The following is a 121,896-nucleotide window of genomic DNA, read 5'->3' on the forward strand; positions in this document are numbered from 1 at the left end:
CAGCTTAGTGTTTCATTTACTACTCTGCCTTTAAATTGTTTGCATGGTTTTGCCAGGTAGGACGCTATACCTGCAAACCCACATAGAGCTGAAGACTGACATCCCATCTTGGGGTCATTCATTGCTGATTAGACGGTAGAAATCACCATCTTTACTGGTCAGATATTAAGGATCACTTGAGCTCAATGCAGAGCGGAAATGTGAGCAGTAACATTATCTGCCTAAACTTTCCTCTCCATTTAAATCAATGGAAGAAAGATTGGGTGGGTTCTGTAACAAAAGTAGGATCCTCCCTTTATTCTCCTGTCTGCACTTTGAGCTGTGCATTGCTAATTGGACAAGCAGTAAAGACAGAAATCTGACCCAAGATCTCTGTGGGACAACACAATTCAAATTTGCAATTCTACATAATCATGTACGACTTGCCACTGATGGATTAATAACACATCAGCATACGGTTCTGACACTGCAATACAAAGCAGAAATAACCACAAACCGAAAAAGAAATGATTGACAGGTTGCATTACCTGACTTCGCACATCAATGAGATAAAGAGAAAAGCACAAGTCGTCCTTCAGCTGTTTCTGGATTTAACTGAGGCATTTATGTGACTTTTCAAACTTTATCTAAAGGGAACTTATTATAGTGATCATTATCAGGAGGGACTGACAAAATGAAAAATTTCCCACTAGGGCAATACATATGCAAAGCGTAATTTCAAAAGATTGTGTGTTACTAAGGAAAGATAAGTCAGCATTATGTTATTACTATCTTGATGCTCAGTGTTCTCTTTCTAAATATTTGACTGAGTAAAGTGAAAATAGTGATGGGTAAGTCACTGATTAGAAATGCAATTCCAAAAAACAGGGTTTTTTTCTTATCAGTACAATAGAATTCTACCCTTTCACAATGCATTGTAGTTAATGAACTTAACAGAATTGAGGTTCTTTCAGCTTATTTGGACAAAGTGGGGGCTACAGGACACATGAGTTAACTAACCATGGCACCATGATACAGGAAGCTTTTGAAGTAGGGAAACTAAAAGGAATGCAGTGGTTGTTAAGCAGAATAGTGATGTATATTAACACTGTTTTCTAACAGTAAAGAGCAAGAATTTAGATATCTGTGTTGCCTGACCAGTGCTATTCTGAAAATGGGTCACTGGGAATCGAAACGTTAACTCTGCTCTCTGTCCACAGATGCTGCCAGACTTGCTGAGTTTCTCCAGCAATTTCTGTTTTTGTTTCCGATTTCCAGAATCTGCAGTTGTTTGCTTTAAAGAATAAACTAAAGGCTCTGCATCTGAATGTATGTAATGTTCAACACAAAACAAACTGATAGTGCAAATAAAAATAAATAAGTATGATCTGTTAGTCATTTCAGATATATGGCTGCAGGATGTCAAGAGTTAGGGCCTGAAATATGAAGGGTATAGGATAGTTATGAAAGACAGAAGATTAGAAAAAGATGGATGGTGGCTAAATTAATTAATCTTAGCAACAACACAACAGAGAGGGATAACCTGACTTCAGGAACCATAGAAACAGTACAAACAGAGGGAAGAAATTATAAAGGCAAGAAGTCAATTGTGGGAGTGATAATGGGAGCTTGCGATGAAGTTATAATATAAAACTGAGGGGATTTTATACTACATCTAAACTAGATATTTCAGATGGGTGAAGTCAGCCCTGGTTGAGGATTGTGTTGAATGTTTTGGGGATAGTTCCTTACTTTAGCACATTCTGGATCCAATCATAGAGCAGCCCATAGTGGATCTAGTATTATGCAATGAGATAGGATCAATTAATAATCAAAGTAAAGGTACACCTAGGGAACAGTGATCATAATATCATTGAATTTTACATTCAATTTGAAAGACAATAGAGACAAATATTTGAAGTTAACTAACAGCAACTATGAGGGCTGCAAAGTAGAGCTAACGAATGGTCTTTATTCTTGAATGAAATGTGGACATCATTAGCATTTATTGCCCTTGAACTGATTTGTATGTTATTAGAGATGAGGAGTGGACATTTAAGCAGATATGTCAGAATTTACTGAAAAGATATATTTCAATGAGAAAAATAAATTGCAAGGAGAGGATCTGCCATCTGACCAATAGACTAAAAGGAGGGAAAGTTTAAAGGATGAGAGTAAGCACGTTTTGTTGAACATTTGTTGAAGCTGTGGGTTGGCAACTCCTTGGATCCTTGAAGATTTCATCCAAGAATTCTTGAAGAAATGGATACTGAGCTAGTTTTTCTAAAATGCCTGTAACTGAGGAAAGGTTCCATTAGCTTGGACAACAGCGAATTAGCTCTTTCAGAGACACTAAAGCTTCTTTACTCAAAAAGGGAGGGAAACAGAAAGGCAGAAACTATAGGCAAGTAAGTTTAACATCTGACATAGATGAAATGTCAGAAGCTTTTATTCAAGATTTTAGGACTTTTTTTTAAATCACAGTAATCAGGCAAAGTTAACATGATTTGTGAAGAGAAAGTTATGTTTAACAAATTTATTGTCGTTCTTTGAAGGAATAAATACAGCCATAGAGGCATAGAGCTGTACAGTATGGAAACAGGCCCTTCAGTCCAACTTGTCCATGTCGACCAGATATCCTAAATAAATCTAGACCTATTTGCCGATGTTTGGTCCATATCCTTCTAAACTCTTCCTATTCATATACCCATGCAGATGCCTTTGAAGTGTTGTAATTATACCAGCCTCCATCACTTCTTCTGGTAACTCATTCCATACGCATACCACCCTCTGTATGAAAAAGTTACCTCCATGGTCCCTTTTAATTCTTTCTCCTCTCACATTAAACCTATGCCCTCTAGTTTTGGACTCCCCCACCTGGGGAATAACCCTTGCTTATTTACCCTATCTATGCCCCTCATGACTTTATAAACCTCTATAAGGTCACCCCTCAGCCTCTGACCCTCCTGGGAAAATAGTCCAAGCCTATTCAGCATCTCTCTAAAGCTCAAACCCCCCAACATCCTTGTAAACCTTCTGAACTCTTTCAAGTTCCACAACATCCTTTCAAAGGTATTGCACAAAGTAAGAACTTGTGGTATAGAAAGTATCATATTACCGTGGATAGAAGATTAACTGGCCAGCAGAAAACAGAGATGATGTACAAATTGTTTGTTTTCTAATTGACAGGATGTCTTGAATGGTGTTCCACAGGTTTGTGTGCTGGGGCTTCACTGTTTACAGTCTATAGCAATTATTTATATGAGAGGAGTGGAGGCTTGGTGTATAAAGTTGCATGTAACAAAAGGACAGATAGGAAAGTATGTTGTAAAGAGGACATACAGAGGATAGCAATGGATATAGATAGGTTGAGTGAGTGGGCATATTTTGCCAATAGAATGTAATGTGTGAAATCAGCTATTTTGGCAAGAATAATAAAGAAAAGCATTTTGTCTAAACGCTGAAAGATTGGAGAGCTCAGATACAGAGGGATTTGAATGTCTCAGAGAATCCTACAAATTGCAAATTGCAAGCCCACAAGGACTGAAAGTGATTAGGAAAGCTAATATAATATTATTGTTTATTGAGAAAGGAATTAAATACAGAAGTGGGAGGGTTATGCTTCAGTTAAACAGGACACTAGTGAGAGCACATCTGTAGTACTGTGCACAGTATTGATCACCTTATTGAAGGAAGAATGTAAATGCATTGGAAGCAATTCAGAGAAGGTTTGCCAGTCTAAAACTAGAATTGATGGGCTGTCTTCTGAGGAAGCATTGGGCATGATAGACTTTTATTAGCTGGTCTTTACAAGTGCACCAGGGACTTTATTGAAATGTACAGTATCCTCAGGGTCTTAGTAAGCAAAGGATAAAAGGTTAATCTTTAATGACAGAGCAGGCATTGGGGAGCCAAAACTTCTTAAGTTGTATACATACATGTATGTAACTGTTCTTTACAAATCATTGATAATTGCTCAAGTGTTATGTAGAGAAATGTATATGTTATAGATGTGCACTTTGCAACATTCCCACATCCAACTCACATGATTGGCATCATATCTACAAGTATCTACCTGCTCCACACCAATTCTCAGTAGGAACCACACGTGCTATCAAGAAGCTGCATTGGTAACCAAAATTTATCAAAGATCCTCAGACAGCACCTTCCAAACCCACAAGCACTTCCAACTAGAAGGATAAGAGCAACATATGCATGGGAGCACTTGAAAGTTTCCCTCCAAGTCACTCACAACCCAGACTTGGAAATATATCACCATTCTTCAGCCTCTCTCAACCCAGATCCTAGAAATCCCTCCCTAATGGCACTGTAGATCTAACTACAGTTGCACATTCTCCCCGTGTCTGCGTGGGTTTCCTCCAGATGCTCCGGTTTCCTCCCACAGTCCAAAGATGTGCAGGTCTGGTGAATTTGGCCGTGCTAAATTGGCCATAGTGATAGGTACTTTAGTCAGAGGGAAGTGGGTCTGGGTGGGTTACTCTTTGGAGGGTCGGTGTGGACTGCTTGGGCCGAAGGGCCTGTTTCCACACTGTAGAGAATCGAATCTAATCAAATCTAATACAGTGCATGGACTGCAGCAGTTCAAGAAGACAGCTCATCACCATCTTGTCATTGGCACTCGGGACAGACAATAAATGGTGGACCAACTAGCAACACCCATGGCCAGTGAATAATTTTTTTAAACTGGAGATGGGATGCTCATCTGTAATGTCCCATGATGTTCCAGCAGAATATTTATTTGAGAATTTATCATGCATCTTTTGTGACTGCCTGAAGAGAAGTATTTTTTAAATGTGTTAATTCCTTACCTTTGAACTAGTGCCAATTGATTTCAATGAAAATTAGGAGGCCATTTAAGATGGAGCAGGAGAACTAATCCATGTCATCATGCGATGACCTGGGATTGGCAAAGACACCAGAATATACAGATCGTGCTCAGCTAAGATCATCAGAATCTGACTGTTGGATTAGCCTGCAGCCTGAACAGGGGAGGAGTGGTGACTCGTCGGCTTGGCCACATCTGTGGTGGAATTATTTCTTCTCTAACTCATTTTCCCTCTCAGGCAATTTCTTGAATTCTTTAAGACAGTCCTTAAAGTCTGCTCGGTAAATGTCAGTGTTTTAACTGGACTGGAATAGCTTGGCTTGTTCTGGAGTACATGTTTACAACAACCAAGAGATTGTTAGGCCCAGATGGCCTCTGCCCTTTCCAATACCTTTAGCCATTTCTTGAAGTGAAGTGAAATGAATCAAAGACTGAGAAAAATGGTATGGTTTGATGTTGGATACTATTCCAGTGAATAAGACCATAAGACCATAAGACATAGGAGTGGAAGTAAGGCCATTCAGCCCATCGAGTCCACTCCGCCATTCAATCATGGCTGATGGGCATTTCAAATCCACTTACCCGCATTCTCCCCGTAGCCCTTAATTCCTCGTGACATCAAGAATCTATCAACCTCTGCCTTGAAGACATTTAGCGTCCCGGCCTCCACTGCACTCTGCGGCAATGAATTCCACAGGCCCACCACTCTCTTGAATACTCGACTTGAAAGGGTGCGGAAAAGGTGCGGAAAAGATTGATAAGTATGTTGTCGTAGTTTGACGGTTTGAGCTATAGGGTGAGGCTGAATAGGCTGGGGCTGTTTTCCCTGGAGCATCGGAGGCTGAAGAGTGACTTTATTGAGGCTTAGAAAATCATGAGAGGCATGTATAGGGTCAAGATATTTTTCCCAGGGTAGGGGAGTCCAAACCTGGAAGGCATAGGTTTCAGGGGAGAGAGGAAATCTATACAAAAGGGGGCCTAAGGGACAATTTTTTTCACACAGAGGGTGGTGTATGTGTAGAATGAGCTGCCAGAGGAAATGGTAGAGGCTGGTACAATTCCTACATTTAAAAGCAACCTGAATAGGTATATGGATAGGAAGGACTTAGAGGGATATGGGCCAAGTGCTGGCAAATGGGACTGGATTAATTTAGGAAATCTGGTTGGCATGGACAAGTTGGACGAACAGGTCTGTTTCCATGCTATACATCTCTATGACACTATAACTCTATTTAAGGTGTCATTTAAATTCAGGTTGTTATTGCTGTTAGATTCATATTCAGAGGGGGATTGTAAGGGGGATTAAGATTAGTAATCTTAATACTAATTAAGATTTGGAGATGCCAATATTGGACTGGGGTGTACAAAAATAAAAATCATACTACATCAGGTTATAATTGGAAGCACTAGGTTTTGAAGTGCTGCTCCTTCATCAGGTGGTTGTGGAGCATGAGATGGTAAGACACAGAATTTATAGCAAATTTAAATTTTTACAATCTTATACTTCACAACCACCTGATGAAGGAACAGTGCTCTGAAAGCTAGTGCTTCCAATTAAACCTGTTGGACTATAACCTAGTTGTTGCGTGATTTTTAACAATATGATTTAAATAATTAAAATCCAGGCTTTTCCTCCCCAAAGTTTACCTTCCGTGATTCAACTGCAATCATTTTTGGACACCCACTTTTGAAGATTTTGCCTTAGGGCAGAGAATCATTCTCTCTGGTCCATCCCCATCCCATCTCATCCCCTGACTTTCCAGTCATTCTGACTGCAGCAGCAAGTATGGTGTTAAACTATTAAAATTGGCTGCTGTTTCCAGATGGGCTGAATGCTCATTGGATTAGACCACATTCCTGACTGGAACATCCAGCAGATCAAAGGATTTTTCCAGTTTTGTGGAAAAAATGTCTGCCTGACCCAACACCATTAAAAAACTCCAAATAACTGGTCATTAGTCTCACTGTTATTTACAGTGTGCAGCTGATTCTCTAATCAATGAATCTCCAAAACATCAATTTTGCGGGGGAAGCATTTTAAGACACTTTTAATGTAATAAGGTGCTAAGTAAGCTCAAATATTTATTTTCTATTGATTTATTGGACCTTTTCTTGTTTCTCATCAGACAGTGATCATTAGAATCCAGCCTCTCACCAATTCCAGCTTACTAATTAACTTGTGTGGCCTGCTAAAACTAATTTAATGCAGTTGCCCAATTAGTGTGCTTTCATATTTTGAGGGAACTGCTTAGTGTCTTTGAACAGCTCAAGCTTATTTACATTCCTTTTATCGCGAAAGGTCCACATTGGTCAATGAAGCTACTTTAATGACTGAACGAAATCAATGGTCTTGTTTATTCTTTCTGTAAATTTAGAAAACAATGAAAGCAGCTGACACAACAACTTTGCTTCCCCGTAGTACTATTGTATTTTTCTTGACTCTCAGATCATCAACTGAACCCTTCATCCCCATCTGAGGGGCAGATATTAGTTTGTATGTGGGACCTAGATATTTATTTAATTCCCATACTCCGCATTCAAAAAAATAGTAGCCTCACTTTTAATCTTTCACTGGATGTGGACATCCCTACCTAGATATGTATTGCTTATTCCTAATCACCCTTTTCTAAAGGTCATAGAATCAGTTCAATAGCCCTGATATTTACTGGGAGGGAGAGAGGGAATAAGACAGAAGACTGAGGTCTGTTGACCTTAATGACATAACCACATGATTAGGGCTTTGATCCTTTCCTTCCTGGTGGAAGTGAGGACTGTAAATGCTGGAGATCAGAGTCAAGATTAGAGTGGTGCTGGAAAAGCACAGCAGGTCAGGCAGCATCCGAGGAGCAGGAAAATCTATGTTTCGAGCAGGAGCTCTTCATCAGGAATCCAAAGCATAGCAGATCAGGCAGCATCCGAGGACAGTAAAATTGATGTTTTGGGCAGGAGCCCTTCATCAGGAATCCATTCCTGATGAAGGGCTCCTGCCCAAAACATCAATTTTACTGTCCTCGGATGCTGCCGGACCTGCTATGCTTTTCTAGCACTACTCTAAGCTTGACTTCTTTCCTGTCTGGCAGCCCATCAAGTGGGCAGCCCGGACAATGGCCATGTTAGTGGATGAGGATAGTCCTTGGCAATCAGGACAAGAAGGGAATGGACATCATGTTATTCTCAAATTCAATTTGGTAACTACCTACCCCAGCCCTATGGAGATCCCTGGCCCCATTCTAGCTCCATCCCTCTCCTCACCCTACTCAGAACAACTTTTCACTTTCCAGTTGTCCAGGAATTGACTGGCATCGCTGGCACTGGCTCCAACTTTAAAGACTGTTGTACATTCAGGCAAGCAGTGCCAGTCTGGAGCTGCCCTGCACCGTTCCTGACAATTGTCCCAGACATAGAGTCATACAGCATGGAAACAGATCCTTCAGTCCAACCAGTCCTTGCTGAATATAATCCCAAACTAAACTGGTCCCACCTACCTGCTGCTGGCCCATATCCCTCCAAACCTGTCCTATTCGTGTAGTTATCCAAATGAGATGGCCGACAAGGGAAATATGGTGCCCCACTTTGTGGGCAGGGCCTTGGAGGTCCTGCTATATGGGGTAATGCAGAGACAGGATGTCCTCCTTTCCCAAAAACTGGCAGTGCAGGCCACAACACCTGCCATGCCGACATCGTCCAAGATTGTATCCTGGGTTCATGCAGTTTCAGCTGCCTGGAGGAATGCCCAGCACTGTGGGAAGTAGGTTATGTCCCTCTCCACTCTGCCAACCTAACTGCTACCATCTTCTGTCTAATTCCTCACACTTACTCTTCCTCCTGTACCCTGTTTTGAACCAGACCAGATCTCTCCAAATTATATTATGGTAATAGTGTGGATCCTGACTTTTATATTTTCTAAAAGGTAAGTATAAGGCATTGGGTTCCAGTTATGATTTGATTGGTCCACCAATAAGCTTTAATCAAAATACACTTTATTCTAATGACACAGTTATAATACAACAGAAAGAAGAATTGGCATAACTTTACAGAAATACATAATAAGGTACTGTATTATTCATCCACTAATTATCACCTAATCCAATATAGACAGCTTCCCATAAGTACACCCTTTGGCAAAAAATGCAAATCAGCAAAATAGATAATATTCTCACATATGGTCTCTGACTCTCTCCAGAAGAAGGAAGAAACAATGAAAGTAACAATCTTCCCCTTTTGAGGAAGCTTCTCTGTCTAACACTTCACCTTAGCAGCAGAGAACTCCAGCAGCCAGCAGTAACCCTCTCAATTCACTGACTGAAGACAAAACTAAAGTCCTATTGGGTTTGTGTGAGCCCTTACCATGATCATGATTATTTTGTCTTATGATTTAAAAAAAGCATCCAGGGAGAACTCAAAACTGTTTACCAACTGCCTGTCTGAAGGAGGCATTTCAGCACCACTATGACAAAATCTTTCTGTAAGGGACAGAACACATCTCTCATAGGCACATTATCATCACTACCATCCTCCCACCGAGATTCATGCTCTACCACTCTCAATATTGCCTGTAACATCTTCCCTCTCATGTTTCACCCTTCCCAATTGCCACACCACTAACCTGAAGAGCTCTTTCCACTGCCTGCTCACTCATGCTGGACCCCTCTCCACATCATACCCCATGTAACATCTGGACAACCAGTAGGCTCAAAGTGAGTGACAGCAAGCAAACAGGCCAGCGGTGTAGAATGGTTCAGTTCAGGAGCTGGGTGTGTGTCGCTGTGAACACAGTTTTCTTGCAGCAATGACAGTTGCTGTTTCACCCCAAGGTGCAGCACTGAAGTGCAAACGCTTCCTTTAAGTGATTTGAAGATGTGCCATGAGGGTTCTCAGAGGCTGGTACAATGTAAATGTCAAATGCCAATGCCTCTGGACGCTTGGTGCATGTAGCGAGTGCTCACACAGTGCACCAGGCTAAATGAAAATCATCAAGAATTATGCTGCATTTGAGAGGACTGTTGTGTATGTGTCACCATTTGTATGAATTTGAAGAATCTACAGAGGTTTCTGTGAGGGCAGGCACCATCTGAACTAACTGAGGAGTCTTGCTTCTCTGCAGCCATTTACGGATTATAAGAGCAGTCTCTCCATTACGACAAGAGTTTTCGGAGGATTCGGTCTCACACTAGACTCTCATGATACCATCATGGTGGGTGGTGCTTATTGCAATCAGTCAGGTTTTAACCTTCTCACCGATCCAGACAATTGCATTAAATGCCTGGATGTAATAATTCACAGGGAAAGGAAATTCATGTCAACATTCCATTCAGGAAGCAGGTGAGAAAGAAGCTCATGACTAGAAACCAAAATGAAGCTTGATTCCATACCACAGAGTAACATTGTGCTTTCAACGAACACCAGAAGATTTTACCTGATTTTTAATTTTGAAAAACGGATACCCAAAGGACAATGTTCTGAAAGGAGGCAATGTCAGACTTGGTGGCATCAGGTGGGACTGCGATTCCACAGCCAGGAACAATCCAAATCAGAGAGACACACAAAGGAGAAGCCACCGGCCTCATGTTCTACATCACTGAAACAGGTGGAGCTGCTCTCCCAGAGTTGAGCAGTTTGCAAAGATTTCCAAAAACATACCGCAATCCAAGGTGAACAGTTTAAACAAGAAAATAAAGATATAATGAACTATAATGGGACGTGCTGAAAAGGAGCATGAGGAGAGGAGACCCTGAGACTGTGTGTGAGAGAGAGAGAGAGGTGGGGGGGGAGAGATCCTGAACTTCAGGTTAAAATTCAACACCAATTACTTCAAATAGAAGCACTGAGAAATAGAAAAGAATGATTGTGCTGAATCCATACAGAAAACTGTTGAATTGTCCATGCTGATTTATACCACTAGCTGGATTTTCTGTTCTGCAATTTTGAAGGCAGGACAGGAAAAATCTAATAAGTGGCTTTGTCCAAACCTGGCTCATCTGACATTTTATTGGCAGCCATCAGACAGCTTACCTGGTCTTGGACCCTTAGGCGGCCATTAATTGACTGACCACTGCTGGTATTTTAACCACGGCATCAGGAGACCACATCAAATGGAAAGTCCAGCAGCTTTAGCTTGTGTCAGGGAAGGTAGGAAACTCCTTTCTGGGCTCCCTATGAAACCTTCCTTTACAAAGGTTATTCTCCTGTAACCAACCCACCCTGACACTACAGCGCAGCGGCTTCCCTCACCTTTGTTTCTGAAACACCCCTAACGCCAGCCTTAACCCTCACCATGGGGGGACCTGCCTGTATTTGCAGCAATGACCACTACTTCCGATGACACTGAGGAGATAGTAGGCAGCTGACCAATCTGAAATAGGGCCAAATGCCTTGCCTTAAAGCAATTATCACTGGTCCCAGCATTAATTGCTATGGGGTAGCTGTCGGAATTGTAAGTGAGCCAACTGACTTTTTTGCACAGTGGCAGAGCTGGGGCTGAGGGTCATGGTGCCTCATAAATGCCACCCCTACATTGCAGTCTGAAAATGATTTACTGGAGACCAGTAACAAACTGAGAGAAATGCTGGAGCATTTCAAAGTGGAAGTATGAAATGCAAAAAAGCAGACAGAACGAGCACAGCAGGAATCATAGAAACTGGTGGAAACCCTGTTGAAGGAGACACATGCACTTTATTAATGTAGCAGAGATCTCGGGAGAAAAATTGCCAGACCAAAGGCTGACAACAGCATTTTAACTTGGTTCAACAGAAGAGGCACAATGTTAATCTGCAGAAGTGATATTATGAATAATGTTTTTTTTTAAGAAAAGCAACACAACCTATAAAAAAAACTTTTAAGGTCTTCAAATAAATTATAAAAGTTAACTGTTAGACTTCTTTAGTTCAGACATAATCTCAGAAACATTAACATTGGAAACAGTTAATGTGTAGAGGCATTATATTATGGGATGATGACTTTATTGTTTTCACTTAGGGGATATGGATGTCACTCGCTGGGCCAGAATTCAATGCACATCCCTGGTTGCCCTTGAGAAGGTGGTAGTGAGCTGCCTTCTTGAACTGCAACAGTCCATGTGATGTAAGTAGACCCACAATGCACTTAGGGAGGGAATTCCAGGACTTTGATCCAACATCACTGAAAGAACAGCAGTATATTTCCAGGTCTGGATGGTGAGAGGCTTGGAGGAGCTGTTGATTTTCCCATATACCTGCTGCTCTTTCCCTTCTAGATAGCAATGGTCATAGGTTTGGACGGTACTGGTTAAAGAGCCTTGGTGAATTTCTGCAGTGCACCTTGTAGATGGTACACAATGCTGCTACTGAGCATCAGCGTTGGAAGGTGTGGATGTTTTTGGATAAGATGCATATCAAGTTGGTTGCTTCATCCTGGATGGTGTCAGATTTCTTGAGTGGTGTTGGATCCGCACTCTTCCAAGTAAGTTGGGAATATTCCATCACACTTCTGACTTGTGCCTTCTAGATGGTAGACAGGTTTTAAAGAGATTTCCTCTGGTGCGAGAATTATAAAAATGTGGTGAGAGAATTAATGGGATTGTATTTTCAAAATCTTTAAACTTGTGATATATATAAATAGTTTGATTTATTGTATCTAATCTTCATTTTTTGAGTAATAAGTTACATTTTACTTTTAAAACAGAATCTGCAGCATAGCATGATAGTGTTTTAGTGAAGGACCAGTTAAAACCAGAAAATAGAACAAAAAATTATCTATCAAGCCAGTTGCAATCTGGGATATGATTTGTCCAATAAAAAAATCAGTTGGGATCATAACTTTTAAAGAGATCAAGGATGGTATCAGAGTCTTAATGAAACTTGAGTTAATGGGAATCAGAGGGAAAACTTTCTGCTGGTTGGAGTCCATACCTAGTACAGAGGAAGATGGATGTGGTTGTTGGAGGTCAGTCATCTCAGCTCCAGGACAGCTCTGGAGAAGCTCCTTAGGGCAATAGCCCTAGGCCAATATCTTCAGCTGCTTCATCAATGACCTTCCCTCCATCATAACGTTAAAAGTGTGGATGTTTGCAGATATTCAGCACCTTTCATGACTCCTCAGATACTGAAGCAGTCCATGCTCAAATGCAGCAAGACCTTGAGCGTTTTCCAGGTTTGGGCTCACAAATGGCAAATAACATTTTACCACACAAGAATCAGGCAATGATTACCTCTGACAAGAGAAGGTCAGCTATCTTCCCTTAGCATTCAAAGGAATTACTGTCACTGAAGCCTTCGCTATCAACCTCCTGTGAGTTACTATTGACCAGAAACTGTGGCAAGTCAGAGGTTCTGCAATACATAGTGCAGGCAAAATGAACCAAGTGGCCTCCACCTGTGCCGTGACATTCTGTGATCCTTAGTAACTCACCTCCTGACTCTCCAGCCATTATCAACAAGACATAAGTTAGGAATATATTGCGTGGATGGGTGCAGCTCCTGCAACATTCAGGAATTTTAACACCATCCAGAATAGTCCCCTTGACTGGCACCCCATTAACACCACCTTAAATATTCCCTCCCTTCACTAGTGATGCACAGTAGAAGCAGTATGTTCTAACTACAAGAACACTGCAACCACTCATCAGACCTCTTAGACAGCACCTCCCAAACACATGACCACTACCACCTCAAATGTCAAAAGCAGCAGATTCTTGGGAATACCACCACCTCAAGTTGCAATCCAGACTTGGAATGATCCTTCCCTATCACTGGGTCAAAATCCTAGACCTTTCTTCTTTACACTTTTGTGGGTATACTAATACTCCAAGGACTGCAGCAATTCAAGAAAGAAACTAACCATCAGGGAAATTAAGAACGGACAATAAACAATAGCCAAGTCAGTGATGTCCATGAATGAATAATATTAAGTTAAGCATTTGTGCTTAAATGTTAATGGTTAAATAGGCTATCCATAAAAATGCAAAACAAATTATATCTTTGATCCAAGAATATCAAGTGAGCATGTATAAAAGGAGTTATGTGATTGTCAGGTCAGATCATGTGGATCTGCAGCCTATTATTCTGTTTTCATATGCCTTGTAAATGATTATAAACCCTATTAATGTTCACTCATAAGAACGTGGAGTTCATGTTTCTACAGAACCAGGGAGAACCAGCACTAAAACGATTACATCAACACTTGTCAAGCACTCTGAATCCCGCAGGCACCAGCCCAGTTAAAAGTAAATATAAATGGGGAGTTAGGAAAAATCATTATTTGAAGTGCTGAGTGCCAGCAAGGAACAGCAAGTGGAGATGACAACTATTCACAGCAACAGGATGAAGGGAGAGCCAGATAAATCACAGAGACCCTATGAGGAGCAGCAACATGTCACCATTATTCTTAAAAGGAGGAGATGATCCTGAGGTAGCTATACGCAGTGAGCAAACATTGGTAGCTATACCACCCAGTGAGCAAACATTGCTGCTGGGAATACACACTTGCAGTAGACAAATAAATTGCTGTAATTTTCTTGAGATGTTTTGGAATAATGTGTTGAACAAAAGAGCCACATGACTGTGAGTGTTGGAGGTGAGTTTGAGAAGATAAAGTCACCATAGTCCTACCCTCTCACTAGAGAGAGAGAGATAACTGCTGGTGCTTTAATATGAGGGTCACCGCATCTCCGGTGAGGGGAAAGATTAAGAAGGAGATTCCTGCATGATAGCCTCAGTTAATGCAGGAATCTGAACACATATTGCTTGCATCACTCTGTATCACAAATCAGAGTCCAACCACCTGAGCTAACCAACCCAGTCTTGTGAGCAGAGTCTATTTGACCAGACGAAATACTTCCATTTATGAAACATGTCTCCTGACCACTAGATCTCTTAAATGATTTTCAGCCGTTGAGGTACTTCTTTAAAGTGTAGTCACTGCTAGTAATCTTCTACTCAGCATGCTCCCACAAACAGTAATGTGATAATAACCAGACAATCGGATTTCCCCTCCCTCCAATCTTATCCCAGATCCAACCTTCCAACTCAGCACCGCCCTCATGACCTGTCCTACCTGTCCATCTTCCTTCCCACCTATCCACTCCACCCTCCCGTCTGACCTAACACCATCACCCCCAATTTCATTTAACTATTGCACTTTCAGCTACCTTTCCCCCAGCGCCAGTCCCCTCCCATTTATCTCCCAACCCCCTTGGGCCACCCTCTCATTCTTCAATGCTCAAAACATCAAGTCTCCTGCTCCTCAGATGCTGCCTGCCTGGCTGTGCTTTTCCAGCACCACACTCTTCAACTCGGAGCTCCAGCATCAGCTGTACTCACTTTTTCCCAAGGGATAAATAATGCCCAGTACTCCTACAATGATTTAGAGAAGCCTGCAGAACCACTGTTGTGTAGATACACGTTCCTAACTCAAAGCTTTGATCAATCAGACTTTGTCTATTATTACATTTTTAAGAACTTTTTGCATGGAAATGGGTGTGAGTACCTTCTCCAGCATATGTTGCCCCACACAGCAGTTAAGAGTCAATCACATTGCTCAGGGTCTGGAGTTATATGCAGATCAGATCAGGTAAGGATGGCAGATTTACTTTCCTAAAGGACAATAGTGAACCAGGTGAGTTTTTACAACAATGGCTGAAACGAGGCTAGCCTTTTTCTAAAATTTTTATTGAATTCATATTTCACCGCCCACCATGGCGGGGTTCAAACCCATGCTCCGAATATGTTAGCCTGGGGCTTTGGTCCAGCGATATTACCACTAGGCCACTACCTTCTCATGTAGTCTATGTCAGCTCTATCGTCTCTTCGACTTTCTCTTCTTCCTTCTCCTCTACAGCAAATGAATCACAGTTTACTTTTGCACTCACCTAGCCAAATGTGATCCACTCCCCCATTCCCCACCCCACGCCCCCTTTAGTGGCAAAACTTTATAAATTGCATCAGAGATAGTTATGTTTAATGTTTCCAACAGTCAGTAGGATAAAAGCCTGTTTAACCTATTCTGAAAGTCGAAGAACTGCTTCAGTTTCCCAGCCTTCCATTGCTCCATATGGAGGCGTTGGCCTGGTGTCAATAATCAAGGCAGCAAGAATTGTGTTGTCAATCACCATAAGACCGTAAGACCATAAGACATAGGATCAGAAGTTAGGCCATTCAGCCCATTGAGTCTGCTCCACCATTCAATCATGGCTGATAAGTTTCTCAACTCCATTCTTCCGCTTTCTTCCCATAACCCTTAATCTCCTTGATAATCAAGAACCTAGCTATCTCAGTCTTAAATACACTCAATGACCTCCACAGCCTTCTGTGGCAATGAATTCCATAGGTTCACCATTCTCTGGCTGAAGAAATTTCTCCATATCTTCGTTCTAAAACGTCTTCCCTTTATTCTGAGGCTGTGCCCGTGGGTCCTAGTCTCTCCTACCAATGAAAACATCTTCCCAACATCCACTCTGTCCTGGCCATTCAGTATTCTGTAAGTTTCAATTAGATCCCTCCTCATCCCTAAACTCCATCAAGTAAAGACCCAGAGCTCTCAACCGTTCTCATATGTAACACATGGATGCATCCAGCTGGATGTGTTATATTATTCAGTTACGGTGTTGTAAGAAGCATTATTTGAAAGAAATACTCTCAGATGGTTTGTTTGTCAGCAAACTGTTAGCACCGTAGTTGCACCATCATTGAGGCCACAACACCTACTAGAAAAACCTCCCATACAGGAGAAGATGCTCCTGGTCCTATCATACTGTGATTTCTCTTCAAACCTGTTTGAATGCAGTGCCTTAGGACTGTCCAGGCACTGACCTTAGGGTTGAACTGTTCACTTTGCCCTGGCCAGTTTCAGCAGGATCTCCAAGAAAGCTTTGAGGAAATCTAAGGATAGGGTCTGTGACATATGTTGAATGACTACTCCAAAACGAAATCAGTCAATAGTTCCTTTAAGAAGTACATTTCTGCTCCACAAGTCAGGAATTCACTGTCAAGCCTATGAATCGTATTGGTGAGATTGTAATAAAAAACCCCAGTCCCAAATTCTGGTCCATGAGCTTTACGCTCACCATGCTACTCCCAGCCAAAATCCAACCATAGTCAAAATCAGGACCTTTGCCACCTTTGAGTATATCTCTTTTTGAATAATTTCAAAGAATTGGTGAGAGCCAGGCAATGTTTACTGTACCATGATTCAGTATTTAGATTTTAGTTTGTAGCCCCCTAGTGGCTGATTTGGAATAACAGTCCAGTGGAGGAATATTTAAATTGTTCTGGAGGAGTCACTCATTGTAATCAATGGTAATTCTTTGATCTTTATGCTCTTCTGAGCCATGATTTTTGAAAATGAAATTGCAAAAGAAACCAAGGTTTCCATTTCCATTCATGCTGGGGCTAAGTCTGTCATTTGTTGATTCTTGCCCAGTGGTTCGGAAGTGCAGTCCCTGGAGGTAGACAACAAAGTTATATTGTTTTGAGGTTGGGAAATGCATAAGGATGGACTTCCTGAACACTCTGCCGTCTTTGGTCACACAGATCCTCCCATTTGTTCTGTCAGTTTTGCAACCACAGACAGCACAATTGATAGGCCAGACCAGGGGCCTATCAAGCAAAGCAACATGCAGCACAAGGCTGTGGCCAATGAGAACGGGCATGTCTGTTGGGAGATGTGTGGTTAGATGGAAGTTGGGAGTGTGTGGTGTTGGAACTTGATCACGGAATTCTTCCATTCAGGTGGCAGGGAGAGCAGTGCATTTCACTTGTGAAAAGCTAGTCCACTGATAGAGTCATAGAGATGTACAGAAACAGACCCTTTGATCCATCTTTTCATGCCAAGCAGATATCCTAAATTAATCTAGTCCCATTTGCCAGCATTTAGCTCATATCCCTCTGTACTGTTCCTATCCATATAACTGTCCAGATGCCTTTTAAGTGTTGTAATTGTATCAGCCTCTACCATTTCCCCTGGCAGCTCTTTCCATATATGCACCACCCTCTGTGTGAAAAAGTTGCCCCTTACATCCCTTTTATATCTTTCCCGTCTCACCCTAAACCTATGCCCTATAGGTTTGGACTCCCTTGCCCTGGGGTAAAGAGCTTGGCTACTCACCTTATCTATACCCCTCATGATTTTATAAACGTCTATAAAGTCACCCCTCAGTCTCTGACAATACAGGGAAAATACTCCCAGTCTATTCAGTCTCTCCTCATATACCTCAAATCCTCCAACAATGGCAATATCTTTGTAAATCTTTTTTGAACCCTTCCAAGTTGATTGAAGAGGCATTTAGTGATGGGGTGTGAAGTGGGGACAGTGTAATAGTGATTGGAATTGGGTCTCAGGCACATCATGAGGCTGGGATTTGGGGGTCAAGCTGTCCAGTACTAATAGGGAAGGAACAGGGCAAGCACAGAAAGTAGTCCAAAAGAAACAAACAGTGTTGTAAAGGCATCTGCCTCATGGATTTAGCCCTTCTCATTCCTTTCGCCTGCCTGGTGTAGTGGGAAACCTGGGTGACGTGAATAAAAAACAGGATGACCTTTAAAATCTAGGTAACCACCTCCTTATCGTATTCAAGTAACCAACCACCATCCTTAGAGCAATTTGGTTGCCTATCCCTGGACCCATCTGTGTTAAAACCCATTGGATGTGTGTTGGGTTCTTGTCTCAGAATTTGTTAAATAGACTTAACCCCTGAACAACCAATCTTGGGATATATTTTTCAATCCATTCATTTCAGTTGCTTCATTCAAGAACAATATGTTCTGCAGTGCTAAGACATTCCTTTGGAAAGGAAGGACTATGTTTTGGAGTTCAGTCCAGGTCACAGATATTTTGAGGGGATCCCTCAGAGTGTGCCTGCATTTCAGCAATTGTTGGGGGAAGGGTATTCCATAGCTCACACAAATATTTGTGAAAATGCCTGGCAATATAACAATTCAATGTTTGCAGGTTTTGCAATGTCATTCTCCCATAAATAAATAATGGAAAGCACTGAGTTAAGCAATTACATTGTATCATAATAGATCATTCATGCCATTCTCAGGTTCTTTGGAAATAAATATTTCTTCCATGTATCTATCCTTACAGGTTGCCTCATTTCACAACAGAGTCACAATTACAGGGTGTGCCTCACACAATTGTCAACTCTGCCCAAGTATCAGAATGTTGATGTGCAAGACACAGGAGCAACAATTTGTGGCATCATATAGAAGAAGGTGATAGGTTTCCTCCACCCTTTCAGTTATGTTCCCAATTTCTGGTATGTTGCAAAGAAATACACAACAACAAAAACTAAGAGTTGCATTTAACAAGTACCTTTCCCATCCTCAAGCTGTATCAAAGCGCTCAACAACCAAATAATTACCTTTTAAAAGTACAGTCTTTGTTCATTGTGCTGCCCATAAGATATGGGAATAAAGTTATGCTATCAGCCCATTGAATCTGCTCCACCATGTGCTTTCTCAACCCCATTTTCCTGCCTTCTCCCCATGGTCCCTTATTGATCAAGAACCTATCTGCCTCAGTTTAAATACACTCAGTGACTTAGCCTCCACAGCCATCTGCAATAGTGCGTTCCACAGATTCACCACCCTCTGGCTGTTTTCTCCATGGCAAAAACAATGACTGCAGATGCTGGAAACCAGATTCTGGATTAATGGTGCTGGAAGAGCACAGCAGTTCAGGCAGCATCCAATGAGCAGCGAAATCGATGTTTCGGGCAAAAGCCCTTCATCAGGAATAAAGGCAGTGAGCTGGAAGCATGGAGAGATTAGCTAGGGGAGGGTGGAGGTAGGGAGAGAGTAGCATAGAATACAATGGGTGAGTGGGGGAGGAGACGAAGGTGATAGGTCAGGGAGGAGAGGGTGAAGTGGATAGGTGGAAAAGGAGCTAGGCAGGTTGGACAAGTCCGGACAAGTCATGGGGACAGTGCTGAGCTGGAAGTTTGAAACTAAGATGAGGTGGGGGAAGGGGAAATGAGGAAACTGTTGAAGTCCACATTGATGCCCTGGGAGAGGGAGTTGAAATGTTGGGCCAAGGGGCGGTGTGGTTGATCAGTGCGGGTGTCTCGGAGATGTTCCCTAAAGCGCTCTGCTAGGAGGTGCCCAGTCTCCCCAATGTAGAGGAGACCGCATTGGGAGCAACGGATACAATAAATGATATTAGTGGATGTGCAGGCAAAACTTTGATGGATGTGGAAAGTTCCTTTAGGGCCTTGGATAGAGGTGAGGGAGGGGGTGTGGGCACAGGTTTTACAGTTCCTGCGGTGGCAGGGGAAAGTGCCAGGATGGGAGGGTGGGTCGTAGGGGGGCGTGGACCTGACCAGGTAGTCACGGAGGGAACGGTCTTTGCGGAAGGCAGAAAGGGGTGATGAGGGAAAATATCCCTGGTGGTGGGGTTTTTTTGGAGGTGGCGGAAATGTCGGTGGATGATTTGGTTTATGCGAAGGTTTGTAGGGTGGAAGGTGAGCACCAGGGGCGTTCTGTCCTTGTTACGGTTGGAGGGGTGAAGTCTGAGGGCGGAGGTGCGGGATGTGGACGAGATGCATTGGAGGGCATCTTTAACCAAGTGGGAAGGGAAATTGCGGTCTCTAAAGAAGGAGGCCACCTGGTGTGTCCTATGGTGGAACTGGTCCTCCTGGGAGCAGATACAGCAGAGGCGGAGGAATTGGGAATACGGGATGGCATTTTTGCAAGAGATAGGGTGGGAAGAGGTGTAATCCAGGTAGCTGTGGGAGTCGGTGGGTTTGTAAAAAATGTCAGTGTCAAGTCGGTCATCATTAATGGAGATGGAGGGAGGTGTCAGAGATGGTCCAGGTAAATTTAAGGTCAGGGTGGAATGTGTTGGTGAAGTTGATGAATTGCTCAACCTCCTCGCGGGAGCGCGAGGTGGCGCCAATGCAGTCATCAATGTAGCGGAGGAAGAGGTAGGGAGTGGTGCCGGTGTAATTATGGAAGAGGAACTGTTCTACGTAGCCAACAAAGAGACAGGCATAGCTGGGGCCCATACGTGTGCCCATGGCTACCCCTTTGGTCTGGAGGATGACCACCCTAACCAAGTTTCTCAGTATGCAGTAAGTTTCAATCAGATCTCCTCATCCTTCTAAACTCCATCAAGTACAGGAGGAGAAATGTTATGTGGTTATCCTTCACTGGAGTGAAGGAAGGGGAACATGCGTGCCATTGTTCTGTGAACCTGCCACCACAAAGTCACTGTAAATCTTGCCATCGACGGCCTTTTAGATTAAATGATAAAAATGTAATAAAATTTCAGATGTGTGTAGAGATGAGCATGTTACTGATTTTTTTTGTGGTAGGAAAATATTTAATCAGTGCACTGGTTAGGTCATTGGTGACTTAAGAATTTTCCGCATCCTGCTCCACCTATGCTTTATTTATGGTACATCTGCGCCTTCATTTTCAGTCACTTTCCACTAAAATTTTGCAAGTTTTAATTCCCTGAAGTAAATAACTTGAATCATATAGTCACACATTTTGTGGCAAGTTCTGGTGTACCAGAACAAAGTAGTATTTCCATGCATTTAAACTTAGTGAATAAGGTAGGATTGGTTCCGGTCATTTTGGTATATTCCTTATATCATACAGAAGGAGTGGGATTTTTAACCAAATACTTTCCCTTTCAAAATTTTTCAGGTTGTCTAAGACAGAAGAATATTTGTGACTCTTTTTGTGCAAACAATGTAAAATCTTTCACAGGAGTGCCAGAGTACAGTGGTCAAACCTTGAATCGAAAGGAGAAAAGTTAGAGAAAGTATTAGATTGAAAAAAGACACATACAAATTGGCAAGAAAATACACCAGACCTGAGGGTCAGGTCCAGTTTAGAAGTCAGCAAAGGCAAACTAAGAGATTGACCAAGAATGGAAAAGCAGAATATGATAATCAGCTTGCAGGGAGCAATAATAACTGGCTGTAAAATTTGTATAGCTATGTAAAGAGAAAAAGATTGATTTAAGCTAATATAGTCAGAAATGGGAACATTTATATGGTGAACAAAGAAATGGCTGACAAACTAAATTCATACTTTGCTTCTGTCTTTAAAGAGGAGGACACATCATAGAATTCCTATAGTGTGGAAACAGACCATCAGAAGAGTAACCCACCCAGACCCATTCCCCTACCCTATTACTCTACATTTACCCTTGACTAATCCACCTAACCTACATACCCCTGAACACTGTGGACAATTTTGCATGGTCAGTTCACCTAATCTACACATCTTTGGATTGTGGGAGGAAACCAGAGCACTCAGAGGAAAGCCACGCAAACACAGTGAGAATGTGCAAGGTTGGAATCGAACCTGGTACTGTGAGGCAGCAGTGCTAACCACTGAGCCATCATGTCACCCTAACATGCCATAAATGATAGGGAACACAGGGTTTAGCGAGAAGGAAATCTGTTTTAGAAGAGAAATGGTGTTTGGAGATATTGATGGGATTGAAGGCTGATAAATACCCAGGGCCTGATAATCTGCATCCCAGAGTACATTAGAAAGTGGCTGTAGAAGTATTGGATGCATTTGTGGTCATCATCCAAGATTCCAAGACTCTGGAACAATACCTACAGATTGGAGAGTAGCTAATGTAACTCCACTATTTAAAAAAGAAGAAAACAGTAATTACAGGCCAGTGAACCTGATGTCAGCAGTAGGGAAGCTGCTGCAGTCCATTATTAAGAATTTTATAGCAGAGCACTTAGAGAACTGTGAGACAGTTGGAGGCAGGAATAAATTGACAAAGAAAATAAAAGAATTGTAATTTGCCAGTTCAATAACCATTTCAATGATGAATAGAAAGCAAAAGAACTGCGGATGCTCTAATCAGAAACACAAACAAAAACAGAAGTTTCTGGAAACGCTCAGCAAGTCTGGCAGCAGCTGTGAAGAGAAATCAGAGTTAGTGTTTCAGATCTAGTGACCCTTTCTCAGAGCACTGAGGAAGGGTCACTGGATCTGAAATGTTAACTTTGATTTCTCTTCACAGATGCTGCAGGACCTGCTGAGCTTTTCCAGCAATTTCTGTTTTTGTTTTTATTTCAATGATAAATACCAAGCTTTCGTGAAATTCTTTGACAGTGGCTTGTATTACAGGCACATAACATATCTTGCTTGAATTCTGAAGTTGGCAGTCCATGCAAACAGCTTCTGCAGTTATCTGGAAACTTCTACCTATTTCTTACAGAATGGGGTTCCTTCCACTGAACTTCCAACAAGTTGATAAATGGAAAATAAATAGGGAGTGCAAAACCAAAAAAACAGCTTCTAAAGCAAAACTACTTCCTGCCCAAAACCTAGACAGAGCCATTTAATTCATTGTTTTCTCTTTATTTTTCAATATTCTCTGTGATTGGCTGGCCAGCACCAATCCTCCATTGATTGACCAATTCAATATCCAACCAACTATCAGTCTTTGAGCAGAACAATATCATAGTGCCAGTTCATCAACATTTTCTTAGAGCAGCAATCACCTTACATTATCTTTCCAGGCCAATTCCCATTTGGCTTTTGTTCTCTCCTTTTTAAAATAAATAAACTACTGTTTAAAATTCAATGTGCAATTCTCAACTTTAACTCACAGTTCCACACTAAATATGAAAAGAGTGTGCATAATACCAAATTTGGTACTAAATTGGTAATCTCACTCAGAAAAGCCACAGATTTTACTTTCATGCACCAGGACAGCCACTTCTAAGACAGATATAAAGTGTCTTTGCAAGCGGAATCATATTGACTCCAATAAATGTAAGCGAGATAACACTTTTCATTCACTTAGAAGATCTAAGCATCACCATTGTTGGCCTTAGTTGCTGATTCTGGGCCTTCTTTTCATATTGCAACAGTGTACGTGATGAAGGGTCATGCCATGTTAAGGTGCTGTGAAACATGGAGAGCTAGTTGGAGGTGATAGTATTGATATGCTGCACTTGTTATTATTGGTGGGGGCAATTTGAGGTTTGTGGGATGAAATCGAAGAAGCATTGGTGCAGTGTATCTTGCAGCTGGCACACATGGCAGCAGTTGGAGTATGACAGTGGTGAGTGTTAGGGATTGCAGAAAGGTTGCCAATTTAATCAGGTTCTTTGCTGAGAATGGTGTTGAACTTCTTCAGTGTTGTTGCAGCAGAAAACATCCAGGCAAATCAAGAGTTTTCCAGCATACTGCAGATTTTCCCTTGCAGTATGGTGGAGAGGATTTTGAGGATCAGGAGGTAAATTATTCACTGCAGAACAACTGACCTATTCTAGTAGCCACAATATTTCTGATAATCCCCAAACTTTTGATGTTGAAAGACTTCAAGATGATAAATCATTAAATGTCAAAAATAGATGGTTAGACTTCTTCTTGAAGGTGACCATTATCTGACACTGATATAGTGCTAATGTTATTTGCTATTTATCAACTGATGGTTCAATGTTGTCCAGATCTTGCTGCATAAGAGAATGGACTGCTTCAATACCTGAGGAATACAAGCACTGTAATATTCAATGAACCTCTCAATTCATGAACATATGAAGTGAAATAATATCATTGATGAAATAGACAGCTGGCCCCAAGGAACTGGGCAGCAACAGCCTTTGATTGAGGTGATTGCCCTCCAATATTTACAACCATCTTCCTTTGTGCGAGTATGATTTCTCCAATTGATCCTCATGGATTCAGTGGACAAAATGACTTCTTTCTGTGCTGTAATGACACTTTGATCCCTTGACTTCAGTTTCAATAGGATCAGAGCTGCCTTGAAGTCAAGGGATTTCACTTTCTCAGGTTCAGTTCTTGTGTCCAAGTTTGGATTGAGGCTGCGATAGGTTGCAGAGTTTATTGGTTCTGGCAGAACTGAGCACTATTACACTGGTTATTGATGAGTAAATGTCTTTGGTAGCACTATTTATGACTTTTTTTGACACGTTGCTGATGTTTGAAATTATTAGCAAGGTACCATTTGTTCTATTTCATGTGACAAGGCATTTTCGTGCGGCACCCTGCAATTTTTTGTTAACTTTCTATTCTTCAATTTGATTAATTGTCACTTGTAAGGCTGGCATTTGTTGCTCGTTCCTAATTGCCCTTGGTCTGATTGACCCTTTAGGCCATTAAGACATTTCAGAAGGCAATTAAGAGTCAATCACATTGCTTTTGGTGAAGAATCACATGTAGGTCAGACCAGGTAAGGAAGGCAGAGTACCTTCCCTAAAGGACAATCACATATTCCACATTGTTGGTAAATGTCAGCATTGTAGCTCAGCTAAGGATGCAGCAGGGTTTGTGGAATGCGAGTAATAGAGTCATACAATGGAGAAAAGGTCCTTTGACCCATCAAATCTGCATTGACATACTTAATAGGATTCTTCTATATTTATGCCCAAATAATGTTGGGGATTTTGCTGTGCAATGCCCTCAGCCACTTCTTCATGTCAAACCCATGAATCAAACTGACTGAAGACTGGATTGTGTGATAGTGGGGACTCCATTACTTATACACATTGTGAATTGATGCATAAAATTGTTCTGTGTCTACATGCCCAGAATGGTAGGTGTCCCCTTCTCCAGTACTAATCTCTTCAGTTTGATGAGTTAAGAATGTTGTCAAAGGTGATTCCTGTGATCATGGGGGAAAAAAAACTGATGGCTCATTTCCATTTGCAAAGGGCCTCATGCCTGGTTTAGCTATGAGGAACACCTGGTAAACGTCTGGCTCCACACATGCCCATAAAACACATCCGGCTTCTATCATTTGGTCTCCAGTTGGTATTTCGCTTTTTAATAACCTTATTTTTTACATTAGAGTAGACTTTACTTTCAGTTTTAGAAAAGTTAGAACTTAGAACCAATGCAAAAAATAAATTGACATACATTTAAACAACCTGGGCTTAGTGTATAATTGTTATTCAGGAATAAATATGTTACAGCTATGTTTCACATAAGATCACATATGTGAGTATCACTTTGAAAGTATGGATTCCAGCTGTACTCCCCACCTTAGTAGAGTGCTTAGGAGTTCTTTCAGCTGCCCCAAGTGAACTGCCAGTTCAAAGCCATTTACCTCGCTAATCGAATTTCTTCAAATGGGTGAATTTTGTCTGATGTAATTTGCTTCCTTTAAGACAGGATTTACTCATTTTGTTACCTTTTGCACAGGGAGTTCTTTGCCCAGTAGGGATAAGGGGATTATATTTTGAGTTGAACATGGCTTAATGCCATGTTAACGCATGAATAATGAGGTCTACCTCAATCTCACAAAAAGCAGTGTTTCCTGGCAGCCTGTTTTTTCCACTACTTATTGCCAACACAAACACTATTGGTCCTTTCGGGGATCAAAAGGCTCAATTTCTGCTCATCAAATTGATTAATTTGCATTTTTCTTCTTATTTGATTGAGTGGTTGAACTTACTGTCAGTGGAATCTCCAAAACAGTGAGAATAGAAAATTCCACACGCTCAGGTATTGGCAACAAATCCACGACTGATTTATCACCAAAATAAAAGGAGCATCGAGGCCTCCTGTCCTTATTTAGAATTAACATACATCAAACTAAAATGAAATTCATTCTACAGCATGATATTTATTCTCTGGTGTCAGTTAGTGAGTCACTACAAAAGCAAAAAGATTATGGTTTCAAGTCCTGTTCCAAGACATCAATGTACAACTGATCATAAAACATGGAAGATGTCCACATAAAAGCAAATTACTGCAGATGCCGGAAACCTGAAACAAATACAGAAAATATGGGAGAAACTCAGCAGGTCTGGCAGCATCAAAGAGTCAGAGTTACCATTTCAAGCCTGTTACAAAACTTCTTCTGAAAATTAATCATACTAGACTCAAAATGTTAACTCGATTCCACTCCATAGATGCAGCCAGACCAGCTGAGTTTCTCCAGCATTTTCTGAGGATGTCCAGATAGTCAGAGGGGCTATTGTGTTATTTCGAGGAAATGTGTTCATAGTTCTCCATTTTGAAAGACTTTGCTGTAACGTATTCACAACTCAATCAGCAATTTTGCTTCCTTTCCACTGGTTTCTGTTGTTTCATTTTGGTTGTGCTGTTCCAGTTGAGAATCTGATATTGATTGATCCACACTGGTACCCATATCCTCAGCAGCCAAAGTTATGGACTTTAGAATTCCCTCCTTAAAACTCTTGCTTCTCTCTTTCCTCCTTTAAAATACTCCTTAAAACCCATTTCTTCAGCCAGGCATTTTGCTGTCTGCTCTGGAATCATCTTGTTTGGCTTGGTGTCACATTTTGCTTTATGATGCTCCTTAATTGTCATGGGGTATTTTGTTATGTTAATGGAGCTATGCAAATATAAGTTGTTGTTGTCTTATTGCTGTTGTGTTATTGCATAGAATCAAGACTTACCTTAAAGACAGTTGCATGATATGATATGTGACATTGCAGTGTAAAGCTACCACATCTCCTTCAGTCAGGCTCTCAGTGCAATGGAGTCAATGTAGTGTTCAGTCAGTCAGCTATTTAAATGTACAGCAATATCAGTAAGGACAGAACATAGCCTACCTGTAAGTGTGTGATATTATAGATAGTTGATGTTGTTAATAAACTTCAAGACATCAGTCTCAATGAGAACTCAGTCTTTAAGGCAGATGCTACATAAGCTAATGAATACGACATCACTCAGACCACTTCATACTGGCTGTTGTTTTTGACCCAAAAAAATCATATCAACTGCTGTCCGGATTATCTATCTGTGGATTTGACTCTAGTTTGTCGATATAGTACATGTTTCAACTGTTCATTGATCTATAGACACAACACCACCTCTTTTCTTGGTTTCCAGTCACACATACTTCCGTGCAGCTAACTCTGGCTATTAGGCTGTTAGCTAAAATATGGCCACAAAAAGTGAGTGGCAGAAAACTATTTGGGCTCAGTCAAGAATAAATGGACTAGCTAAAAATTTCTCCTGTGCAAAACTTTGGTGCATATAAGCTAGAAGAAAGTTGGAGAGAAATGAGAGAGCCCTAGCTCCCTTAAATCTCGGATTCTGTGCGCACACTGAAAATTAGTCTTTCCACCATTGGACGGGTCGCAAACTGACACAGCAGCACATTGGTAATGGAAACCTGAAGAAATAATAAAATGCTTGAAGACATGTGAAGCTGTACAAAGGGTCGGTTGGGGAGTTGGAACAGCTAACCAATTACCTTAAAGACCTGAGATGGCAGCAAAATGTGCATAATTCTGAGATGATAAAATCTGGTGAGCAAAGAGCTCTCAAAGAGAACAGCATTTTCATTTATAATCAGGTGCATGGGACTCAACTTAACACATTGCTAACCAGTGTTGAACCCACTTTCTCAGAAGGCAGTACCTACAAAAATATTAATTCAATGCATCAGTGGTCAATTGTGAACCTTTGAAAAGGTGAAGCACAGCTTTATATGCCAATCCAAACTGCTAAGCAAGTAATTATAGCCCCTATGGAATCCTTCCACAATTTTTAAAATGTAATATTACAAAGAGTTTGACTAATGGATTATTCAAAGGATTAATAATTGAACTGATCTCTATTTAGCCATAATTACCTTAAATTCCTTGAATGTTAATTAAAATCAGTGTTATTTACATAAAGGTATAACCTGGCATTGACCTCAGAACCTAAGTTTGGCAACAAAATCCCATTCAAATTCACTGGCTACAGTCCAAAACTATGAGTCAAACTTTGTCATATATGTTTATAAGAAGTGAACCTGAACACCTATACAATGACAGTGAAGTGGATGGGTTTGTTACGATTGGGCTAGCATTTTACCAAATTCACAATCAATCTGCCATAGTAGGATTCAAACTGCTCACCCCAGAACATTAACCTGAGTGTCTGTAGCACTAGCTCACTGATATCGTTGTGAGGTCACCCCCCTACTCAGAGCACAGCCATTGCCAATGTTGGCAGGACATTGCCAGAGCTTGTTTCTCAGTCTGCTCCTTTTCCTGTCTTATGTCAATAAATGTGTACAGAAAAGATGACACATTTGGGTCTCCTATATAAACTGATAAATGTTGTGGATAGCCCGTTCCCAAAAATGGAAGCAGAGAAATTAAAGAAGGGTGGGAGATGGACTAGGTGAGGGTGAGAGAAATAATAAACAAAATTGATTGACTTTTCCAATTCCAGACAAGGCCAGAGACTAATGACATCTTGCATGTACCAGAGAAAGAGTTGTGAGTGAGAGCCCAGGTAGGACTGGAACAAGGAATATTCCACTTTCCCCACAAAGAGGCTGGTAGAACTGGAACCCCTGTGGGTACCATTCGCCACACCTCTGTCTTGGAAAAACTGAGATGTGTTGATGAACAAGTTGTTCAAAGTAAGAAGAAGCTCAGCCAGGCAAAAGAGACTGGAGACTGCTCAGACCTCTTTTCAAGGAAGAAACAGAGAGCCCTCACACCTTCCTGATAGAGCATGGGTCTGTAGCAGGATTGCACATCCACTGTAAAGAGGGGGCAGCTAGGGCCAGAAAGCTAGAAATTGTGAAGCTGATATAAAGTGTCAGAAAAACCATGAGTGTAAATGGAAAGAGATTGAACAAGAGGGAAAAAGCAACGTTGATTAGAAGAAGTAAAGTCAATGGGTCAGGAACAGGCTGGAACCATGGGTCTCCCAGGCAGTCCTGTTCGTAGATTTTGGGAAGGGGGTAGAAGCCAGCTGTCCAGGATTGGGGGACAAAGAGCTGGGAAGCTGCTGAGGGGAAATATTCAGAGGAGATGAGGTTAGTAACAGTCCTAGCAGCAACAGGTTGATGTTCAGTGTGGGACTCATGAACTAGGGGAAGATGGATGCTGTCTGGATGTTAGCTCTCAGCTTCTGCAAAAAAGAGGGTGACTCACAAGGTGACAACTGCACCCTCTTTTTCAGCAGGTTTAACAATGAACTCAGAGCGAGACCTGAGAGAGCAGAGGTCAGAAAGAGGGACTAATCCTTCTGTGACACACTGGCCCAATCCACCATCACTCCTAACATTTCCTCACCTCCTCCCCTCCATGCAATCACAGAAGGAGTTTGGAGTTGTTGGTCGGTTCACTGAGCCGGTTGATTTTTTTATTTGCAAATGTTTTAGCCCTCAACGGAGTGACATTTTATTGCTGTGTAACAGATCACAATAACAGCACTTCATCCAGAGGCTACACAGCACTGAAGATGTCACTCAGTTGGGGGACAAACATTTGCAAAAACATCAACTGGTTCAGCAAACCGACCAAGAACTCCAACCACAACCTGAGCCACTGATCTTCACAAAAACCTTTTGCCTGGTTACCTGCTCCCTCCTCTCTGTCTGAAGCACCAAATATACCTTCCATATGAAGCATCATTTCACCTGTGCTTCTTTCAAGCTGGTCTGCCCTATTCACTGTTCACAGTGTGGTCTCCTTTACAACGGTGAGAAAAAACCTGGAGTGACTCTTTGTGAAATGATCCCAACTTACTCTTGCTCCTCCTCCCCCTCTGTCCACACAACCATTTTACAGCCCATTTTAGTTCTAAAGAATAGATATATCGAACTCGAAACATTGACTTAGCTTCTGTTTCTTCAGATCCTTAACAGAACAGTTGCTTTTCTCCAGTATTCTCTATCGAAGAGTGTGGGTCTGGAGAAGCACAGCCAGTCAGGCAGCATCCAAGGAGCAGGAGAGTTGATGTTTTGAGCATAAGCCCTTCATTAGGAATGAGGCTTGTGGCCCGAGGTGGCTGAGAGGTAAATGGGAGAGAGGTGGCAGTGTGGGGGAAGGTGGCCCAAGGGGGCTAAGAGGTAAATGGGAGAGAGGTGGCAGTGTGGGGGAAGGTAGCTAGGAATGCGATAGGTAGATGAAGGAGGGGATGAAGGTGATAGGTTGGAGACAATGGTGGAGCAGATAGGTGGGAAGGAATTTGGACAGGTAGCACAATTCAAAAGGGCGGTGCCAAGTTGGAAGGTTGGATCTTGGATAAGGTGGGGGAGAGGAAATGAGGAAACTTGTGAAATCCACATTGATACCGTGTGGTTGGAGTGTCCCAAGGTGGAAGATGAGGTGTTCTTCCTCCAGGCCTCAGGTGTTTAGGGTTTGGCAGTGGAGGTGACCCAGGTCTTGCATGACCTTGGTGGAGAGGGAGGGGGAGTTAAAGTGTTCAGCCACTGGGCCGTGGGGTTGTTTACTGCATGTGTCCCTGAGATGTTCTCTGAAAACTCTGACCTCAAGTTCACCTGAACCATCTGGGACACCTCCATCCCTTCCTGGACCTCTCCATCTCCATTTCCGGTGACCAGCTCAATACAGACATTTACTACAAACCCATCAACTCCCACAGCTACCTGGACTACACCTCCTCCCACCCTGCCTCCTGTAAAAATGCGATCCCTTATTCCCAACTCCTCTGCCTCCACCGCATCTGTTTCCAGGAGGACCAATTCCACCATAGAACCCCCAGATGACCTCCTTCTTCAAAGACCGCAATTTCTCATCCCACATGGTCGATGATGCCCTCAACACATCTCCTCTATTTCCTGCACCTCCGCCCTTGAACCCCACCCCTCCCTTCACAACAAGGACAGATCCCCCGGTCCTCACTTTCCACCTCACCAACCTCCAGATACATTGCATCATCCTCCGCCATTTCTGCCACCTACAAACAGAACTGATCACCAGTGATATATTTCTCCTCGCTCACCTATCTGTGTTTCAGAGAGACCACTCCCTCTGCAATCCCTTATTAAGTCCGCAACCCCCCTCCACCAACTCCCTCCGTGCTTTCCCTTGCCACTGCAAAAGATGTAAAACCTGCACCCACACTATCCCCCCTTACCTCTGTCCAAGGCCCCAAAGGATCCTTCCACATCCAACAGAGATTTACCTGCACATCCAAACACCTCATCTACTGTGTCCATTGCTCTTGATGTGGTCTCCTCTACTCTGGAGAAAGGATGCTAACTTGTGGAATGTTTCAGTGAACATCTCTGGAACACACACACTAAACAACCCCACTGCCCAATAGCTGAACAAATTAACTCCCCCTCCCTCTCTGCCAAGGACATGTAAGTCCTGGGCCTCCTCCGCCGCCAAGCCCTAGCCACCCAACGCCCAGAGAAAGAACGCCTCAATTCTGCCTTGGGACCTTCCAAACGCATAGGTTCAATATGAATTTCACCAGTTTCCTCATTTACCCTCCCTCCACTTTATCCCAGAACCAACCTTCCAACTCGGCATTGGCCTCTTGAACTGTCCTATCTGTTCATCGTCCTTCCCACCTACCCACTCCACCCTCCTCTCCAACCTATCACCTTCATCCCCACTTTCATCTACCTATCACATTCCCAGCAACCTTCCCCACAGCCCCACACCACCCCCCCCCCCCCCCATTTATCTCTCAGCCCCCTTGGACCACATGCATCGTCCCTGATGAAGGGCTTATGCTCGAAATGTCGACTCTCCTACTCCTCGGATGCTGCCTGACCAGCTGTGCTTTTCCAGTACCACACTCTTCAACTCTGATCTCAGCATCTGCAGTCCTTACTTTTTTCCAGTATTCTTCATGTTTATTTTAGATCTCCAACATCTGCAAGATTTGTGTGCATTTGACAGTTTTCTGGAGGAACAGTAGTGTTAACAATACATTATTCACAGATGCTATAGGAGCATTCCCAGGTTGTGCCAAATGTGAGTCCTCTGTGGAAAAAAAAACATAAGCAGTTCAGGATATTTCTCTCAGACGATAAGAGGCCCAAATCATCTGCCTCCTACCCTGGCTTCTGCCATAAATAAAGAGACTACAAATAATCCAGAACTGAGCAAAAGAAAGGGAGCATATACAGTGATAAAATTACCACAAAACTCTGCTTCATTAATGTCCATTTTCTTGCTTTACTTTGTATGGGTTGCGGTGACACTGGCAAGGCTGGCATTTGTTGGCTATCCACAATTACCCTCGAACCAATTGGCTTTTAAGACCATTTCAGAGGGCAGATTATGTTCAATCACATTGCAGTGAGTCTGGAGTCACATGTAGGCCAGACTAGGTTTGCAGCTGGTTAAAATAGTTTCTCACCGAGTAGAATTCCTCACAGTGAAGGCTCTTTCCCAACAAGTGAAATGAAGGCTTAATGTTAACACCGTAAATTAATACGTTATTGACAAATTAATTTTGCATGTTTTAGCAAAATGCCATTTTACCTATCTGCATGACATGAGCAACACACATCAAAGTCCAAATCCTAGCCCTGATTCTGGAATGGATCAAATAGGTTTTGAATGGAAAACTGTTCAGGTAAGTTGCAGTTGCACTTCACTTCATTTCTGATTAAAGAGAAGCATTTCTAAGCCATAGGAAATTTTCCTGGCCCGTTAACCAAATTTTAGTGTGTAGACCTCTGAGATTACAAAAGGCAAATATAGAACATCAAAGAAGAGGTGACCTTATAGAAGCTTATAAAATCATGAGGGGTATAGATAGGGGTAATGGTCAGTGTCTTTTCCCTCGGATGGGGAATTGAAGACTAGGCAACACATTTTTACGGAAACATACCCTTTAGTCCAACCAGTCCATGTCGAACATAACCCAAACGAAGCTAGTTCTACCTGCCTGCTCCTGGCCTATATCCCTCCAAACCTTTCCTATTCATGTACTTATCCAAATATCTTTTACACATTGTAACTGTGCCTATATACACCATTTCCACACACAAACCACACCCTCTGTATATAAAAAAAATTGCCTCTCATAAACTTTTAAAATCTCCCTCCTCTCCTTAAAAATGTGGGGGATTCAAGGCCATGGAACACATTTTTAAGGAGAGAAGGGAGATTTTAAAAGTTTATGAGAGGCAATTTTTTTTATATACAGAGGGTGTGGTTCGCATGTGGAATGAACTTCCTGAGGAAATGGTGTATATAGGCACAGTTACAATGTGTAAAAGATATTTGGATAGGTACATGAAGGGGAAAGGTTTGGGGAGATATGTGCCAGGAGCAGGCAGGTAGGACTAGTTTAGTCTGGGTTATGTTGGACCAAAGGGTATGTTTCTATAAAAAGGTGTTGTGATTCAATCAGCAATGTGATTGAATCTAATGACTCTATATCTTGGAAAGAATAAATAAGACTTCTCAAATTCAATATATTTTCATTAAAAAAATCTCAATGTCAAGTTTCATTGTTGGAAAAATAGAATACTGGACACCCAAGAATTTCAAGTCTGAGGTTTGGGTAGCATTTAAACTCAAATTATTAGGGAACAAACCTTTCCAAAGTTTGAGTATTGAAATGTTGAACTTCAAAAGAATTTGCGTGTCCCTGTTCACGAGTCAATGAAATTTAAAATGAAGATACTGTAAACAATTAAGAAGGTAAATAGTATATTGGCCTTTAATACAAAATGATTTGTATATAGAAACAAAGATACCTTACTGCAAAATATATACCGCCTTGGTGAGACCACACATACAGCATTGTTTGCATTTTTGATGTCCTTACATCCAGAAAGATATTCTTGCCATAGACAGAGTTTAACTAAGGTTCACCAAATTAATTCCTGGGACAGAGGAATTATCCCCTGAGAAAAAAAATTAAATCGACTGGACATTTACTCTAAAGAGTTTAGAAGAATGAGAGATTTTCTCATTCACGCATACGTGGATCTACTGGGTAGATATGATAGGGATGTTTCTACTGGTTGGGGAATCTAGAACAAGGGCCATGACCTCAGAATACAGGTTAGGCTGTTAAGGTCAGAGGTGATGAGGAATTTCATCACTCAGAAGGTGGTGAATCCTTGGAATTCTCTGTTCCTGAGGTCTTTGGAGGCTGTCATTGAATCTGTTCAACAATAGATTGATAGATTGCAACAGGTTAAAAACATCAAGGGATAGGGGAATACTGTACTGAAAATTAGAAGATCCAACCACGATCTCATCGAATATGGATATTCATAGACCTGTTACTAAATCAAACTCTTTAAAATACTTCATTTTTGAGGCAGGAGGATGACCGGAAAGACTGAAAGAAATGCCACAATACAGTATAAGTGGATAACATGATCGGCAGTCATGACAAAATCAGTCGACACTGTCCAGTAAGCTGAAGGAGAATATTACATATTGAGACTATGATGGGGAAGCCATTTGACAAGAAAACTAGAAATGCCAGAAGATGATAGCAGAAATATTCTCCACAAAGCAGTTAGAAAGCTATCAAAAATAACCAATGAACACTTAACAGTTCCTTACAGTGGCACAGTGAGCATTTGGATGTCCCTTTCAAGCCTAAACCTTTTCCAAATCAGCAAGGTTTTCTCAGTTATTCAATTCATGAATCAAGACAGATTATCTTAAATCACAAGGGTAATAGAATAGTCATCCCAATTTGTTTAATGGTAACTTAATGCTTCTTGCTGACATTGGAGAACAATGACAACTGTTAATGTGGCCCTAATTTAATCACAGCAACCCACAACCCTTTGATTTTCTGGTACAATATCAGTACAGCTGAACGTGATACTCAAATATTGCATTTGTCTAAAAATTACCTGTGGTTTTGTGAATAAATTGCATGAGCAAATTGTGCCCCATGATGATGACCGCCTAGAAAGATTTAACTGCAAAAAGTTGGCAAACAATAACTATCTGCAAAATCCTAGTCCTTAAGTGTTAGATATTAAATAAAGTGAAATTAATCTAATGCATCTTCAGTGTAAACGAGGCAACTTCACACCATTATAGAGTAATTCAGTTCTCACGAGGTGATGTAATGGAAAAATGGAATTACAGATTAATCACAGCTTAGTCATCTTCAAGAACTTGATTCCAATGTTCTAATTATGTTGCAGGCACTTATGCACTTATGTCATTGAGAGTGATATTGTTCTTTACGATGTCAATGAGTATTTATTCTGATAAGTCGCACCTGACCATTCCTTACTAAGTATAATATTTCACAATGATTTCAGAGCACTGATGTTTATACTTTGTTGATGTAGGTGAATTCAGATTTGAATATTATGATTGCAAACTACATTGTTACATAAATATTGTGTCATACGTTGGAGTGAATAGCCATGTAAATAATTTGTCTTAACATTTTTAGCTAAACACAGGAATTAGGAAGAGTGATAGGCTATTCTGCCATTTAATAAAGTCATGGTTGATTTCCATTTCAACTTCACCTTTCAATACCTATTCTCACTTACCTCGATTTCCCTACCGTACAGGCAACTATCGATCCTTGTCTTGAATACACTCAACAATGAAACAGACTGAGGCCTGTGGGGCAAAGTGAAATAGCACGTTCAATAAAAATCTGCACCTCTTTTTCAGTTTTTGTTGGCAGGCAAACAATGAAATTATTTTGTGATTTAGCAGCAAACAAACCACTAGGAAGGAAATGGATAGTTGGCACCAGAACAGTGGTATAGGTTCAGAGTTACTTTCACTTTGAATATCAATTTCTGTAAAATCAAATAGAAGCAGCAGAACAAAGGTAGTGGCACTAATACCAGAAACAAAAGAAAAATTGGCAGCAAAGCAAAGATTTCATTTTGCCACCTGTTGAGTTTTTCGTTTCCTGACTTGGCTTTGCGAGATCATGTTGAATGGTAGATGACTGGTTCAGAATCTGTGCTCATTTTCCTGCTACTTCATTGCTGTCCTCTTGATCTCTGACTGTTAATGTAATTTCCTCATGACTATCATATCTCCACATTGTACGTCTGTGTAGGATCGTGGAAAATCTAAATCCTACATTTTCTCACAATCTTCAGCATGTGCCGCAATCAGCAGCAGAAAAATTGTACTCCAGCAACACCATGGCCTGGCATAGCCTCTACTTGAGCAGTACCATCAACCAGATCAGCTTGGACTACCAAGCAGGACTACATGAATGCCAAACAGCATAAACAGCAAATGATAGACGGAGCTAAGCAATTCCACATCCAACAGATCTAAGCTCTGCAGTCCTGCCAGATCCAATCGTGAATGGTGATGGACAATTAAATAACTGACTAATGATGAGGCTCTATAAATATCACCACTTTCAATCAGGGCAGGGGAGATCTCAGCACATCAGTGAGAAAGACAAGGCTGATATTTTTAATGGTGTATATCCTGTAATAATTATAGTTCCCTTGAGTTCATTTGGAGAACTGCACTGTTCACATTCATGGGTGTTTCCTGGGATCAGCATCTCCTGCACAAAGTATAAGTTACAACCAAATTACCAAGTATTACTGCTTCCATAGTCATACCAGACTACTGTCAGTGGAGTTGGTGAGCTGAGAAGGGAAACCAACTTCATTGATTACTACAGGCTTTCGCTCAGTTGCACATCTTTTTGAATCACAGACATTGAATGATCTCAAAATAAAGGGCATCCAACAGCTACCCCTGTCCAAGGGAGGAATTGGGAATTTCTCCTAACGTCACCAAGAAGATTCACAGATTCATCCTGATATCACAACACATGACAATTAATGTGGGAGTAACCTCAACTTTTTTGCTTCCACATCCTTCCCACCACCCACAGCACCTCTGCGTAAAATGAGTCAGGAAGTTGTCATTGACTCGAGGGAGATAGCCTTGAGGGTAAGGGCCAGTCATGTGAGACTGTGTCATTTGTCGCTTATGGGGAGATGCATAACTATGGTGCAGGCAATGGAAGTTAGCAAATGAATAGTGCAGTGTGGGGAAAGAATATTGTAAGTGGTGCTTTAAGATGGCAAAGGATATATTGAAGCTAGGATGGTCAAGAAACAAATGAAACACATTGACTTACCTTATAAGGTCCAGTGAGTTCATTGAATTTTTTTACTGAGCCATTCTTCTGTTCTGACAGTGTGAGAGTTGGCTGAGGGTGCCAAAATTTTACCTCCCTGCAGGTGACTCCACTGGCTGTGCTATTCCAAAAGATTGTGCCTCCTTTACTCCACAACATCTGAAAAAGCACCAAGATCCTCCTCTAAGAAATTCACTGCTCTCCCTCACCCACATCTTCCGCTTGCCTGCCCAGTCGGTGCTGTTGTCTTCTTAATTGTCAACCTGCTGTCAATGGAAAATAAAGATGTAGCAGAGATCTATATTAGCAGAACTTTGAAAGAATGCACTCCAAGGTTTGGGTAGAAGCTGAAGCCACTTTATTTTATTCTGTCATGCTCCAGTGCAAGAAGAACTTACAAACAATACTTTACAAGTTTGAACACAGGCAGTGTATTAAAATAACCAATGAAACACATGTGACCTGTGGTATTCAAATCAGACAGTCTATGTCCAAAATAAAGTACCTAAATCAGAATGGACATTTTGCATGGTGGATGGAATGGTGGCTCAATAGTTAGCACTGCTGAATCACAGGGATCTGGGTTCAATTCCACCCTTGGGCAACTGTCTGTGTGGAGTTTGCACATTCTCCCTGTGTGTCTGTGTGGGTATCCTCCAGCTGATCTAGTTTCCTCTCCCAGTCCAAAGATGCGCAGGTTAGCTGGATTGGCCATGCTAAATTGCCCCATAGTGTCCAGGAATGTTCAGGCTATGTGGGTTAGCCATGGGGGTGGGACACTGTTCGGAGGATTGGTGTGGACTTGATTGGGCTGAATTGTCTGCTTCTACATTGTAGGGATTCAGTGTTTCACAGCCATTCCAAAAATTCACACATCCTATGCTTAAGGGCAGCCAATCACCAAATAAATAGAATGCTCCAGCTGATGGAGCAATGTGGCCAAAACTCAATCTGTGTTGAACATTTGAGAAATGGATCTCATTGGCCTTTCATTTAATTATGATGGCCCCCCCCACCAAGCTCAAAAGGGCCCCATGGGAGACTGATTAGCAAGGTTAGAACTCATGGAATACAGGGAGAACTAGCCATTTGGATTCAGAACTGGTTCAAAGGTAGAAGGCAGAAGGTGGTGGTGGAGGGTTGTTTTTCAGGCTGGAGGCCTGTGGCGAGTGGAGTGCCACAAGGATCGATGCTGGGTCCTCTACTTTTTGTCATTTACATAAATGATTTGTTGCGAGCGTAAGAGGTACAGTTAGTAAGTTTGTAGATGACACCAAAATTGGAGGTGTAGTGGATAGCGAAGAAGGTTACCTCAGATTACAACAGGATCTGGACCAGATGGGCCAATGGGCTGAGAAGTGGCAGATTGAATTTAATTCAGATAAATGCGAGATGCTGCATTTTGGGAAAGCAAATCTTAGCAGGACTTATACACTTAATGGTAAGGTCCTGGGGAGTGTTGCTGAGCAAGGATCTTGGAGTGCAGGTTCATAGCTCCTTGAAAGTGGAGTCGCAAATAGATAAGATAGTGAAGAAGGCATTTGGTATGCTTTCCTTTATTGGTCAGAGTATTGAGTACAGGAGTTGGGAGGTCATGTTGCGGCTGTACAGGACATTGGTTAGGCCACTGTGGGAATATTGCGTGCAATTCTGGTCTCCTTCCTATTGGAAAGATGTTGTGAAACTTGAAAGGGTTCAGAAAAGATTTACAAGGATGTTGCCAGGGTTGGAGGATCTGAGCTACAGGGAGAGGCTGGACAGGCTAGGGCTGCTTTCTCTGAAGCGTCGGAGGCTGAGTGGTGACCTTATAGAGGTTTACAAAATTATGAGGGGCATGGATAGGATAAATAGACAAAGTCTTTTCCCTGGGTTCGGGGAGTCCAGAACTAGAGGGGAAAGTTTTAGGGTGAGGGGAAAGATATAAAAGAGACCTAAGGGGCATCTTTTTCACGCAGAGGGTGGTACGTGTATAGAATGAGCTGCCAGAGGATGTGGTGGAGGCTGGTACAATTGCAACATTTAAGAGGTATTTGGATGGGTATATGAATAGGAAGGGTTTGGAGGGATATGGGCCGGGTGCTGGCAGGTGGGACTAGATTGGGTTGGGATATCTGATCGGCATGGACGGGTTGGACAGAAGGGTCTGTTTCCGTGCTGTACATCTCTCTGACTCTGTGACTCTAAATGTTTAAGTGTCAAAAGAAAAACAAATGTGTACTCAATGCATAATCTTTCTTTGGGAAAAATGATTTAGAACTTGTCCAGGTTCCGTGGTGAGAAAACCATCTTCTTGATGACTTTAAGAATAACAACAGAAAGGCCTTAAGTCTGAGACTTCCACCAGAGAGGCCATTGAACTGATTATCTCGGCAGAAAAGATCAACAATAAACAGCAATACTGTTTTTGGAAAACGGGAAAAACATTCTTCCCAACCAGTTCAAATGTCTGGTTCTCCTGAGAAGTAACATCCTGACAATTCAACTACATGAAGCTTCACCATCTACTGAGAATCCTTTGCTTGTAAGACCTTTACTCCTGGCAAAGCATCAACTTATTTACAAAAAAATACATGCCTGTCATTGAATGTGACTGAGGCAATCATATTGATTTTGTTTTTGTTTTTTCAGCTGCTTGTAATCTTTGTGTGAGGGGCAGTGTGTATTCTATTTTTACACCTCTGTAATGAGTTTGGGGTCACACATAACCTTTCCTAATTTAAGGTTCACAAAATAACTTCCTGCTGGAATAATGCAAATTGAGACAATCTCTCCGAGGCTGGGAAATACTAGAATCCATATAAGGTGCAAGCAGGCCATTCAATCCTCCAAAATACATCCCAACCAGACCCACTTTCCAACCTTTTCCCTGTAACTCTGCAGTTCCCATGGCCAATCCACCTAGCCTACACATCCCTGGACATCATAGGCAATTTAGCACAGCCGATCCACCTAACCTGCATATCTTTGGACTGTGGGAGGAAACCAGAGCACCCAAAGAAAACCCACACAGACACAGGGAGAATGTGCAAACTCCACACAGGCAGTTGCCCGAGGCTAGAATCAAACTTTGGTCCCTAGAGCTATGAAGCAGCAGTGCTGACCACTGAGCCATCCCGCCACATATGTCACACCTCACCTACACAATAGAGTGACCATGACCAATAAGAAAATGCACAAATTCTGACCAGGATTGTTCATTCTTAGGATTTTGACATTTCAGGGCATGCTAGTATTTAATGCTGCATCTTGTATCTGCTCCTGAGAAGGTGGCAATACATTGTCTTCTCAGATCATTGCAAGCCATGGTCCTGTCATTATAATTATACAAAAGCAAAACACTGCATATCCTGGAAATCTGAAACAAACACAGAGAATGCAGGGGAAACCCATCTTTGGAGAGAGAAAGAGTGTTAACATTTCATATCCAATATGACTCTTCTTCAGAATTTCTTCTGTTCTGAAGCAGTTATACCATACATGAAAGGTTAATTCTGTTTCACTCTCCATAGTAATTATACACACAGTTCAGTTGCATTTCCAGTCAATGATGACCCTAGGATACTGATATTGGCCACCTGGATAATGGCACTATCATTAAATGTTAAGGTTAGATTCAAAGTCATATGCATACAGCCCCTACTCTGAGCTTATTAAGGGAAGATAGTTAATGGAAAGGGTTTGGACACTGAGGATTTCCTGCAGCGTTTTTCTGGGACTGAAATAATTGGTCTTCAATAACCACAGCCATCTTCCATTGGGCTAATTTCAGTCCTTGTCAGGTCTTGCTCTGGATCAAGTTAACTTAATGCCTCTATCAGTCTGTAAGATGCATTATTGTAGGTACATCAATATTGCACTCATGTTTGCAATGGTTCAGTTCTTATTCCTGTTTTATATGTGAATCATGCCAGTACTTACAACAGTTTATAGAAATTATTTTTCACTAGCCTGTTTGCACACACCTCCAGGGCAAGTGAGACTTGAACTCAGACTTTCTGACATAAAAGTGGAGACACAAAAAATGCACTGTAAGATTCCCTCTGCCATCAGTTTAAATGCCAATTAAATTGCTTTGGATGTTGATGTGCAACTCCCTCTGCTGGTGAATTGTGTATCTTTTAGTGCAATAGCAATACGTAGCTGAACTACGCAAGAAATCCAAAGGCCTGACCTTTGTACTTTTCTAAGTCTGTGAATACTAATCATTCTCAAGATGATTTTTTTTATTGTAATGCAGGAGCACAGATGGTCAACAAGCAATTCAATTGCCCAATTAAAAATGTCAAAGGCTTAAGTTCTTATAGGAACAAATTACTGCTGATGCTGGGATCTATCCTGAAAACAACAAATGCTGGAGTTCACTGTGATCAGGCAGCAGCCATGGAGAGACAGCATGCTAACATTTTAAGTAATGACTCTGATGAAGAGCCATCTAGACTCAAACCGTTAGCTTGCTCTCTCTCTCTCTCTCCCCCCCCTCCATGGATGCTGCCTGACCCACCGTGTTGTTTTTAGTACATTCTTATAGCACCTCTAAGGTAATACAATATAAGAGGTAGCTAAGTAGCTGCAAGTCAGAAATTAAGGAGACAGCCACGGAAACAATGCTCAGTAAATTACCGAAGATTTCTGTGAGCAATTCCCTGTTATAACAAGGACATACAAATTGCGAAGGAAAGTCAACAATGAGGAGCACAGCAACAAATTACAAGAGGTCAACTTGCAGAGTGTGTATTGAACTGGCAAGTAGATTGCAGTAGAGGTAAGTTGGTGGAAAAAAATAAGGAGATGACATGTTACTTTGAAAGTGAGAATCTAAAAAGACCATATTGTATGAGGTAATAGTTCTGAAGGAGTTCATGCTCATGTTACTTTGAGCGCTACCCAATCTGGATATATCACACAGTCTTTGAGAGATGTTAGAGTTCTGTGCCAGTACTCAAAAGGAGCAGATGTATCCTATAGTTCTCAAGAGTCCTTCATTAATTATGCCTTGCAAGTTAATGTCAACTGTATCTTTTGCTATTATACAAGAAACTACCTTGCTCTGTAAGACAAGTGCCTCTTGTTTAGACTCACCAACACTCTCCCACTGATAATTAGCCAGGCCCTAGCTGCAGCAGAGAGGAAGGAGAACTGGTGGCAGTGAAGCATCCAGACAAAATACCACATGTTGATGGAAGTGGTATCTGCAATGGTGACAGGGAAGAGGAACAAAGAGGTGTGGAAATATATGTAGGTAAATAACTAAAGGTTGTTAGATCGGTTAATCAAGCCATGGCAAAAGTAAACCAAACAATAAAGTTTAATTGAAAAGTAGGGAATTTATGTTATAATTGTATCAAATCTAGGAACTTATCCATTCAACATATTACAAAAGAGGTGATAAAGGCATCGGAGACAATGAAAAAGTGATTTATATTGATGCCAGAACTGTGATGTTCGAAGGACGAACAGACTGGAAAGATATGGCTGAGGGGTAATGAAAACTAAAATGATGAAAGGTTTGACTGAAGCATTGAGAGCAAAATTTTAATTGTGGCATGCCATTCCCAACGGTGCAACAGGAAGGGGAAACTACCTCTGCCCTGTTGCTTTTTGCTGGCTTCCATGAAACTACAATTAAAATGTAAAGTGCCAGTGTGTTTATGGGAGATACATGGTATCACGTGGCGGGGGAAATTATTTGCCGCAAACATAAGACTTACTGAAAGCGCAAAGTTGAAGTGAGCATTTTCAAATTAAAATATTACGTGTAAGCATTTCATATTCAATTGGTTTCACTTCATTCATGTGTGCATTATCATGATTTGCTGAAACTGGATTAATCAGAAAGTTAAAAGTACTGGCATATTGCTTCATGGTTGGCATGCATTGATGGGTACAAGGGACCTAATGTTATTTCTTTATGATGGAAAAATGTTGAGAGTGCGTTTTTTGGGTCCGCTCTTTATTGAATGTTCGTGTTCGGTTTCAGTGTTGTACTTTTCACTCTGAGGGACATGGTTGAACTTGTAGGTTCAACTGGCCTTCTTTTCCATACCTTGTAAAGAATATTAGCTGAGCTTGCTCTCTGCAGGGATTAACAGAACAGGTGAACCTGAAACCCTTTATAAACTCTGCCAGCCAACCCTCTGTGACAGACTCACTGGTAGACAGAACTGACCGACCCCTGAACTTTCTCAGCATGGCTGACAGGCCGTGGGCACTCATCACCACGCCAACTGTGTTTCAAATTCTACATTCTCATATATCCCTGACAGCCTTTGATTCCCTTGCCTAGAAGAATCTGTGCACCTCTGAATGAAAAATAATCAATGAGCCTGCTTTCACTGCCTTCTGAGGCAGGGAGTTCCAAAGTCACTACAGCCTCTGAGAGAAAACAATTTCCCCTCATCTCTGTCTTTATTGTTCCCTGTTTAAATAATACTCTTTTTCAATTCTTTCTGCCAAAGTGAACAATTTCACTTTTATCCATATTAGACTCCATCTGTCAGATGTTTGCTCACTCACCTAACCTATCTATATCCATCAGCGACCTCCTTATGTCTTGTATCGTTCTTACAGAAATAAACACACCAGTCATCATCACACTGGATCATTCATTATAAGTAAAAGAAGACAAATGGAAATTGAAATTCCTTCAAATGCTATTGGCAACTTTAGGTAATAATGATAAATGTGATACATGAGCTTGCAATAAACTAGATGCATTAAAACCCTCTTTGTTTTTAGGATAACAAAATGGAATCAATTGGGTCTACATTGTTTGTGATAATTTCTTTTTAAAAATTAGCATTTTTACATCTTTTGAAGTGAAACAGATTTTACTGAACAAAATAAAATAAAACAAAATTAACAAAATATATATCCTATTGTTGTTGATTACATTTCACACTTCTTATGAATTGACCTATGGCCTAAAATAAAAATGGACAATTAGACAGTTCCTCAAAATCACCTCAAAAGAATGTTCTAAATAGCTCCAAGTGAGATTAAATCATCAATCAAAAGGGCAGAATTGCCAAAAAAAACTAATCATAGTTTTCTTAACAACAGATTTTTAATTAAGTTTTTTTTTAGTTCTGTCATAGGACCAAAAATGTACCTATAGGTTTGCATTTTTTTTGTTAATTTATTCAGAGGGCGTGGGCATCGTTGGCCAGGTCAGCATTCATTACCCATCCCAACATGTCCTTGAGAAGGTGGCTGTGAGCTACCTTCTTGAAAAGCTGCACAGTACCTGCACTGTTGGTAGACCCACAATGCTGTAGGGAGGTATCTGCAGATACACACCTTTAGGGTACTGTATCAGATGGAGTGACTGCACAAAATATGACAACATTTAAGCTCTTCACCTTTGATCTTTGCCCTTGCAGATTGAGTTGTAACATAAATAGCAAATTAATGATCCACCTTGTTGAAAACATAATTTGCATTTGACACCACAGAATATCTCACAGTTTCTTCTGTTAAAATAGATGCACTACCTGCGAATTGTGTATACATTGTAGGGATGAGAACTTACATTTTCACTGCATTGTTGCTCATATTCTGATGAAATGTTGGCCTCAGTTCCTGCATTGATGTAGTAATCAGGTTGCTTTTTTCACATTGCCCCCACCACCAACCCCAAGCAATTTAGCATGCAAGGAAAATAATTATCTACCAAGTTCCTCCATACGTTTGGAGATGGGGTAGGACAGAACAGCAGTACAGTCAGATGAAAAAGCCCATGACCACTTTCTCCATGTCATGCTCAGCTGCTGACTCATGTCTATTTATTTTTCCAAAGGCATTGCCACAGAGAGGAAAATATAACTTTTGGCTTTTCCAGAGATGTTATCCTTTCTATGGGTTAAAAAAAAATGAAAATTTGAATGAAGTTATAAAATGTGGGTGAGGGATCGTGATGTTCGATTAACCTGTACTTGTTTGTTGCCTTGTAGACAGCACACAAGCCTTATGCTGGCTGTTCATTATAATGGTAATAATGTGTTAACCATCATTATTGCTGTAGCCATAGGCCTCATTAGGGAACCCAAGTTCATGTGAGACTAGCATCACTTAAAACTAGCCTCAGTTACTTAAAGCCAACTCTTACCTTTGAAAGGGATGGTGTATTCAGGCTGCAGCAGAAAATGCAATGGGTTACAGAACAGTGTCTGAGTAGATAGAAATGCAGAAAAATGGGAGAGAACTATTTCCAATGTTTTATTGTGCAGCACAGTGTAGAAAGTGCACAGAAGGAGAAAGGTCCTCTCCCTGTAGATGTGGACAATAAATAATGGTGGCCTCATCTTCAAGGAATTTTATTTATTTTTTTCCTCTCTACAACTCTACTCTTAAACCTTGCACATAGACATTAGCCCCTCAGAAGACATTTTATTACTAATACATCCACACAGTATATTCCACAAATATTTACAGCGATTTGCAAAAATATATGGCTCGGTCTGGAGTTGCATGAGTTGGAATCAGACGGAAAAGATTGAGGATCTTGTTTGAATTCTGGCAGACAGCTTCACTATGACTTTTGGCTGTCAGCTAAATCTAAATATACTACGAGTTCTGTTTGATGGAGTGCTGGGGTGGAAAAAAAAGACCTCACTAGCCAAACTCTTGCAGCTTTAGCACTTGGATCAGCAATTCCCTCTTTCCACTGGTTGTAATAGGAAAGAGAGTACAGCTGCATGTCCAGTTATCTGCTTATTGACTTGCCACCCATTTTACACGACTGACCCAGACCAAGTTTACTCCTGTCGCAACCAGAATTATATATAGCAACCCAAAGAAGATTACATGATGTACAGTAACAGTTCCTTTGTTTTTCTACATTGTCTTTACATTAAGTGGCTCAGATGTGCTATATCTCTCTCATTCTTGTCTAATGTTTTTCACTCATCACTACAAAATTTAATTAGATATTTTCCTACCTAATTGCAAGATGGATCTAATTTCTCTTTAAATGATTCAATACAACCTCCATCTCTACACTGATCTTGACCACCCCCCATTTGTCATGATATCTCTGAAGCCACTGATCTGCTTCAACACCACCAACCATCTCCTTAAACCCTTTCTCACATCCTACCAAATCCCATCTCCCACTAACCACAGCTGTTCAAGAACTCATAGGCTTATTTGCCATTGTAATTGAGACCATTAATTTATCTTTTTTGCATTTCCTTCCCTCGCAGCTTTGTCAGATAAGGCTCAACCTTTTCTTAGGCCTGCCTCATATCCCATTCCTCTTAAAAGACTCTCACGGTATCTTTCTAGCCCTACATCAGTTGATGTTAGCTATATTATCATAAGTAGAAATATATCTCATTCCTAATATAAAGAGGGCCTGACACCGTGTAATTGTACACACACACACACACACACACACACCACAACATGTGCCACATTATGCCAGCAACCTCAGTTTACTGGACTCCAGTTCCCAATCCTCACTTTTTTTTATTCACTCGTGGGACATGTGCACCGCTGGCTGGCCATTATACGTTGCCCATCCCCAGCTACCCTTGAACGGTGTGGCTTTGTAGGTCATTTCAGAGGGCAGTTGAGAACCAACGACATTGTGTGGGTCTGGAGTCACATTTAGGTCAGACCAGGTGAAGGCAGCAGATTTCCCTCCCTGAATGACGTTAGTGAGGCCAGATGGGTTTTTCTGACAATTGACAATGGTTTTCTGTTTATCAGAAGATTCTTAATTCCGGGCATTCCAGGTTCAGAATCATTGTTTCCTGCTCCTCCATCTGATCTTGAAAAAACAAGCGAAGCAGTACCCAGACACAGATTTAGTCAAAGATTGAAGTCCCCCTCGCAACATAGAGGATGGGCAGTTTGCTGATTGTAATACTTTCAATGCTGCAAAAGAGCAGCACCACAGAAGTTGGTGTGTTATGGTATTAGTAGAGTGGAAAATTGTCCCCTGGATGTTGAGAGGAGCCCAGTAGTTTGAAGGCAAGCTTGAAAGCTGATGTAAATCCAGGTCTTTCCAGATCTTTTCCACACGTTTAAGCCAAATCAAATAACTAGCAGCAGATCCGAGATAGAAGTACAGCCCATTTTTGCAAAATCATCCAGTGCAAATGAAGTGCAGGACTGCGTTTATCCTATCGAAATGTGTTTCAGGGAGAAATTTAAACTAAAGTCTCAGCCTATTGCCTCCTACTGACAAACAGCACCAGGTGGATATTAAGTCCAAACCACTGGACAATTGCACCTCTGGACATAAAACTTACTCAAGCCCTTCATTTCTGTGACTGTGTCCTCTTGTGAATCCTTTTTTTTTTATCCACTATCGATGGTCAAGCCTTCAGTTGTCTAGCCCCCAAAGCTGCAGAATGTCATACAGTCATAGAATCCTGCTCGTGTGGAAGTAGGCCATTTTGCCCATCAGGTCCACACTGACCCTCCTACTCTATCCCTGTAACCCTGCATTGACCATCGCTAATCTACCTAGCCTGCACATCCCTGGACACTATGGTGCAATTTAGCATGGCTAATCAACTTAACCTGCACATCTTTGGACTGTGGAAAGCAACTACTGCATCCAGAGGAAACCCATGCAGACACGATGAAGAATATGAAAACTCCACACACATAGTCACCCAAGGCTGGAACCAAACCGGGGTCTCTAGAGCTGTGAGGCAGCAGTGCTGACCACTGAGCTACCAAGCTGCCCACTCACCAACCTCAAAACCCTTGGTTCTCCAATACCCCCTATTACCTTAAGAAACTCCTCAAAGAAATCTCATCTCCACCACCATCCCCTCCACATATTTCCCAGTTTGACTGGCAATCCAATTTTGCCTGATTTCACTGCAGTGAAGCACTTTCGATTTTTTTTCTCTAGATTTTGGATGCTACATCGATATAAGTAGTTGTTAACAACACTTTTCACCATAGGCCAGTGTGTTTTTCAAATGATGACATCTGTCACAAACAGAAGGTGTGCCCTCAATGTGGTCCATGAATTTGTATGACTTGTTTAGGCCCCTTTTAGTTTTCAAGCATGTCAATTTAAAAATAACAGCAGCATAAATTTATGTTTTAAACAAGATAAAAGGTTAATTTCTTATTCAATTACTACTGAAAATTATTTAAGTAAAAGTTGATAATGTTATTAACAAAAAAAACCCAAAAATTTAAGGTAAGCAAGTATAAGGATTAGAGCAAGATCAATAGCTAAGATTATTGAAAGCCCCTTGAAGATTCTCCCTCCAAAGGAAAGGTGTCGAAAACTTGAAGTCAGAATTCAGCAGCTGCAATGACTTCTGTAGTTCAATAGTTGGAGGCTACTTTTGTAAGTGGACTCAGAAGACATAACTGTTTCAGAGACTAAGGAAATGATCCCTCTCTTTAAACATTTATGACTCTTGAAAACTGCCTGGAATCCTCAGCAGAATGAGAGGCTTCCTAGAGATGTTATTTCTCTGCAATTCCTAGTGTTAAAGAGAAAACCCAACTCTCACATGCTGTTCACAGCTAGTTCAGCTGCAGCTGCGGTTAAAGCTGTCTTCTCATATCCTCCAGAGATCTCTTCACACAGAATGGCTCTGTCAGCCAATTTTTAATCAAAATCAAACAAAATGGTTTTGGATGGTGCCTTGGATAAATCATTGTTCCACAACACAAAGTCAATTATCCTGAAATTCCCTGTAGTGTCCATCCAATCTCCTGTTCAACACTGCAGAAGCTTTTGAGTCTTCACATATTTTGAGGCTTCAATGGAGAGTCCAGGAATTCATTGAATTATTTAATGACCTTTTGTGATTGACTCTTAAGTCAATGTCTGTCTGCTCTTGACTGCACTGAATCAACAAGAGCAATCATATACTTCTGGGAGCCACCTTGTAAGATGCTGTATCAATTTTAAAGACAGCATAGCCTCCTTTACAAATATACAGTCACGACAAATCACTGACATTTGGAAAAATAACCTGCGATGGAATCAAGGGATGTAGGACAAGTAGGTCAAGTCCTATATTGGTAAAATATATCTCCTGGCAGGCCACAAGACAAAACAGAAGCTGTATGTTACACAGTTACCATGTCCTGTATTATTGAGTTCATGTTTTGCACCATTCTTCCTTCATTGAAGTATCTCTGATCAAACTCACAAAATATCCATTTACTTTCAAAGTCTATCAAATTTACATCAATGATTTCACATATGTCATAGAATCAAACAATCTCTCATGGGCTTCAATTGTAGTGTTTCTTTTAAGGATTGTGAAAACTGTAGGATTGTTTCAGTTCTGTCTGCTCACAGATCGATCCATACTACATCTAAAGCAAGGACATCAAGGGCACAGTTTTCCTCAGGGTTGGTAATAACATGTTTACTCCAGGAAAATCCAATTTTAGCCAATAACAGCACTTTTCACTTGTGGGCGGAAAGATAAATATTTCAGGATATGTTTTATATTAAACTGCCGACTGAATTAACTCACCTGTTGTGAAGAGCACTTTTGTTTCAGAAATGACCTGAGGGAATAGTGGGTGATACTGCCACCTTCATGGTAACTCTGCCTTCATGGTAAGCACGATGATGGTTCAAGATTTTTTTTTATAAAGTAAGTCCATTAGTAGCTTGCTACAGTCACAGCTGGAGTCCCAAACAACAAGCTGCTGAATGTCAAATTTACACAGAGCTTGAGAAACTCACATTCAGAAGTGGGCTTTGCCTACAAATAAGAAATATTCCAAATCCAATGGGTTACCATCAAGTCATTAACTTGCTATAGAGTGGCAGTACAAAATATGACATCAGAACAAAATGTAATTTTACAGCTCTTTTACAAAATAAAAAATCTTTGAGGCCCTTTGAGGGCCAAATTCAGGAACTCCTGATGAAAAACTTATGCTCGAAATGTTGACTCTCCTGCTCCTCGGATGCTGCCTGACCAGCTGTGCTTTTCCAGCATCACACTTTTTGACTCTGATCTCCAGCAGTCCTCACTTTCACCTTTATTGAAACAGAGAATGCCAGGTTAGCTGCTGAGAAAATAACTTCCCTGAAGTTCTGAGAAAGGGTCACTGGACCCAAAACATAACTCTGATATCTTTCCCCAGATGCTGCCAGACCTGCTGAGTTTTTACAGCAATTCCTTGGCGGCACGGTGGCACAGTGGTTAGCACTGCTGCCTCACAGCACCAGAGACCTGGGTTCAATTCCCGACTCAGGCGACTGACTGTGTGGAGTTTGCACGTTCTCCCCGTGTCTGCGTGGGTTTCCTCCGGGTGCTCCGGTTTCCTCCCACAGTCACAAAGATGTGCGGGTCAGGTGAATTGGCCATGCTAAATTGCCCGTAGTGTTAGGTAAGGGGTAAATGTAAGGGTATGGGTGGGTTGCGCTTCGGCGGGTCGGTGTGGACTTGTTGGGCCGAAGGGCCTGTTTCCACACTGTAAGTCTAATCTAAAAAATCTAATCCTGTTTTCATTTCTGACTTACAGCATCTGCAGTTCTTTCGGTTTTCATGTAATGTTTCCCTTCATTGGGGAACTGGAATCATGGGGCAGTTTCAAAATGAGGGACTCCCTACTTAAGCTGAGGAAGAATTTCTTCTCTCAGAATGTTATCAGTATTTGGACTTCTCTTCCTTAATGAGCAGTGGAAGATAGGTCATTGAAGGTATTCAAGGCTGAATTAGACAGAGCTTTGAAGTGAAGTGTTATGGAGAACAGGCAGAAGAATAGGGTTAAGGTCTCAGTCAGAATATGCATCCCTACTGAATAATGGAACAGGTTTGAGGGATCAAATGACCTACTCTTGCCTATGTTCTTATGCTGTTTGGATTAAAATTTTCAATTCCAATTTTTTAAATTAGCAATTGATCAGGACTCAAATGCTATTTGTAAAAGATAGTTCCACATTATGTTCACCCTCTTTACAGGAATCAACAGCATTTCCTAATTCCACTCTTGAGAAAACAAAGAACAAAGAAAATTTACAGTCCAGGAACAGGCCCTTCGGCCCTCCAAGCCTGAGCCGATCCAAGTCCACTGTCTAAACCTGTCACCCAATTCCTAAGCATCTGTATCCCTCTGCTCCCCACCTAATCATGCATCTGTCCAGACACATCTTAGATGAATCTACTCTGCCTACCTCTACTGCCTTTGCTGGCAACGCATTCCAGGTACCTACCACCCTCTACATAAAGTACTTGCCACATGTATCCCCCTTAAACCTCTCACCTTGAACATGTGACGTCCCGTTATTGAATCCTTCACACTGGGAAAATGCTTATCTCTATCTACCCTGTCTATACCCATCCAAATGCCTCTTAAATGTTGCAATTGTACCATCCTCCACCACATCCTCTGGCAGCTCACACTTGTGCCTCTACCTCTAAGATAGAAAATCCTAGTTAGGTCCCAGCTGGTCCAGAATACAGGTCAGGTGAATTGGCCATGCTAAATTGCCCACAGTGTTAGGTGCGTTAGTCAGAGGGAAATGGGTCTGGGTGGGTTACTCTTCGGAGGGTCGGTGTGGACTGGTTGGGCCGAAGGGCCTGTTTCCACACAGTAGGGAATCTGATCTAATCCAAAGTGTATGATAACAGGTTGATAAACATCTATCCTGAGACTAGATTGGGTTGGGATATCTGGTTGATGTGGACGGATTGGGTCTGTTTCCATGCTGTACATCTCTATGACTCTATAACTCCAAGAGCCCTTGAGTTACGTGGCATTGTGTTCCAAGTCCAATCCTGTTCAGCTGCTTCATCAATAACATTCACCAGACAAAAGTCAGAAGTGGGCATATTTGCTCATGACTGCACAATGCTTGGTATTATTCACAACCTCTTGGTGTTAAGATATGGAAGTGCTGATTCTGGACAAGGCTAAAAATCACACAACACTGGGTTTTAGTCCAATGGTTTATTTCAGAGCGCAGCTCCTTCACCAGGTGATAGTAAGAGAGGGAGACCTTAGACACAGAAGTTATAAGGAAGGGATCGCAGGGTCATAAGCTCATGCAAATGAATTGAACACACCTAAGATTATTAATCAATATTGATAAATTAAAACCTGTACCTCCATTCTAACTGATTAAAGATTTGCAAGCTATCTTCGGCCTAGCCAGTGAGACCCACATTCTGTAGATGAATAAAAAAAATACTATGGCTACAAGAGAAGCAAGAGGCTGGGAATTCTATCACCTCCCTATAGTGAGTATGTCACCACTCTATAGTGAGTATATCACCTCCCTATCGTGAGTACGTCACCTCCCTATAGCGAGTATGTCACCTCACTATAGTATGTCACCTCCCTATAGCGGGTATGTCACCTCCCTATAGTAAGTATGTCACCTCCCTATAGTGAGTATGTCACCTCCCGATAGTAAGTATCTCACCTCCCTATAGTGAGTATATCACCTCCCGATAGTATGTCACCTCCCTATAGTGAGTATATCACCTCCCTATAGCAAGTATGTCACCTCCCTATAGTGAGTATGTCACCTCTCTATAGTGAGTATATCACCTCCCTATAGTAAGTATGTCACCTCCCGATAGTATGTCACCTCCCTATAGTGAGTATATCACCTCCCTATAGTATGTCACCTCCCTATAGTGAGTATGTCACCTCCCTGTAGCAAGTATGTCACCTCCCTATAGTGAGTATGTCACCTCCCTATAGTGAGTATATCACCTCCGTATCATGAGCATGTCACCTCCTGGGTGCCTACAGTATCTATAGACCATGATATGAAGTGTGTGATGAAATACACTCCACTTTCCGGGATGGGCGCATTTAGAAACATACACAAGAAGCTGAAATCATTTTGGACAAACTGCCTGCTTGCTTGACACCCCAACAACCTATTAAACATTCAGTACCTCCCTTTACAACGCACAGTAGTATTTACCATATACAAGATGCATTGCAGCAACCCAGACTTCGAGACTTAGCAACAGACCCCTCATCACCTCTGCCTCAACCTTCCTTCGGTAAAAGAAAGACAAAATACACGTAGAGTCATAGAGTCATAGAGATGTACAGCATGGAAACAGACCCTTCGGTCCAACCTGTCCATGCCGACCAGATATCCTAACCCAATCTAGTCCCACCTGCCAGCGCCCGGCCCATATCCCTCCAAACCCTTCCTATTCATATACCCATCCAGATACCTTTTAAATGTTGCAATTGTACCAGCCTCCACCACTTACTCTGGCAGCTCATTCCATACACATACCACCCTCTGTGTGAAAATGTTGCCCCGTAGGTCTCTTTTATATCTTTCCTCTCTCACCCTAAACCTTTCCCCTTTAATTTTCTGGACTCCCCGACCCCAAGGAAAAGACTTTGTCTATTTATCCTATCCATGCCCCTCATAATTTTGTAAACCTAGCCTTCGACGCTCCAGGGAAAGCAGCCCCAGCCTGTTCAGTATCTCCCTATAGCTCAAATCCTCCAATCCTGGCAACATCCTTGTAAATCTTTTCTGAACCCTTTCAAGTTTCACAACATCTTTCCGATAGGAAGGAGACCAGAATTGCACGCAATATTCCAACAGTGGCCTAACCAATGTCCTGTACAGCCTCAACATGACCTCCCAATCCTGTACTCAATACTCTGACCAATAAAGGAAAGACAACCAAACACCTTCTTCACTATCCTACCTACCTGCGACTCCACTTTCAAGGAACTATGAACCTGCACTCCAAGGACTCTTTGTTCCGCAACACTCCTTTAGACCTTTCCATTAAGTGTATAAGCCCTGCTAAGATTTGCTTTCCCAAAATGTATTACAATGTAAATAGAGAGAAACTGCGGAAAGCTGTAACAAAAGGGGACTTGGGGATATCTGTGCATGAAACACAAAGCTAGCAGACAGATGCAGCAGATAATCAGGAAAGCTCATGGAATGTTGGACCTTATTTCAAGGGATTTGGAGTATAAGAGTAGGGAAGTCTTCCTGTAACTGTGCAAGGTGATGGTGAGATCACATCTGGAGAAGTGTGTGCAGTTCTGTCCCCTTATTTAAGGAACGATATCTTTTCACTGGAGGCAGGTTCACTGGGATGACCTCTAGTGTGGAAGGATTGTCTAATGAACAAAGGTTAAACAGTCTGGAATTCTACTCACTGGCATTTCGCAGCATGAGTGATGATCTTATTGGAGATCACATATAGGATTCTTAAGAGACTTCACAGGATAAATACTGGGGAAGTCTAACATTAGAGGGCATTGTCTCAGAATAAAGGGTGTCAATTTAAGACTGAGATAAGGAGCAACTTCTTTTCTGAGGGTTGAGAGTCTTTGGAAATCCTTGCCAAGGAGAGCTATGGGGCAGAGCCCTTGTCTATATTAAAGCTGAGATGGATGGATTCATCATCAGTAGGGGAATCAGGGTTTATGGGAAAAGAGAAAGAAAGTTATGAGGAATGTGTTGGACCAGCCATGATCCTATTGAATGGTGGAGTGGGCTCGAGGGGACTGACGGCCTACTCCTGTTTCTATTTGTAATGGATTATAGACTCCGCCCATAACAGTACCCCTAGGTGTACCTGCTACACAAGGATTGAAATACATCATCATCTTCTTAAGGACAACTAAAAATGGGCAACAGGTGTTGATATAGCCAATCTGAGAGTCATACTATGTTAAATTAGAAAGACTATCATGCTGGTGGTAAAGTCATTCAATAAATGATATTAATACTTTTAGCTTTGCGTTTCCAGCTTTGAGCAGATTTCGCGGATAATTTTGATCATGTGAAGACGTTTAGAATGTGAGAGAGTAAATTTGAATTCATACTTAAAGCAGCTCTATTCAGACAGCACCATTTTTGTTCTAAAATTTCAATCCAATACAATTCAGTCATTTGGTCATTCATCGACAGAAGAAAAATTAGGGGCTCGAAACCTCTGAAGCAACTTTGACAAAATAAAATATTGACTTCCCATTAGGATAAGAAATGAGGGAAAAATATTTAGGTAGGAGACTTGTACCAAAATTACTCCCTTCCTTCCAAACTTATTTTGGGAACTTGGTAAGTTGCAAACCAATACTTTGAGCAATAAATGGTGGTTTAGCCAGTGACACCAACATCCCAGGACAAATAATAAAAAAGGTACATTTTCATAGATGATTTGATGATAGCTGATAATACTACTGGACAAGTCATATCCCAGACCAAATCTTGGCTTGAAAGATCATTCACTTATTTTGTTTGTTTAGTTAGTTAATGCAGATTCAGTCAATGAAACGTATTCGCATAAGGCTGCATTTTTTTCTCATATCATAGAAGTTTATTACACAAATAAATTAATTGTAAAAAGCTAAGCTATGAGAAATACAAGAGCCAGTTATAATAATCTTTAAAAAGAACAACAAAAATAGAAGACAGGTCTAATGATCTTTAAAAAAAACTATGAAAATAGAGACAGTTATAATAATCTTAAAAAAACACACAAGAGAACAATTCCAAGTCAGGACAGCAAGTGGCTTGGAGGGGAACTTGCAGGTAGTGGTGTTCCCATGTATTTGCTGCCCTTGTCCTTCTAGATAGTCATGGCTGTGGTTATTAAAGGTGGGACCTAAGGAGTTTGTGCTGAATCTCTGCAGTGAATTTTGTAGATGGTGCACACTGCTACTCATTTGTGCTGCTGATGGAGGGAGTGGATTCTTGTGGATGTGAGCAGGTAGGCTGCCTTGTCCTGAATAGAGCCAAGCTTCATGAATGTTGTCAGACCTATGCTCATTCAAACAAGTGCAAAGTTTTCTACACAAAGCTGACTTGACCTTGTTGAGTCAAGATGTGAGTTACTTACTGCAGGATTCTTAGCTGTTGACTTGCTCTTGAAGTCTTAGTATTGATATGACTAGTCCCGTTTAATTTCTTGTCAATAGTAGCTCCATGATGTTGACAGTGCAGGATTCAATGATGGTGAAGCCATTTGAGTGTCAAAGGGTGATGGCTAGATTCTCTCTTGTTGGAGATGGTGATTATCTGGCGCTTGTGCAACATGAATGTTATTTGGAGAAGATTGTCTTTGGAAAAGATAAAACCCCTACACTATGGAAACAGGCTCACACTGATCTTCCAAAGAGTAACCCACCCAGACCCTATTATCCTATATTTACCTCTGACTAATGCAGCTAACCTACACATCCTGAACACAATAGGCAATTTAGCATGGCCAATTCATCTAACCTGCACATCTTTGAATTGTGGGAGGAAGCCAGAGCACCCAGAGGAAACCCACACAGACACGGGGAGAATGGAGTCTGGAATCAAACCCTGGATCCCTAGTACTGTGAGGCAACAGTGCTAACCACTGAACCACCGTGCCATCATAACGATCATACGGCCTTTTGTATGCCATAAATGTTTTGTGTTTTTATTGGACTTCATGTAGTTTGGCAAAAACAATTAATAATGGATGCAAGAGTCCAAGTCCAATCACAGAAAAATCAGATTATTATGCAAAATCATAAGTGGTCTGGACAGAATAATTGGGAAGAAAATACTTCTATCCCAGACAAAATAGTTCTATCCCAAAACAAAACAGATAAAGTAATTAGTAAAAGAGGTTAAAATGACATGAGGGAATAGTGAGGTCTGCAGATGCTGGAGGTCAGAGTTGAGAGTGTGTTGCTGGAAAAGCGCGGCAGGTCAGGCAGCATCCGAGGAGCAGGAGAACCGACGTTTCGGGCATAAACCCCTCACTCCCAATGAAGGGCTTTTGCCCGAAACATCGATTCTCCTCCTGCTCCTCGGATGCTGCCTGACCTGCTGCGCTTTTCCAGCAACACACTCTCGACTCTAAAATGATTCACGTTAAAACCTTTCCTGATGTAAATGGTTCAGGTCTGGAAGACAATGTTTCTGACAGGCTCAGGTGAGGCAATTAGAAGGGAATCAGATGGTTATTAGAAAAAGAGGAATATGGAGTGTTACACAGCATTATGGTACAGTGTGAAATTTTCATTTGGAGAGCCCACACTGACTGAAGGGGCCGAATAGACACCACCTGCCCTGTGACAATCCTGTAACTCCAACAGCGACAGTGTTTTATTTCAGTCTAATCCCAGTGCTGACTCCTCCTGGGAGAAAACCGAGACTTATTCTCACTGTATGTTATACGAGAAAATTGAAACAGAAAGTCTACTTGTTCAAAGCTTCTCAGAGAGAAAACTTATTGCACAGAGGCCTTTCAGGCGGGATACTGGGAGGACTGGGCCCCGGCTGTCGGCAGGGGGCGGTATGCTGGGAGGACTGGGCCCTGGCTGTCGGCAGGGGGCGCTATGCTGGGAGGACTGGGCCCTGGCTGTCGGCAGGGGGCGCTATGCTGGGAGGACTGGGCCCTGGCTGTCGGCAGGGGGCGGTATGATGGGAGGACTGGGCCCTGGCTGTCGGCAGGGGGCGGTATGATGGGAGGACTAGGCCCTGGCTGTCGGCAGGGGGTGGTATGCTGGGAGGCCTGGGCCCTGGCTGTCGGCAGGGGGCGGTATGATGGGAGGACTAGGCCCTGGCTGTCGGCAGGGGGCGGTATGCTGGGAGGCCTGGGCCCTGGCTGTCGGCAGGGGGCGGTATGATGGGAGGACTAGGCCCTGGCTGTCGGCAGGGGGCGGGATACTGGGAGGACTGGGCCCTGGCTGTCGGCAGGGGGCGGGATACTGGGAGGGCTGGGCCCTGGCTGTCGGCAGGGGGCGGTATGCTGGGAGGACTAGGCCCTGGCTGTCGGCAGGGGGCGGTATGATGGGAGGACTAGGCCCTGGCTGTCGGCAGGGGGCGGGATACTGGGAGGACTAGGCCCTGGCTGTCGGCAGGGGGCGGTATGAGGGGAAGACTGGGCCCTGGCTGTGGGCAGGGGACGGTGTGTGGGGAGGACTATGCGGTGATGGACGGCAGGGGGCGGTGTGTGGGGAGGACTGTGCGGTGATAGACGGCAGGGGGCGGTGTGTGGGGAGGTCTGTGTGGTTATAGACGGCAGGGGGTGGTGTGCGGGGAGGACTGGGCGGTGATGGACGGCAGGGGGTGGTGTGCGGGGAGGACTGGGCGGTGATGGACGGCAGGGGGCGGTGTGTGGGAGGACTGTGCGGTGATGGACGGCAGGGGGCGGTGTGTGTGGAGGACTGGGCGGTGATGGACGGCAGGGGCGGTGTGTGGGGAGGACTGGGCGGTGATGGACGGCAGGGGGCGGTGTGTGGGGAGGACTGGGCGGTGATGGACGGCAGGGGGCGGTGTGCGGGGAGGACTGGGCGGTGATGGACGGCAGGGGGCGGTGTGTGGGGAGGACTGTGCGGTGATAGACGGCAGGGGGCGGTGTGTGGGGAGGACTGTGCGGTGATGGACGGCAGGGGGCGGTGTGTGGGGAGGTCTGGGCGGTGATGGACGGCAGGGGGCGGTGTGTGGGGAGGACTGTGCGGTGATAGACGGCAGGGGGCGGTGTGTGGGGAGGACTGGGCGGTGATGGACGGCAGGGGCGGTGTGCGGGGAGGTCTGTGCAGTGATAGACGGCGGGGGCGGTGTGTGGGGAGGACTGTGCGGTGATAGACGGCAGGGGGCGGTGTGTGGGGAGGACTGTGCGGTGATAGACGGCAGGGGGCGGTGTGTGGGGAGGACTGTGCGGTGATGGACGGCAGGGGGCGGTGTGCGGGGAGGACTGTGCGGTGATGGACGGCAGGGGGCGGTGTGCGGGGAGGACTGTGCGGTGATGGACGGCAGGGGGCGGTGTGTGTGGATGCCGGTGAGGTCCTGATTCCGGTTGCTAGGCTGTGTTTTTCCGTGCGGCGGCTGATTGAGGGTCAGTGTCGGTGCTGAATTCGCTGATCCTTATCGCGCACACCCACCGGTTTCCGGGACATCGGAACGTGTTCTCTCGGTGCCTTCCCCCTGACGTGGCTGGTTCCTCGGTGCAGGAGCCGCAGGCGTCGGGCCTGTGATTGTGAGAAGTGAATGCCGGCGGGTATCATGTGAGGAGGAAGTGGTGGCGGTGGGACCGAGCCGAGGGTGAAGGATGGAGGAGAAATACAGCAACAACATCATCTCCAACACCAGGCTAGGCCCTGTCGATGCGCCCAGCTCCAGGTAAATGTGTCTGGGGGTGGTCAATAAGCTGATCGATCACAATATCAGAAGCAGCAACAGACTAAATAGAAACATGATTTGGAGATGCCGGTGTTGGACTGGGGTGTACAAACTCAAAAATCACACAACACCAGGGTATAGTCCAACAGGTTTAATTGGAAGCACTAGTTTTCGGAGCGACGCTCCTTCATCAGGAGATAGTGGAGGGCTCAATCTTAACACAGAATTTATAGCAAAAATTTACAGTGTGATGTAACTGAAATTATACATTGAAAAATTGATTGTCTATTAAGCCTTTCATCTGTTAGAATACCGTGATAGTTTCACTTTCATGTGTAAATCACAACTTTTTTTTAAAAGTTGCATTCTCGGGTTAGCTGTTAACAACAGTGATACCTAGACAATATGTTGAAGGTGTTAGCCCCCTTCAGAGTTATCTCACTTTTTAGATTAGAATCAATCTAAACATCAGGTCATAGACAGAGAACGTTTGTGACTTACACATGAAAGAAGTGAAGCTATCACTGTATTCTAACAGATGAAAGGCTTAACAGACAATTAATTTTTCAATATATAATTTCAGTTACATCGCACTGCAAATCTTTGCTATAAATTCTGTGTTGCGATTGAGCCCTCCACAATCACCTGATGAAGGAGCATCGCTCCGAAAGCTAGTGTGCTTCCAATTAAACCTGTTGGACTATAACCTGGTGTGTGATTTTTAACTAAGAAGAAACAAGTAGTCAATGACCGGGATAATAGATTTAAATTGCAGGGTCAGAGGAAAATTGAGTAAGTTATTCACCCAAAGGATGATTGGAATTCCTTAAGAAGCTGTTGGAGCTGTCATATTGCGTTCACTTAGATGTACACATTATTTACCCCCCACACCCCGTCAATATGCCAGGGCTTATCCTTGACCAGAAACTGAAATGTACGAATTATGTCTCGGGGTCCAATTCTCAAATTCAGAGAGGTTTGGAAAACTGGCTTGCAGATTTAAAGTTTTCTCATCTTTTTCATGATTCTTGGGAAACCAGGGTTCATATTCTGTATACAAAATGTTGGTATGATCCATAATGCTGTATGTTCTATTTCTGCTGTTTAACTTGTAGGAAGGTAAAATAAATTTTCACCTAATTTAAACAGTTCTATTGCTAATAGTTTTTCTATCTTTAACTATCCGCTCTTCTACATACACTCAATAATCTTTAATAACAGTTAGAAATATGAAGGCTTTTTCACTACGTGTTGGAGAGGGTTGGATTTGACATGAAAGAAAATATGTTAATATGCAACAAGGTAATCATCCAGTCAAACTTATTAGCTTAAAAGCATAACTAAAAAATTTCAGATCATTAGTTGGATCTAAGTCAGCTTTACAAAGTATAGACTGGGTCCTGCAATTAACTGTTTTCTGACTTAATAATTCTAGGTATTGTTAACTAGATGTGCACAGTGAGGAATTAAGTATGAGATGGCTAAGTGTTTAAACTTATGAATATTTATATTTGTTAAGAATCGGTTCTAAATTAAATAGGAATGAATACTGTATCATATATTATTAAATAATTGTTATTATTCTATTTAAATTTATGTAGTGTTTGAAGCCACCTTAAAAGAATGGGTGTTCACTCCAAGAAGATTTAAAGAAAACTGTAATCATAATGTAGTATAATTCTTTTAGCATGTCTTTGTCTCAGCTTTTAGGATCATGTTGGGTCCTAAAATAGCGGCTCTTTGTTTTTAAGTATATATGTGTTGTCTTTTAAAACTTAGAGTTTGTCTTTATGGCAGAAAGACACACACCTCCATTGTCTTCTAATGTATATGGCAACACAGAGTCCTATCACTATGTTTATGCTGTCTCTTTGAATTCTTGTAATTTACTTAGTCCTCCTGTCTGGCTTCTGTCAAAGATGACTACCCTTCAAGTCCCATTCGTTTCTAATGTTTTCTGACCTTCTTTGCATATTATGTATTTTATTTCCAGTAATTCATTTTAATTTAATTAACACCTCAATTTTCTTTCATTAAAGTAGTCACTTTATTTACAGTATTCAAATATAAATGTGCTCAGTGATTAGCACTGCTGCCTCACAACACTAGGGTCCTGGGTTCGATTCCCACCTGTCTGTTTGGGGTTTGCACATTCTCCCCGTGTTTGCATGGGTTTCCTCCGGTGCTCCGGTTTCCTCCCACAATCCAAAGATGTGCAGGTCAGGTGAATTGGCCATGCTAAATTGCCCACAGTGTTGGTCAGGGGTAAGTATAGGGTAGGGGAATGGGTTTGGGTGGGTTTCCCTTTGGAGGGGCGTTGTGGACTTGTTGGGCTGAAGGGCCTGTTTCCACACTGTAGAGAATCTAATCTAATCTGACTAGATTTGGCTGGTTCATGCTGAATGTTTCATCTCAGTACGGTGCCTCATAAAGACATTGTGGGCCAAATGCTTTTTAACCCTGAGCTTTTGACAGAAAGCATCTTATGGATTTCTAATGCTTGCTCAGTATCAAGTAATTATTCAACCAAGGAGCAAGTGAGGGCTGTTTAGCCCTTCAGGCCTACCTCGCCATTCAATGAGATGGTGGCTAATCTGGTTTTAACCTCAACTCCATATTTCCACATACCCCCAATAATCTTTAATAATACATGGAAACGTAAAGGCTTTTTCACTAAGTATTGGAGAGGGGCAGATTTGACTATAAAAGGAAAATATGTTAATATGCAGCATTGTAGGCAAAGACTGCAAATATCTTAACATCTAACAGAATTAATGGCATAAACCCAAGAGAAGATAAGAATTCATTTTATGCAGCAAGTGATGATCTGGAATGCACTGTCTGAAAGCAAATTGAATGACAACTTTTGAGAGGAATTGGGAATAATTGTAAATTTTTTGTGAGCTAACTAGCTCTTTCAAAGAGAAGATTAATGGGCTGAAGAGCCACTTCTGTATGATTCTTCAAGGCTAAGAATGCTGTGCACTGGAAAGTTTGAAAGGCGTAACTATAATTTTCAATGTATAAATAATAAAATGTTTCTTCTTCTGCACATATGCTGCTGAATTTGTATCCATAGTTTAAAAATTAGATGATTACTATGGTTGGACATTTGACTTATTTAATTCAAGGGTATGTAAAAAAAAAACTGATCTGTTTTTGGTATTCTTGCAGCAGGTTAACACGATACATCACACTGCTATGCCTGGCAAAGTTCCTTAAGGTTATTGGAATTTTTGAATCGTATGACCTCCTTAAAGTTGTCCATATTGTCCAGTTTGTCTTCATAATCCAGCTGGGGTAAGTTCTTAACATGAAAATCATTCAAAGGCACCATCAATAATTTAAGAAAGATTGGATGAATGTCTGAGGTTCTGTAACTTTGCAGTTGCCTTAAAATGTATTACTTTTTTAGTAATATTGTAGAGATTCACAAGGACTAATATAGCAATAAGAAGTTCATAAGATTTTTCTTAATTGCAATGAAAAGCAAGGAATAGACAGTGTAATTATTTTAATTTTAACATATCTTCGTGATAGCTTTACATCTGGGCAATGTGATGGCAACATGGAACAAGTGGGAAAATAAATAATCTAATGTTTCAAAATTATCATTGCCACTTTGGTAATTAATGAGTTTATTAGATCTGCTCTAGAAAGGGGGTAACTATTTGGAGAGCACTTATTCTTGAGATCTGGTCAGAAGTCAAACAACGCCAGGTTATAGCCCAACAGGTTTATTTGAAATCGCAAGCTTTCAGAGCGTTGCTCCTTCAGGTGATGTTCTGAAGCAGCACCCAGATTCAATAAGTGATGCTGTAGATGAGATAAATGTAAATAAGTTGTTTAATTATCCTTTGATATTAAGAATAGAAAAGCAGAATGCGATTTAAGTGAAGAAAGATTGCTGAACACTGAGGTAAAGAGGGATCTAATGTGCTAATACGTGAGTCATCAAGTTAATATGCAGTTATGGCAAGTGATAAGGCAAATGAAATAGTGGTATTCATTGCAAGGGGAATTAGATTAGATTAGACTTACAGTGTGGAAACAGGCCCTTCGGCCCAACAAGTCCACACCGACCCGCCGAAGCGCAACCCACCCATACCCCTACATATTACCCCTTACCTAACACTACGGGCAATTTAGCTTGGCCAATTCACCTGACCCGCACATCTTTGGACTGTGGGAGGAAACCGGAGCACCCGGAGGAAACCCACGCAGACACGGGGAGAACGTGCAAACTCCTGAGTCAGTCGCCTGAGTCGGGAATTGAACCCGGGTCTACAGGCGCTGTGAGGCAGCAGTGCTAACCACTGTGCCACCGTGCCGCCCATAAATGGAGCATAAAAGGAGGGAGATCTTACTGTGAGACCATATCTGTTTTATTGTGTACAGTTTTGCTCTCCAAAATAATGAAAATTTATATAATTGCTTTACAAACAGCCCCAAGATGTTCACATGACTAATTCCCGAGATAAAGGAGTTATCCTGTCAGGAAATGTTGATTAGGTTGGGCCTGTATTCATTTGAGTTTATAAGAATGAGAGATTAATTTGCAGAAACACAGGATTCAAAAGGAACTTGAAAGGGTGGGACTGGGAAGATGTTTCCTTTTTAGGGTAGGACAGAGGAGAGCAGAGCTGGGGGACTCAGTTTAAGAATATAAAGTCTCCCTTTATGCGAAAAGTTGAGTTTTACTTTTTCCTCAAGGTTGCTAGTCTGTGGAATTCTCTACTCCCAGAAAGTAGCAGAAGCCAAACTTTCTCAAAGCAGAATTATTTGATTTTGATTTATTATTGTCACCTGCTGAGATAAAGTGGAATATAACGTGTTGTGTGCTAACCAAACAAATCATACCTTACATAAGTATGTTTGGGTAATAGAGCAGAATGCAGAATATAGTATTATGGCTGCAGAGAAAGATCAACACCAGTATGAGGGGTCTGTTCATAAGTCTGATAACGGCAGGGATGATGGTGTTCTTAAATCTGTTGGTTTGTGTTAAAGACTTTTGTCTCTTCTGCCTGATGGAGGAGTACATAACCGGAGTGAGGGGGTCTTTGATTATGTTGGCTGCTTTCCTGAGGCAGCGGGAAGTGTCGACAGAGTCAGTGGAAAGAAGGATGGTTTTCATGATGGACTGGACTGTGTTCACAGCTCTGTTGCCATACCAAGCTGTGATGCATCCAGATAGGATGCTTTCGGTAGTGCATTTATAAACATTGGTGAGTCATTGCATAATTTCCTTAGCCTTCTGAGGGGCATTGATGTGCTTTCTTGACTGTAGCATTGACGTGGATGGACCAGGGTAGATCGTTGGTGATATTTACCCCTCGGAACTTGAAACTCAGAACCATCTGCACCTCAGCACCATTGATACAGATATGAAGATGTCTTCTGCTCTGTTTCCTGAAATAAATGACCAGCTCCTTTGTCTTGCTGACGTTGTTGCCAGCAGAGTTTATTGTCTTTACACCATACCACTAAGCTGTCTATAAACTTCCTGGTTTCCCCCTCGTTGTTGTGATCCAACCCACTGCAGTCATGTCATCAGCAAATTTGTAAATAGAGTTAGGGCAGAATTTAGCCCCACAGTCATGAGTGTATAAGGAGTATAGTAAGGGGCTGAGTACACAATAGTGCAGGGCCCTGGTGTTGAGGTGTTGTCACCTATCCTTACTGATTGATTTCCTAATATGCAGACTGCAATCTAGTTGCAGAATGGGAAATAGAGTTCTAGGTATCTGAGTTTAGAATGTTTATAATTTAGAATCAGAATGCATTGAGCTCATCGGGGAGGGATGCATTGTCAGCATGTTGAGATCTTTTTTCGTAAGGTACTTACACACTTGATGCAACTGCAATGTGCCAATTTCTGTGAACAAGCAAAATTTATTAAGCACAGTACAATACAAACTTTGGAGAAACCCTGAACACTCCTTGCCATGCTTATGGAAGCTCTCTCTCAACAAAGGAAACAGTCTTTCCTTTATACAAAATCTTTACATCACAGTCAGTAATGCCCACAAGACAGCCCCCAGCCACTCCCTCACAGTCACATGCCATTCAAGACACAATACAATGACCACCTCATCTCCAGACACAATGTAATGCAAGTCATCCCTTAACGGCCAGATCTGGTGTGAATTGTATTGTTTTGTAACTATAGGGGAGTAATCAAATTCCAACTGTCATGTTCTCATTGATTTCTGAATAGAGGATGAACATGTAAATAGCTCTGAATGGCAAGGAAATAGCCGTGTAAACCTCCCACATTCCACCAATAAGACAAAGATACACCACCCTACTCAACTTCGCTTGGCCCATCATATCATGTAAACCTTTCCACAGTCAACATGTGTTCGTGCGGTTAGTTTAATCTGGGACTCTAGTTTAATCTGGTCTTGTCTCTTAGCGTCCCTGATGGCTTTGCAAAGACTGTACCTAGATTTCCTGTATAGATCAGGATGACCTGACTTGGAACGCCTCAGACCTGGACTTCAGTAGGGAGTGAATCTTTTGGTTCATCCATGGTTTCCGATTCAGGAACACTTGGATTAATTTCTTTGGCACGCAGTCCTCTACACACTTACTCTTGAAGTTTGTAACGGTAATGACATACTCATTTAGATTGGCGACATTCTTGAATATGGACTCCAAGCAGTCCACGTTCATCCATTACCTCAGACCAGCATTGTACAACTCTCCATAATGGATCTTCACACTTCAATTTCTGCTTGTAAACTGGGAGGAGGAGTACACCCTTATGGTCTGATTTACCAAAATGGAGTGGGGGTATAGCAGTAGGCATCGCTGGTAGTTGTCCAGCAATGGTCTAGGAAGTTTTGGTCTCCAGTGGGACAGGAGAAATCTTGGTGGTATTTTGGTAGTACACTGTTGAGGTTGGCTTGGTTGAAGTCACTGGCTACAATGATCAGGACTCGAGGTATTGCACTGTTTGTGGCAGTGTATATTTCATCAAGTACGTTCTTCACTTGTGCATGGAGTAGGATGTAAACTACAGTCAGGATAAAAGAGGTAAACTCCCGCAGCAGATAGTAGCGACGGAACTTCACTGTCAATTCTAGGTCCAAGGAGCAGTAACTCGCCAGAGTCAACACATCCGAATGCCAAGAGGCAGGCCCCTCTGCCCTTTGCCTTGCCTAAGGACACCATGGAGTCCAGCTGGTAAATTGAGAAACCCTCAGATTGTAGGGGGGGGGGCGGTTGGTCTTGTTCTCGGTCTGGTTGGGCTCCATATCGGGGTTGGTGGTGTCAGCCATGTCCTAGTCGGGCCTTTGTGAAGTCTGTAAGTGGCTGGTCACTTCGAGATGGCGATCATGGTTCCAGTGTCGGCAATCCAGCCCCGTTGGTTTTTGTAATGGGTTGCTCTGGGTGGTTCTGGTTGTCTTAAGGTCAGATCCATTCAGGCCATTGGTTGTTTCTGGAGGTCAAAAGAAAGATTGCAGCCCTGTAAGCAGGTTTAAAAGATCATTATTTGCAATTCTGACAGACTTAGCGTTGAGATTTAAGAGTAGAACAACTATAAAAGATGTGAGGGGGTGATTTGTTAGGAGAGCTCACAGTCACCAAACTCCAGCACCATCTTGGAGAATTGGATAGAGTTTTGGAAGACGGTGAGAATGAACGTGTATCCGATGAGCCATGAGTTAATAGAGTCATATTGTTGAATGTTAGAGAAGGCTGAATAGCCTAATGCTCTTTCCAATACAGTACTATGTTACTATATAATAAAATTGTTTGTACTCTTGAGGTTAGTGTTAAATGCTCTGTATTTGCACCTTCTGTTACAAAAGGAACAAATGTGTCAGATCTGCTCAAGGAAGGTGGGTATCCACTTGGAGCATACATATTCTCTAAGGCTGAAGCCAGATTCAATAAACAATGCTGTGGATAAGATAATAAATATAAAATAATTAATTTGTGAGGAAAAGCTCAATATAACAAAATTTCATTTCTTATGCATCCATAAACCCATCAGCTGATAGTGAGGAATGGAAATGACTACATCTACCTCCTGGTTTACTTAACTATTCATTTATCCCAGTTGGAAAATTAGACCATTCTTAAGCATTTATTATATTTTCTTTGTTGTCAGATCTGCGATATTCTTGGTTTTATTTCAAAAACCATTTTCTACTGGCAAACCAATATCAAGACGGCTGGTGAGTTACATTGTGTTTCAAGAAGATAGCTGCAGCTGTTATTCACAGTAACCTGACCCAGGCTTATCCCTCTGCTGACCAAATTAATTTAATTCTGTTATTACTTTTGTAAATTAGGATTTGACACTCTGAATTAGGACCTTGTCTTTGTGAGCCAAAGCTTTAACTGTAGGAAAATCATGAAAGTAATGAAGAGTTTATATTTAGATGGAATGATGACCACTTCCTATTGGTCTTGCATAATATTTGTTAACAAATACTTCAAATTAAAAATGGTTTTTTGATTATTTATATTACATGAGTACTGTGTCATTTTATTAGAAGCTCATTTATGTGATCTGCACTGTTGTTTGGATTGTTAAACTGCCAATCTTGAAGCTCTAGTTACAGCATACAAAATTTGAATCTGCAGAAACGGCCTAGCATTGTACACGTTAGCACACCACATTCTGTATATGAATATTAAGATAATTACTTCAATTATTCATTTTACTGTGCTGTCTTTGCTTCAGACATCAAACAAAATAATGTTGCAAATCCTACACTTGTTAACCCTGCTTGCACTTATTAAAACTGAATATTTTTCGTATCTAGATTCAATTTTTAGCGTGGTAAAATAATATTAGTCCTCTCCCTTTGTAGTTGGATTGCTGAATCAAAGTTCTTTTTGTCCCAACACAGCAATCGTTTTTAATGTGCTCCATTACAAGGATTTACTTAAAACTTTTGAGTCAGTGACATTGGACACTTGAATTCAGTGATTATGAACGAGGCAATTTTCTTTGTTGTATGTTAACACAGCATTGTCCTTTGTGCAGTGAAAGATTAATTTAGATAAATGTGAGGTTTTGATACGGCAAATCAGTGCAGGACTTAAACACTTAATAGTAGGGTCCTGGAGAGTGTTGCCAAACAGAGAGCTTGAGTGCAGCTTTATAGTTCCTTGAAAGTGGAGTTGCAGGTAGATAATGCAGTGATGGTGGTTAGTGCATCAATATGAGGCCATATTTTGGCTGTACAGGACATTGGTGAGGCCATTTTTTGAATACTGTGCTCAATTCTAAACTCCCTGCTATTGGAACGATAGAGAAACTTGAAAGGGTTCATAAAAGCTTTACAAGGATGTTGGAGGGTTTGAACTGTAGAGAAAGGCTGAATAGGCTGGGCTATTTTCCTTGGAGTATTGGAGGCTGAGAGGTGACCTTATAGTGGGGCATGGATAAGATGACTAGCCAGGGTCTTTTCCCAGGGTAAAGAAGTCCAAAACTGGAGGGCATAGGTTCAAAGTGAGCGAGGAAAGATTTTAAAAAACCTGAGGGGTGACTTCTTCACACACAGGGTGGTGCGTATATGGAATGAGCTACCAGAGGAGGTTGGAGGCTGGTACATTTACAACTTTTAAAAGGCATCTGGATGGATATATGAATAGAAAGGGTTGAAGAGGGATATGAGCCAAATGCTGGCAAATGGGACTAGATTAATTTAGGATATCTGGTCGGCATGGGCAAGTTGGACTGAAGGGTCTAGTTCCGTACTGTACATCTCTATGATTCTGCCTGAGACTTGAGTTGGAAATCACCTGGGATTTATGTTGTACTGTCGATATCATTTTTGAAAATGTCTGTACCTTTACTTTGTTCTTTAGCTAGTGTTTCAAATAACTGTATCAAATGGTGGATCAGGCTCGAGGGACTGAAATGCTGACTCCGGCTCCTATTTCTTAAGTTCTTATTTCCAGCAACATAACCAGTGAAACTATACTACCGAAAGTGGTCACACCACAGGAGGCTATTTTGGCCAATTGCGTGCATGTTATTTGCATAATCCAGTTGGCTGTACACTCTCTCCTTTTTTGTGTAATGTTCCAAATATTTTCCTCCCCTTGCATTCCCCCACCATGCTTTTTACTTAGATTACTTACAGTGTGGAAACAGGCCCTTCGGCCCAACAAGTCCACACCAACCTGCTGAAGCACACCCACCCAGACCCATTCCCCTACATTTACCCCTGCACCTAACACTGCGGGCAATTTAGCATGGCCAATTCACCTAACCTGTACATTTTTGGACTGTGGGAGGAAACTGGAGTACCCGGAGGAAACCCACGCAGATACGGGGAGAATGTGCAAACTCCATACAGACAGTCGCCTGAGGCGGGAATTGAACCTGGGTCTCTGGCGCTGTAAGGCAGCAATTGTATAAAGCCCACATCCAAGTGTGCCTTTTAAACTGTTGGCTGAACGTACCCTGTCACCTTTACTAATTTTGTGCTAATGTACTGCTATGTCTCCCTTTTCCTACATCCTCATTGTACCTTGAATTTTAAATTGCCTCCTCTCGTTCTTCTGACCTACATGTATTGCTTTGGACTTTTCTACGTTAAATTTTGTTTGTCAATATATGTTCATTCCACAGTTTCAGTGGAGTACAATAATGTGCAATGAGCAGGAATCAAAGTAAAGTTACCATAAACCTACTGGACTGTTGGTCTAACCTCTCATTGGAGAGAGGTGAACTGATGGTAGTTTAACCTGAAGGTCACCATGCCTCAGGCAGAAGAGATATTGAAAAGGAGAGTCCTTCGTGCTAACTTTAACCAGTTGCAGGAATTGAACCCACGCTGTGGGCATCACTCTGCATTATCAACAACCAGCTAGCCAGCTCCAAAGTGAAAGCAAGTGTAACAAATGTCGGATTGATAAGACCACTGAAAACCAGGCTGATTAGAGAAAATTCAGACTGATAGTAAATCAGAAAATGAGTTTGAGAGATTGAGAAGAGACGTTTGGTATGCTTTCCTTTATTGGTCATAGTATTGAATATAGGAGTTGGGAGGTTATGTTGACACTATACAGGACGTTGGTTAGGCCACTGTTGGAATACTATGCACAGTTCTGGTCTCCTTCCGAACAGAAGGATATTGAGAGACCTGAAAGGGTGCAGAAAAGATTTATAAGGATGTTGCCAGAGTTGGAGGATTTGAGCTATAGGGAGAGGCTGAACAGGCTGGGGCTGTTTTCCCTGAAACATCAGAGGCTGAGGGGTAACCTTATAGACCTTATAAAATCACGAGGGGCATGGATAGGGTAAATAGCCAAGGTCTTTTCCCTGGAGTGGGGAAGTCCGTAATAGAGGGTATAGGTTTAGGGTGAAAAGAGAAAGATATAAAAGAGACCTTTAGGGCAAACTTTTAAAGCAGAGGGTGATGCGTGTGTGGAATGGGCTGTCAGAGAAAGTGGTAGAGGCTGGTACAATTGCAACATTTAAAAGACCTCTGGATGGGTATATGAATAGGAAGGGTTTGGAGGGGGATATGGGCTGGGTGCTGGCAGGTGAGACTAGATTGGGGTGGGATATGTGGTCGGTGTGGATGGGTTGGAGCAAAGGGTCTTTTTCTGTGCTGTACATCTCTATGACCCAATGATTATATTTTTTTGCAGTGGATCAAGATTGGTAAACATGCAGTTGGCGGTTGCATTATTTTGCTGTTGTGGTTCTTTGGACTCACACTTTGTGGACCCTTGAGGTAATTTTTTTTTCAATTTATGTATCAAGTATTTAATTTTGCTGAAATGCAATAATTTTGGTGCAGTGTGACTTGTCTGGAGGATTGCAATTCCAAAACACTCAATAAGATCAATACTGTCCAGAATGAAAAAGCTCCTCCGCTGTCGACACCTTCTGGCCGTAGAATGTACCATTTTCAAATACACTGCAGCAAGGCTGCTTTAGTTGCAGGTTCTAAAACATTGATGGCAAGGGAGTGAGTAGAGCTGTAGAACAAGAGCTTTTAAACATTGGTTAACTGTAAAGTGAGAGGAAATTCTATTAGAAATGAATTAAATTGTCTGTACACCAATGCATTTAGTGCGCACAGAGGAGCTGTGACTTGGGAGGCACCATAAATTGTAGAAATCACTGGGACGTTGTTACATAGAAAACAGGACCAGTAATTAAACATTGGCATTTTTTTTGAAAAGATAGATAATAGGGATGTGGAATAACTAGGTAAAAGGGATTATTGGCAATAGAAGAAAGAAGCACAGCTTTCAGCACAGAAAAATAGATTCCATGTGTATAGAGATAAAAACAATACAGGTTCAGTTCTATAATTAGTGTGATCCACATACCAATGAAAGGGAGTTCAAGAAGAAATATACAGACAAATTGAGAATTGAATGATCAATATAGCATAATAATCATTGGGATTAGTACGCCCCAAACTTAGTTAGCAGAAGATCTAGGAAAGGTAAATAAGGAAATGAAGTTCCTACAATGTTGTGTAGTGCCTCTTCTAACAAACTATGTAAGATGTTCAAGAAGGGAAGATTTACAATTGAATGTAGTAATGGCGAATGAACCAAAACAGATGAAAGGTGCAAGTAGGGTGTAATACAATGTAAGATAATTGTAGAAGAGGGCGTGAAAATGACAAAATTGGGTTGAAAGATAAATATTAGTACAAATAAACATAAAACCTTTATTCTAACGATTATACATCATAACAATAATTGAACCTGCTCATGTCATTTTGACTTTATTGTTTTTATCTGTTTCTGTATTGTGTCCCTTGCTGGGCCAGCATTTGTTCCCCATCCCTTAATATTAACAATGCAGTTGTTCAGCACTCTACAATGGTATCAAAATCCAGTGTCTCACTTGTGGAAATCCACAATAAGGAGCTGCATTACTGGCTCAGTAGCCAGATTTGTTGTATTGCAGCAGGTAAATAACTTGCTCCACATGTAGGTGAAACTAGACAAAACTAAAGCTGCTTGTGCCACATTGCAGATATTTGGGAAATTGACTATCTCGAGGAAGTATTAAGGTCATTCTGTATTTCTATCATTTCTTTTTCTTGAAGGTGGTTCTTTGATGTTAGAAATGTTCTGCCTTTTTCTGCTATGTTAATGCATCCTTTTGCCGATTAGCACTCTTGCAATATTGTGCTAATAAATCACTTATGAAACACCTCTTCTCCACATTTAACTGTTATAATGAAAACAATTGGCAGGACACGCCATTTTTTAATGGCCTGCAACGATATTTTAGTGGAAAAAGACATTCTTCAGTGTTTTACTTTGCCAATGCAGATCTGGCTTAAACTTTTGTCTATGCTGTTAGTACATGAAAATCAAGGCAGTGGCAGCTATTGCTTTACTGCTGTCCTCAGCAATCTTGGGGTAGAGGGGAGACAAGACTTGTTCCATTTTCCCAAAAATATGCATCAGTTTGGGATAGGTCAGGGCTAGCTACAGTAACAAGTAGCTTGCTAGTGCAGTCTGTGCAGAATTGCATATGAAGAACGGTCACATTTTTAAAAAAAGTTAATGAATGATTTCCTGTATTCACCATATGCCAGAGTTAGCACCTTCAGAGAGCAATGATAAGAGTGCACAAACAAAACTATATTAGCATCGACTTGATTTTTCAAAAAGGATTAAAACTTGAGTGAACATTAAACTGATGCATTGAAATTCCAATGTACTCAGTTGAAAAGCCAAAACTGCAGTAAACAATTGCGAATGTGTACTATTCTCCAGGCTCCATCACGTATGCTACTACATGGTGGCCAAACTCTCATTCTGCAGATGATCTCTGCCTGGTTAATGTAGTAACAGGCCTAATTCTACCTGTTTGGGTTACACTCCTCCTCTTCACTTTAAAGTTTTCTGGGAACACTCTTGTTTTGGAATTGTGATACAAATGAAAGTGAGCAGGGCAAATTACAGCTATGCTTTTCAGTGAAGTACATCTGAAACTTAAATTCTAGCTTGAACTCTGTGTGGTATAAGTGCTTGTCTCTGAGCTGACAATTATCCTGAGATTCTGAGCACAGCAACATTAGATATAATATTCAAAATGGTAGGACTGTAAACATGAGATTGGGAAGCTCATTTAGATGCACCAGATGGTAAAATTATGAGGTAGTTAGTGCATTTTAAAAATAATTAGCGAAAGAGAATTTTGTTTTATATTTTAGGCCTGTTTTGCTCCTTTAGAGTGCATTTTTCTTGGCATAACATTGGCACAATCAGAGCTTCCACAGCCTAAACTTTGCCTGCTCTAAGTTATCTCATGCTGTACAGCTGTTCCTACCTGCATGCAGGCTTCTGCAAGTGCCTTGTTTAGCAAAATATAACAAAATAGGCAAATTTTGTTTTTATGTTGCCTGTCTTTTAACACACAAAATAGATTTCTAAAAGCTAAAGGTGTCAAGGGGTAAAGTGAGAGAGCGAGACAGAGGGCTTGAGGAGACATTGAGTTAGAGGATCAGCCAGTATAATGTTGAATGACAGAATTGATGGGCTTAATTACCTACTCCTCTTATCTATGTTTCCTTCCTGTGAGGAAGTGTCCTTGTATTCATTTGCTGCTTTTCAATGATCATCCAATTCAATCCATACTTTTTTTGAATAATATATGAATGTGAGTCAGTTCTACTGTATTTTGGTGTGGCATTTTTAGTGTGATATGGTACTTCTCTGTTTTGATCATCTTATGAAAGACTTTGAATAATAAACATGTGTGCCCTTACATTTTCTCTTGACAGAACAGTACTTCTCTTTGAGCATAGTGACATTGTTGTCATTTCTCTGCTTGGTGTTTTGTTTACCAGCTCTGATGGAGGCCCAGCAAAGGTACAGTCCATCTCGAATGCATTCCATCCACTTTTTCTTACTGTGAAAATACAAAGAACATTGTTCTTGGAAATGTTGCCCTTCTAAATTAAGGGATTATATTCTGGAACTGTTTAAATCAGTTCATAAGTTAAATAGATGATCTAACTGAAAACATTTTTACAACTGTGATTTTTGTGGACAGATTTGGTAATTATTTTGGCTTGTTTGTTTCTGCAAAAAGAATTTCTAACTAAGAAGTTTAGTGTACTCTAAAAATAGGTCTTTGGATCTTTTTAATTAAAGAAATATATTTGTGAAACTATGTGCTGAATACTTACAAATCTGAATTTATTAGATTAAATTTAAAACAATAAAGTGATAAATATGCTCCTAGGAGCAAATGCTTACAGGTCTGAAAAAGGCCACAAAAGAAATATTGCCTAATTATAGCTCCCATTTAGAATTCTAAAATTCTAGTGATGAAATAATAAAACCTGTTTTCTGAATGATGTGCTAATCAGTACATATAAACATTTACTTAATTTACTTCATGGTGATGTGATCACAACCTAAATTTAGATCTGAGAAAAATAAATGCAAATTTAATCAATATTTGCCATTAGTAAGAATGAATTTGCACAGTGCATTAATATAAAATTTTTAAATTGATTTGTTTAACTAAAGTATCTTTATGTAATTTTGATGAATTGAGATGCTTTGAGGAATGGCATCACTCATGTCTATGTAGCATTCAGATTAAATGTTGAATAATAAGTAAAATGAAATTTGAGAGCCAAATTATTATGTCTTTGAAATCTCATTGACTGCTAAAATGAGCATTTAATATGTTGGACAAGTTTGGTATTTGCATCTTGAGAATTAGATAATTTACATGTAGATGATCTTGTTTATTATGCTATAATACATATATAGATACATATAGAGTCATAGAGCATGGAAACAGACCCTTTGGTCCAACTAGTCCGTGCCAAACATAATCCCAAACTAAACTAGTCCCACCTGTCTGCTCCTGGCCCATATTCCTCCAATCGTTTCCTATTCCTGTATCTACCCAAATGTCCTTTTAAATGTTGTAACTGTACCCACATCCACCACTTTCTCGGGAATCCAGCCTTTCTTTATAACTCAAACCTTCCATACCCGCAACGTCCTGGTAAATCTCTTCTGACCCCTCTCCAGTCTAATAATATTCTTCCTATAGAACTGGGCATAGTATTCCATGTTTTCAAAAATAAAAGCACTAACCCCTGTAATGTTGACTGTTAAATGAACAGTGGCTGACTGCTTTATTCCAGTGGATTATCAGCAATGTAGAAACACAAAGTTGACTAAAGTCCCTGTCATCTGAATCCCAAACATTCAGAATTATCATGCACTGGCATTAAAGATTCAAAAGAGGAATTCCAGATGTTTAAGACCTGGATGATGGGGACATGACATAAGTAATTGGAAGGGAATAATGGATCCACTGTGTTTTATTAAAGTTAGTTCAAGACTCACCTGAAGTTTCTCTTAAGTACTCACAGTGAGAATTTCCAGATTCAAGTGGAAACTTTTGGTTTGCACCACTGGATTCTAAAACACACGTTCATCTTTCGGTTGTGACAAATCAACTTGCATTCTCCCAGTTGCCATGAGTATATCTCGTGCAGTCAGCAGATTCAGGAACAGGCATCTCCTATTTCCCATGTGCCAAATAAGTGGGAGATTACTGTATTTGGAATCTGATTATGTTACAATCAGTGCTATGCAATGTGGCAACAATGGAAATAACATCCTGGTCTTTTACAAAATTATGTGCATGAGGACATTAGGCAAGCCCTAATCCAGTATCCTGCACATTATGAACAAATTGAAACAGTACTATTATCAAAGGTTACGGAAGACCCAAATAATATTATTTGAAGAAACAGTTAACGTTTTCAAATACACATTACAGTATCTCTGAAGCAGAATTACATCAACACAAGAAAAATATTTCATGAATATCTAGACACTAATAAAATCTGGTATCCATTAAAAATTTTACTTTTTATTTTAAGAAAGGCAAGAAAGTTGTTGTGTTCTTCAATTTTGTTTCCATCCTAAGCCACATCAGGCACAGTGGCTCAGTGGTTAGTATTGCTGCCTCATAGTATAAGAGAGCTGGGTTCGATTCCAGCCTCTGGCAACTGTGTGGAGTTCGCACATTCTCCTTGTGTCTGGATGGGTTTCCTCTAGGAGACCTTAAATTGATTGTGATACTATAACTAATTTAATGTATTTTAATTAGTCTTTTTATTCAGCTTGAACAATTTTATTTATAACCACATTTAATACAATCAGAGGGCTTCTGTGGTGTGACCAAAGATTGAGTAATGCATTTCCTAAACATCGTTGCCTATGCTGTGTCATGTATTTGTGCAATGCTTGTGTGTTTCATTTTTTCCCACTGCATTTGGATATTGTGGTATGAAGAGGATATTTAATGAAGCCAATTGTAAACTGAGAATCATCACTTGCAGGGTTAACAAGTTGTATTTATAAATATTGTGTATTATTTACGCAGCATGATACCTTGGGTTCTTATTGCATTATGTGTAAACAGCAGTAACTTGTTTTTTGAAAAATTTGAATCTCTTTTGCTTAGTAAAAGAAAGTTGCTGCAAGATTCCATTGTTTAAAATAGTTTTTATTAACTTTACGAAGAGTCAAGCAAAACATCTTTTCTATCTATCTATATACTGTTAACACCAAAAATCGATACAAATTAAGTGTAAGTTAATGAGCAATTTGCAGTCAGTTATAAAATATAACTTTTCTTCATGGGATGATGGCATCACTGGCTAAGCCAGCATTTATTGCTCATCTTGAATTGCCCAGATGGCAGTTTTAAGAGTCAACCACATTGCTGTGATTTGGAATCACATGTAGGCCAGACCAGGTAAGAAGAACAGTTTCCTTCCCCTAAAGCACATTAGTGAACCACAAAAGTTTTTCCCCTAACACTCAACAATGGATTCATGGTCATAATTAGACTATTCCAGATTTCCTTGTGCCATGGTGAGATTCGACCCAGGTCCCCAGGACATTACCTAAGTCTCTGGAATAATATCACTTGGCCATCACCATTAAACATCAGACTTTGTGAATTGTCTTTGCAATTCACTTAATATGTAGCATATCAACCTGAGTCATAAAATCCTTCAAAACTGTCTTCCTCTTGAAGAATTTCATGTTCTGTCCTTCCAGGAGCTATCCTATTCCTCAACTGATGGCAGCACAAACTAACTTGAGTTCCATGAGCATTATCTTAGGAACAGGAGTAGGCTTTCAACTCCTCAGACCTGTTCCATTCAATGAGATCCTGGCTAATCTATGGCCTCACTGCATATACTTGCCTTTGGCTCATATCTTTTATACCTCTGTTTAACAAAAGTCCATCAATCTCAGATTTAAAATTAACAGTTTAGATTTAGCATCCACCGCTATTTGTGGAAGAGAGTTTCAAGCATCTGCCATCCCAGTAATTTAGGGCTCTTGATCTTGAAGCCTTTGAAAGAACCTGAGATTGCACTACTTGTTGAATTTCCTGAATTTATCAGTATTATCAGTTTACCAGCAAATATAAACATTACTATTTTCTCCATTTTAGCACTTCCTTTCTTTTTTGCAGTTTTTCAAAAACTTTTTCAAATCTGTAGGGCAAGGGATCCCTGTGCATGTGTAAGTGGTGGCCTGCAGCCAGAAAGATTGTGGCTCTTGGTTTAAACCATTGTGTGTGGTCAAGTTACATTTTATTAATCAAAATATGTATTTTTATCCATCCATAGACAAGAGGAGCAGCTTTCTTCATTATCGCTGTCATATGTTTATTGTTGTTTGACAACGATGATCTGATGGCAAAAATGGCTGAACACCGTATCCTTTCTGTTAAGAATATATTGCGTAAGATGTATGTGTGGGTTTCTCTTTATTAATTGGACAATATCCTGCTGTTAGATAATGAAATCTGACTGATTTATTTAATTAGTATTTTATATGCATACTATGCTTATTTCCATAACTAAATTCTACCTTGTAGCTGAGGGCCATCATGACAGTGCTTTAACACATGCACTATACACAGTCATCTCTCTACTTGGAGTAGCAGACCACAAGGTAATTCTTTATAATAGCAAGGGTGACATTGGCTAGCAATATTGATTGGGTGTTACCCTAATATTCTAAACCATTTTAAGCAATTAGCATTAATATATTTTAATTTTAGTGAGTTTTGAGAAGATTTGTAGTTCAGTTTGAGGCTTTGGATGTAGATTTGCTTGCTGAGTTTGAAGGTTCAAGCAAAACTAATGTCATTTACAAAATACTGTGCAAGGACTGTAACAAACACTACATTGGACAAACAGGCAGAAAACTAGCCACCTGGATACATGAACACCAACTAGCCACAAAAAGACATGACCCTTTCTCACTAGTATCCTGACATATGGATGAGGATGGACACCACTTCGACTGGGACAACACATCCAGCCTAGGACAAGCCAAGCAAAGACACGCATGAGAATTCCTAGAAGCATGACATTCCAACCGGAACTCTATCAACAAACACCATCTACCACCCCCTGAGAAAAGGAACTGGAAGTGACTTCACCACAGGAAGTGACTTCACCATCCCAAAAAAAACCAAACATATACATAGAAAGCAGGAATGTTCACCAGTGCTTTGCCTGAGACCCACTGAAGAGACTACCTAGTAGGGTGATGAAACATCTGAAAATGAACCTTCAAACTCAACAAGCAAACCTACATCCATATTTTAATCTGTATTTAAAAATTGTCAAACGAAGTCGCACTCAGCATTCCAAATCATATACTTATTGCAAACCTGTTTGCTAAAACTTGCTGTTTAAAGAATACATAAATCATTGTTTACCATTTCCAGCATATTTTACTTAGTGGCAGCACAGCACCACGCAATTCCCTTGTCAAGTGTAGTTTACATACAGTCATCAACCATGTGAGTCACTGTTTAAGCCTACACCACAAGATGGTCTTGATGAGCAAACTGATTTTGAGCAACAGCACATGCTTTAGCTAGTCCAGAAATGGTTTAAAGATCCCACTGTGGAAATTCAAAACCAACTGGGCGAGCAATGGGGATTCCCAATGAGCAATTAATTTCTGGTGGATCTTTTTACTGCCAGTCCTCTGGAGAGAGCGAGAGTGCCTGTCAGTTTCAGGCATTAATTAGGAGTGATTTTAAATTTAAAATGACCTCCTGTCATGTGCAAACACTGCCAACTTAATGCGGGTGGCTTCCTTGCAACAATCCAGGAGGCACTGGAGGGGGAGGTTCTACGTATGTTTCAGGGATCAACAATTGAAGACTGGCCACTCAGTCCTCAAACGTAACTAAAGAGGTTTCCGTCTCTTAAATGAATGACACACACCTGCCCCTTCCAACATGGTTGTGTTTATACCTGAGATGCCTTGGAGATCTCTTCCTTATCTCAGCTGCATCCATGTCCAAAAATGGGGCTAATAAGAAGCTTAGCCTTCTGATTGGGCTGGCAACATTGGGAGCCCAATGGTTTTGTAATCAGTTTATGAAATTGACACGTGCATATTCATGCTTTTGATTTCCTACGTAAAGAACTGGCTATCTCGAATATTTCTTCCAAGGTAAGTACAGAATGAACTCAAAATGGCTATCCACACAATTATAATTTATTCAGGAGGAGAGCACTTTGATGAATGTCAGAGCTGACTAGCTTAAGACTTCACTGTCTCAGCCAGAGACTGAAGCATAAGGTACTACTCTAAACAAAACAACAACTTTTAAAGACTGGGGCCGAAGAAATGTCCTTCTGATGTAGAAATATAAAAACTGGCCCATATTCAGTTAGTGGAATTTTAATTTGCAGCATACATTTTTTTTAAGTGGTGATGTTGATTGAAGCTAACCATCTCAGCAATGTAATTTGTCTCTTTCAGGGTGGGGTTTTATTACTGGTGATGTCGCTGTGTTTCAAAGTTGGTTTTCATACAGCCTCTAGAAAGCTGTCTGTGGATGTCGGTGGAGCCAAACGCCTGCATACATTATCTACCCTAACTTCAGCGGTATTATTGTTTCCATGGGTAGTCATATTGACTGCAACGACAGAGGTAATATATATAGCATATTTATCACAGTGGTTGCAATTATTAAAATGTTGGTTAAGCAAGTTTGCTCATTATTAACAAATTATGCTCCTTGGTTTAAAATAAATAAATCATGTCATTTTTATTCTGCATCAAAACTTCACCTGCATTATCACTGACTCCATCCCTTCCCTTGGTTTTGAACATGCTGGCCAAGCTGTCCAAATAGCAACTTGTACAACTCCAGTCTGCGTTTTAAACTCATAATCTATGAAATTACCATTACCACTTATTTCATTCTTCGTGATATCATCTGCATTAATCCCTGCATCCGCACTGTTGCCAAAGCTACTCTACACAGCTTCACCTATAGCCTGGTATGCTCCTCTTAACGTTGCAAAATATTTCTTCTTTAAAGTCCGGTATCCAAAACTCTGCTTATTTCGCCATAACCTTGGTCATCATCCTTCTTATTAATTTAAACTCTGTTCTCAGGCCCCAACGAATCAGATTTAGAATCCTCATTCTATTTATGAATTTCTATATTGGTTTTCTTGGTAATCAAACATAGTGATCAAATGGGCTTCCTGACTCTGGCAGCTTTTGAATCACCATGGCGGCACGGTGGCACAATGGTTAGCACTGCTGCCTCACAGCGCCTGAGACCCGGGTTCATTTCCCGCCTCAGGCGACTGACTGTGTGGAGTTTGCACGTTCTCCCTGTGTCTGCATGGGTTTACTCTGGGTGCTGTGGTTTCCTCCCACAGTCAGGTGAAGATGTGCGGGTCAGGTGAATTGGCCATGGTAAATTGCCCGTAGTGTTAGGTAAGGGGTAAATGTAGGGGTATGAGTGGGTTGCGCTTCGGCGGGTCAGTGTGGACTTGTTGGGCCAAAGGGCCTGTTTCCGCACTGTAAGTAATCTAATACTTCTGCCCATTTTTTTGGGGAAAGAGTTATTGACTGTTCTGGCTCTACCTTCTGGAATTACCTTCATAAATCTCGCTGCTTTTCTACCTAGTTGCATGTTTAAAACCATTTTATCAAGTGATTTAGCTCTTTCTGCCTCAAGGCATGTTTTTCAGCATTAAATCAAGCACATAACCATGTTATTAAGTAGAATAGACTTTCCAAGAGACAGTGTAGACAGTTTGTGGAATAAGTATTTCTCGGATTGAGCAGTTGACTTGTGTCCATACTTAAGATTGGCCAGATGAACTGCATGATCATTTTATGTCCTGTATGTTCCTCTGCTTTATGATAATTGCAACTGAAAAAAAATGCTACATTAGAAATCTGATTTAGAGTTGCAGTGAGTAACATTTTATCCCTGTTAATTCTATTGAGAAATTAATGTTATTGAATGTTGTTTGTTCAGTGGCTGTAAATGTCCAGGAGTTTAAATAATTTTAGTATTGTTCTTACAGTTGTCCTAATCTGATGATCAGTTAAACTGATGGATTGTACAGTAATGATGATATATCTTCTGAGTTTTATAAAGCGTCATGCCATTGAAATCTACGATGAATTACAATTATTACATTGCCCTATTATAGTAACTTAAATGAATGTTTTTCTTCAATATTTTGTCTTTTGTGTTATAGAGTAAAATAGAATCCTGGTCTTCCCTTATTATGCCATTTGGGACCATCATTTTCTGTGTGCTAATATTGGACTTCTATGTCGAATCTATATGTTCTGCAAAATTGGAAGCTCCAAAGTGTGCACAGTATGGTTCAGTTCTTGTCTTTTTTGGAGCTTTACTTCTTGCTAATTTCTGGACGCATCCAATAACTGATCAGCTACGTGTAATCAACAAGCAAACCCTGCAGCACAGTACTGAACATGTATTGTCAGGTGGAGTGGTGGTTAGTGCCATTTTCTTCATACTGGGTGAGTGTTCTTGTTTTAAGTCACTAGAACACACAGCTTATTTTGTTCGTGCCATTGCCAGCTTTTATGTACTCATTCTTAGTTCATTTCCTTTTTGTTATGTTCTTTTGTTATTTCTTTCTCAGCACTTAGTCAATTCTCTTTTGAATGATGCCTCAGCAGAACTTTATAATTCATGGCTGAGCTTGAGGATAAAAACATTTAACGTAGAGAGAGGATGTTTCCTCTTTGGGGAAATCTAGAACCAGAAGCTGTAGTTTTATGATAAGGGGTAGATGATTTGAAGCAGAGGTGAGGAGAAATGACTTCTCTGAAAGGGTTATGAGTCTGTGGTATTCACTGCTCCAGAATGGTTGTGGATGCCGAAGCATTTTTAATCAATAGTACCTGTTAAAGGGTTATAAGGAGTGGACAGGCATGTCAGCTTAAGGCCAAGACAAGATCAGCCATAATCATATTGAAAGGTGGAGCAGGCTCAAGGGGCTGAATTGTCTAACTTCTTCTATTATTTCCTGTAACCTGTTCCTTTAGCTTCCAATCATCACCTTAGAATTGCAACAAGTGGAAAATCATTTATTGTTTATCCAATACTGAACAATGTTATTAGATCCCCTTTAATCGTTCCAATTTGTAAGTGATTTCTGCATTATTTTTAAAATTACAAAGGGATAGGACAAATTTGAGAAATATTTGCAAAAGGCCTAGCTTTGTAATTAATTGATATGATCTGTTCACTTTTCCTTTCAGTGCAACCACTTTTGTAACTACAAAAGGTTTCTCTTAAAGGGAGAAGTTCTTTCGTGCAATTTCATGTCAATTCAGGAAATGCTTTCTGCTGTACTTTGTGCAGCGTGCATCAGCACCTGAAATCAAGTATATCAGATAGTCAGGTGCAGAATTCGTGAGCAATATTCCTCCCTAGACCAACACCAGCACCACCACAAAATTATATTTTTTTTGCCATTGGTTGTTTAAGATGTGACTAGTCACTAAAGTAGTTGTATTTGAAGAGCTTTGTTTTAAACTTTTATTGATATACAGTGTTACTTAAAGGAATACAAACTTTCTAAGTGTTAGAGACTTGGGGGAAAAGGCTAAAATGTAGAGTTTTTTTATAAAGGTTGAATATAAAAAAAACTTAGTTTAATTCACTTATGTTTATCCATCTCTCTAGCTGCGAGCATCTTATCCTCACCTTCCAAAAAAGGGCAAAAGGGTACTCTAGTTGGTTACTCACCTGAAGGTACCCCATTGTATAACTTTATGGGTGATGCCTTACAACATACTTCCCAGTCACTGCCCAGGTTTATCAAAGAATCTTTGAAACAAATCCTTGAAGAGTATGACTCCAGACAGATCTTCTACTTTCTTTGCCTTAATCTAGTGAGTATTTCATGATTGTGATTCATACTCGAAATAAAAGAACATTCTACATTTTATGAACAAAGGGATAGTATTATGGAGTTTGGTGAAGAAACAAACAATCTTGCATGAGCTACCCAGCACAAGAAGGGTATGGCTGTTAGAGGCTAAATAAAATCATCTGAGCCCAGGATAGTACTGAAGGAGTCCTTCAGGGTTCTAAACAAACCATCTTCATTTTCTTCCCTCATAAAGTCAGAAGGAGGATATTCCCTGACGATTGCAGTGATCAGTGCAATCTGCATCTCCTTAGGTAAAGAAACAGTTCACTTCCATTTGCAGCAAGACAAGTGCAATATTCATGCTTGAGCTGACAAGTTTCAAGTAACACACAAGTTGATGATCATCCACAAGCAACAACCTAGCTATCTGCCTTTAATATTCAATGGCATACCATCACCCCCTACCAAAATCTGGGTTACTATTGACTAGAAATTGAAATGGACACCTATTAAATAATGGTTAGGAGAGCGGCCCAGAGGCTGGGAATTCTCTGGCGGTTAACTCATCACATCTCTCTTCCCAGTGTCTAACCAAAAGGCAGCAGAAATTCAACTTTGCTCCTTTGACTGCATCTTCCAAACCCCTGACCTCTACTACCGAGAAAGACCAGGGCAGCGATGCATACAAACACTGCCTACTGAAAGTTTTCCTCCAAGTTACACACTATCCTGACTTAGAACTATATCCCAATTTTTTCACAGTGAGTGTGTTAAAATACTGGAACACTCATTAACAACATGGATTTATATATAACCTGAAAATTAGTGGTTCAAGGAGGCAATCATCACCATTTTCTTCAAGGCTATTGTGGATGGGAATTAAAGACTGAATAATCCAGTGATGCCCACATACATGAAGGTTATATTGCAATGGGTTTACTTGAAAACATTAGCTTTCACAGCACTGCTCCCTCATCCAGTGCTAATGAGAGAGGAAGATCTTAGACACAGAATTTATAAGGAAAAGGTTAAAAGGTCATACAATTCATACAAACAAAATGAACATTGTTGTTCAATTCATTCACATGAATTGTATGATCCTTTGATCTTTTCCTTATAATTCTGTGTCTAAGGTCTTCCTCTGTCACTAGCACCTGATGAAAGAACAGCATTCCTAAAGCAAGTGTTTTCAAAGAAAATCATTGTACTATAACTCACTGTTGTATGATTTTTGATCCTGTCCAACACCGGCATCTCCACATCATCCCATCCATCCATGATTGAATAGTTTTAGAAAAGTCGCAAGTGTAATAAAATATTGTCCACTTGCCTCAGTGAGTGCAGTTGCTGCAACATCCAAGAATCGCTGCAACATCCAAGAATCTCTGCATCATTCTGGACAACAGATGATTCTCAATGGAGAAGTTATTCAGCTCACATGAGTTTATCCATGAAAAGATCCTAAAGTTTTTTTTCAGTGCTTAATTTAACAGATTCATAAATAATTCCTGATTTTCATGACGCTGTAGTTCTTTTGATTGATCACTTCTTATATGAAGAAAAATATACTGCTTTTAATTTTTTCTTCCTTCTCTTGAAATGCAGATTTGATATCAATTACTGAGAGTGAAATACTGTACTGTGTATAATACGCAACTAGTGAGACATACAAATTAAAATTCTGCCAACAAATTAATATTATATTCTGTCTATCTGAGTATTCGTAGTCAACTCTTAATGTCTTTAGGGTAACTAAGATTCACAAATAAATGTCCTCACAGTACTGTCCATATCCCAGGAACAAATTTTAAAATGTTAGATTACAGACAACAAAAAGTTAAAGAAGTAATGCAAAAGATTACTTTTCCATCTAGGCTCCTCAATATTGACTTCTTATGTTATTCAACTGATCTCCAGGCAATCTCTTATTGAGATAACCCTTTTGAGATCTTATAATTTATTTGGAAAAGTGAACAAACTCAACAGCAGTAACTTGACATTTATTTATTCCCTTTAATTTTTTTCAAAAAGCCATGGTACTACAAAGAAAAAGCAAAATAAACGTAGAGATTAGAAGTGAACCTTAACTTGGTCAAAGATTAAAGTTTAAACAAGAATTGATCAGGGAAGAGGGTGAGTGAAAGCAAAGCATCTTGTGGAGGTGATTCCAAAACCTGGATCCTAAGCTACCAAAGGAACAGTCATCTTAAACCAGAGATGAAAGGGACAGTAGGAAAACTTGAAAAATGTGACCCGGTGTGAAGTATGATTGAAGAAGATTGAAGACTTGCGAAGAAATTGTTCAGCAAGTTAAACATAAAAATGGTCCTTTTAAATTTTAGATGTTTAGGGACCATTGAAGTTCAACAAGGACAGGGGATAATGGATAAATGGAACTTGGTTTGGCTGAGAACACTGCAAGTAGACATTGAACAAGGATGGTACTACAACAGCGCTGCAGGCCAGGCAGTATCCGAGGAGCAGGAGAATCGACGTTTCGGGCATAAGCCCTTCTTCAGAAGAAGGGCTTATGCCCGAAACATCGATTCTCCTGCTCCTTGGATGCTGCCTGGCCTGCTGCGCTTTTCTAGCACCACACTTTTCAACTCTGGTCTCCAGCATCTGCAGTCCTCACTTTCTCCTGGTACTACAATAATTGAACATGTAGGTGACAAAGAAACCTCTGACGATTTCAGCACAAGAGCTTACTCAGGGCTAAAAGAAGATTTTCTATTGGAAACGATGTTTAAAAAAAATCAGCATTTAGTGATGTGAAAGGAAGGCCTGACAGTTGTACCTGGATATAAACAGACACATTTTGTGACATATTTGCCCATTTGTATCATTTAATCTTACAGTTACTCGATATTTTTAAGAAGTTAGATCATTCATTTGTGAGAAAATAATAACTGCAATGCATATAATGAGCAATGCTCTTCACTATTAAGCTGGATCTAAACAACAGATTGACAAATTGAGCAGTCATTTTCTTTTTTTATTTTAGGCCTTTACATTTGTGGAATTGTTCTATGGCGTGTGGACCAACAGTCTTGGCCTTATCTCTGATGGTTTCCATATGTTGTTTGACTGCTCAGCACTAGTCTTGGGTCTCTTTGCAGCCCTAATGACCAGATGGAAGGCAACTCGTATTTACTCTTATGGGTTAGTTTTCCTAACATTAACTTTTTTTTCCCTTCAATTTACAAATATGACAAATTTAGAAAAGTTTAGAATTAAGAGAAAGGATAGTGAATAAATGTACACCTTTGAGAAATATTGTATTTGATTCTGGTGTTGTAATTAAGTGGTTATAGATCTTGATGGTAATTTCTCAAATAAATTGAATTATAACTCTTTCCCTTCCCCCTCTGCAGATATGGACGTCTTGAAATTCTGTCTGGATTTATTAATGGACTTTTTCTAATGGTTATAGCATTTTTTGTTTTTATTGAGTCTGTGGCGAGAGTTTTTGATCCTCCAGACATTGACACAGAAATGTTAACAGTGAGTGCTTCTTAGTGTTATCAGCATGTGTATGTATTTAGCACTGTTTTAGTGCATTAATTTTGTAATTTTACTTTATCAATAAAAATAATGTTTAACTTTGATTACAATATTATTTAATTGTGTACAATTGAATCGTATAGATATACAGCATGGAAACAGACCCTTCGGTCCAACTCATCCATGCCAACGAGATATCCTAAATAAATCTAGTCCCATTTACAAGCATTTGGCCCATATCTCTCTAAACCTTTCCTACTCATATACCCATCCAGATGCCTTTTAAATGTTGTAATTATACCAACCTCCACCATTTCCTGTGCTAGCTCAGTCCATACATGCACCACCCTCTGCATAAAACATTGCCCTTTAGGTCCTTTTTAAACTTTTCCCCTCATCATAAATCTATGCCCTCTAGTTCTAGACTCCCCACCTTGGGAAAAAGACCATGCCTATTTATCCTATCCATGCCCCACCATGATCTCATAAACCTCTGAGGTCACCTCACAGCCTCCAATGCTCCAGGGAAAACAGCCCCAGCCTATTCAGCCTCTCCCTATAGCTCAAACTATCTAACCCTGGCAACATCCTTGTAAATCTTTTCTGAACCCTTTCAAATTTTTCAACATCCTTCTGATAGGAGGGAGACGAGATTTTAAAAAAGGAGAAGGAGAGACAATGAATACTGTGTAGGAATGTAATAATATTGTGTAAAGTATATATCCCAGAAATTGATGTTTTAATTGTAAACTGAAACAATATTGCAGTGGATGTATTTATACCATTTTATTTTCCTTATTCTTGAACAGCCTGTTTCCATTGGGGGACTGATAGTGAACCTGATTGGTATCTGTGCCTTTAGCCACGCTCATTCCCATGGTGGTTCACGAAGCAGTTGTCCTTCACATGAGCATGGCCACAGTCATGGACATGGACATTCTCATAGCGACCACGGACATGGAGGAGGACATAGCCACAGCCACAACCATGGTCACTCCCATGGATCTTCAGGTGGTGGAATGAATGCTAATATGAGAGGTAAAGCATGCATACAGTTGTAGTGCAGTTAAATTCAGCAGAAAGTAAAACTAATTTAGATGCAAGCATTTTTAAATGATTATTAAAATGCACTTGAAGGAAGTAGCTTATATCTATAAAGTTTAGACAGTATGAGCAGTCATGTTAAACTAAGATTCATGAATCACAGATTTCTGCAGCGTAACTGGACATTGGCTAGTGTATTTTCTCAAAGAGCCACCTAGCCACAATCCCACTTGTAAAATTATATTCTAAAAAGTGTATTACCAAGTATTTCATGTTAAATGAGCAACAAGTTGTCTATGATTTTTTTGGTGTGCTTTAAATAGAATGTGAACATGCAGTGCACATAAGACATTGTATTTCTGCCATTGAATGTCCATTAGAATATCAATTTTGAGTTTTTTCTATAATGGCAATCCAATTGTGTTTATGGATCATTAATCTGACTCTAAGGGCATTATAGGGCAATGGAAGCAGTGGAAGGTGGAGTTGCCACTACACTCCCTTTCGAAAAGATCAAATATAGAAATATAACTCCCTTTTAGACCAAGATTGACTCTCAAAGAAAATACAGAAACTACCAGAATGTAAAAGTGGGATATGTATCACTTCTTTAAGGTTTTTTTAGCCTACACAGCATTTGCTGCTTCATATATACTTAAGTGTAATTGAAGCGACTTGTTTAATCCACTAACATTTGGGAAACGAGTGGCTTTTCTTTTACCATGTTGACAGCCATCATTTCAGTACAGCTAGTGATGTCGCTGAACTGGTGGCAAGCTCATCGTGAACTCCGCTTTTCAACAAAAGTTTAAATCCAAGATCTTGTCTGCCCACTCTGGTGACCATAAACTATTCTATCATACTATTTTAAAGATGTGCAGGGGAGTTCTCCCTGGTGTTCGAGCCAATATTTCTTCTTCAAACTTCATTCAAACAGACTATTTGGTCTTTTTCATGTTACTGCTTCTGGGACTTTGCAATTTGCAAGCAACCACAATACAGATTGACTGTGAAGCTGCTTTAAGACATCCAAAAATCCAGGAAGATGCAGGGCTTTTGTTTAACCCTGTATATTTTCAACTTCAATGTGTCTAACAGTCGATATCAAAAAGGCGTATATATAAACTTGGAAGGGTGAAAAGGAGAGACTTAATTTATGGGGGACATACATGTGTTAGTCTGTCAGTCACAACAAAGGGACAATTAGAATCAAACAGACGAAAGCAGTTGAATAACAAAATAAATGTTACAGAGAGAGAAAAGTAAATATTTTGGGACCTATTTTCCAGAGAGTGAACTGTCAAACTAGACTTTTGTTATTTTACATTGCTGGCTTTCCTTTGTAAAACTACATGTTTTGTTGCAGGAGTATTTCTGCATGTGCTGGCAGATACACTTGGCAGTGTTGGAGTGATCATCTCATCGCTTCTAATTCGTCAATTTGGATGGCTAATTGCTGATCCTATTTGCTCTCTCTTCATTGCTGTATTAATATTTCTAAGTGTTATTCCACTTATGAAAGATGCTTGTCAATTATTGCTGCTACGGACCCCACCAGAACTTGAGAAGCAACTCATTAGTGCCCTGAATAAGGTCAGAATCTGTTTACTTCTCAACATCCAACTACAAAAAATATGTTCTATTTCTATTAAAAAGTCAAATTTCTAGTGTAATATTCAGCATTGCTTGAAGTTATGACTTCATGTAATATTGAACGAAATTTCCAAATCTCAATCTTAATCTCGTATGTAGATTTTATTTAAAAGAATGCAGCCAGCACACTTATTCACTGTTTCATATTTTCACAGATGGATTTGCATTATATATGCCTTAATTCAACATAATTTTTTAGATTACACCACTGCAGTGCTTTTGAGTTTTTCTAAGATCAAAGCACTAAATAAGTGCAAGTAGTTGATGGTGAATTTCCTGATGTTGCAAAGGTAGAGAGTTTATAAAAAATACAAAATATGCTACTTTTAAATAAAGACATAGACAAGGCAGCTCAATGTTTAGAAAGTTAGTGTTGTTTTACAGTAGGGATAATTGAGGTAAAGAGCAGTTCAATTTTTAATGAAGATACTGATAGATAAAAGTTTGAAGTAGAGGAGGAAATGTGGTCAGTTTAAAATTATACTATTGAAGATCAAATTGTTTCCTCCTTGATCGATTACTGTAATATTCTCCAAAAAATGTTTTTAAGCATTTAGAAGTCTCCTGTTGCATTGTAAAGAACTAAGTTTATTTTTCTGAATACTGTAAATTGTTACAGATCCAGAAAATTGAAGGTGTTCTATCTTATCGAGATCCTCATTTCTGGCGCCACTCCGCTAATGTAATAGCAGGAACCCTGCATGTGCAGGTTATGCCAGACGTTGTGGAGCAGAGAATTGTACAGCAGGTATAGTGTTGCTTAGTTTTATATGCTGTATATTTCATCTTATGTCTTTTAAGAAAACTTTTAATATGAAGCTTGTATTAACTATTTGCATTTGCTATTTCATTCAATGACTTGGAACTTACTCTAGAATTTATGTGCCATATTGTATCAATACCTGGAACGAATAGGAACACAATGCGAGGTTGCACAAGAATGCAATCATCGTGTTATAGAAGAACTATCTGTACCCAATACAAGGGTGAACTTATCCCTTTAAACAATTAACAAACAAAAAGCCACTTCCAGAACATGACTAGTATTATTAACAAAAACTGGATACTTCTGGAACCAAGTCAACTGCACCAGCTTCAATATGGACCAACTTCCCTGGAACTGGAACTTTAACAGATCCATAAAAATGCAACTCTATCCTCATCCACATCACTCACTGCTTCTACTTCCCCTTCTTTCCTCTCACCCATCTTCAGTCTCCTTTGTCTAAGTACCACCCCCTGCCCCCACCACCACCATCACCACTCCCCAAAAGCAAATTTTTCTTCCTTCACTATATTCCCTCCTCTCATCTCCAATGCATCCTTTCGATTGTCCACCCCAACACACACTCAGGTGTTTTATGCAGCAATAGAATTACCATAAAATATAACTACTTTTATTTTTGTGCTTACTGTAAATGAAAATTGAACAGCAAGAGCTTTGAAAAGAATACTAAAGTATGCATTAATGGTTAATACCACTTCTTTTATTTATAATATTACCAGGTGACAGCTGCTTTAAAAGATGTTGGTGTAAATAATTTGTCGATTCAGGTGGAGAAGGAGTCTTACTTCCAACATATGTCCGGTCTGAGTACAGGTTTTCAAGACATCCTTGCTATGACACAGCAAATGGAAGCTGTAAAATTTTTAAAAGATGGTACTTATATTATGTGACCAAACTCTGATATACATCTTCCTGGAAGCTACAGAAAAGCAACAACACTTCAATGTACTGATGGTTTTATATAAAGTATATTTATTTTAAGAAAAACTGTGCAGAATTATATGCATTCTGTTGATATTTGTTTTTCTTTCTGATGTGAATTGGTTAAACAGAAATTCAAAGATCTGAAAGCAGTAAAAAGAGCAACTTTAGCATTAAATGTATTGTGTAAAAAGTATATTCTGAATTTATATTAAATGGGCCTACAGACATTGTCCTCATGTTTACATGTTAGCAATAAATATTAGATTTATAATTCCCTTTTATGTACATTTTGGTCATGCGAAGTTTGCATTATATTTCGAAGTAGAGGTGTCAAAATAGATCGAAACTCCAAACATTTGAATGAGACTTGTGCTTACTTTTAAAACTCAGTTTGTTTTATGTGGAATTAGATTACTAATGATGTACCAACAATTAACTGGTAATACCAGTTGTGTCTATCCTTTATATTTTGCTTCTCTATTTCATGTCCAAAATCCTGTGGATTTTTTCTCTCTGTTAATTCACGTGTTGAAAATATTGAATCATCTTTTCTCACAAAGATGTTTAGTAAAGCAAAGGTAAAAGCCTTTGACTATCTTACAGACTTCTGTAGCTGTGCTATACTTTATCAACCGCAGGTTTCCACAGCCTGGGAAAATAACGTTTTAACTTTTGTTTTGATTTTCCTTAATCTAAGCCAGCAATGTTTGGGTGGGATAATCATGTCTTGCTGCTAAACCTACTTTGGTTATCGAGGAAACGATAGCATTTGTGATAAGTTTTCCATTTCACTCTGTCCTATTCCAAGATACTTAGCCAAAGCTGTCCAAATCACTCCTTGTATAAACTGGAATTTTTTGGATCACCCACTTCACAACTCTGCCTTCTTAATATTCAAGCTATGAGGGTCACCGTAGAAAACGGTTCTCTATAAATCAATGGTTTTCAGAATTATTTTGAAGTTTAAAATGGGATGTAAATGTTAATAAATTTGTTGTCCACACAATTGTGTGCTGCAATTTCTGCAGAGAATGGTTCTCTTAAATATGTTTCAGAAATATAAAAGAGTGTTTTTTTTGAACAAGCTTTCTCTTATTAATTCAGTTTTGAGATCCAAGGGTAACACTGGAGCACAGTTATCAGCACTGCTGCTTCACGACAGCCGGAACCCGGGTTCAGTTCCATATTTGGGCAACTGTCTATGTGGAGTTTGCACACTCTCCACATGTATGCTTACGGTTCCTCCAGGTGCTCAGGTTTCCTCCCACAGTCCAAAGATGTGGAGGTTGGATGAATTAGTCATGGTAAATGCAGGGTTACAGGGATGGCTGGGGCGGAGGGGGGAGGGTAGTCTGGGTGGATTTTATTTATCAGAGGATCGGTGTGGGCTCGATGTGCTGAATGGCTTGCATCCACCCTGTAAAGCTTCGATGGACAGGACAGCATTGCAGAAAACTTAAGTAACATTGGGTCATAGAAAACTGTTTGATATTATTTCTCAATACCTGAGCACAGATGTAGGCAACATACTGGCAGGAACGCTCCAGTAAAGTGTCCTTGCAGCCCTGCTGTTTCTAACTATCAACACAATCCTCAATTACCTTTCTCTTTAGTTGTCCATGACTGCTCACTTACTATCAATCCCTAATTGCCCAGAGAACCGTTGAGTCAACAACATTGTTGTGGATCTGGAGTCACGTGTAGGCTAGACCATACAAATAGCAGATTTCCTTGGTTTTTGCACAATCAAAAGTATTTACAATTAGGGTATCTCTTAATTTAAACTTTTCATTGAATTTAAATTTCACCATCTGAGTTCTAAATTACTGATCTAGTCAAATTACCACTATGCTCCACCTCTCCCATAAATATCCACACAGTTCACCACAACTATCCCCGGTGGTAGCAGATTCCACAATCTCCCATCCTCTGGGTAGAGATGTTTCCAAATGATTTTTTGATGCCTACCTTCTATTGATAGCTTTTAATTTATGCTCTTCCTAACAAATAGTAAGTGTGCTTCCTCACTTCAGTTAGTTTCAACATTTGTATGTCATGTTGGTGTGAAACGAAAAGTGAGATGTACCTAGGTTGAAATAAAATAAGAAAAGATATTAGATTACTTACAGTGTGGAAACAGGCCCTTCGACCCAAAGAGTCCACATCGACCTGCCGAAGCGCAACCCACCCATACCCCTACATTTACCCCCTACCTAACACTACGGGCAATTTAGCATAGCCAATTCACCTGACCCGCACATCTTTGGACTGTGGGAGGAAACCGGAGGAAACCCACACAGACACGGGGAGAACGTGTAAACTCCACACAGTCAGTCGCCTGAGTCGGGAATTGAACCCTGGTCTCGGGCGCTGTGAGGCAGCAGTGCTAACCACTGTGCCACCGTGCTGCCCAAAATTGAATCATCATAGCATCAAACCTTCATTATTTTTGGGAAATTTCTAAAGTAGCAGCCAAGATATTTCATCTTTAAAGTATGTCCAGAATTCACAATCCATAACAAATTGTGTCTTAAATCTTGATCAGTAGGATGACAATTATCAATAACACTGCTTGGTATTTTTCCATTTGGATTCAGAGACCATAAGTGATGCAGAGTGAGGAGCTTGAAAGAATGTACAGGGAAGAGCTCTGAAGTTGGCTTCATAGCCCAATTGTTTTACGTTCAGAAGGTTTTTCAGGGCAGGCGGTTTAGGGAAGGGATGACCTAGCTATATTATTGCAGGATAGTTAATCCAGATAGCCAGATATTGTTCTGGGGATCTGGGTTCAAATCCCATCATGGCAGATGGTGGAATTTGAATTCAATAAAAAAAAGTAGTCTGGAATGAAGAGTCAAATAATGACTAAAGCCATTGCTGATTATCAGAAAAAAACACCTCTCACCATGAAAGCATGACTTCTTGTTATTGAATCCTTCACCCTGGGAAAAAGCTTGTCTCTATCCACCCTGTCTATACCCTTCACGATTTTGACAACCTCAATCAGGTCCCCTCAATCTCCTTTTTTCTAATGAAAACAAACCTAACCTACTCAACCTCTCGTCATAGCTAGCACCTTCCATACCAGGCAACATCCTCGTAAACCTTCTCTGCATCCTCTCCAAAGCATCTACATCCTTTGGTAATGTGCTGACCAGAACTGTACACAGTATTCTAAATGCGGCCGAACCAATGTCTTGTACAATTTTAACATGATTTGCCAGCTCTTATACTCAATACCCCGTCCAATGAAGGCAAGTATACTATATGCCTTCTTGACCACTGCATCCACCTGTGCAGCAACCTTTAGGGTATAATGGACCTGCACTCCCAGGTCTCTCTGCCCATTAACTTTTTCCAAGGCTCTTCCGTTCATTATATAATTTGCTCTAGAATTAGTCTTGCCTAAATGCATCACCTGACATTTGTCTGGATTGAAATCCATTTGCCACTTTTCTGCCCAATTCTCCAGTCTATCTATACCCTCCTGTATTCCTTGATAGTGCCTTATGCTTTCTGCTACTCCACCAATCTTCATGTCATCTGCAAACTTGCTGACCATACCAACAGTGCCCTCTTCCTGATCATTTATGTATATTACAAACAACAGTGGCCTCAACACTAACTCCTGTGGAACACCACTGGTCACCTTTCTCCATTTCGAGAAACTTCCTTCAATTACTACTCTCTGTCACCTGTTGCTCAACCAGTTCTTTATCCACCTAGCTAGAACACCATGCACACCATGTGACTTCACTTTCTCCATTAGTCCACCATGGGGAACCTTATCAAATGCCTTACTAATGTCCATGTATATGACATCAACAGCCCTTCTTTCATCTATCAACTTGGTCACTTCCTCGAGGAGCTCTATTAAGTTGGTAAGGCATGATCTCTCCCACATAAAACCATGTTGCCTATCACTGATAAGCCCATTCTTTTCAAAATATAAATAGATCCTATCCCTCAGTACCCTCTCCAGCAACTTTCCCACCACTGACCTCAGGCTCACTGGTCTGTAGTTACCTGGAATATCCCTACTACCTTTCTTGTACGGGGTACAACATGAGCAACTTTCCAGTCCTCCGGCACCTCACCTGTATTTACGAATGCCACAAAGATATCTGTCAGGGCCCCAGCTCTTTCCTCTCTTGCCTCCCTTAGCAACCTGGGATAGATCCCATCCAGTCCTGGGGACTTGTCCACCTCAATAACCTCTAGCCTACCCAACACATTTTCCCTACTTATATCAACGTGGTCCAAACTAATCAAACATCTATCTCTAATCTCAAGATTCATCATGTTCCTCTCCTCAGTGAACACTGATTCAAAGTAATCATTCAGAATCTCACCCATTCTCTCAGGTTCGACACACAGCCTTCCTTCATTACCCTGATGAGCCATCTCCCCCAACAGTATCCAAAACGGTATACCTGTTTTGGAGGGAGATGACCGCAGGGGACACGTGCACTGCCTTCCTACTCTTTTTCTGTCTTGGTCACCCATTCACTGTCTCCTTCAGCAATTCTAACCTGCGGTGTGACCAGTTCACTAAACGTGCTATCCACGACCTGCTCAGCATCGCAGTTGCTCCACAGTGAGTCCATCTGCAGCTCCGCAGCTGGACACACATCTTCTTGCAAGTGTAAGAGTCCGGAATGTCAGACACGTTCCTAAGCTCTCACATCAAGCAAGAGGCACATGCCGCGAGTCTGAGGTCCCCTGCCATTGTAAGCTAAGCTTTATATGAACTAATTAAAACCAAACAATGCATTAAATATATGAAAAAGAAAGATAAAAAGATAAGAAAGAATTAAAGGCTTACCTTACAGGGTCTCTTTCTTTCGGTTAGAGGAGGGGGCTTGGAGGGAGATACTACATGTGTAGTATCTCGGGTTTAGCCACTGCCCAAATCTAAATTAAGCCTTTAACCTCCCAGCAGCCCTCACTTCACCTCACCTTCTCTCCTCGCCACTCTGTCAAAGTGGAGGCCCAAATCCTGAGGTAAGTCCCTTTTTAAGCGGGAAAACTTACCCTTCTGTTTCAGATTCCCACCATCTTATGGTTGATATTTTTTCCCCTTAAATCCCTTCTATACGTCTTGCTCCTTACCTTAAAACTGTGTTCCCAGCTATTGACTTCTAAGAGTACATAGGGAGAAACATTTTTCCCCTATCCCATAACTTAGTACACCTTAATCATGTCCCTCCTTCAGTCTTCCCTTCTATAAATACATGAAGAGCAAAAATTAACTACGGAAAGTATAGGACCTCTTAAAGATCATCATGGCTATCAACGTGTGAAAGCGCAGGAGATGAGTGAGATACTAAATCAGTATCAGTATTTACTGTGGAGAAGGATTTAGAAACGAGGGAACTTGGGGAAATAAATAGCGATGTCTTGGAAAGAGTTCATATTACAAAGGAGTGGTGCTGAATAAGGGTAGAAAAATCCCAGGACCTGAACAGGTGTTTCTCAGAATTTTGAAGGAAGCTAGGGAAGAGATTTCTAGGCCACTTACTGAGATGTTTGTGGGTGAGGTGCCAGAGATGGAGGTTGGCTAAAGTGGTGTTATTATTTAAGAAAGGCTGCATAGAAAAGGCAGGGAACCATAGACCACTGAGCCTTGCATCAGGGGTGGGTCAGTTTGTTTTTATTCATTTGTGAAATTAGGGCATCGCTGGCTGGGCAGTATTTATTGCCTGTCCCTATTTGCCCTTGAGAAGATGATGGTGAGCTGCCTTCTTAAACCTGTTGTGGGTTGACCCACGTGCATTAAGAAAGGAATTCCAGGATTTTGACCTTGCGACAATGAAGGAACAGTGATATATTGCTAAGTTAGGATGGTAAGTGGCTAGGAGGGGAGTTTGAAGGTGGTGCTGTTTCCATATATCTGCTATATTTGTCCTTCTAGGTGGAAGTGGTCTTGGGTTTTGGAAAATGCGGTATTGAGGATCTTTGATGAATTTCTGCAGTGCATCTTGTAGACAGTACACACTGCTGCTTCTGAGTGTTGGTGGTGGAGGGTGTGGATACTTGTGGATGTGGTGCCAATCAAATGAGTTACTTTGTCTTGAATGGTGTCAAGCTTCTTGAGTATTGTTGGAGCTGCACTCATCCAGGCAAGTGGGGAGTATTCCTTCACACTCCTGACATGTGCCTTGTAGATGGTGGACAGGCTTGGGGGTGGGAGGTGGGGGCTGGGGGAGGCAGTGGTCAGGAAGTGAGTTACTTGCTACTGTATTCTTGGCCTCTGACTTGCTTCTTTAACCACTGTGTTTATGTAGTGAGTCCAGTCGAGTTTCTGGTCAATGATAACCTCCAGAATATGGACAGTGAGGATTCAGTGATGGTAACACTATTGAATGTCAAGGGACAGTCGTTGCACTGTCTCTCACTGGTGATGATGATCATGATGTGGAGGTGCTGGCGTTGGACTGGATTGGATAAAGTCAAAAATCACACAACAGCAGTTTATAGTCCAACAGGTTTATTTGAAAACACAAGCTCTCAGAGCATCACTCCATCTTCAGGTGCTCAGTTCCGACAGCTTATGGTTTCAAATAAACCTGTTGGACTATAACCTGATGTGTGATTTTTGAACATATTGGTGATGGTCATAACGTGGCATTTGTTACTTGCCATTTGTCAGCCAAGCCTGGATATTGTCCAGACCTTGTTGCATTTAAGCATGGACAGTTTCAGTATAATGAGTCACAAATGATGCTGAATGTTGTGCATTCATCAGTGAACATTTCCTACTTCTGACGTTATGATAGAGGGTAAGTCCTTGAAGCAGCTGAAGATGGTTGAGCCTAGGATACTATTCTGAGGAAGTTCTGCAGCGATGTCCTGAAGCTGAAATGACTGACCTCTAACAAGCATAACCAACTTCCTATGTGTCAGGTATGGCTCCAACCATCAGACAGCTTGCCCTGATACCCATTGGTTCCAATTTTGCTCTGGCTCCTTGATGCCACACTCGGTCAAATGCAGCCTCAATGTCAAGATCTGTCACTCTCACTTCACCTCTGGAAATCAGCTCTCCTCTCTATGTTTGAACCAAGGCTGTAATGAGGTCTGGAGCTGAGTGCCCCTGATGGAACCCAAATTGGGCATCACTGAACATTACAGAGTAATAGAGTCATAGAGATGTACAGCACGAAAACAGACCCTTTGGTCAAACTCATCCATGCTGACCAGGTATCCTGAATTAATCTAGTCCCATTTGCCAGCATTTGGCCCATATACTTCTAAACAATTCCTGTTCATGTACCTGTCCAAATACCTTTTAAATGTAATTGCATCAGCCTCCCACCACTTCCTCTGGCAGTTCATTCCACATATGCACCGTCTTCTGCTTAAAAAAGTTGCTCCTGAAGTCCCCTTCAAATTATTCCCCTCTCAGCTTAAACCTATACCTGCCATTTTTGGACTCCCCCACCCAGGAAAAGACTTTGACTATTTACCCAATCCATATCCCTCGTGGTTTCATAAACCACTATAAGATCATCTCTCAGCTTCAGAAAGTAGTCCCAGCCTATTCAGCCTTTTCTCATAGCTCAAACCCTCCAACCTTAGCAACAGGTTGGGATTTAGGCACACTCTGCCTGAGATGTCAGTGGAAACAGAATCCATAGTAATTCTCAAACGGAAAATTAAATGAATACTTGAAGGAGGAAACTTTACAGTGTTGGGGGCAGGGTGACAAGCACTGTGGCTAATTGCATAGCTTTTGGGCATGATGAGCCAAATGGCCACATTTTGTGCCACTTCTCTCTTTGAGCAATGGACCAATCCAGATCCCCATTAAAGTTGGGCAGGTCTTATAAATCCATAAGAAATAGGGATAGGAGTATGTCATTGGGCCCCTCAAACCAGTGTCTGCTATTCATTAGGATCATGGTAGAGCTGACATTCCTCGTGTCCATGTTCCTGTAATCTTTGGTTCCCCTGGAAATCAGCTTGGAGTTCAGGGTGTTCTGCACATTGCTCACGTATTAAATGGACTGAATCAGACAGGAGATGGGTATGGTTTCTAAAGGGGTGCATGGTTAAAATGCCAACAGGTTTCCCAACACGCCACTGGGCGTACACTTGTCACATCAAAAAGTTAAGACTCCCCCATGAAAACAGATGATTCTGGTCATGCATTTCCCCCAGCTCAAGAGCTTCATTTCTATACTTATTTGTGCCAGAAGCTTGCAGTGTCAACGCTGCCAGATGTAGAGCTGAGTTTCCATCCAAACTGATAACATCAATGTCACAGTCATGAGCAACCAAGTCACAAATCACCTTAAGTTGTTGGAAGAGATTCTGAGGAACAGGATTTGTACACATTTGGAAAAGCAAGGCTTGATTAGGGATAGTCAGCACAATGTTTTGCATGGGAAAACATGTCTCACTAACCTAACTGAATTTTTTTCTTGAAGAGGTGACAATGAAGATTGATGAAGGCAGAGGCATAGACATAGAATCATAGAGATGTACAGCACCAAAACAGACCCTTAGGTCAAACTCGTCCATGCCAATCAGATATCCCAACCCAATCTAGTCCCACCTGCCAGCACTAGACCATTTCCCTCCAAACCCTTCCTATTCATATACCACCTATCCAAATGCCTTTTAAATGTTGCAATTGTACTAGCATTCACCATTTCCTCTGGCAGCTCATTCCATACACGTACCCCCTCTGCGTGAAAACTTTGCCCCTTAGGTCTCTTTTATATCTTTCCCCTCTCACCCTAAACCTATGCCCTCTAGTTCTGGACTCCCAAACCCTAGATAAAAGACTTTGTCTATTTATCTTATCCATGCCCCTCAAGATTTTGTAAACCTGAATAAGGTTACCCCTCAGTCTCCAATGATCCAGGGAAAACAGCCCTAACCTATTCAACATCTCCCTATACCTCAAATCTTTTATGAACCCTTTCAAGTTTTATGACATCTTTCCGATAGGAAGGAGGCAGAATTGCACACAATATTCCAATAGTGGCCTAACCAATGTCCTGTACAGCCGCAACATGACCTCCCAATTCCTGTACTCAATACTCTAACCAATAAAGGAAAGCATACCAAACACCTTCCTCACTATACTATCTACCTGCGACTCCACTTTTAAGGAGCCACGAACCTGTACTCCAAGGTATCTATATGGACTTCAGCAAAGTGTTTGACAAGGTTCCGCATGGTAGATTGATTAATAAGGTTATATCACATGCGATTCAGGGTGACTTTGCCTTTTGGACACAACATTGGCTTGAAGGTAGGAGACAGAGGGTGATTGTGGAAGGTTTGTTTTTTGAACTGGAGGCCTGTTACTATTGGTGTGCCAAAAAGATCAGTTCTGGGTCCACTTCTTTTTGTCATTTATATAAATTATTTGATAGGAGCTATGGTTAGTAAGTTTGCAGATGACACCAAAACAGATAGGGTAGTGGACAGTGAGAAAGTTTATCTCAGAGTACAATGGCATCTTGATCAGGTGGGTCAATGGGGTGAGGAATAGCAGGTGGAGTTTAATTTAGATAAATGTGAAGTGTTGCATTTTGGTCAGGCATACCAGGGCAGGACTTATACTGTTAATGGTGGGCCCTTGGGGAGTGTTGCTGAACAAAGAGACCTAGGGGTTGTTGGGACAGGACTTCTGTCTCCGTGTTCGTTTGGAGGAGAGAGACACCAGGTCTGATTAAAAGTATAAGCAGTTTTAATGAGAGAGAATCGTACACAGTACAGTGAGGTGTCTAGCTCACTGGAGAAGGCGCGTTCTGATTCTATTGTTCTGTTCTGCCTAACTTCTTAGCCCCCTCGCACCTCAGTACATCCTTATTTGGTAATATGCAGTATGCTAATATGTCATTGGTTCTTACCTGATAACATTCTATTACCTCAGTTTGAGCTACGTGCATTTTGACACGGCTCCAATGTCCTGTTATCTCTCACCCTCCCTGGGGCCTTTTCAGGCCATGCCATCAGCTTCTCTGTCTGCTCTTAGTATAACATAATGGCTTACTGCTGTCTAGTGAAGCTAACAAGTTCCAGACTTGCTAATACTACCTTACGTGAGCACTACCTAACAATAAAGTTTCTTACACTACCTAACCTTAATAATGGATCCCAACAGGGTGCAAGTGTATAGTTCCTTGAAAGTGGAGTCGCAAATAAACAGGGTGATGAAGAAGGCATTTGGCATGCTTACCTTCATTGGACAGAACATTGAATGTAGGTTTTCGGACATCATGTTGTGACAGTACAGGTTTGGCCACTTTAGCATACAGTACAGCATACAATTCTGGTTGGCCTTCCATAGGAAGGATGTCGCTAAACAGTGCCAAACATATTTAAAAGCTGTTGCCATGGACTGAGGTTTCAGCTATAGGGAGAGGTTGAATACGCCAGGGCTATCTTCACTGGAACATTAGAGGCTGAGGGGTGGCCTTATGGAGGTTTATAAAATCATGAGGGCACGGTGAATAGCCAAGGTGTTTTTTTCCTAAGGTGGGGGCATAGGTTTACAGTGAGAAGGGAAAGATTTAAAAAGGTCCCAAGGGTTAGCTTTTTCACGCAGAGGGTGGTGCGTTTGTGGAACAAACTGCCAGAGGAATTGGTGGAGGTGGGTACAGTTACAACAGTTAAAAGACCATAAGACCAAAAGACATAGGAGTGGAAGTAAGGCCATTTGGCCCATCGAGTCCACTCTGCCATTCCTTCATGGCTGATGGGCATTTCAACTCCACTTACCAGCATTCTCCCCGTAGCCCTTAATTCCTTGTGACATCAAGAATCTATCGATCTCTGCCTTGAAGACATTTAGCATCCCGGCCTCCACTGCACTCTGCGGCAATGAATTCCACGGGCCCACCACTCTCTGGCTGACGAAATGTCTCCGCATTTCTGTTCTGAATTGACCCCCTCTAATTCTAAGGCTGTGTCCACGGGTCCTAGTCTCCTCGCCTAACGGAAACAATTTCCTAGCGTCCACCCTTTCCAAGCCATGTATTATCTTGTAAGTTTCTATTAAATCTCCCCTTAATATTCTAAACTCCAATTAATACAATCCCAGGATCCTCAGCCGTTCCTCATATGTTAGACCTGCCATTCCAGGAATCATCCGTGTGAATCTCCGCTGGACACGCTCCAGTGCCAGTATGTCCTTCCTGAGTGTGGGGACCAAAACTGGACACAGTACTCTAAATGGGGCCTAATCAGAGCTTTATAAAGTCTCAGTAGCACAACGGTGCTTTTATATTCCAACTCTCTTGAGATAAATGACAAGAGGCACCTGGATGAATATATGAATAGGAAGGGTTTAGAGGAGTATGGGCCAAATGCTGGCAAATAGGACTAGGTCAGATTGGGTTGTTTGGTCAGTACAGACAAATTGGACTGAAGAGTCTGTGCTGTATGAAAATCAACCCCAGCCTATCCATACTCTCTTCATATCTGAATTGCTCCAATGTAGATAACATCCTGGTAATATCCTCTGCATCCTTTCTAATACAAACATATCCTTTTTACAGTGTGGTGACTTGAACTGAACACAGTAATCTAGCTGTAGCCTACTTATTATATACATTGTAACCTGCTTTCTCTTCTGGCCAATGCCTTGACAAATAAAAGCACAAATGCTTTGTTAACCACCTGCTACCTTCAAGGACCTATGCACACACACACCATGGTTCCTCAGATCTACTCCACTTTCTGGCATCCAACCTTTTGAATCTAGCATCCACCATTAGAACAACATGGTGGCTCAGCAATTGGCACTGCTGCCTCACAGCGCCAGGGATCTGGGTTCGATTCCAGCCTCAGTGACCGTCTGTGTGGAGTTTGCACATTCTCCCCATGTCTTTGTGGGTTTTTTCCCACAATCCAAATATGCGTAGATTAGGTAAATTGCCCATGCTAAATTGCCTATAGTGTTCAGGAATGTGTAGATTAAGTGCATTGGTCAGGGGACACATGGGGAAATGGGTCTGGGTGGGTTATTCTTCGGAGGGTTAGTGTGGACTTGTTGGGCTGAATGGCCTGTTTCCACACGGCAGGGACTCGATGATGTGCACTCCCCTGTTTTGTTAGTCCTCCCAAAATGCATCCCCTCAGACTTTACAGAACTAAATATTATTCGTTAATAATGTCATTATTCAGCCCATCTATATCATTCTGTCTTCTAAGGTTTTCCTACTAACTATTTATTACACCACCAATTTTTGACCCATCTGTGAACGTACTGATCACACCTCCATCTATGGATCACTAATGCAAACAGCAAGGTCTCCAGCACAGCTTTGGAGTATGCTACTGGAGACAGGCTGGCAGTCACAAACATACTTTTTGACCATCACCCTCTGCTTCCTGCCACTAAAGTAACTTTGGATCCAATTTGCCCTGGATTCTGTGAACTCTTAGCTTTTTATCAAGTCTGCGACACCTTGTCAAAAACCATGGAGCCTGCTTCTATTTCACACATTTAGTCACCTCTGTAAAATTCAGTCAAATTTGTTAGATGTCAGCTCCCCTTGACAAAGCCATGCTGACCATTCTCTGCCTTTCCAGGTGGAGTATAATTCTGTTCCCTGGATTTCTTTTTCCCAGTAGTTTCCCTACTACAAATGGCCTGTTGTTCCTTGGTTTGTTCCTACCACCCTTCTTCAATAATAGTATCACATTAGCTGTCCTCCAGTTCTCTGGGCATTAGAAGGTTTTCACAATTAATGTGAGAGTCCCTGCAATGTCATCCTTTGCCTACCTCGGCAAGTAAAAAGTGAGGTCTGCAGATGCTGGAGATCAGAGCTGAAAATGTGTTGCTGGTTAAAGCACAGCAGGTCAGGCAGCATCCAAGGAACAGGAAATTCGACGTTTTGGGCCAGAGCCCTTCATCAGGAATCATGAAGGGCTCTGGCCCAAAACGTCGAATTTCCTGTTCCTTGGATGCTGCCTGACCTGCTGTGCTTTAACCAGCAACACATTTTCAGCTCCCTCAGCAGCCTGCTATATGTCTTATCCACACACTTTGAAGCCTACTGAAACCATTATTTCCCCTTGCTCAAGGTGAACATTACCTGGGTACTTGTAAGGCGCGCATGCTATATTCAGCGCAGAACTTCCAGCCCGTGACCTCCCTTGTAACCGTGGGATATGGTCGGTCCAGATCAGTTCCTGGTCAACGGTTCCTTCGGATGCTCCTACTGCCATCAGTGAATATGAAATTGAGCCCGAGGAGAAAGTTAGACGGAGAGGAAAATGCAGATGTTTCAGCAATGCAAACATAACACCCGAGATACATATGCTTAGTGAGAAACTGAGGATGTTCTGACAAAACTTTAAGCATTAATAAACATTTATTGCAGAGAATTGATGTTTATTGAGCATCGGATAACAGGTTTAAAACCACTAATCAAACGTTTTCCTGGAAGTTCTAACTTTATTACAGATTGCCAGATTTGTTTCCTTGCAGTGAATTAAACTTGAAAGGTCTGCACCGGACCACACCAGTCACCTCTCCACTCCACAACGCAAGCAGGGCGCATTAACTCATCAAGAGCCGTTTGGTGGGCTGGGCTGCGCTATGTAAATAGCACAGTCCGCACTCTGCATCCGGCCTTGTCTCCTTATCGGATTGGTGGCATCCGAATGGACCAATCACAATGATTCTATTTGAAAAAAAAGGAGATAAACGATAACGTTCACAGTAACGGGCAGTAAATGTGCCCGGTGCCCGGTAGCAATAGCAGCAGCAGCAGCTCCCTCCTCTCTGCCTCCAGCTGATCGCTACATTTCTAATGATGCGAGGGGAGCAAACCGATACAGCCCGCTGACGTCAGACAAACCCGTCTCCCCGGCAACGCATTCTAGAGGTGCGGGCTGCGCCAATCAGAGTGGGCGGAATGTGGAACGGCAGCGAATGAACGCGCAGCGGCGCGGAGTTTAAACCTGAAGCTGGCTGGTGGTGAGCTACAGTCTGCGGCGAGTACTCAGGAGGTCAGCATGGCTCTCCGGATGGTAAAGGTGCGGCTTGTTATTGGCTTTCAAACCCTCGTTTCTTCCTCCCGTAAGATTCTCAAATAAGATCAGCCAGGAGTTTAACGGAATTGTGTGTTTTTCTTTTAAAGGCTAGGCGTTTTTTTTTAAAGTTCGGTGATTAAAATTTGGAGTAAAACCAAATGTTTTTATTCATTATTTAAAATCTTTGCATTTTTAAACTAGACTTCCGTTCGAATGAAAGCAAATCCTGCTGCAATGACTAACACGGTTGTGATAGTCTGTGCAAGTATTGCTTATGGTAACGTCAATTTAGGCCTGTTGGATTTTTTTTTAATCCGTAAAACAGACGGACCCGAAACCAACAACTCGAAACGTTTAGTTATCTTTCAACCTCTGGTCTGAAGTTGGTGTATAACTGTTTTGGTTTAAATGTTTCGCTCTCCTGTAATGGTTAAGCGCGGCGACAGCTTCTCACTGGGTTGATGCTTTGTGTGAGGAGGAGTCGTTTTTCTCTGCAACAAAGTTCAGTGGAATTTTCTGTGGCTTCCTAACAGGAAAAGGTCAGCTTTCTACCTCTAGTATATGCGGTCGAACCCACGTAGGATCCCTGCTCACATGTTGCCACGTTCTGTAAAAACGCGATTGCCTTCTAATTCAGTACTGAGAGAGAAGAAAACCGCCTGTTTAATTAAAAGGCGGAGCTGCCAGATTAATGCTTCGGTCACGTTACAAAGTCCTGCTGTTAGGTGCTATTCAGTATCGGGCACAAAAATCACACTTAATAAACGGAATCAAACGTCAAATTACACTGTCGTGGAATTCCTTTCCCCTCACTGACTCCCTTTTGTTTTGAATGGAAGGTTTTGTCAGGCTTTCTGGACGGGAAAGGCATCCTTGCCAAGTTTTATCCATCTAGGGAACCATTCCGGAAACTGCTTTGACACAGTAGGAGAGGGGAAAAACTAAGTATGGGTTTGGTATCCAAACTTTCTAATACCGGTTACTAGAAAACGCTCCTGAATTACCCCTCTACCGTAGGTGACTGAAGTGGTACTTGACTGAGACCTGACTGTGTAATATTTACACAACAACATAACCAACAATTCAGAGGAACTTGCCTTTGAACTCTATCTGCTCAGCTTTCATTGGCATTCTTGTGGATGTTGCATTGAGCATATCTTCTCAATCACTGTTGGACTATCCTGTGCTACACATCTATAAATCCATCAGACTGCACACTCCAATCTGGTATTCTATCTGAGTCTGAATGGATGGGTAGAAAATTATTTAATAGCTGATTGGGAAAAGTAGAATGGAACACCACACTTGTGTGAATAGAGGTGAAATGCCTCCTGTGCTATTGTGATACTGCAGCAGTGTACAGCTTAGTGTGGTTCTGTCATTCTGTATTAATAGTCTTGAATTATTTTTTACAGGCTAATTATGTTGGCAGAGACAATGTTGAGCCAAAAATCATTTCAGGAAAAGTTGGAACAAAGGTTGGCTTGAGACCTAGAACTGCTTTGGTGGACATAGGCAACAAGGCACAAGGAACTAAACTCCCAGTGAAAAAGGTATTTTGTGCATTGAGATTACCTGTTTCCTTAGTGGGCTTCAATTCCTAGTAGCTGTGTTTATTTACTTCTACTGTTACTATTCTCACTTCTACCCCCATTCATTTGCCAGTGTTGTCAGTCTCTAAGATGCTACCATGAAACATGTCTTTCCCCTCTATGGCATTTCATAGGGAACACTCTCCCTCAACACCCGTGTCTGTTCCTCAATCACACCATCTCTTCATTCAACTCAAGGGGTGATTTTTCTCTTGCCTTTTCTGTAATGCCCAAAACACCTTCCAGATGAAGACATTTTTATTTCCAACTTGGTTATTTTTGTTTGCTATTTGCAATGCAGTATTGTCTGTAGTGATACTAAATGCATTTACTGACTTGATGTATTCCTCTGTACAGTATACATGTGCAAACCTGAGGGTGTCTGTTTTCTCATGGTGTTCCTAAAATTCAGACCTTTTGTTTAACACTGTATTACTAACTTCTGTTCTGAAAAGCATGGTTTTGTCTAAAGGCTACCAGATGTCCTTTCAGTATTTTTTTTCTCCAGATACTGGAAAACCTGCTTAACTCTTCCACCAACTGACTTTTGGTGGCTCCCAAGCACTGAGGATGTCACCTAGACAGTGGATGAAACATCTGCAACACAAATTCCCAGCTTGGCAAACAGAACCACAACATCGGGCACCCGAGCTACAAATCTCTTCACAACCTTCCAGCATCTGGATTTCAGTTTTTTATTTCCTAAGATTCTAATAGGCTTTATTAGTTTTGAATGTTATGCTCCTAAAAATAGTTAGCTCCTACGTGACCATTTAGTAAAACCTCATAACACTGGAAAAGCCCAGCAGGACTGGCAGCTTAATCGGGTCATGTTTTGGGTCTGGTGACCCTCCATCAGAAGTGATAACTAGGAAAATGTTGGTTTCTATGCCGAAGGTAAGGTGTAAATGATAGGTGGTGATAGAGGCCAGAGAGAAAAGAACAATTGGATAGATAGTTAATAACAATCTCCTGTTAAGAATAGCTGTTAATGGAGACTGTTAGTCACTAAACAATAGGTAGTGTAATAGCAGACTGTGATAACATCACCTGGTGTGTGGGGTTGATGCTAGGACATTCAGGCCTTAAAATTATTGGACGGAGTGTGGAGGCCTGCAGGGTTCCCAAGCAGAAAGGTGTTCTTCCAGCTTGTGCTGGAATGCTGTAGTGACCCTGAAACAGATGTTGGGCAGGGAACAGGGTGGTGTTAAAATGGCAGTCAACAAAGTGTAGATTGGGTGATTGCTTTGCAGAACATCACCCAGCCTACACTTGGTTTCCTCTGCACTGGGAAAACAACATCATGAGCAGCAAATGTAGACTAGACTGTGGCAAGTCCAGATAAAATGCTGCTTTACCTGGAAGGTATGTTTGGGGTTGTGGATACTGAGGTAAATGGGTAGGTCTTTATCCTTTAGTGGTTATAGGGGAAGGGGGCTGTGTGGAGGTGGTGTTGGAGTAGAACAGTGACCTAGTGGGAATAATCCCTGCTGATGGTAAACAGGCGTGGGGAATGCTTCTGGTGGTGAAAATAGCAGCTTAAGATCTTCAGGGTGTGGAGTTGGTGGGATAGTGGGCAAGGAGGGAAGCCTCATACTGTAGTTGTGGGAGGGAAGAGAAGGGGGTAGGGCCCTCCACTGGACACAACCCATTAATATCTTTGCAAAATCTTTGAGGAAGAAGGTGGATATTTCTGAGCTTCCCTTGTTGAAGTTGGACTTATTGGAAAGATGGAATGGAGCCTTGACAGGAATTCACACGATCTAATCTGCTTTTGCTGCTCAGTGTGGCCCTCTCTTTTTGGGGAAATGAGACATAGATTGGGTGACTGCATCATGAATACCTATCTTCTGCCCACAAAAATGACCGAGCCTGCTACTCCAACACAACTGTTCCCTGGCCAACATCTGTCTCAGGTTTGCGGCAGTGTTCCAGCAAACTTTCTGCTTGGGGACCCTGCAAGATTCAGACTCTGTTCTTTTTGGAGCCTGAACTCTCCCATGTCTTAACACCACACACCAGGTCTTGTTTACCACACACTTATGTCATTACGCACTGGCTATTGTTCATCAACAGCTAATCACACAACCCCCCCCCCCCCCCCCCCTGCCAGATTATCAACTCCTCTAAGTGTTCTCTCTGGGCTCTATCCCCACCTATCACTTACTCCTATCTTCTGCATTTCTACCAACACTTTCCTAGCATCTTCAGTTCTAAGGAAGGGTCACTAGACCTGAAACATTTTTTTTTCCTCCTAGATACTGCCACTCTCTAAGTTCCTGGCAACTTCTGTTTTTGTTCCTTGAATTTTTTTTTCAAGCTTCCATAGTTATTACAACCTTTTTAAACTAATCTTGTCCTGTTCAATCCTCAAGGGAATAAGTGTTAGCATGAAATAATACCTGATTTTTGAATTCTGCAGGGGAAAAGTACGGTGGCCCCAAAGGTTGAACCAGTGAAGAAGCTCAACAAACCAGCAGTTCCACCAACCGAGAAGCAAAATGAAGACTTACCAAAGGTAACTTCCTGCAGCTTTTGCCCAGAATGTTGGTTTTTGTTTTTTCTCCTGCTTGGATACTGCCTGACCTGTACTCTTCCAGTGCCACTCTAATCTAGGCTCTGATCTCTAGCATCTTTTGCCTTCCTACAGCCTGAGCCAGCCATAGAATGGGAGATTAGGCCAAAGCATTAGTGCATAAGGCACTTAATTGTGCAGGGAATAAGGCTGCATCCTTTGTCAGCATTCTCTAATAGGCAAAAAAACACTAGCATAGCTTATCTTCCAGGCTTCCATTCTAGTGGATCAAATATATATGTCTCAAGATAAGAAATAATGCTGTTCCTAGAGCAACTCCACAAATAACCAGTGGTTATTTGTTGTTATCCCTAATGGTGATCTTTGTTCTATTTGAATTCAAAAATTTTCACTGAATTGTGCAAATGTACTTTCACCAAAAGAACCAGTTCTTGGTTCAGCTTGAGCTTTGCAAGTAATTCATTGCTGGAATAAGCTTGTACAACTAGCTTTCAAACTGCTGACCAAGTCGCTCCAGAACAGCAGGAGTAGACAATGTGGTCGATCAAGATTGGTCTCCATTCAATACTATTATGGCTGATCTTTTTGGTTTTTAATTTTGAGTCCGATCTACAGCATAGAAACAGATCCTTTGGTCCAACTCGTCCACGCTGACCAGATAACCCAATCCAATCTAGTCCCACTTGCCAGCACCTGGCTCATATCCCTCCAAATCCTTCCTATCCAGATGCCTTTTTTAAATGCTGCAATTGTACTAGCCTCCACGACTTCCTCTGGCAGTTCAATCTATGCATGTACCACTCCATTTTTTTTTTAGAAAAGAAAGTTGTCCCATAGGTTTCTTATCCTAAACTTATGCCATCTAGTTCTAGACTCTCCCACCCTCCAAGATTAGATTACTTAGTGTGGAAACAGGCCCTTCGGCCCAACAAGTCCACATTGACCCGCCGAAGCGCAACCCACCCATACCCCTACATTTACCCCTTACCTAACACTACAGGCAATTTAGCATGGCCAATTCACCTGACCCATACATCTTTGGACTGTGGGAGGAAACCCACGCAGACACAGGGAGAACGTGCAAACTCCACACAGTCGGTCGCCTGAGTCGGGAATTGAACCCAGGTCTCGGGCGCTGTGAGGCAGCAGTGCTAACCACAGTGCCGCCCACAATGAGACTCTTTATTTATCCTATCCATGCCCCTCAAATTTTGTAAACCACCACAAGGTCACCCCTCAGCTTCTGCTCCAGGAAAAACAGCCCCAGCCTCTCCCTATAGCTCAAATTCACCAACTCTGGCAACATCCTTGTAAATCCTTTTTTCTGAACCCTTTCAAGTTTCATTTTTGATCAATTTACTTGCCTGCTGTCCATATCCCTCTACCTTTTCCAGACCAAAATGGGTACATCCTGGGACTGAAGTCAACCATGAAGTATCTACAACCTTCTGGGATGTAACATTTAAGACTTTTAACCCCTGAGGTGATGAAATTTCTCATCTGGGTTCAAATGATCCACTTTTCCTTCTGACACAACTGTTCTAAATTCTTGATGAGCTGAGCAAACCTGTCCACTAAATCTTTTGTCTGCATTTTAAGACAATACAAAAAAATGTAGTACAAGGTATCTGTTCTTTAGCTGATTTAGTTTACACTAAATATTATTTTTCTCTAACTTAGCATGGCATTGAGTAGTAAAATGAAAAATGTTGTTGATCTAATCTATTGTTCCTTGTCTGCCATTAACAAACTGTAGTTTCTCCCATATTGCTTTTATTGCTAGTAATACTTCAGTGTTGGTATGGCTAGATTATCTGGAATACTGCTAATAATAGCTCTAATTTTAGATGTGAAATGAATTTTTTTTTTTTGTAACTATATGCCAACCTTTCAGTTACAGGTACCAGCATCACCATCCCAGATGGAAACTTCAGGCTGTATACCTGAAGACTTGTGCCAGGCATTTTCAGATGTGCTGCTTCCTGTTAAAGATGTTGATGCAGATGATGGTGATAATCCCATGCTATGCAGTGAATATGTTAAAGATATCTACAAATACCTGAGACAGCTGGAGGTCAGATTTTAGTTTACTTGACATATCTGCTTGAATGCTAGCCTCATCTTCCACCTTCCACAAACCTGTCCTCCAAAGTCTGACCATCTTCAGTGCTGTTCACCTTTTTTTAATTCTTTAAGATTAGATTTCCTACAGTGTGGAAACAGGCCCTTCAGCCTAACAAGTCCACACTGACCTATTCCCCTATATTTACCTAACACTATGGGCAATTTAGCATGGCCAAATCGCCTAACCTGCACATCTTTGGATTGTGGGAGGTCTTGATGCACTAAACTACATAAATCTCTGGGAATAGTTTAATTTTTTAAATGGCCAGTCCCTCAATCCTTAACTTCTCAAATACGTCACTCTTCCAGGATCTCCACCCCTTACTCACTCACTCTCTCACTCATTCATTCACTCACTAACGTTTAATCTTCAGTAGTGGCTGCCCTCAGCTGAAATCTCTCCTTCTAATCTCCTTTACCATGCTATCAAAGCTTCTCCCAATGTTTCTGTGGAAAACCTGTTTTTTCCAGTATCAAATTTGTGCCCACTCATTCGTTATCTTGAATGACGAAAGATTTTTAGCTGACATCCAATGGAGTACGAAACTGAATCTATTGGAATTGTAAATAAAGCAACTTCCATTCTAGTGTAGTTTGTTTTTGGCTGGGTGAGGAAATGAGACTTTGTCTGCAAATGTCCTGAAAGAAACAAACTTAGTTCATTCCCTCATCTGACTGACTTGCTAAAGTCAATGGGGGAGCAACCACTGGATTCTTGCTATCCTAGTGCTGAAAGTGCTTAGCCAAGCTATGCAATTCATTCTAGATGGCTTTCCTTTTTGAATAAAGGCCACTAGACTTGAAGTTATTTTCACTGCTGTAGAATGAAGTGGCTTACTCTTTTTTATTTTGAGGGCTGTTAAGGATTGGCCATGTTGGGGGTCTGAAGTTTCATGTAGGTCCCACAAGTGGTGGCTTTCCTAAAGCATGTATAAGTCAGATTTCTGATCCATTAGTCAACTTATTTACAATGGTCATCACCATTTCTAAACTGCAGTAACTAACAAATGGGATTTGAGTCCATGCCTCTTTTTTTTTTGGATTCTTAGTGTTCTGCAGATGCTGGACAGTCAAACAGTGGACATGGAAAAGCACACTGTTCCTGCAGCATCAGGAGAAGGAGAGTCAATGTTTCAGGCAAAGCCCTCTTATCAGCCCTTATGCCTGAAACGTCTATAGTCTTTCTTTCTTGTTTCCTGACCTGTTTTTCCAGTGCCACACTTTAGCATTCTTAGCCAAGTGACATGTCCACTCTAACATCTTGTGGAACTTTAGCGCAATAAGAAATGCATGCTTCCAGGATAGCTCAGGAAGATTTTTGATCACTGGTTTACTACACAACCAAGCTTTATGCTACAGTGTTGCTTTTAGCAGTAATAAAATTTAATGCTAGATTTATTTTCCTGAAGGTGGAGCAGTCAGTGAGGCCAAGGTACCTGGAGGGAAGGGAGATAACTGGCAATATGCGTGCTATCCTCATAGACTGGCTTGTGCAAGTTCAGAGGAAATTTCAGCTACTCCAAGAAACACTATACATGACTGTCTCCATCATTGATCGATTTCTTCAGGTAAGAAGACTTTTTTTTTCCACTGACCTCGTCCAAAGTCCTAATTGGATAGTGGCTCTTTCTACACAACAGGAAAGGAGCCTGTTTAAATGGTTCATGGACTGACGTTGTATGTGTAATCTCCCTGTTAAATGGTGTATCTTGTTCTGTAGTGTCAAGATTAAAAGTTACCCAGAAGCTTTGTCTTTGTAAAAAGACTTGAGCTCTGAACACCAGTCTTAGCCTTCCCCTGCCACCCCCCCCCCCTGCCCTGCCCACCATTCTGAAATGTCCTCCAAGGAAGGATGATGTAAGAGGCTGCACACTGGATCTAAATCTTTTCAAATGGTATTTTGAGACACCCATCTTTAAAGGCAACATTTCTAGGATTTGTAGAGCTGTAATAAAAACTTGAAGTTGTAGGTATTCTCCAACTGGCATTTTTCACTATCAGGCTGTTGAAGTTTTTTTTTGGAATCCTATTCTGAAGTCCTTTGTTTGTAAATGCTATCTAGTTTTCTGAATGCATGGCACAAGTGCTTGCTGGGCCAGTGTTTGTACATCTCCAGCTAACTAAAGGTGGTGAGCTATACCTCAATCACCTGCAGCCTTATCTGGTTGGGTAGACCTACAATTCTATTAAGTTCCAGGTTTCTCTACTTCAATAGCACTGAAGGAATGGTAACGTGTTTCCAGGCCAGGATGGTAAGTGCTGCAGAAGGGACAGTGCGTGTGTGGTCGTTGTGTGTACATGCTGCCTTTTGCTCTTTGGAGTTTAAGTTGCTAATTATGGACCATTTTGTAGATGGTATACACTGCTAGAACTGAGCAGTGATGAAGTGAATATCTGAACATGGTGCCAATGAAGTGGATTTGTTTTGTTCATGGCATTGGAGTTGCTTGCATCCAGGCAGACTGAGTACACCATCATACCTTTTTTTGTAGATGAACAGGATTTGGGAAGTTAGTGCTGCAGGATTCCTAAATGAATTGAAAGTTTTTAATGTGGGGCCTACAAGATAAAGGGTGAAGAATGGGCCAGATATTGTGCTTGTTGGATTCTAATGTTGTAACTTTTTTCAGGATAATCCAGTAACCAAGAGCAATCTACAACTTGTTGGTGTGACAGCAATGTTAATAGCATCTAAATATGAAGAAATGTATCCACCAGAAATTGGGGACTTTGTCTATGTCACAGACAACACTTACACTACAGCTGCAATACGGGAGATGGAGCGCAAGATACTTAAGAAGCTTAACTTTTCTCTTGGTCGACCTCTTCCTTTGCACTTTCTGAGGAGATCTTCAAAAGTTGCAGAAGTAAGTCCTAATTTTTAGTTTTGCTAGCAAAGATTTGAGTATATTTAGAATCGGATGTACAGCATGGAAACAGATCCTTCAGTCCAACCCATCCATGCTAACCAAATATTCCAACCCAATCTAGTCCCACCTGCCAGCACCCAGCCCATATCCCTCCAAATCCTTCCTTCCTATTCATATCCATCAGACAGAGACCCCCAGGGAAAAGACTTTGCCTATTTACCCTATCCATGCCCCTCAATTTATAAACTTCTAAGGTCACCCCACGGCCTCTGACGCTCCAGGGAAAACCGCCCCAGCCTGTTCAGCCTCCAAATCCTCCAACCGTGGCAACATCCTTGTAAATCTTTTCTGAACCCTTTCAAGTTTCACAACATCCTTCCGATAGGAAGAAGACCAGAATTGCATGCAATATTCCAATAATGGCCTAACCAATGTCCTGTACAGCTGCAACATGATCTCCAACTCCTGTACTCTTTCCAATAAAGGAAAACATACCAAACACTGCCTTCACTATCTTATCTCCCTGTGACTCTACTTTCAAGGAGCTATGAACCTGCACTCCAAGGTCTTTGTTCAGCAACACTCTAGGACCTTTCCATTAGGTATGTAAATCCTGCTAAGATTTTGCTTTCACAAAATGCAGCACCTCTCGTCTATCTGAATTAAACTCCATCTGCCATTACTCAGCCCATTGGCCCATCTGGTCAAAGAATTACCTTGATTATTGTTTTGTGACTTGCATAGAGGTACCTGGTTAAGTTTTGGCATTAGGCAGCTAAAGTTGCAATTAACCTGTAAAGTACAGGGCTGGCCATGAGACCCTCTGAAATATCTACCTTCTATCACTAGATTCTCCAATTAGAAGGATATAACGTTAATTTTTTTTCTGAAATCTCAGATCCTTATACAATGTGATTCAGCACTCCCACCTCCACAAGGTCATTCGTTTAAATCTTCCCTTTATTAGGATTTAGCACTTTGCTGCTATAATCAAAAGTTCTGTCTTAGTCAAAGTTTCGGTCCCAACTGCTGTTGGATTACTAATCTCCTAACTCAGACATAGTTTTCTTAATGTAATATCTGAATTTTAGTGAAGCATTACTCAATGCCCTTTAGGGACATGCACTTGTTTACTGTTCTGGCCTACATGTGCCTCCAGGCCCATAGCAATGTGATTGACTCAATTGCCACTTTGGCAATAAATACTAGCCTACCCAAAGACAGTCTCATCCCATGAATGAATTATTTATTTAAAATGTACAGAATCTAGTTAAAGGAGGAATCCTATGCTCCTAAAGTAATATGAATTGGAAAAGATTCTACACTCAAGTTTTATGCTTTTAATTGATGTGGGTAAATTTCATACCAATTGGGTATTGTCAAAGAAGCTATTAAAGTACTTTGTCTTGAAGGTTATAACTTCATCTGGCCTTGGTTTTTTTTTTACTGTTCTGATCTTAGGTAAGCTCTGAACACCACACTTTGGCTAAATATCTGATGGAACTGACTATCATTGACTATGAGATGATCCATTATCTTCCATCTCAGATTGCTGGTGCAGCTTTTTGTCTTGCTCAGAAAGTCTTGAATAGTGGAGAATGGGTGAGTAGTCTCTCTAGACCAGAGTATAATTTAGGCCATCAGCCCATCAAGTCTGCTCTGCTATTTGACCATGACTGATTTTCAACCCCATTCTCTTATCTTATCTAACACTTGGTCAAACATGCTTAATGACTTGAATTCCATAGATTCACTACTTATGGTTGAAGATATTCCTCCTTCTCTCAGTTTAGAGTTCCAGAACTCCTGGTCTGAGTGGAAACATCTTAATGTCTGCACTATGCAGGTCTCTTGGTATTCTGTTTTTAATCAGATTTGACATTCATCAATTTATCCTAAAAATCAATTTAGTAGAGACCTGGTCCTCAGCCTCCTCATGACAAGCTCTTCATCCTGGGATCATTTTTTTTTTTGTAAACCTCTTCTGGAGCCCTTCCAAGGTCAGCACACCCTTAGATGTGGGACCCAAAATTGCGCTCAATGTTCCAAATGCAGCCTGAGCAGAGCCTTGTGCAGACTCAGTATGTTCATGTTCTGTACTCAAAAGGAATGCTAACATGCATTTGCCTTCCTAACTGTCAACTGAACCTGCATGTTAACCTTGAGAATCCTGAACTATGACTCAGTAGCTTTAGTGCTTCAGATTTCCAAAACACTTTCTCAAAGTCTGTGCCATCACCTGCCACTGAAAGTGCATAACCTCATGGTTTTTCCACATAGTACTTCATCTGTCGCTTTTTTCTTTGCCCAATCTCCTAGTCTGTCCAAGTTCTTCAGACTCCCTGCTACCTTTTTTCCTGCACTACATATTTTTGTCACTGGCAAGCTTAGTAGCAATGCCTTTCAGTTCCTTCTTTGTCCAGATTGCTAATGCATGATTTTAAATAGCTGGCCCCAAGGAGTTCCACTAAGCACTAATTGTCATTCTGAAAAAAATCTCCTATCTTGACACTCTGCCAGTCAGTCAATCTGTACTTATGCCAGTACCTTGCCCCCAATAACCATGGCTTGTCTTATTTACAGCTTCTTGCATGGGACCTTGTCAAAGCTTTCTGGAAATACAAACTGTAAACATTATCAATTTGTAACTCTCATGACCACCATTCTAACAGACTTGTCAGACATGACCACTTGAAGCCATGCTGACCCTACCTATTTTTATCATTCACCTTCCAAGTATTGTGATCTCATCCTCTTTTTGGTAAGATGAAGGATCTATAATAATTTGAGGTAAGGCTAACCCCTAATTGCATCTTCTGCCACCCTTTTTAAACATGGCATTACATTAGCCATTTCCCAGTCATCTTGGACCCTCTCTGACTCCAGTTATCCCTGAGATTGTAGAGGCATTGGTAACAATCTCCTTTGGAACTTTGGGGTGTACTCCATCTGGTCTAGTGATTATCCACTTTTTTTTTACTGCTTCAGTATCCTCTGATGGCCAGTACACTTACCTGTCACCTGACTCTCCTAAAGTTCTAGCATGCCGCTGGTATCTTTCACCAGGAGAACTGAAGCCAGTAGCTATTCAGTTCTTCCATTTTGTATTCCTCCTCTTGCTACTGCAGCCTTCAAGCAGTCTAATCTTTTGCCTGCAAGACAAAAACTAGCTTCACCCCAGAATTTTAAGTGCAATAAAAGCTTCCAACTAACTTTTTTTTATATTGAAAGCATAAAATAAAAGTACACAGTTAGCATTTAGTAATGCTTGCCTTGTCATCTACTTGAGATGAATTTCTGCTGTCCCTCCCAACTACCCCAAAGCATCTGCCATTGTTTCACCATCTTCCTGGCTAGGCTATCTATTCCAACTAACTTGACAGTTCCTTATCTTTTGTAGTCACCTTTTTTAAACTCAATATCAACATATTTAAAGAGTGAGCTCTCATTATATAATGAACCCCTAGGAGTGTGTTCACTTTTGGCTCCCTAATAGTCTGCCTCATTACACATCACCAAATCCAGAATTACTTATTCTCTACAGGGCTCTGCCCTTTTTTTTGAGCATAGATGTTCCAAAAATTTTGTTTTGCTACCAACCTTCTTCCAGTCCACCCATATATTCAAGTCACCCATGATTATTGTAACTGCCTTGCATGCCTCTGCTGTCTCTTTTTTTTTTCTTCTCCCACCCTCACCATTCCTAACCGTGTGTGTTCCACTCCACCCATATTTTCCATCCTGACTCTATTGTTTGCTAATAACTTGAACAAACCCAGGCTTTGCATCTGTCATTGCCTTTCTTTTCCTACACTCGATGGATCCTCCCTTCTAATATTTAGTTTATGCCCTTGTTGTGCTCCAGTCCCAGTATAATTTCAGGTGACATTCACCCCACTAAACCATAATGTCTTTCAGTTGAAGTCTGGCAGACTATATTTCTTGCGCTCTCATTCATCAAGCCCTAAGTATGTCATGTTCTTGCAGTCATTTCTCCTGCAGCACTACATCTCTTATAAAGAAGAGGATCTGATTCCTGTGATGGAACACATTGCTAAGAATGTTGTGAAAGTCAATCAAGGTCTCACCAAACATGTGGTAAGTGTTGTATACTCCAACTGAACACTGCTCCTTGTCATTGCCTGAAAAGGCAAATGATCAAGTTGTTTTTGAAATCCAAAAATTGAAGTTGGTAATGGGCTCAAATTCACTAAACAGTGAAACTATAGTGTGGTGAATAAGGTTTGCCTTTTGCAGGTGGTATCATGGTGCTTGGTTATTGAAGCTAGTGGTCTTTAATGAAAACTTTTTTACAAAGTAGCTTTCGCCCCAGTGACTTCATTGTTAACAAATGTTACAACCTAGTATCTAATTCCTTCTCCGATATCCATCCCAGAGAAATCGCTTCTATCTCCGCTCCTTGATCTCCTAATGGACACTTGTAAAATTATCCTTTGACTCAGTGACATTTTTTTTCCAACTAACTTGGCTAGTATGATTCTCTTGCAATTTAATGGCCTTTTGAAATTAACAAAATACTTGAGTCTCCTGAATGAAAATTTTAAGTTTTGGCGATGTGAATGCTTCATCTATTCACTTGAAGAAAGTGAGGACTGCAGATGCTGGGGATCAGAGCTTAAGTGTTGCTGGAAAAGCACAGCAGGTCAGGCAGCAAAGGTGAAGGAGAATCGACATTTCGAGCATACACCCTTCAGGAAGAAGGGCTTATGCCCAAAACGTCAATTCTCCTTTGCCGCCTGACCTGCTGTGCTTTTCCAGCAACACTTACTTTCTTTTATGCATTAACTTTAGTCCAGCTCAGTAGCTGACTGAAGTATGTGCCTTTCTGGCAAGTCTGTCCACTGTTCCAAATGATTTTCTAGCCTTCTAAGGCTTTCAATTGAAACATAGCTTTCTATGTATCCTACATCCAGCAGACTAGGAAAAGCTGGTTATAGTGCAAACCATTTTAGCCTATAATAATTTTTCAAACTCCAATCTCTTCCCTCTCTCCCTCTTCTCCCCCTCCGTACTTCTCCCTCTAACTTTATTATTACCAAGGTAACCAGATAAGTAAGGCTGTTCTCAATCAATCATGCTATATTCCTCTTTTCTGAATCATTTAAATCTTTTCTAGACACCAGTCACCACCATCCTTTCTGATGCTATACAATAATAAACTATATATGTGGAGTCCAGACTTGCCATGCTGTGATCTAGTACTTAAATTCTTAGTCATATTTTAGACTTACAATATAGCCTTGTTTCACTTAAACTGATTGTAGGACCAGTAGAGGCAGGTTTGGCTTGAAGACTTCTTTCCAGTGCCAATATTTCAATTTTGACACTACTTCCACCAGCAGTAGACAGAATAGTGGATTAATGTGGCCTATTGTCCAAACCTAGTTATAAACAGTGCACCTCTTATTTCAATGAGGATTTATGCTTTCTCCCCCCAACCTGCCAAGTGAAGCTCTTAATACCATTCCTTTCTGTAAGGGCTTTGAATCTTAGCCTTGGTTCAGGGAAATGAATCATTCAGAAGCAAAATATTGTAGAAAGCTGAATATTCAGATCTGGTATCGGTTAAGTCAGACTTTGTTCCTGTTCACCCTTAATCTAGGCCTCTAAATTTTTACACTTAAAGGGAGGTGATGGAGTTCAAAAGTAGTAACCCCAACAAAGCCAATCTTTTTTACAAAGCTTCTCCATGCCTGGCAACCAACTTCCTGTCACAGCTCACTTAATCACCCACCTTGACCAGAACTGCTTAAACTGTGGCCTAACTAGCACTTTTTTTTTAGATAAATTAGCCACTCTTAACTCTGGCTAATGAGCCTTAGCCCTTTTTCCCCACGTACTCAGCCACCTCTTGAGGATCTACAACATGCATTCCCAAGTCATTCTGTTTTCAGTACCCCATTACTGTGTTTGCTGACCCTTAATACATTGCCTCACTTCTCTACATTGAATTGCATTGTCATTAATTTTCTTCGTCAACTATCCTGTCCCTTTTGCACTACACTAAATCATAATGCCACCATTATCACCACCTTGATTCTTGCCCCACAGTCTCTTTCTAGGTGCCTCTTTCTTTCTGACCAATCTGTCTTTGAACCCCTTGTGAATCAAAGCCTTGCTAGAATTATTGGCTGATGGAATTGGATTTTCTAGAGTGCTATGACTTTGACTGACTGGTATTATTGACCTGGAACAAACTGATTATTGTACTGGAAGAAGCTATTTATAATCAAGTGGTTGTGAAACTGACCATTAAAATGGAAACAAATCTCTGCAAATATGGTTCCAATATTACAGGTTAATACCACTTTGGCTCTAACTTTTTTATTTCCTTTCTCTTTTTTAGACTGTTAAGAATAAATATGCCAGCAGTAAGCAAATGAAGATCAGCACTCTTCCACAGCTAAAATCTGATGTGATACTCAACCTTTCAAAGCATTTAATCTTCCAGAAATAACTTTTCTGAAAAAGTTTCTTCCTTGTAGTGATACTTGTCAGCACCATGTGCTACTGTAAATAACTGTAATTATCTGTTTTATCTACAGACTTTCTTTACTAATAAAATTGATTTTTAAAATTTCAGTTGCTGTCTAATATGGGTGTAATTCACTAGTTAAAATATTGAGGTCTTGATCTCAATAAATCCATTCTGAAAACTGAACTCCAAATTTGGCTTTTTTTCTAATTTATCAAACCCTCCATCCTCTTGTGGTTACTTTAAGCTGGTCTGAAATCCCATTTGTTTTCAATGATTAAACTGCTATCTTTGAATCTAGTTCAGCATCTCCATGTTCCTTTTGAGAAACCAATCTCAATCTAATGATTTGGGATCCTTTTTTTTGGTTTAAATGGTTTGCCCTGGAAAGAATTTTTCTAGTTTTCAACCTCTCTCTTTTCCAGAGAAAACAGTTGATCTAAATTAACCAGGCCAGTATTTATCATTGGACTATTAATCCAGAGCCCCAGTTAATGAACTGTGCCCCCACCCCCAGAACAAATTCCACTATGAAT

General features: G+C 41.1%; 2 protein-coding genes across 4 annotated transcripts; both read left to right on the plus strand.

Annotated features, from left to right (window-relative positions):
- Positions 1-59,264: 59,264 nt before the first annotated feature.
- slc30a5 (solute carrier family 30 member 5) lies at positions 59,265-92,753 on the plus strand. 3 transcript variants are annotated; one of them, XM_060835641.1, is made up of 16 exons: positions 59,265-59,617; positions 62,792-62,917; positions 67,740-67,806; positions 71,246-71,331; positions 74,425-74,446; positions 78,262-78,349; positions 78,513-78,589; positions 80,426-80,596; positions 82,174-82,462; positions 83,637-83,845; positions 86,831-86,988; positions 87,201-87,330; positions 88,140-88,368; positions 89,741-89,967; positions 90,647-90,775; positions 91,534-92,753. In XM_060835641.1, the coding sequence occupies exons 1-16, from the start codon at positions 59,547-59,549 to the stop codon at positions 91,702-91,704; spliced, it is 2,250 nt and encodes a 749-aa protein (XP_060691624.1). In that variant the 5' UTR covers positions 59,265-59,546; the 3' UTR covers positions 91,705-92,753. The 3 variants fall into 3 exon arrangements, with proteins under 3 accessions (XP_060691624.1, XP_060691615.1, XP_060691604.1); XM_060835632.1 differs by having other exon boundaries at positions 62,795-62,917; positions 74,359-74,446; XM_060835621.1 differs by having other exon boundaries at positions 74,359-74,446; positions 91,534-92,752.
- Positions 92,754-105,606: 12,853 nt separating this feature from the next.
- Positions 105,607-121,420, plus strand: ccnb1 (cyclin B1). The gene is made up of 9 exons (XM_060835655.1): positions 105,607-105,745; positions 107,158-107,295; positions 109,757-109,852; positions 111,765-111,944; positions 113,404-113,562; positions 114,625-114,861; positions 116,326-116,466; positions 118,852-118,962; positions 121,232-121,420. The coding sequence occupies exons 1-9, from the start codon at positions 105,725-105,727 to the stop codon at positions 121,340-121,342; spliced, it is 1,194 nt and encodes a 397-aa protein (XP_060691638.1). The 5' UTR covers positions 105,607-105,724; the 3' UTR covers positions 121,343-121,420.
- Positions 121,421-121,896: the final 476 nt, after the last annotated feature.

Source organism: Hemiscyllium ocellatum, chromosome 2, assembly GCF_020745735.1.
Source record: "Hemiscyllium ocellatum isolate sHemOce1 chromosome 2, sHemOce1.pat.X.cur, whole genome shotgun sequence".
Classification (NCBI taxonomy): Eukaryota; Metazoa; Chordata; class Chondrichthyes; order Orectolobiformes; family Hemiscylliidae; genus Hemiscyllium; species Hemiscyllium ocellatum.

Coding starts and splice junctions, on each gene's coding strand:
- slc30a5 (XM_060835621.1), top strand. CDS start 59,547: ATGGAGGAGAAATACAGCAACAACATCATCTCCAACACCAGGCTAGGC. Junction 88,369..89,740: donor AATGAATGCTAATATGAGAG/GTAAAGCATGCA, acceptor GTTTTGTTGCAG/GAGTATTTCTGCATGTGCTG. Junction 89,968..90,646: donor TCATTAGTGCCCTGAATAAG/GTCAGAATCTGT, acceptor AAATTGTTACAG/ATCCAGAAAATTGAAGGTGT.
- ccnb1 (XM_060835655.1), top strand. CDS start 105,725: ATGGCTCTCCGGATGGTAAAG. Junction 116,467..118,851: donor TCTTGAATAGTGGAGAATGG/GTGAGTAGTCTC, acceptor ATGTTCTTGCAG/TCATTTCTCCTGCAGCACTA. Junction 118,963..121,231: donor AAGGTCTCACCAAACATGTG/GTAAGTGTTGTA, acceptor TCTCTTTTTTAG/ACTGTTAAGAATAAATATGC.